The sequence below is a fragment of the Molothrus aeneus genome, unplaced genomic scaffold (genome assembly GCF_037042795.1).
Source record: "Molothrus aeneus isolate 106 unplaced genomic scaffold, BPBGC_Maene_1.0 scaffold_30, whole genome shotgun sequence".
NCBI classification, from domain to species: Eukaryota; Metazoa; Chordata; class Aves; order Passeriformes; family Icteridae; genus Molothrus; species Molothrus aeneus.
The window spans coordinates 943,491-1,081,579 of NW_027098964.1; the positions used below are offsets into that span (position 1 = coordinate 943,491).

Genomic DNA, 138,089 nt, shown 5'->3' on the forward strand with positions numbered 1-138,089 from the left:
GATCTGGGACAAAACTGGGGGGATTTGGGGGGTCCTGGGAGGGTTTGGGAGGATTTGGGGGGAATTTGGGGGGTCCTGGGAGGGTTTGGGGGGGGGGGTTGGGGATTCCCTGGGGTTTTTTGGGGGGCAAGGGTTTGGGGGTCCCTGGGGGGTTTTGGGGGGTCCCTGGGGGTTGTTTTGGGGTGGCTTTTGGGGGGATTTTTGGGGGTCCCTGGGGTTTTTTGGGGCGATTTTTGGGGGTTCCTGGGGGGTTTTTGGGGGGATTTTTGGGGCGTTCCTGGGGGGTTTTTGGGGGTTCCTGGGGTTTTTTTGGGGGGGATTTTTGGGGGTTCCTGGGGGGTTTTTGGGGGTTCCTGGGGGGTTTTTTGGGTGGTTTTTGGGGCGTTCCTGGGGTTTTTTTGGGGGGGGGTTTTGGGGGTTCCTGGGGGGTTTTTGAGGGGTTCCTGGGGTTTTTTGGGGGGGATTTTTGGGGGGTTCCTGGGGTTTTTTGGGGGGGATTTTTGGGGGTTCCTGGGGGGTTTTTTTGGGGTACCTCAGTGCTGGCCCGGGGGCTGGGGCGCTGCTGCAGGCGCTTGTGGAGCCCCTCGGAGCCAAAATCCAACTTGGGGCGTTTGGGGTGGTCTGGGGGGGGGAAAGGGGGGGGTCAGGGAGACCCCAGCCCCAAAACTGAACCCCCAAAGCCAAAACTGAACCCTCAAACCCGCCCAGAACCCCCCCAAACTTCTCCAGAACCCCCCCAAATTCCCCAAATCCACCCAAATTCCCCCAAAATTCCCCCAGAACCCCCCAAACCCCTTCAAATCTCCCCAAATCCCCACAAAATTCCCCCAAATCCCCCCAAACCTCCCCAAATCCCCCCAAAATCCCCCCTAAATCCCCTTCAAACCTCCCCAAATCCTCCCCAAATCCCCCCAAATTCCCCCCAAACCCCTTCAAATCTCCCCAAATCTTCCCCAAAACCTCCCCAAATCCCCCCAAATTCCCCCCAAATCCTCCCCAAATCCCCCCTAAATCCCCTTCAAACCTCCCCAAATCCTCCTCAAACCTTCCCAAATCCTCCCCAAATTCCCCCCAAATCCCCTTCAAACCTCCCCAAACCCCCCCAAAATTCCCCCAGAACTCCCCTAAATCCCCTTCAAACCTCCCCGAGTTCCCCCAAATCCTCCCCAAACCCCCTTCAAACCTCCTCAAATCCCCCCCAAACCTCCCCAAATCCCCCCAAAATTCCCCCAAACCCCCTTGAAATCCCCCCAAAATCCCCCAAAATCCCCCCAAATCCCCCCCAAATCCCCCCAAAATCCCCCAAATCCCCCCCAAATCCCCCCAAATCCCCCCAGATCCCCCCAGTCCCACCGTGGTGCTGCCCCATCCCGCAGAGCTCCTCGGACACCCTGAAGTGCAGCATCTCCGACATCCTGGGCTTCTCCAGCACCTGAGAGGGGCCAAGATCCCCCCAAAACCCTCAGGGGGGCTCCCCAAAATCCTGGGGGTTCCCCAAATCCATGGGGGGTCCTCAAATCCATGGGGGTCTCCCCAAAATCCCTGGGGGTCTCTCCCCAACATCCCTGGGTCTCCCCAAAATCCCTGGGGCTCTCCCCCAAAAATCACCCCAAAATCACCCCAAAATCACCTGGGGGTCTCCCCCCAAAATCCCTGGTGAGCTCCCCCCAAAATCCATGGGGGTCTCCCCCCAAAATCCTTGGGGCTCCCCCCCAAAAATCACCCCAAAATCACCCAAAATTGGCCCAAAATCACCCAAAATTGACCCAAAATCATCCCAAATCACCCTGAATCACCCCAAAATCACCCCAAATCACCTGGGGGTCTCCCCCCAAAATCCTGGGGTCTCCCCCCAAAATCCCTGGGGCTCTCCCCCAAAAATCACCCCAAAATCACCCAAAATTGGCCCAAAATCACCCCAAAATCACCCCAAAATCCCTGGGGGTCTCCCCCCAAAATCCCGGGTGAGCTCCCCCCAAAATCCCTGGGGGTCTCCCCCCAAAATCCTTGGGGCTCCCCCCCAAAAATCACCCCAAAATCACCCCAAAATCACCTGGGGGTCTCCCCCCCAAAATCCCTGGGGTCCCCCCAAAATCCTGGGGCTCCCCCCAAAATCCCTGGGGCTCCCCCCAAAATCCATGGGGCTCCTCCCAAATCCCTGGGGCTCCCCCCAAAATCCCTGGGGGTCTCCCCCCAAAATCCCTGGGCTCCCCAAAATCCCTGGGGGTCCCCAAAATCCATGGGGGTCCTCCCAAATCCTGGGGGCTCCCCCCAAAATCCCTGGGGGTCCCCAAAATCCCTGGGGCTCCTCCCAAATCCCTGGGGGTCTCCCCCCAAAATCCCTGGGGGGCTCCCCAAAACCCCTGGGGGTCTCCCCAAAATCCTTTGGTTCAGACCCCCCTCCCCACCCCCAGCCCTTACCTGCCCGTTGCTGGGCCTGGCCATGGTCTTGCGAGCCCGGTGGATTTTGGGGGGCTCGGGGGGGTTCTGGGGGGGCTCCGGGGGGTTTTGGGGGGGCTCAGGGGGTGGGGGCCGAGCCCCAGGGGCCCCCCCAGCTGCGGGGAGGCTGAGGAGCCTCAAGGCCAAGCTTTGGCCCGGGGGGGCTTTGGCAGCACCCCCAGCCCCCGTCAGGGACATTTTGGCGCGGCTGGGGGGGGGCAGGGCGGGAGGGGGAGATCCCCCCCCTCCCCCACCCCCAGAGGAGGAGGAGACCCCCCCCAAAATTGGATTGGACCCCCCAGCCCCTCCCCCACCTCGGCCTGGGGAGCCCGGGAGGGGCTTGGAGGCGTGGCCTGGAAAAAAGGGGGGGAAAAACAAAATAAAGGGGGAGCCCCACTTCAAAATGGGGCAGGGAAATGGTCGGGATTCCCAAATGGAGATAAAAGGGGAATTGGAGGTGAAATGGGAAAGTGGAGGTGAAATGGGAAATTGGAGGTAAAATGGGAAATTGGAAATAAAATGGGAAAGTGGAGGTAAAATGGAAAATTGGAAATAAAATGGAAAATTGGAAATAAAATGGGAAAGTGGAGATGAAATGGGAAATTGGAGGTAAAATGGGAAATTGGAGGTAAAAGGGGAAAGTGGAGATAAAATGGGAAAGTGGAGATAAAATGGGAAATTGGATGTAAAATGGGAAATTGGATGTAAAATGGGAAATTGGAGATGAAATGGGAAATTGGATGTAAAATGGGAAAGCGGAGATGAAATGGGAAAGTGGAGGTAAAAGGGGAAAGTGGAGGTAAAATGGAAAATTGGAGATAAAGTGGAAAATTGGAAATAAAATGGGAAATTGGAGATGAAATGGGAAAGTGGAAATAAAATGGGAAAGTGGAAATAAAATGGGAAAGTGGAGGTAAAAGGAAAAATTGGAGAGGAAATGGGAAATTTGGAGATAAAATGGGAAAGTGGAGATAAAACGGGAAATTGGAGATAAAGTGGGAAATTGGCCCCAAACCCCCAAAATTATTCCAGAACATCCCCCCAAGAAAACTCCCCCAGACCCTCCCAGGACCCCCCAAAACAGCCCCAGACCCACCCAGGACCCCTCAAACCCCCCAGACCTCCCCCAAATCCTCCCAGCCCCCCCCCAAAACACCCCCAGATCCCCCCCAAACACCCCCAGACCCCCCCCAAATCCTCCCAGACCCCCCAAAACCCCCTAAAATCCCCCCCAAACATCCCCAGACCCCCCCAAAACCCCCCCAAAATCAACGCCCTCCCCTCACCTGGCAGCCCCTTGGTGCCGCTGCCGCCGCCGGGGGGGGTCCCCTGAGCCCCCTCCCCATCGCTGGGGCTGCCCCCCCCCAGCCCCTCCTCATCTGGGGGGGCGCCCCCGGCCGTGGGGGTGGGGGTCCCGCCGGGTGGGGGGGGGTCGCAGGGGGAGGGGCTGCCCGGGGGGAGCCCTGGAGGGGGAGAAAATGGGGAGGGGGGAGGTCAGGAGGGAATTTTGGGGGGGATTTTGAGGGGGTTTGGGGGGGGTTGGGGGGGTTTTGAGGGGATCTGGGGGGGTTTGAGGAGGTCAGGAGGATCCTGAGGGGGTCTCGGGGGGATCAAAGGGGGTCCGGGGGCATTTTGGGGGGTTCAGAGGGGTCTTGAGGGAATCATGAGGGGAATCTTGAGGAGATCATGAGGAGGATCCTGAGGGGGATCTTGAGGGGGGATTCTGAGGGGGATTCTGAGGGGGATCCTGAGGAGATCATGAGGGGAATCATGAGGAGGATCCTGAGGAAAACATGAGGGGAATCATGAGGGGATTCTGAGGGGGATCATGAGGAGGATCCTGAGGGGATCCTGAGGGGGATCATGAGGAGGATCCTGAGGGGATCATGAGGAGATTCTGAGGAGAACATGAGGGGAATCATGAGGGGATTCTGAGGGGATCATGAGGGGAATCATGAGGGGAATCATGAGGGGATTCTGAGGGGATCCTGAGGGGGATTCTGAAGGGGTCTCAGGAGGATTCTGAGTGGGATGCTGAGGGGGATCATGAGGGAAACCTGCGGGGATTCTGAGGGGGATTCTGAGCGGTCTCAGGGGAATCATGAGGAGATCCTGAGGGGATCCTGAGGGGGATTCTGAGGGGTCTCAGAGAGATCCTGAGGGGGATCATGAGGGGGTCTCAGGGGGATTCTGAGGGGGATCATGAGGGGGATCATGAGGGGGATCATGAGGGGGATCATGAGGGGGATCATGAGGGGAACCTGCGGGGATTCTGAGGGAGATCTTGGGGCGATTCTGAGGAGATCATGAGGGGATCCTGAGGGGATTCTGAGGGGGATCATGAGGGGATCCTGAGGGGGGTCCTGAGAAGTCTCAGAGAGATCCTGAGGGGGATTCTGAGGGGGTCTCGGGGGGATTCTGAGTGGGATCCTAAGGGTTGTGAGGGAGATCCTGAGGGGGATCATGAGGGGAACCTGCGGGGATTCTGAGGGAGATCTTGAGGGGATCCTGAGGGGGATTCTGAGCGGTCTAAGGGCGATCATGAGGGGAATCAAGAGGAGGATCCTGAGGGGGATCCAAGGGGGTTCAGGGCGATCCTGAGGGGGATCTCGGGGGGATCAAAACGGGGATCAAAATAGAGGGGAGGGGGTCACTCACCGGCCTCTCCCGCCGCCTCCACCACGAGGGTCCCGACGGGAGGGTCCTGAGGGGGAGGGGGAGGGGCAGAGCGCTCCGTGAGGGGAGCGCCCCTCCCCCCAGCGGATCCCGCCCTTCCCGCCGCTCACAGACACCCCCCGGCTGCCCAAAACCCCTCAAAACCTCACAAAAAAAGCCCCAAATCGCCTCAAAATGCCCCAAAAAGCGGCCCCGGCGCCGCCTCCCCTCAGACCTCGGCGCCTCCCGCCGCCTCCATCGCCGCCGAGCGCGCCGCGCGCGGTGACGTCAGCACGCACGCGAAGGGGGCGTGGTTATGCTTTATATGGGTAAAGCCACGCCCACAGCGCAGCACTTTGTCCTGCCGGCTTGGCTCCGCCCACTAGGGAAGCCACGCCCCTTATGTTAAGTCCCGCTCGCTTAAGCCACGCCCATTTCCAATTTTGGGAATAAATTAATAAATTCCTCCAAATTAATAAATCGATGAAAATAAATAAATCCCCACAGTAAATGCGAAAAAATTAATAAGTCCCCATAATTAAATTAAATCCCCCAAAAATGAGTAAATCTTCAAAAATAAATCTTTAAAATTAATAAATTCCAAAAATTAAATTAGGAATTGTCCCAGAATAAATAAATCCCCAAAATAAATAAATCCCGCAAAATAAAAAAGTAAACTATGAAAAAAAATAATAAATCCGTGTTGTGAGCGAATCCCCAAAAAATTAATTAATCCACAAAATAACTTGAGTAAATCACCCAAAAATAAATTGGCCCCCCGAAAATAAATAAATCCCCAAATTTCCCAGCATTTTGGGGGCATTTCCCGGCATTTTGGGGTCAGTCCCCCAATGCCCAGCAGGGTCCAGGTGTCCAGTGGTCACTCCCCACCACTTTGGGGATTTTAGGGGGTTCAGACTTTGGGGGTTTTCTAAAAAAATAATTTAAATTATTTTGAGTTAATTTCGTGTTCATTTGGGGCAATTTTGGGGTGAATTTCGGTTAATTTTGGGGTGAATTTTAAGCGGATTTTTTAGAGTAAAAATTCACATTTTTCCTGCACTGTTTTTGTGGTGAATTTTGTGGATTTTGGGGTGAATTTTGGGGGATTTTGGGGTGAATTCTGGGGATTTTCGAGGTGAATTTTGGGGTCACTTACCCGTCAGTCCCTGCAGATTTTGGGGTGAATTTTGCGGTTTTTGGGGTGGATTTTGGGGTGAATTTTGTGGATTTTGGGGTGAATTCTGTGGATTTTGGGGTGAATTTTGGGGGATTTTGGGGTGAATTCTGGGGATTTTTGAGGTGAATTTTGGGGTCACTTACCCGTCAATCCCTGCAGATTTTGGGGTGAATTTTGCGGTTTTTGGGGTGAATTCTGGCGATTTTTGGGGTGAATTTTGTGGATTTTGGGTTGTATTCTGGGGTGAATTTTGGGGGTTTTCGGGTGAATTTTGTGGAGTTTGGGGTGAATTCTGGGGATTTTGGGGGTGAATTTTGGGGTCACCCATCAATTTCTGCAGATTTTGGGGGTGAATTTTGGGGTGAATTTTGTGGATTTTGGGGTGATTTTTGTGGTTTTTGGAGGGAATTTTGGCGTGAATTTTGTGGATTTTGGGGTGAATTTTGCAGATTTTGGGGTGAATTTTGCGTTTTTGGGGTGAATTTTGAGGTTTTTGGGGTGAATTTTGGGGTGAATCCTGGGCATTTTTGAGGTGAATTTTGGGGTCACTCACCCGTCAGTCCCTGCAGATTTTGGGGTGAATTTTGGGGTGAACTTTGTGGATTTTGTTCCAGGACCAGCTGCCTGAATGGCACAGGCACAGCTGCAGGATTTGGATTTTCTTTCTTTCCAAATCTGGCCTCTGACTCCACCCCAGTCCCTCAGTTGAAAACCATCGAAAGATTTTTGTGAGTTCTCCCAATTTTGGGATCAACGCCGGCGAATTTTCAGGGTTTTTCTGTCTCATTTTGGGTCGAGAAAAACGCATTTTATATCGGCTTTTTGCAAATATTAAAATGAATATTATATGTGTGGTGGTAAAAATTAACGCTGTATTAATTCTCTTAAGTGCTAAATATGGTTTTAGGTTATAAAAAATGTTAAAATAGAAACAATGCTATGGGGGATATTGTGAAAAATGCAGGTATTTTATGATTGGCTTTTAGCAAATATTAAAATAAATATTATTTGTGCTGCGTTAAAAATTAACGCTGTATTAATTCTCTTAAGCGCTAAATATGGTTTTAGGTTATAAAAATTGCTAAGATAGAAACCATGCTACGTAGAATATTGTAAAAAATGCATTTATTTTATGATTAATCTTTTGCAAATATTAAAATGAATATGATTTGTGTGGTGTTAAAAGTTAATGCTGTATTAATTCTCTTAAGTGTTAAATACGGTTTTAAGTTATAAAAATCGTTAAAATAGAAACGATGCTATGGAGGATATTGTGAAAAATGCAGGTATTTTATGATTGGCTTTTTGCAAATATTAAAATGAATATTATAAGGGTTGTGTTAGAAAGTTAAACACAACTTTAATTAATTATTAAAGTTAAAAAAGTCTCCTAAGTGTTACCTATGGTTTTAGGTTATAAAAATTGTTAAAATAGAAACCATGCTACGTAGAATATTGTAAAGAATGGGTTTATTTTATGATTGATTTTTTGGGAATATTAAAATGAATATTATACGTGTTGCGTTAAAAATTAATGCTGTTTTAATTCTTTTAAGTGTTAAACATGGTTTTGGGTTATAAAAGCTATTAAAATAGAAACAATGCTGTATAAATTTTTTTTTTTAAAAGAAAAGGTTTGCAGCAAGACAGCAGCCCCAGGACACCTGAATCTTTCAGAAAAAAAGAATTTATTCCTCTATTACCAGAAGAAATTAACTTCTTCCTCCCTCCAAGGCGCTGCCCGGACAGAATCCTGTGTTTTAATGGAATTTATGCATCATTTACGAAGTGTATAAATATGCAACAGGCTGCTGTTTTTAAAGGGTTGATCCTCTGTGAAAAAGGTACCCCGACCTCCACAACCCTTTGTATTTTTTGTCCTAATTCAAATTGCCCATACTATTATCACCCTAACTGCGGTGCTATTTTTATAACCATTTAATTACCGTTAAACTTCTGAAAATTTTAAAAACCAAGCGATCGGCGCTTTTAACGCACTTCATTGCTACTAAGCTTTGAAATAGTTTTAAAAAGAAGCGATCGCCGTTTTTCGCGGTGCGCGCGGCTGTGCGCACGGATCGTGACACAAAGTAGTCCCACCCTCAGTGCCGGGAGCGCGGAAGGCGAAATAGCGGAGGGATACCAGGGGTCGGTTGCGCAGCGTCCCGCGCTGCGGAGGGATCTCCCGGTGATGAGACCCTGCCCGGCTCCTCAAGCCCCGGCCGAGGCAGAGATGGCGGAAGGATACACGCGCGGCGCTGCAGTTTTCGCCGCTGTGGCGCCGTGTACGGACCCGGTGGCGGCGGAAGCGGCGTGCCCGGGCATCGGAATGGCGGCTGTGGCCGGACAGCGCCTCGGAACCGGGACCGGGCTGCACCAAAGCTGCGGCCAAAGCAGCGCGGGGAGGCGGTGGCGGCGGGGCCGTGCAAATTAAACCGCGCATGCGCGCGGCTGATCCCGGAAGCGGCGCCGCGGTTGAATGAGGCGCGGAGTGATATCGCTGGTGCGGCGGTTGTAGCAACTGCGCATGCGCGGTTGCGTGTTAGTCAGCGCGGGCACAGCCATGATGGCGGCGGAGGGGGCGCGGGAGGCGGCGGAGCTGCGGGAACCGGAGCCGGGGCCGCGGCTGCAGCCGTGGACGGGAACGCCGGGACGGACGCGGTTTCGGGAGGCGGCGGAGCCGCGCCATGCAGCAGCTCTGAAGCGGGAGGGCTGCGGTGGGGGGAACGCGCGGCTCCGCCGCCATGGAGCGGCGGCGGCGGCCGAAGCGAGAAAGCGGCGGGGCCGGGGCGGCCGCGTCAGCGGGAGATGATCCCGGAGGGGTGGCGGGGGGCGGCAGGGGCTACGGGGGGGGCTGTGGCGGGCTGGTCGGGCGGCTGGAGCGCGGCGTGCAGCCCCTGGGAACCCGGGTGGCGGCCGGCCCGGCGGGCAGGGGCGGCGCGGCAGGCGCGGCAGAGGCCGCGGCCACCGGTGCGGACGCCGCGGCGCCGGCACGGGGTGGCTGGGCGGGCCCCGGTGCTGTGCCGGGACCGGGGGATGGCGCGGAAACGCCGGCACGGACGGGTTTAACCGTGGGCGTTTGCCCGGCTCGGCGCCCGTGGGCAGCTCGGAACGCCGGGGTTGGGGGGGCGGCAACGCGCACGGGGGGCTCTGGGGGCGCAGCGCGGCCGCGCCAGAGCCGGGAGCCTCGGGGAACGGCAAAGACGCAGCAGCAGTGGCGGGACCGGGGCCAGCACCGGCCCCGCTGGGTCGGCAAAGGGGGCGAGGGGGACGTGGGGGGGGCGGCGGGAGCGGCCGCACTCGCGGGTAACGGGGGGGGGCGGGATTGAGGGGAGGGGCCGGGCGAGCGGGGGGCGGGACCGCGAGGGCGGGGGCGTGTCCTATTGGAGACTCGCGGCAGAAAGGGGCGGAGTCGCGGGGGGGGCGGAGCTCGGCGGGGCGGGTGCTGCGGGCCCCCCCCCCCCCCCCCCCGTGCGGCAAACGGGGCTCGGGAACGGCCCCGCGGCAGCCACGGCCCGGCGGGAGATGCAAATAAATAAAGTGCTTGATTCAAACTGTGTCCTCAAAGTCCTTGCAGCTTTCTGGTGTCTCCTTGCTCTTTAGTATGGTTCTAAAATCCCATTTTCTTTGAATAGAATAGAGATGGTAAAATAACCAATTAGTCTTTCTGAGAGGTGGAGTTGAGATTCTCACCCCTGCCCTCATCCTGGGGACCTTCAAACATCACCACAGTCACCGGCTTGACCCGGGCTGGGCAGCACAAAATTTCAGAAAAAAAAAAAAAAATTAAAAAAAAAAAATTAAATTAAAATAAAATTAAAAAAAATTCAAATTTGAAAAATAAAAGTAGCTAAAATTAAAAGAAAACAAAAAAAGAACTGTAAAGTGCTGCAAAATTAAATTTAAAAAAATTTGCAAAATTGAAAAATAAAATGAGCTAAAATTAAAAGAAAAAAACATAAAATGCTGCAAAATTAAACTAAAAAAATTTGCAAAATTGAAAAATAAAATGAGCTAAAATTAAAGGAAAAAAAAAAACGTAAAATGCTGCAAAATTAAACTAAAAAAAATTGCAAAATTGAAAAATAAAATGAGCTAAAATTAAAAGAAAAACAAAATAAAAACCGTAAAATGCTGCAAAATTAAACTAAAAAAATTGCAAAATTGAAAAATAAAATGAGCTAAAATTAAAAGAAAAAAATTAAAACCGTAAAATGCTGCAAAATTAAACTAAAAAAAATTGCAAAATTGAAAAATAAAATGAGCTAAAATAAAAAGAAAAAAAAATAAAAACCGTAAAATGCTGCAAAATTAAACTAAAAAAAATTGCAAAATTGAAAAATAAAATGAGCTAAAATTAAAAGAAAAAAAAAAAACCGTAAAATGCTGCAAAATTAAACTAAAAAAATTTCAAAATTGAAAAATAAAATGAGCTAAAATTAAAAGAAAAACAAAAACCGTAAAATGCTGCAAAATTAAACTAAAAAAAATTTCAAAATTGAAAAATAAAATGAGCTAAAATTAAAAGAAAAACAAAAAAAGTACCGTAAAATGCTGTAAAATGCCGTAAAAGTTCCATACAACGCGACTGTCGTAAAACTGCCGTAAAGCGCGACTGTCGTAAAGTGTCGTAAAAGGCGCCGTAAAGCGCGACTGCCGTAAAGCTGCGGGTTACGGCACTTTACGACAGCTTTGCTTTACGACACCTTTTACGACACTCGCGCTTTACGGCACCTTTTGCGACAGTCGCGCTTTACGGCACCTTTTACGACAGTCGCACTTTACGGCAATTTTACGACAGTCGCGCTTTACGGCCCATTTTGCGACAGTCGCGCCTTACGGCAATTTTACGACAGTTTTGCTTTACGGCACCTTTTTTGCGACAGTTTTGCTTTACGGCACTTTACGACAGTTTTGCTTTACGGCTCCTTTTGCGACAGTTTTGCTTTACGGCACCTTTTGCGACAGTTTTGCTTTACGGCACCTTTTACTACAGTCGCGCTTTACGGCACCTTTTGCGACAGTCGCGCTTTACGGCACCTTTTGCGACAGTTTTGCTTTACGGCAATTTTGCGACAGTCGCGCTTTACGGCACCTTTTGCGACAGTCTCGCTTTACGACATCTTTTACGACAGTTTTGCTTTACGGCAATTTTACGACAGTCGCGCTTTACGACATCTTTTGCGACAGTCGCGCTTTACGGCCCCTTTTACGACAGTTTTGCTTTACGGCACCTTTTACGACAGTCGCGCTTTACGGCCCCTTTTGCGACAGTCGCGCTTTACGGCCCCTTTTGCGACATTTTGCGACAGTCGCGCTTTACGGCGCTGTATTTTATGGAAATTTTACGGCATTTTGCAGCATTTTTCAGGTTTTTTTTATTTTAACTAATTTTATTTTTCAATTTTGAAATTTTTTTTCAATTTAATTTTGCAGCATTTTACGGTTCTTTTTTTGTTTTTTTTTTTTTTATTTTAGCTCATTTAATTTATCAAATTTGCAATTTTTAAAAAATTTAATATTGCAGCATTTTTCATTTTTTTTTGTTTTTCTTTTAATTTTAGCTCGTTTTATTTTTCAATTTTTAAAATTTTTTTTAATTTAATTTTGCAGCATTTTACGATTCTTTTTTTTTTTTTTTTTTTTTAGCTCTTTTTTTGAATTTTGCAATTTTTCTTAAATTTAATTTTGCAGCATTTTACGGTTCTTTTTTTGTTTTTTTTTTATTTTAGCTCATTTTATTTTTCAATTTTAAATTTTTTTAAATTTAATTTTGCAGCACTTTATGGTTCTTTTTGTGTTTTTCTTTTAATTTTAACTAATTTTATTTTTCAATTTTGAATTTTTTTTAATTTAATTTTGCAGCATTTTACGGGTTTTTTTTGGTTTTCTTTTAATTTTAATAAATTTTATTTTTTGATTTTGAAATTTTTTTAAATTTAATTTTGCAGCATTTTACGGTTATTTTTTTGTTTTTCATTTAATTTTAGCTCATTTTATTTTTCAATTTTGAAATTTTTTTAATTTAATTTTGCAGCATTTTACGATTTTTTTTTGGTTTTTTTTAATTTTAACTAATTTTATTTTTCGATTTTGAAATTTTTTAAAATTTAATTTTGCAGCATTTTACGGTTCTTTTTTTGTTTTTTTTTTTTTTATTTTAGCTCATTTTTTTGAATTTTGCAATTTTTCTTAAATTTAATTTTGCAGCATTTTACGGTTCTTTTTTTGTTTTTTTTTTAATTTTAGCTCATTTTATTTTTCAATTTTGAAATTTTTTTCAATTTAATTTTGCAGCATTTTACGATTCTTTTTTTGTTTTTTTTTAATTTTAGCTCATTTTTTTGAATTTTGCAATTTTTCTTAAATTTAAATTTGCAGCATTTTACGGTTCTTTTTTTGGTTTTTTTTTAATTTTAACTAATTTTATTTTTCAATTTTGAATTTTTTTTAAATTTATTTTGCAGCACTTTATGGTTCTTTTTTTGTTTTTCTTTTAATTTTAGCTACTTTTATTTTTCAATTTTGCAAATTTTTTTAATTTAATATTGCAGCATTTTTCAGTTCTTTTTTTGTTTTTTTTTTATTTTAGCTCATTTTTTTGAATTTTGCAATTTTTCTTAAATTTAAATTTGCAGCATTTTACGGTTCTTTTTTTGGTTTTTTTTAAATTTTAACTAATTTTAATTTTCAATTTTGCAATTTTTTAAATTTAATTTTGCAGCATTTTACGGTTCTTTTTTTGTTTTTCTTTTAGTTTTAGCTAATTTTATTTTTCAATTCTGCAATTTTTTTAATTTAATTTTGCAGCACTTTACGGTTATTTTTTGGGTTTTTTTTTTAATTTTAACTAATTTTATTTTTCAATTTTGAAATTTTTTTTCAATTTAATTTTGCAGCATTTTACGATTCTTTTTTTGGTTTTTTTTTATTTTAGCTCATTTTTTTGAATTTTGCAATTTTTCTTAAATTTAAATTTGCAGCATTTTACGGTTCAAAGAAAATGGGATTTTGGAACCATACTAAAGAGCAAGGAGACATCAGAAAACTGCAAAGGGATGAATAAATTAATAAATCCCCCAAAAACGAATAAATCCTCAATGATAAATCCAAAAAAAATTAATAAATCCCCCCAAAAAATTGAATAAATCCCCAAAATAAATAAATAATTCCCTAAAAAAAAGAAATCCCAAATAAATTAATAACCCCCCCAAATGAAATTAATAAATCGCCAAAACGCAAGAAACCCCAAAAATAAACGCGTCTCCGAAAATAAAATGATGAATCCCCAAAATAAACCAAAAAATCCCCCCGAAAAACAAAATTTTAAAAAAAATTAAAAATCCATTTTTTATTTTTCTTTAAAATCTGTTTATTACAAAAAAAAACCTAAAAAAAAAAAATTTCCGGGGAGGGGGAGGGGGGGGAGGAGGTTCCAACCTCCCCGACCCCAAAAAGGGTCTCAAACCCCCCCAAAAAAGGGAAAAGGGACCCCCAAATTCTTCCTCTCTACCCCCTAAACCCCCTTAAAAAAAACCAAAAAAACCCCAAAATTTTTGGGGTCCCCTCCCCCCCCTCGCTCCAAAATCCTTTCCCCCCCTCCCCCACCCCCAAATTTCCCCTCCCCCACCCCTCGCTACAACCTAAGGGGGTCCCCCCCCCCCCCAAATCCTAAAATCTACAAAAAAACCCCCCCAAAAAAATTGGGGGGACCCTCAAAAAAATCAGGAGAACCCCCAGAAAAAATCGGGGAACCCCCCCAAAAAATCAGTGGGACCCCCAAATTTTCCACCATGGCCTTGGGACCCCCAAATTTATCCTGTGGGGCAAAATTTGGGGGGAAACCCCCCCAAAAAAATTAAAATTTCCCCCTTTTTTTTTTTTTTTGCCCAAAATCCCCAAATTTGGTCGTTTTGGGTTTTTTTTTTTTCGAGCTGGATTTTAAATGGGGACCCCAAAATTTGTCACTCAGGGGTCGTTCCCCATCATTTTGGGGTCATTTCATGCAATTTTGGGATCATTTCACAAAATGTTGGGGTCATTTTCCATCATTTTGGGTCACTCCCCATCATTTTGGGGTCATTTCCCATCATTTTGGGGTCATTTCACGTAATTTTGGGGTTGTTCCTCATTTGGGGTCGCTCCCCAACATTTTGGGGTGGTTCCCCCACCATTTTGGGGTCACTCCCCACCATTTTGGGGTCATTTCTCATCATTTTGGGGTCATTTCTGACCACTTTGGCCTCCTTGCCACCACCCCAGTGGTCACTCCCCCAATGTCCAGCAGGGTCCAGTGTCCAGCGGTCACTCCCCACCATTTTGGGGTCACTTTGAGCCACTTTGGGGTCATTTCCCACCATTCTGGGGTCAGTTCGTGGTCACTTCATGGTCACTTTGGCCACCACCCCAGTGGTCACTCCCTCGATGTCCAGCAGGGTCCAGTGTCCAGCGGTCACTCCCCACCACTCTGGGGTCACTTTGAGCCACTTTGGGGTCACTTTGTGGCCACTCCTGTGGTCACTTCGTGGTCACTTTGGCCTCCTTGCCACCCCCTCAGTGTCCAGCAGGGTCCAGATGTCCAGTGGTCACTCCCCACCATTTTGGGGTCACTTTGTGCCACTTTGGGGGTCACTCCCCACCACTTTGGGGTCACTTCGTGGTCACTCTGGTGGTCACTTCGTGGTCACTTTGGCCTCCTTGCCACCACCCCAGTGGTCACCCCCTCAATGTCCAGTGGTCACTCCCCACTACTGGGGGGTCACTTTGTGCCACTTTGGGGTCACTTCATGGTCACTCTGGTGGTCACTTCGGTGGTCACTTCGTGGTCACTTCGGCCTCCTTGCCACCACCCCAGTGGTCACCCCCTCAGTCTCAGTGTCCGGTGGTCACTCCCCTCCTTTCTGAGGTCATTCCCGACCACTCTGGGGTCACTTTGAGCCACTCTGGGGTCACTTTGAGCCACTTCAGGGGTCATTCCGTGTCACTCTGGTGGTCACTTCACCACCACCCCAGCGGTCACTCCCTCAGTGTCCAGTGGTCACTTCCCACCACTTTGGGGTCACTTTGTGCCACTCTGGTGGTCACTTCGTGGTCACTTTGGCCTCCTTGCCACCACCCCAGTGGTCACCCCCTCAATGTCCAGTGGTCACTCCCCCCCCACCACTCTGGGGGTCACTTTGAGCCACTTTGGGGGTCACTCCCCACCATTTTGGGGGTCAATTTGTGCCACTTTAGGGGTCATTCCGTGCCACTCTGGGGGTCACTTCGTGGTCACTTTGGCCTCCTTGCCACCCCCTCAGTGTCCAGCAGGGATTCAGTGTCCAGTGGTCACTCCCCACCACTCTGGGACTCACTTTGAGCCACTTTGGGGGTCACTCCCCACCATTCTGGGGGTCACTTTGAGCCACTTTGGGGGTCACTCCCCACCACTCTGGGGCTCACTTTGAGGGTCTCCCTTTGAACCACTCCGGTGGTCACTCCGTGGTCACTTCACCCCCTCGCTGCCCACCTGACCCCTCACTCCCCTCCCTCCCACCCCCACCCCTGGGAGAGAACCCAGCACCGCCCCTCCCCCCATTCCCCACCCCCACCCCCCCCCCCAACCACGCCGGGCCCTCCCCCCACCCCAACATCAACGCATCACCACCCCGCCCTCGGCGCCTCCAGCCTCCAGAACGTTCTGCGCCGTGGTTTTGCCGTGCTGCTCCTTCAGGTGCCGCCGGATGGCCGGCTTGTGGGCGAAGCGGACGTCGCAGTAGGAGCACCGGTAGGGCCTGGCGCCGCTGTGCAGGTTCAGGTGGTCGTGCAGGGTGGATTTCTGGGTGAAGCTCTTGCCGCAGACGCCGCAGCCGTGGGATTTGACCCCTCGGTGCACGTTCATGTGCCGGTTGAGGTTGCTGCTGTGGTTGAACTGCTTGCCGCAGCGCGGGCACATGAACACGAAGTGCTGGGCCCTCATGTGGAACACCAGCTTCTCCACGCCCTGGAAGCTCTCCCCGCACTTCCCGCAGCGCGACGACGACGACGACGACGACGACGACGGTGTTGGTGTGGTGGTGGTTGAGGCGCCCACAGCTCCTTGGTTGCCCGGTGGTTCCTCGCTGGCGGCCACGGTGGTGTTGCCACCACCACCTCCACCACCGCCACCGCCACCGGGGAAGATGACCAAGCCTTCACCCTCAGCGTCCTCGGCCAGGCTGTAACACGCCTTGACCACCCCGAGCTGCGCGCTGGCGTTGTCCGGCGCGGCGGCCACCACCGTGGTCACTCCCGCCGGACCCTGGCTCACCACCTCGCTGGCGGCCACCACCGGCCACCTGCGCCCCCTGCGCCGCGTGGCCGGCTCCACCTTGACGATGCAAACGTCCGTCGTGTCCTCCTCGTCTTCGTCTTCCTCGTCCTCTTCGTTTTTTGGCGGCTGCACCGGGGCTGTCGGTGAGGGCTGGATGAACCTGGCCAAGGCTCCTCGGCACCTCTCCACCACGTGCTCCATCTGCAGGTAGCTGGCGGCCGTCAGGTAATTCACCTGTTGGGGTGCGATGTAGAAAAAACCGCCCGCCTCGGTTATCCAGGCAGATGACATTTTTGGGGGATTTTTTGGAGTTTTTTGGAGTTTTCAGGAAGTTGGAAGTGGAAATTTGGGGTTTTTAGGAGCTGGCTGGGCCACCCAGGTGTCATTTGTCCCCCCCCTTTACCTGGTTAGGGGGGGAATCCCATCCCTGCCCCCTTTCCCTGCCCCTCTCTCCCCAGGGTTAACAGGAACGGCGACCACGGGCTCAGGGAGGGCTGCTGGAGCTGCTGTTTAATTCCAATATTTTGGTGTTTCATTCCAATATTTCGGTATTTAATTCCAATATTTCGGTATTTGATTCCAATATCTTGGTGTTTCATTCCAATATTTTGGTATTTAATCCCAATATTTTGGTGTTTAAAACCAATATTTCATGGTTTTATTCCAATATTTCGGTATTTAATTCCAATATTCCGGTGTTTAATTCCAATATTTTGGTGTTTAATTCCAACATTTTAGTATTTCATTACCAATATTTCGGTATTTAATTCCAATATTTTGGTGTTTGATCCCAACATTTTGGTATTTTATTCCAATATTTTCATATTTAATTCCAATATTTTGGTATCTAATTCCAATATTTTGGTGTTTAATTCCAATATTTCAGTATTTAATTCCAACATCTTGGTATTTCATTACCAATATTTTGGTATTTAATCCCAATATTTTGGTATTTAATTACCAATATTTTGGTGTTTAATTCCAATATTTTGTTATTTAATTCCAATTTTTTGGTATTTAACTCAATATTTTGGTGTTTAACCCCAATATTTTGGTATTTAATTACCAATATCTTGGTATTTAATTCCAATATTTTGGTATTTAATCCCAACATTTTGGTATTGAATTGTAATATTTTGGTTTGGTATTTAATCCCAACATTTCAGTATTTAATTCCAATACTTTGGTGTTTAATCCCCATATCTTGGTATCTAATTCCAATATTTTGGTTTGGTATTTAATTCCAATATTTTGGCATTTAATTACCAATATTTCGGTATTTAATTCCAATATCTTGGTATCTAATTCCAATATTTTAGTTCAGTATTTAATCCCAATATTTTGGTATTTCATTCCAATATTTCAGTATTTCATTCCAACATTTTGGTATTTAATTCCAATATCTTGGTATTTAATTACCAATATTTCGGCGTTTAATTCCGATATTTTGGTGTTTAATCCCAATATTTTGGTATATCCCGGGGATGGATCGGTCAGGGAAGAGACCCCTGAGGTGGAACCCTCACTTTTGCTGCAATGTCCAGAGAGCCAAAGGTGTCCCTGAGGTGGAACCACCTCACACCCAGACAGCCAAAGGTGTCTTTGAGGTGGTAACACCAAAACCCAGCCAGCCAAAGGTGTCCCTGAGGTGGAACCACCTCACACCCAGGCGGCCAAAGGTGCCTTTGAGGTGAAGCCACCTCAGCTGCCACCTCTGCTCAAGCACCAAGCGCCCCGGCCGAGCCCTCGGGCACGTTCCATCCGGCAAATACTGGCATTTATAACTCCAACTGAACCCTCACCAGATCCCTGCCGGCGAACTCGAGCGCGCCGGTGTAGCAGGAGAGCAGCAGGTCGGCCAGCACGCGGGCGCTGTGCGCCAGCGACACGCGCAGCTCGGCCGCCGGGTTCAGCAGGAACTGGTCCCTCAGGAAGGGCGAGCAGGCGGCCAGGATGACGCGGTGGCCGCGGAAACGGAGGCTCCTGGCCACGATGGTGACGTCGCAGAAGCGCTCCTCGGCCCGCAGGCGCGTCATGGAGCGCAGCGCCGCCGCCTCGTGGCCCGGCAGTTGGAAACGCAGCAGGTCGGCGCAGGAGGACATGGCGGGGGGGGGTGCTGGGAGGGACTGGGAGGGACTGGGAGGGAATGGGAGTGGAGTTATGGGGACTAGGATGGAATGGGAGTGGAGTTATGGGGACTGGGAGGGACTGGGAGGGACTGGGATGGAATGGGAGTGGAGTTATGGGGACTGGGAGGGACTGGGAGCAGGTTGGGAGGGAGTTATGGGGACTGGGAGGGACTGGGAGAGACTGGGAGTGGAGTTATGGGGACTGGGAGGGACTGGGAGGGACTGGGAGTGGAGTTATGGAGACTGGGAGGGACTGGGAGAGACTGGGAGTGGAGTTATGGAGACTGGGAGGGACTGGGAGCAGGTTGGGAGGGAGTTATGGGGACTGGGAGGGACTGGGAGAGACTGGGAGCAAGGATCTGGGGACTGGGAGTGGAGTTAAGGGAATGGGATGGACTGGGAGTGGACTGGGAGGGACTGGGAGGGACTGGGAGTGGAATTATGGGGACTGGGAGGGACTGGGAGGGACTGGGAGGGACTGGGAGGGACTAAGAAGGGACTTATAGGGACTGGGATGTACTGGGAGTGGAGTTATGGGGACTGGGAGGGACTGGGAGAGACTGGGAGTGGAGTTATGGGGACTGGGAGGGACTGGGAGCAGGTTGGGAGGGAGTTATGGGGACTGGGAGGGACTGGGAGAGACTGGGAGCAAGGATCTGGGGACTGGGAGTGGAGTTAAGGGAATGGGATGGACTGGGAGTGGACTGGGAGGGACTGGGAGTGGAGTTATGGGGACTGGGAGGGACTGGGAGGGACTGGGAGGGACTAAGAAGGGACTTATAGGGACTGGGATAGACTGGGAGTGGAGTTATGGGGACTGGGAGGGACTGGGGGGGACTGGGAGTGGAGTTATGGAGACTGGGAGGCACTGGGAGGGGAGTTATGGGGACTGGGAGCGACTGGGAGAGACTGGGAGGGGACTGGGAGGGACTGGAAGTGGAGTTAGGGGGACTGGGAGGGACTGGGAACCACTGGAAGGGACTAAGAAGAGAGTTATAGGGACTGGGAGGGACTGGGAGTGGCGTTAGGGGGACTGGGAGGGACCGGGAGCAAAAAAAAACGGGGGCAAAAGCCCCCAAAAATGGGAAAAAATCAGATTTTTGGAGGGGAAATAGCCAGGAAATGGGGATTTGGGGATACTGGGATGGACTGGGAGGAACTGGGATGGACTGGGAGGGACTGGGAGGGGAGTGATGGGAAGCGGGACTGGAGGCACTGGGAGGGTCACTGGGAGTTACTGGGAGCACTGGAAAGGGGTGATGGGGGTTACTGGGAGCACTGGGAGTTACTGGGAGTTACTGGGAGCACTGGGAGGGTCACCGGGGGTTACTGGGACTTACTGGGTGTTACTGGGAGCACTGGGAGGGTCACCGGGAGTTACTGGGAGTTACTGGGGGGGTCACTGGGAGTTACTGGGAGTTACTGGGAGCACTGATGGGGGGGTGGGGCGGGCTCCGGGAGTCACGTGGCTGCACCTGCGGAGAGCGGGGGGGGGGGGGGGGGGGAGGGGCGCCAACACCGAGTGAGGAGAGGGGGGGACGGGAAAACCAAGGCCGCGCCGTGACGTCACCGCGCGCGCCCCCCCCCTCACCAAACCCCCCCCCCACACCAAAACCACCACTTCCCTCTCCCCTCCCCCACCTCCCTAAAGCCCCTCAGGGGGCCGTGCCCATCCCCCCCACACCGCCCCCATCCCTCCCCTCCGGTACCGGCTGAGCCTCGGCCTGGGGCAGCGAGCGAGCGGCGGCGGGAGGGAGGGAGGGGGCGCGCGCGGGGCATTGTGGGATACAGGAGGACCCCCCCCCTTCCCCTCACGGCCGCGGGGGATTCTGGGATACAGGCGGACCCCCCTTCCCCTCACGGCCGCGGGGGATTCTGGGATGCGGGAGGACTGCGTGACGTCATTAAAGAGCGACGGCGCGGCGTTGTTGCCATGGTGACGGGGCTGTGAGGGGAACGGGCGGGAAAATGGGGAAAAAATTGTTTAAAATTGTTAAAAATGGGGAAAAATGGTCCAAAAACCGGTCAGGAATTGGTCAGAAATTGGTCGGGAAATGGGTGAAAAAATCGGTCCAAAAATGGTTAAAAGATGGTTTAAAAATGGTCAGGAAATGGTTGGGAAATAGGTGAAAAAGTGGTGAAAAAATCGGTCTAAAAATAGTCAAGAAATGGTAAAAAAAAAAGGTCCAAAAATGGTGGGGGGGAAATGGTACAAAACTGATGAAAAAAATGGTCTGGAAATGGTCAGAAAATATTTTTTTAAATCCATCAAAAATTTGCACGAAATTCGTCCCAAAATCACACCAAATCTGTCCAAAAAAATTTAAAAGTCGCAAAATATTACCCAAAAATCACCCAAAATTATCCCAAAATCATCCCAAAAATCACCCAAAACTACCCAAAAATAACCGAAAATAACCAAAAAAATCACCCAACGGCGCCACTTTTTGGGGACGTTTATTGACACAGGACATCGGTGCCACCCCTTGGGGACACCCGGGGGTGTCACTGGGCGCCGCCCCTCCCTCCTGTCGCCGCTGTCGCGGGGGGCGTGGCCTTGTGCTTATCGCCTTTATCGCCGCCGCTATCGCCGCTATCGCCGCCTCTCTCGTGGCTATCGCCGCCTCTATCGCCGCTATCGCCGCCTCTATCGCCGCTATCGCCGCCTCTCTCGTGGCTATCGCCGCCTCTATCGCCGCTATCGCCGCCTCTATCGCCGCCTCTCTCGTGGCTATCGCGACTGTCGCCGCTGTCGCCTCGGGGCCACTCGGGCAGGGGCGGCCACGGCGCGAGGGGGAGCCCCGGGGGGGGGAGGGGCGGGGGGGAGGGGCTGGGGGAGCCCCGGGGGTCTCCGGGGGGGGAGGGGCGGCGGCGTTCGGCCATGGCTGGGGGGGGGAGGGGAGGCAGTGAGCACCAGTGACCCCCCCCCAGTGACCCCCAGTTCATCCCAGTGAGCCCCAGTTCATCCCAGTTTGTCCCAGTGACCCCCCCCCAGTGACCCCCAGTTCATCCCAGTGACCCCCAGTTCATCCCAGTTTGGTCCCAGTTCATTCCCAGCTCCTCCCAGTCCCTCCAAGTTCATTCCCAGTTCGTTCCCAGTTCATCCCAGTCCCTCCCAGTTCATTCCCAGAGACCCCCAGTTTGGTCCCAGTAACCCCCAGTTCAGCCCAGTGACCCTCCCAGTTCATCCCAGTTCATCCCAGTCCATTCCCAGTGTCCCCCAGCCCCTCCCAGTTCATTCCAGTGACCCCCCAGTCCTTCCCAGTCCATCCCAGTTCATTCCCAGTTTACTCCCAGTCCCCCCCAGTCCCTCCCAGTTCATTCCCAGTTCATCCCAGTCCCTCCCAGTTTGGTCCCAGTTCATCCTAGTTCATTCCCAGTGTCCCCCAGTTCATCCCAGTGACCCCCCAGTCCCTCCCAGTTCATCCCAGTTTGGCCCCAGTTCATCCCAGTTCATTCCCAGTGTCCCCCAGTCCCTCCCAGTTCACCCCAGTTCATCCCAGTGTCCCCCAGCCCCTCCCAGTTCATTCCCAGTTCATCCCAGTGACCCCCCCAGTTCATCCCAGTTCATTCCCAGTTTACCCCCAGTCCCTCCCAGTCCCCCCCCAGTACCTGGCAGTGCTGCCCGGTCCCTCCTTTGCCAAACTGGGAGGAACTGGGAGCACTGGGAGGGCTCTTAAAGGCTCCCGGGGGGTGGGGGTGGGGCCGTGACTCAGTTCAGGCATTTTCTGACCCGGGGGGGGGAGGTTTTGGGGACACCCCCCCCCAAAAAATTTGGGACAGTCCAGGTAAGTCCCCCCCCAAAAATATTTGGGAAATTCCAAGTGTGAACCCCCCAAAAATTTCGGGAATTTCCAGGTGTGAAGCCCCAAAATTTGGGACAATCCAGGTCAATCCGCCCTCCCCCAAATATTTGGGAATTTCCAGGTGAGTCCCCCCATAAAAATTGGGAATTTCCAGGTGAGTCCCCCCCCCATAAAAATTGGGAATTTCCAGGTGTGTGTCCATCCCCCCCCCCCCCCCCAAAAATATTTGGAACGTTCCAGGTGTGTCCCCCGAATTCCGGCGGTTCCAGGTGTGTCCCCCCCAAATTGGGGGTTGGAACCGGCCGGACTGGGAGCACTGGGAGCACAGGTTTGGGGGCGGGGCCAGACTGGGAGCACAGGTTTGGGGGCGGGGCATGGATGGGACTGGGAGCGTTCCCAGCATTCCCAGTATTCCCAGTATTCCCAGTATTCCCATCCCAGTGTTCCCAGTGTTCCCAGTGTTCCCAGTATCCCCAGTATTCCCCGTATCCCCATTCCCCGTGTCCCCAGTGATGTCCCCACCCCATCCCAGTATCCCCAGTATCCCCATCCCAGTGTCCCCAGTATCCCCGTGGCTGTCCCCATTCCAGTATTCCCAGTACCCCAAACCCAGTGCTCCCAGTTTCCCCACTATCCCTATCCCATTCCCAGTATCCCCAGTGTTCCCAGTGTCCCCATCCCAGTCTCCCCAGTATCCCCATCCCAGTATCCCCAGTCTCCCCAGTCTCCCCAGTATCCCCATCCCAGTATCCCCAGTATCCCCATTCCCCCCAGTATCCCCATCCCAGTATCCCCATCCCAGTATCCCCAGTATCCCCATTCCCCCCAGTATCCCCATCCCAGTATCCCCAGTATCCCCATCCCAGTATCCCCATCCCAGTCCCCCCAGTATCCCCATCCCAGTATTCCCAGTCCCCCCAGTATCCCCATCCCAGTACTCCCATCCCAGTCCCCCCAGTCTCCCCAGTATCCCCAGTATCCCCATCCCAGTATCCCCAGTATCCCCAGTATCCCCATCCCAGTCCCCCCAGTATCCCCATCCCAGTATTCCCAGTCCCCCCAGTATCCCCATCCCAGTACTCCCATCCCAGTCCCCCCAGTCTCCCCAGTATCCCCAGTATCCCCATCCCAGTATCCCCAGTATCCCCAGTATCCCCAGTATCCCCATCCCAGTATCCCCAGTATCCCCAGTATCCCCAGTATCCCCATCCCAGTATCCCCATCCCAGTATCCCCAGTATCCCCAGTATCCCCAGTATTCCCAGTCCCCCCAGTCTCCCCAGTATCCCCAGTCCCCCACCACAGCGACGAGGCCGGGGCCGGATCCGAGACTTTATTTGGGACCCTCTGGGATCTTTTGGGACCCTCTGGGACCCCTCCCCTATTTCCAACACCCCCCACACCCCTCCCCAGACCGGGATCCTGGCTCGGATCCTTCGGGACCCTCTGGGATCCTTCGGGATCCTTCGGGATCCACTGGGATCTTCTGCGACCCCTCCCCTTATTTCCGACACCCCCCGCACCCATTCCCGCCCCCAGAGCTGGATCCCGTCTCAGGCCCGGCCCTGGATCCCTGACCGGATCCCTGGGTGGATCCCTGGCCGGTTCCCTGACCGGATCCCTGGGCAGATTCCAGGGCTGATCCCTGTCTGGATCCCTGGGTGGATCCCCAGCTGTAGCCCTGACCGGATCCCTGACTGGATCCCTGGGTGGATCCCCAGCTGTAGCCCTGACCGGATCCCTGACCGGATCCCATTCCGGATCCCTGGCCGTAGCCCTGACCGGATCCCTGGGTGGATCCCTGGCTGTAGCCCAGAGCGGATCCCGGCCCGGATCCCGGCCCCCGGCGGATGGGGAAGTGCCCCCCGATGCGGGCCGGGTGCCGCAGCCCCGGCACGAAGGGGATCCCGGGGTTCTTGTAGCCGGGGCGCTGACGGGATCCCAGGGATCCCCCGAAGGATCCCGGACCGGCCCCGGAGGACCCCGAATCCCCTCCGTAGGATCCCGAATCCCCTCCGTAGGATCCTGAATCCCCTCCATAGGATCCTGAATCCCCTCCGTAGGATCCCGAATCCTCTCCGTAGGATCCCGATCCTCCGTAAGATCCCAGTCCCCCATAGGATCCTGGCCTGCCCCCATAGGATCCTGGCCTGCCCCCATAGGATCCCGAGGCTCCCCCGTAGGATCCTGAGGATCCCCCATAAGATCCCAGTCCCCCGTAGGATCCTGGCCTGCCCTGGGATCCCGATCCCCCATAAGACCCTGAGGATCCCCCATAGGATCCAGATCCCCCCCCATAGGATCCCGGCCTGCCCCCATAGGATCCTGGTCTACCCTGAGACCCTGAGGATCCCCCGTAGGATCCTGAGGATCCCCCATAGGATCCCGGGCCACCCCCATAGGATCCTGGTCTACCCTGAGATCCCGAGGATCCCCCATAGGATCCCGGTCTGCCCCCATAGGATCCCAATCCCCCATAGGATCCTGGCCTGCCCTGGGATCCCGATCCCCCATAGGATCCCGAGGATCCCCCATAAGATCCTGGTCTGCCCCCATAGGATCCCGATCCCCCCCCATAGGATCCCGAGGATCCCCCATAGGATCCCGATCCCCCCCCATAGGATCCCGGCCTGCCCCCATAAGATCCTGGTCTGCCCCCATAGGATCCTGGTCTGCCCTGGGATCCCGATCCCCCATAGGATCCCGAGGATCCCCCATAAGATCCCGAGGATCCCCCATAGGATCCTGGTCTGCCCTGGGATCCTGAGGATCCCCCATAGGATCCCGAGGATCCCCCGTAGGATCCCGACCCGCCCCCGTAGGATCCGGACCCTCCGTAGGATCCCGAGGATCCCCCGTAGGAGCCGGATCCGCCTCCCCCTTGGGATCCGGGCCTGCCCGATCCGGATCCGGGTTTTCCAGATCCCGATCCGGATCCAGGCTTTCCGGATCCCGATCCGCCTCCCCCTTGGGATCCAGGCCTGCCTGATCCAGATCCGGGTTTTCCTGAGCCGATTCCCCCCTGGGATCCGGGTCTGCCCGATCCAGATCCCGATCCAGATCCAGATCCGGGTCTTCCTGATCCAGATCCGGATCCAGGTCGGCCGGAACCGGATCCGTATCCGTAGGATCCCGAACTTCCAGAGGATCCCAGTCCTCCATAGGATCCCGAGTTTCCCCCATAGGATCCCGATCCACCCCCATAGGATCCTGAGCTCCCATAGGATCCCGAATCTCCTCCGTAGGATCCTGATCCCCCGTAAGATCCTGAATTTCCCCCATAGGATCCTGAGCTCCCAGAGGATCCCGAATCTCCCCCGTAAGATCCTGAATTTCCCCCATAGGATCCCGAACTTCCGGAGGATCCCGATCCGTAAGATCCCGAATTCCCCCCATGGGATCCCGAACTTCCAGAGGATCCCAGTCCTCCATAGGATCCTGAATTTCCCCCATAGGATCCTGAGTTCCCATAGGATCCCGAATCTCCTCCGTAGGATCCTGATCCTCCATAGGATCCCGAGTTTCCCCCGTAGGATCCCGAGCTCCCGGCCGATCCCGATCCCGATCCCGATCCGGCGGATCCCGATCCAGCTCCCGGGCACTCGGCGGATCCCGCTCGCGATCCCGACGGCGATGATCCCGACGATGATCCCGATCCCAGCTGGGGGCTGAGCAGCCCCAGCGGATCCTTGCAGGGATCCACCCCGGCCGTCAGCGGGGCCAGGGAACCGGAACCGGGATCAGAACCGGAAACGGAGCCGGAGCCGAAGCCGGGGCGGGCGCAGAGCCCGGCGGTGCCTGGGGGGAGGGGAAGGATCCAGTTTGGACCAGTTTGGACCAGTTTGGGTCGATTCCCATCCCAGTGCATCCCAGATTCTGTATTAGTCGTTCCCAGTTCATCCCAGTCCATCCCAGTTCATCCCAGTTCATCCCAGTCCCATCCCAGTTCATCCCAGTCCTATCCCAGTTCATCCCAGTCCCATCCCAGTTCATCCCAGTTCATTCCAGTTCGTCCCAGTCCCTCCCAGTTCAACCCAGTTTGTCCCAGTCTATCCTAGTTCATCCCAGTTCATCCCAGTCCATCCCAGTTCATCCCAGTCACCGCAGCCCCTCCCAGATTCCGTATCCGTCACTCCCAGTCCATCCCAGTGCTCCCAGTCCATCCCAGTCCCTCCCAAATTCCCTATCGCTCCATCTCCGTCATTCCCAGTCCCTCCCAGTCCCTCCCAGTCCCTCCCATTTCCTGTCCCAGTTTCCCTCCCTGACTTTATCCCAGTCCCCATTCCCAGTTCCCTCCCAGTCCATCCCAGTTCCCCCAGTCTCCATCCCAGTGCTCCCCAATTCCCTCCCAGTCCATCCCAGTCCATCCCAGTCCCCTGTATCTCCATTCCCAGTCATTCCCAGTTGCTCCCAGTCCCTCCCAGTCCCCCCCAATCTCCATCCCAGTCCATCCCAGTCCATCCCAGTCCCTCCCAGTTCCCTGTATCTCCATTCCCAGTCCCTCCAGTCCATCCCAATCCTATCTCAATCCCATCCCAGTCCATCCCAGTCCATCCCAGTTCATCCCAGTCCATCCCAGTCCATCCCAATCCCATCTCAACCCCATCCCAGTCCATCCCAGTCCATCCCAGTTTATCCCAGTCCATCCCAGTTCATCCCAGTTCCCTGTATCTCCACTCCCAGTCCCTCCAGTCCATCCCAGTCCATCCCAGTCCATCCCAATCCCATCCCAGTCCATCCCAGTTCATCCCAGTCCATCCCAATCCCATCCCAGTCCATCCCAGTTTATCCCAGTCCATCCCAGTCCATCCCAGTCCATCCCAGTCTCACCCAGCAGCAGCAGCAGCAGCACCGGGGGCCAGCGGGGCCCGGGCGGAGCCATCGGGGCCAGGTGAGCCCAGGTGGGACCAGGTGGGACCAGGTGAGCCCAGGTGAGCACAGGTGGGGACAGGAGGGGACAGGAGGGACCCGGGGCCACCTTAAATAGCCCAGGTGAGGGTGGGGGAGGGGCCCAGGTGAGGCTGGGGAGGCCCCGCCCACCCCCCAAATCCTCTGAGTCACCGGGATTGACCCGCTTGGGGTGGGGGGACACACCTGGGACACACCTGGGGACAGCGGGGACACACCTGGGGACACACCTGGGGTACACCTGAGACACCTGGGGGACACCTGGGGGACACCTGAGACACCTGGGACACACCTGGGGGACACCTGAGACACCTGGGACACACCTGGGGGGATGGGGACAGCAGGGACACACCTGGGGACACACCTGGGGGACACCTGAGACACCTGGGGGACACCTGGGGACAGCAGGGACACACCTGGGGAGATGGGGACACACCTGGGGACACACCTGGGGTACACCTGCGACACCTGGGGGACACCTGGGGGGATGGGGACTCACCTGGGGACACACCTGGGGACACCTGGGACACCTGGGGGACACCTGGGGACACACCTGGGGGGACATTGGGACACCTGGAGCACACCTGGAGCACATCTGGGTCACACCTGGGGGTGGGTTGGGATGCCTGGGTCACACCTGGGTCACATCTGGGTCACACCTGGGTCACACCTGGTTCTCCCCCACCTGAAGGGGGTCAGGGCTCACCTGCCCAGGTGTGGGGTCAGGATTTGGGGCTCACCTGCCCAGGATCAGGGTCAGGGTCAGATTTTGGGGCTCACCTGTCCAGGATCAGGGTCAGATTTGGGGCTCACCTGCCCAGGTGTGAGCTCAGGGATCACCTGTCCGGGATCAGGATCAGGGTCACATTTTGGGGCTCACCTGCCCAGGTGTGACCTCACCTGCCCAGGTGTGGGGTCAGGATTTGGGGCTCACCTGCCCAGGATCAGGGTCAGGGTCAGACTTTGGGGCTCACCTGCCCAGGTGTGACCTCACCTGTCCGGGATCAGGGTCAGGATTTGGGGCTCACCTGTCTGGGATCAGGGTCAGGGTCACATTTTGGGGCTCACCTGTCTGGGATCAGGGTCACATTTTGGGGCTCACCTGCCCAGGTGTGACCTCACCTGTCCGGGATCAGGGTCAGATTTGGGGCTCACCTGTCCGGGATCAGGGTCAGGGTCACATTTTGGGGCTCACCTGCCCAGGTGTGGGGTCAGGATTTGGGGCTCACCTGCCCAGGATCAGGGTCAGGGTCAGACTTTGGGGCTCACCTGCCCAGGTGTGACCTCACCTGTCCGGGATCAGGGTCAGGATTTGGGGCTCACCTGTCTGGGATCAGGGTCAGATTTGGGGCTCACCTGTCTGGGATCAGGGTCAGGGTCACATTTTGGGGCTCACCTGTCTGGGATCAGGGTCAGGGTCACATTTTGGGGCTCACCTGCCCAGGTGTGACCTCACCTGTCCGGGATCAGGGTCAGGATTTGGGCGCGGCCGACGCCGAAGTGACCCCGACCCCCACCCCGGGGCGTGGCCCCAGGTGAGCTCAGGTGGGGGAGGGGCCCCCAGGTGAGCTCAGGTGGGGGAGGGGCCCCCAGGTGGGGGAGGGGCCCCACCGGAAGCCGCCGATTGAAGGGGTGGGGGAGGGGAGACGCGGCCACCGCCCCTCCCCCACCCCCCCCGAGGGCATCCCGGGAATTTGGGGGGAAAATTTGGGGGGAATTTGGGTCAAATTTAGGGGAAAATTTGGGGTAAATTTGGGGTAAATTTAGGGGATTTTTGGGGAAATTTAGGGGAATTTAGGGAAAATTTGGGGTAAATTTAGGGGGATTTGGGAGGATTCGGAGTAAATTTAGGGGAATTTGGGGGGGATTTGGGGAAAATTTGGGATAAATTTAGGGGATTTTGGAGGAAATTTTGGGGTAAATTTGGGGGGGGATTTGGGGTAAATTTAGGGGATTTTTGAGGGAAATTTGGGTTAAATTTAGGGGATTTTGGGGGAAATTTTGGGGAATTTTGGGGGGATTTCGGGAAATATGGTGGATTTTGGGGGGAATTTGGGGAAAAATTGGGAAAAATTTGGGAGAATTTGGGGTCTGGGGGGTGCCAGGAAATGAAATTTGGGGAAATTCGGGAAAACTGGGGGGAAAATTGGGGAAATTTGGGGTCTGGGGATTCACCGGAAGGGGAGTTTGGCCAAATTCGGGGAAATTTGGGGAAAAATGGGGGAGATTTGGGATTTGGGGGGTCCCAGGAAATGAAATTGGGGGGAATTTGGGCAAATTTGGGGCAATTTGTGGTCTGGGGGGTGGCCGGAAGGGGAATTTGGGGAAATTTGGGGGAAAATGGGGGAAATTCGGGGGAATTTGGGGGAATTTGGGATTTGGGGGCGTCCCAGGAAATGAATTTTGAGGGAATTTGGGCAAAATTGGGGGGGTTTGGGAGGAATTTGGGGGATTTTGGGGTCTGGGGGTCCCATAACAGCGAATTTGGGGCCGATTCGGGCAGAAATTGGGGGGATTTGGGGGGAATTTGGGCAAATTTGGGGGGGTTTGGGGGAATTTGTGGTCTGGGGGGGTGGCCGGAAGGGGAATTTGGGGAAAATCGGGAAAATTTGGGGGAAAATGAGGGAAATTCGGGAGAATTTGGGGGAAAATGAGGGAAATTCGAGAGAATTTGGGGGGGTCCCAGGAAATGAATTTTGAGGGAATTTGGGCAAATTTGGGGGGATTTGGGAGGAATTTGGGGGATTTTGGGGTCTGGGGGTCCCATAACAGCGAATTTGGGGCCGATTCGGGCAGAATTTGGGGGAAAATTCGAGGAGATTTTGAGCGATTTTGGGGCTCGCCTCCAAAAAAGAACCAAAAATCCGCCCCGCCCAGGCCCCTCCCCCTTCTCCCTTAAGCCCCGCCCCTTTCCGGGAGCCCCGCCCCCATTTCCGCGCACAAAGGCGATCCCCTCCCCTCCCCCAACACCCCCTCCCAAAAAAATTAATTTTGAGGATTTCCCACCCCCAAAATCCCCCGAATCCCCCCCAAAAATCCCCTCCCTCCCCTCCCCCACCCCGATTTCTTTTTTTTTCGGGTTTTTTTGTTGTTTTTTTGGGGGTTTTTTGGTTTTTTTTTTTCCGCCCAAATTGAACCCAAACCTCCCCCTCCCCCCACCCCAAATTCTGACCTCTCCTCCCGCCCCTCCCCCACTTCCCCCCCATTCCGCCCCTCCCCCCCCCCTCAGGAAAAGCCGCTTTTCCTCCCCCCCCCTCCCCCTCCCCCCACCCTTCCCCGCCCCTCCCCCACCCTTCCCCTCCCCTCCCCCCCCCCCGTTCGCTTCCTCCGGGTCCCTCCCGCGCTCCAGCCCCGGGTGAGTATTTGGGGGGGGGGGAGGGGGGGGACCCCTCCCCAAAAATTTCGGGGGGAAAATCTCGGGAAGGGTGGGGGAGGGGCGGGACCCCGCGGTTTCCCCTCCCCCACCCCCTCCGTATTTTTTTTAATTTTTTTTTAAATTTTTTTCCCCTTTTTTTACGCCCTTTTCCCCTCCCCCCACCCGCCGCACACCCCGGGGGGGGCCGCGACCCCTCCCCAAATTTGGGGGGGGGAGGGGAGGGGGCGCCGGGACCCCTCCCCCACCCTCCAATCATTTCGGGGATTTCCCGCGGATTTTTTTCCTTTTTTTTTTTGATTTTTTTTTGGGGCGTTTCCCGCGGATTTTTTAATTATTTTTTTAATTATTTTTGGGGCGTTCCCCGCGGATTTTAAAATTTTTTTAATTGTTATTTTTGGGTCATTTCAGGCAGATTTTTAAAATTTTTTTTCCTGTTTTTTGGGGGCGTTTCCCGCGGATTTTTTAAATTAATTTTAATTATTTTTGGGGGCGTTTCCCGCGGGTTTTTTGGAGGGGATTTTCCCGCGCTCGGATTTTTTGGGATCCCCCCCCGCCCCACCCCAAAAAAAAAGAAAAAAAATCCCGGGAGGCCCCGCCCAGGATTTTTTGGGATGCGGGATTTGGATGGGATTGCCCCAAAATTTCCCGGAATTCACCCCAAAACTCCCCCGAAATTGCCCCCAAAATTCCTGGGATTCCCCTCCAAATTCCCATATTTGCCCTCCCCCAAAAATCCCCCAAAATTCCCGGAATTCCCCCAGAATTCTCCGGATCCCCCCCAAAATTCGCCCAAATACCCCAAAATCCCCGGATTTCCTCCCAAAATTCCCCCAAATTCCCCAAAATTCCCGGAATTGCCCCCAAACTTCCTGAAATTCCCCCCAAATTCCCCCCAAATTCCCGGATTTTCTCCCAAAATTCCCGGAATTGCCCCCAAAATTCCCGGGATTCCCCCCCCAAATTCCTGGAGATTTTGGGGCTTTCGGGGATTTTGGGGACCCCGCCCCAATGGAAGGATGACATCCCCAAAATGTCCCAAAAATGTCCCCAAAATGTTCCCAAATGTCCTCAGAATGTCCCCAAATGTCCCCAAAATGTCCCCAAAATGTCCCCAAAATGTCCCCAAATGTCCCCTTTGGCTCCTCCCTTGGTGGCCCTGGTGGCTCCTGTCCCCACCCCGTGTCCCTCCCCCGTCCCCAAACTGCGAATCCCCAATGGCCCCAAATGGCCCCAGAATGTCCCCAAATGTCCCCAAATGTCCCCAAATCCCCCCAATGTCCCGAATTGTCCTCATTGTCCCCAATGTCCCCAATTGACCCCAATTGTCCCCAATTGTCCCCAATGCCCCCAATGTCCCCAATGTCCTCATTGTCCCCAATGTCCCCAATCCCCTGAACTGTCCCCAGTTGTCCCCAATGCCCCCAAATCCCCTCGATGTCCCTCAGTGTCCCCAGCGTCCCCAATGCCCCCATTGTCCCCAAATCCCTTCAATGTCCCCAATGCCCCCAAATCCCCCCAATGTCCCCAACGTCCCCAACGTCCCCAATGCCCTGAACTGTCCCCAATGTCCCCGATTGTCCCCGGTGTCCCCAGGATGGCGGCGCAGGTGCCCCCCTGGAAGCTGGGACCCCCCAATGCCCCCAAATCCCCCCAATGTCCCCAATGTCCCCAGATTCTCCCATCCCCCCAATGTCCCCAATCCCCCCAATTGTTCCCCAAATCCCCCCAATGTCCCCAATCCCCTGAATTGTCCCCAGTGTCCCCAGATTCTCCCATCCCCCCAATGCCCCCAATGCCCTGAATTGTCCCAAATCCCCTCGATGTCCCCAACGTCCCCAATTGTCCCCGGTGTCCCCAGTCCCCTGAACTGTCCCCAATGTCCCCAACGTCCCCAATTCCCCCAAATCCCCCCAATGTCCCCTGAACTGTCCCCGGTGTCCCCAGGATGGCAGCGCAGGTGCCCCCCTGGAAGCTGGCGCTGCTGGGTCCCCAGTGTCCCCAATGTCCCCAATTCCCCCAAATCCCCCCAATGTCCCCAACGTCCCCAATGCCCTGAACTGTCCCCAATGTCCCCGATTGTCCCCGGTGTCCCCAGGATGGTGGTGCAGGTGCCCCCCTGGAAGCTGGGACTGCTGGGTCCCCAATGTCCCCAATGCCCCTGAATTGTCCCAAATCCCCTCGATGTCCCCAATGCTCCCAATGCCCCCAATGCCCCCAATGTCCCCAATGTCCCCAATTGTCCCCAGGATGGCGGCGCAGGTGCCCCCCTGGAAGCTGGGACTGCTGGGTCCCCAATGTCCCCAATGCCCCTGAATTGTCCCAAATCCCCTCGATGTCCCCAATGCTCCCAATGCCCCCAATGCCCCCAATGTCCCCAATGTCCCCAATTGTCCCCGGTGTCCCCAGGATGGTGGTGCAGGTGCCCCCCTGGAAGCTGGGACTGCTGGGTCCCCAATGTCCCCAACATCCCCAATGTCCCCAATGCCCCCAATGTCCCCAAATCCCCCCAATGTCCCCAATGCCCCCAATGTCCCCAACGTCCCCAATGTCCCCAATTGTCCCCAGGATGGCGGCGCAGGTGCCCCCCTGGAAGCTGGCGCTGCTGGAGCGGCGCCGCCGGGAGGACGAGGCCGCGCGGCGCCGGGAGCGGGAGCAGCGCGAGCGCCAGGCCCAGGTGCCCACCTGGAAACGGGAGCTGCTGCAGCGGCGCCGCGCCCGGGCGGGGCCGGCGGGCGCACCTGGGCAAGGGGGCACACCTGGCATGGGCACACCTGGCATGGGAACACCTGGGCAAGGGGGCACACCTGGGGGCACACCTGGCATGGGCACACCTGGGGGCACAGCTGGGCAAGGGGGCACACCTGGCATGGGGACACCTGGGCAAGGGGGCACACCTGGCATGGGCACACCTGAGGGCACACCTGGCATGGGAACACCTGGGGGCACACCTGGGCAAGGGGGCACACCTGGCATGGGCATACCTGGGGGCACACCTGGGCAAGGGGGCACACCTGGCATGGGCACACCTGGGCAAGGGGGCACACCTGGGGGCACACCTGGTGTGGGCACACCTGGCATGGGCACACCTGGGCAAGGGGGCACACCTGGCATGGGAACACCTGGGGGCACACCTGGCATGGGAACACCTGGGGGCACACCTGGGGGCACACCTGGCACGGGCACACCTGGGCAAGGGGATACACCTGGACAAGGGGGCACACGTGGCACGAGGGGCATAGCTGGAGGAACACCTGGCTCAGGGGTTATACCTGGCCTGGGGGGCACATCTGGATCAGGACCCACACCTGGGGGCACACCTGGCACGGGGGGCACACCTGGGCAGGGGGGATTGGGGGGCTCCCACCTGGTGCTGGCGCCAGGGATGGAGGAATGCGGCCGTGCCCAAAATCCCACCTGGGACCCCCAAAATCACCCCCAAAACCACCCCCAAAATTCCCCTCAGGATCCCCAAAATCACCCCCAAAATCCTTCCCAGGATTCCCAAAACTGTCCCCAAAATCAGCCCCAAAATCTCCTCCGGGATCCCCAAAATTCCCCCCAGGATCCCAAAAATCCTCCCCAAAATCCCGAAAATTCCTCCTGGGACCCCCAAAATTCCTCCTGGGACCCCCAAAATTCCCAAAATTCCCAAAATCCGCCCCGGGGTCGGGTCAGTCACCTGCGGAGCCGCTTTGTCCCCGAGCCGGGGGGGGACGAGGGGCGCGGGGGGGTCACCGTGGGGTCACCTGAGGGTCAAGGGTCAGCCAAGGACATGGGAACGGTCAAAGGTCACGGAGTGACCGCTGGCCTGGGGACAGCGGAGGGACAAGGGACGGTCAAGGGCATGGTCAAGAGCTGGACAGTGGCGGATGGCCGGAGAGGTCAGGGGTCAGTGGGGACACCGGGGACAGTGTCCGGCCATGAGCCCAAGCCCTCGATGACCCCTTTGGTGACCACGCTGACCACGACCCCTGTGACGTCACCGGGGCAGGGCTCTGTCCCTGTGTCCGGGGTCACCGTCCCCAGGTCTGGGGTCACTGTCCACGTGTCCGGCGGTGTCCCCACGTCCGGTGCCACTGTCCAGGTGTCCGGCGGCTCTGTACCCAGGTCTGGGGTCGCTGTCCCTTTGTCCAGCGGTGTCCCCATGTCCAGCGGTGTCCCCATGTCCAGCGGTGTCCCCATGTCCGGTGACACTGTCCAAGTGTCCGGTGCCACTGTCCAGGTGTCCGGTGCCACAACCCCCATGTCCGGTGCCACTGTCCAGGTGTCCAGTGCCACTGTCCCCACGTCCAGCGGTGTCCAGGTGTCCAGTGCCACTGTCCCCATGTCCAGTGCCACAACCCCTGTGTCCAGTGCCACTGTCCAGGTGTCCGGTGCCACTGTCCCCACGTCCAGCAGTGTCCCCATGTCCGGTGCCACTGTCCAGGTGTCCGGTGCCACTGTCCCCACGTCCAGCGCTGTCCCCACGTGCGGCGCCGCTGTCCAGGTGTCCGGTGCCACTGTCCCCACGTCCAGCGCTGTCCCCACGTGCGGCGCCGCCGTCCCCACGTGTGGCGCCGCTGTCCCCACGTGCGTCGCCGCTCTCCCGGTGTCCGGTGCCGCTCTCCCGGTGTCCGGTGCCGCTGTCCCCATGTCCGCCTCCGTCCCCTCGGCCGCCCGGCCGGTGTCACCGCGCCGTGACCCCCAGTGTCCCCCGCCCTGTCCCCACCCCGCCCTGCAGCGCCGCAGCGGCAACACCATCACGGTGCGGCCGCGCCGCGCCACGGGTGACCCCGCAGGTGTCCCCTCAGGTGTCCCCGCAGGTGTCCCCCCAGGTGTCCCCACAGGTGTCCCCACAGGTGTCCCTGGGGGCGTGGCCGAGCCCCCCAAGAAGCGCTACCCCACGGCCGAGCAGATCCAGGTGATCGGGGGGTACCTGGTGCTGCCCCGCTCCTGCCTGGCCAAGGGAGAGCCCCGGCGCAAAAAGGTAACCTGGGATGGGGGGGGACACACCTGTGTCACCTGTGCCACCTGTGCCACCTGTCTGTCACCTGTGCCACCTGTCTGTCACCCCTGTGTGTCACCCGTCACCTGGGCGACCCAGTAGCGTCACCCATGTAACTCCCATGTCACCCGTCTGTCACCTGTGTGATTCACCTGTGTCCCCAAGTGTCACCTGTGTCCCCAAATGTCCTCAATGTTACCGATGGCTTCAATGCCCCCAAATGTCCCCGATGTCCCCAAATGTCCCCAAATCCCCAAATGTCCTGAAATCCCCTCCAATGTTCCCAAATGTCCCCAAATTCCCCAATCCCAAAACGTCCCCAAATCCCCCCAATTTCCCCAAATAGCCCAAATGTCCTCAAATCTCCAAAATCCCCCAAATCCCCCCAACATGCCCAAAGTCCCCAAATCCCCCCAAAGTCCCCAAATGTCCCTAAATCCCCCCAAAACGTCCCCACAGCTGCAGATCTGGTTCAGCGATCCCCAAATCCCAAATCCCCCCAAATTCCCGAAATCCCCAAATGTCCCCAAATCCCCCCCAATGTCCCCAAATCTCCCAAAACCCCCGCTGTCCCTAAATGTCCCCAAAATCCCCAAATGTCTCCAAATCCTCCCAAATGTCCCCAAATCGCTCAAATCCCTCCAATGTCCCCAAATCCCTAAAAGTCCCCAAGGTCCCCAAATGTCCCTAAATCCCCCCAATACGTCCCCACAGCTGCAGATCTGGTTCAGCGATCCCCAAATCCCCCCAATGTCCCCAAATCCCCCCAATGTCCCCAAATCTCTCAAATCCCCCCCAATGTCCCCAAATCCCTAAAAGTCCCCAAAGTCCCCAAATGTCCCTAAATCTCCCAAATCCCCCCAAAGTCCCCGAATGTCCCCAAATGCCCCCAAAACGTCCCCCCAGCTGCAGATCTGGTTCAGCGAGCGCGACCTGGAGCGAACCTTCTGCTACCCCTCGGAGGGGGCGGCGCTGGCGGCCTGGGGGGGACCCCCCGAGGACCCCCCCGGGACCCCCAACCCCCCGGGACCCCCCGGGACCCCCCGGGACCCCTCGGGACCCCCCGGACCCCCGGAGGAGGAGGAGGAGGAGGAGGAGGAGCCCCCTCCCCCCATGCCGGGGGGGCTGCGGGGCCGCGCTCTGCTCGTGGGTGGGTGTGGGGAGGGGGATTTTGGGGGGAATTTCGGAGATTTTGGGGGAATTTCGGGGATTTTGGGGAGAATTTGGGGGGATTTCGGGGATTTTGGGGGAATTTTGTGGATTTTGGGGGGGGTTGGGGAGAATTTGGGGGGTTTGGGGGGGAATTTTGGGGATTTTGGGGGGTTTTGGGGAGAATTTGGGGGAATTTCGGGGATTTTGGGGGAATTTTGGGGATTTTGGGGGATTTTGGGGAGAATTTGAGGAATTTTGCGGGGGCGTTGGGGGACATTTGGGGAGGATTTGGGGGAGAAGTTTGTGGGGATTTAGGGGATTTTGGGGTCTTGAGAAGGAATTTGGGGGGGAGTTTGGGGGGATTTTGGGGAGATTTGGGGGTATTTTGGGGGGTTTTGGGGCATTTCAGGAGGTTTTTAGGGAATTTGGGGGCAATTTGGGCAGATTTCGAGGGGGATTTGGGGTTCTGGGGGTTTTTAGTGTAATTTTTTTGTGGGGTTCTGGTAAATTTTGGGGTCATTCGAGGCTATCCTGGGGGTCCCTAACCCATCTCCCCCTCCCTAGATGAATCCTGCCGTCGGTAACCCCGGCCCAGCCCCCCCGGGAGCCCCCGGAGGGGCCGGACACTCGGACAGGGCCGGACACAGGGACAGACACCCCCCCAAACCTTTGGGGGGAGGTTCCGGAACATTCCACACCCCCCCCGGCAGAGTCTGGGGGTTTTTTGGTTTTTTACCCAATTTTGTAGATTTTTAGTACCGGGGAGGTTTTTTTAATTATCCCTAACGAGGTTTTTTTTAGCCTAATGAAGGGGTTTTGTACTTTGGGGGTGGGCGGAATTTTGTCAGTATTTGCTCCCAGTTTGGACTGAGCCTGGACCAGTTTGGACTGGAAGGGGCGGGGCCAAAGCCGTGGCCGTATTTGGGGGGGGGGGAGGGGGCGAAGCTGCTTTGAAGGGGGTTTGGGGGGATGGGGAGGGGGCAGATTTGGGGGAGGAGGGGGCAAAAATGGCGCGGGATGGAGTAGGCCGAAGCCTTTGGCCTGGTCTTGTTGCCGCAGCAACGAAACCTGCGGCCTGTGTACTGCCAAGGCCTGCTCCTGTTGCTATGGTAATTAAGCCTGCAGCCTGTATACTGCCAAGGCCTGCTTTGGTCAGCATGGCAATGAAGCCTGCGGCCTGTGTACTGCTAAGGCCTGCTTTGGTCACCATGACAACGAAGCCTGTGGCCTGTGTACTGCTAAGGCCTGTGCCTGTCACCATGGCAACAGTCTAAAGGCTGTGGCCTGCTCCTGTTGCTATGGTAACGAAGCCTGCGGCCTGTGTACTCCCACAGCCTGCTCCTGTTACCATGGCAACGAAGCCTGTGGCCTGCCTACTCCCAAGGCCTGCTCCTGTTGCTGTGGAAACGAAGCCTGCGGCCTGCTTCTGTCGCCATGGCAACGAAGCCTGCAGCCTACCTACTCCCAAGGCCTGCTCCTGTTGCCATGGCAATGCTGCTTGTATCGCGACAGTGACAATAAACGCCAATGTCGGCTGTTGTGACCCTGGCTGGTGATGGGGGGGTGGCCAAGGGGGAAACGGGAAAAATACGGGAAATGCACCCAAAAATAATAAAAAAGGGCAAAAAAGGGTCCAAAAAGGCCTCAAAAAAAGGTTAAATAAGGGTCCAAAAAAAGCCGAAAAAAAGGTGAAAAAAGGCCTCAAAAATGCTAAAAAACGGTTAAAAAGAGACTCAAAAAAAGGATCAGAAAGGCCTCAAAAAAAGGTTTTAAAAAGGTCGAAAAAGGCCGCAAAAAAAAGGTTAAAAATGGGCTCCAAAGAGGTTAAAAATCCCTCCAAAAAGTGCCTCAAAAAAAGGTCTAAAAAGGGTCTAAAAATACTTTTTAAAAAGTTAAAAAAAGGCCTTCAAAAAAGGCTTAAAAAGGGTCAAGAAATACATCAACAAAAAAGGGTCAAAAAAGAGCCTCAAATATGGGATTTTTTTCATTATTAAAGGGAATTTTTAGGGGGAAAACGGGGTTTTGGGTGGAAAAAATGGATTTTCTGTGTGAAAAAAAATTGATTTTATTGGAAAAAAAGGAGAATTTTAAAGGGAAAATTGAATTTCCAAGAAAAATAAGTGGATTTATTTAAAATTTGGGTGTTCCGAAGAGAGAAGAATTGAGTTTATTGTGTAATTTAGGATATTTTTTTTTTCTGAGAAAAATAAAATTATCTGGGGAGAAAATGTAAGTTTTTGGTAAAATGGCGATTTTTGTGAAGGGTTTTTTTAGGGAGAAAAAAGGTTTTTAGGGAAAATTTGAAATTTTGATAAAGAAACGAGAAACTTTTGAGGTAAAAATCATTTTAAAACCAAAACAAAAGCCAAAATTCACAATTAAAAAAAAAAAATTAAATTACAAAAATCCGGAATTTCGACCCCAAAAATCAGCCCCGCCCCTCCCTCGCCGCGGGTAATTACATCCCCCCCATTAATGAGGGGAGGAAGATGATGATGATGAAGATGACCGTGGTCACTCGGTGGTCACTCAAATGTCCGGTGGTCACTCAGCAGTGGTGGTCAGTGATGATGATGATGATGATGATGAGGATGATGATGATGATGATGGTCACTCGGTGTCCGGACAAAGGGGTGGTCAGTGATGAAGATGATGAAGATGATGGTGAGGGTCACTCAGTGTCCAGTGGTCACTCAGGGTCCAGCTCAGTCGATCAAAGGGGTGGTCAGCGATGAAGATGATGATGACGGTGATGAAGATGACCATGGTCACTCGGTGGGTGGTCAGCGATGATGATGAAGATGATGAAGATGACCATGGTCACTCGGTGGGTGGTCAGTGATGATGATGATGAAGATGACCGCGGTCATTCGGTGGGTGGTCAGCGATGATGATGAAGATGATGAAGATGACCGCGGTCACGCCAGGGCCCCGTGGTCACTCCAGGGCCCCGTGGTCACTCAGTGTCCGGTGCAGGTGGCCGAAGGGGTGGTCAGTGATGAAGATGATGATGATGATGACCATGGTCACTCAGTGTCCAGTTCAGTTGACCAAAGGGGTGGCCAGTGATGAAGAAGATGATGAAGATGACCATGGTCACTCAGTGTCCAGTTCAGTTGACCAAAGGGGTGGTCAGTGATGAAGATGAAGATGATGAAGATGACCATGGTCACTCCAGGGCCCCGTGGTCACTCCAGGGCTCCATGGTCACTCAGGGTCCGGTGCAGGTGACCAAAGGGGTGGTCAGTGATGATGATGATGATGATGATGATGAAGATGACCATGGTCACTCGGTAGGTGGTCAGCGATGATGATGATGTTGATGATGATGAAGATGACCGCGGTCAGTCCAGGGCCCCATGGTCACTCAGGGTCCGGTGCAGGTGACCAAAGGGGTGGTCAGTGATGAAGATGATGATGAAGATGACCATGGTCACTCAGTGTCCAGTTCAGTTGACCAAAGGGGTGGTCAGTGATGAAGAAGATGATGAAGATGACCATGGTCACTCAGGGTCCGGTGCAGGTGACCAAAGGGGTGGTCAGTGATGAAGATGATGATGATGATGACCATGGTCACTCAGTGTCCAGTTCAGTTGATCAAAGGGGTGGTCAGTGATGATGATGACGGTGATGAAGATGACCATGGTCACTCGGTAGGTGGCCAGCGATGATGATGAAGATGATGAAGATGATGAAGATGACCATGGTCACTCCAGGGCCCCGTGGTCACTCCAGGGCCCCGTGGTCACTCAGTGTCCGGTGCAGGTGGCCGAAGTCCGGCCGCTCGGCCGCCTCGCGGGCCCAGCAGTTCAACATCAGCCGGTGCAGGGCCGGGGGGCAGCCGGGGGGACAGGGCAGGTACTGCTGGAACTGGGGTTACTGGGACGGACTGGGAGGGACTGGGAATGGACTGGGAGGGAACTGGGAGGGACTGGGAGGGAACTGGGATGGACTGGGAGGGACTGGGAGGGAACTGGGATGGACTGGGATGGGACTGGGAGGGAACTGGGACAGGGATAACTGGACCCCATAACCCCTGCCCAGTAGCTCCCAGTTCCCTCCCAGTTCCCCTCAAATCCCTCCCAGTCCCTCCCAATCCCCTCCCAGTCCCTCCCAGTCCCTCCCAGTCCCTCCCAGTGTTCCCAGTCCCACCTGCCGCCCACGGTTCTGGAAGTGGTACCCGGCATTGGGGATCACCCAGTGCCTCCCAGTCCATCCCAGCGCCACCCAGTTTGTCCCAGTCCATTCCCACTCTACCCCAGTCCATCCCAGTCCCTCCCAATCCCCTCACAATCCCCTCCCAGTCCCTCCCAGTCCACTCCAGTCCATTCCAGTCCCCCTCAATTCCCTCCAATCTCCTCCCAGTCCCTCCCAGTCAATCCCAGTCCACGCCCAGTGCCTCCCAGTGCCACCCAGTCTGTCCCAGTCCATTCCCACTCTATCCCAATCCCCTCCCAGTGCCTCCCAGTCCCTCCCAGTCCCTCCCAATCCCCTCCCAGTCCATCCCAGTCCATCCCAGTCTGTCCCAATCCCCTCCCAGTCCCTCCCAGTCCCTCCCAGTGCCTCCCAGTGCCTCCCAGTGCTCCCAGTCCCACCTGCTGCCCGCGGTTCTGGAAGTGGTGCCCGGCGTTGGCGATCACCTGCTCGTCGCTCAGGGCCCCGTACGGCTGCTCCCGGCAGCGCGTCAGAACCTCCCACAGCGTCACCCCGAAGGCCCAGGCGTCGCTGGCCGGGCTGAAAGTTCCCTAAAATCCCAAATTTGGGAATTTTGGGGATTTTTGGGGTTTTTTTCGGGAATTTTTTGGGATTTTTTTGGAGTTTTTAGGCGCTTTTGGGAAGCCGGGAAGTGGAAATTTGGGGTTTCGGGAGCTCCCAGAGCATCTCCGGCTGGGCTGAAAGTTCCCTAAAATCCCGAATTTTGGGAATTTTGGGAATTTTGGGAATGTTGGGGATTTTTTTTGGATTTTTTGGGAATTTTTTTGGAATTTTTGGGGAGTTTTCAGGCGTTTTCGGGAAGCAGGGAAGTGGAAATTTGGGGTTTCGGGAGCTCCCACAGCGTCACCCCGAAGGCCCAGGCGTCGCTGGCCGGGCTGAAAGTTCCCTAAAATCCCGAATTTTGGGGAGTTTGGGAATTTTTGGGAATGTTGAGGATTTTTTGGGGATTTTTTGGGAATTTTTTTGGAATTTTTGGGGAGTTTTTGGGAGTTTTTGGGAAGCCGGAAAGTGGAAATTTGGGGTTTCAGGAGCTGGCTGGGCTGAACGTGCCCTGGAATCCCAAAGTTGGAAATTTCCCCGTTTTTCCTTTTTTTTCCCCCAAACCCTCAATTTTTTCCCAAAAAATCCCAATTATTTTGCAATTTTTTGCCCCCCCCCAAATCCATTTTTTTCTCCAAAAAAAAAAATCCAATTTTTTTTCCAATTTTCACCACCAAAAAATCCCATTTTTTCACCAGAAATTCAAAATTTTCCCCGTTTTTTTCCCAAAATCCCAATTTCCCCCCAAACTTCCCCCCAAAACCCCAAATTTCCCCTTTTTTCCCCTAAAATCCAATTCACCCTCCAAACCCCCAATTCTTCCTCCCATTTCTTCTTCCAAAACCCCAATTTCTCTATGATTTTTTCCCCATTTTTCCCCTTTTTGCTTTCCAGTTTTTTCTCATTTTTTCACCACTTTTTCCCATTTTTCCCCAATTTTCCCCATTTTTTCACCATTTCCTCCCCCAAATCCCATTCTTCTTCCAATTTCCCCCCAAAATCCAATTCCCCTCCATTTTCTTCCCATCTTTCCCCAATTTTCCCCCAAAAATCCCAAATTTTTCCCGTTTTTTCCCAAAAATCCCAATTTTTTCCATTCCTCCCCTTTTTTCCCACTTTTTTCACCCAAAAAATCCCTTTTTTCCATTACCCCCAAAATCCCGATTATTTCCCAAATTCTTTCCCAATTTTTTATCCCAAAAAACCCCATTTGTTTTGCCAAAAACCCCATTTTTTTGCCAAAAATCCCAATTTTTCCCGTTTTTTCCCCAAAAACCCCATTTTCCCCCAATTTTTCCTCCTAAATCCATTCGTTCTCCAAAAACCTCAATTTCCCCCAATTCCTTTCCCATTCCCCCCCCACAAAAAATCCCATTTTCCCCCCAAAACCCCCCATTTTTAACCCAAAAAATCCCATTTTTTCACCAAAAATCCCATTTTTTCCCCAAAAATCCCAATTTTTCCCGTTTTTTCCCCAAAAATCCCATTTCCTCCAATTTTTCCTCCTAAATCCATTCGTTCTCCAAAAACCCCAATTTCCCACAATTCCTTTCCCATTCCCCCCCAAAAAAATCCCATTTCCCCCAAAACCCCCCATTTTTAACCCAAAAAATCCCATTTTTTCGCCAAAAATCCCAAATTTTTCCCGTTTTTTCCCCAAAACCCCACTTTTCCCCCAATTTTCCCTCCTAAATCCATTCGTTCTCCAAAAACCTCAATTCCCCCCAATTCTTTTCCCATTCCCCCCAAAAACCCCATTTTTTTTACCAAAAATCCCAATTTTTCACCATTTTCCCCATTTTTCCCATTTTTTCCCAAAAAATCCCACTTTTCCCCCAATTTTTCCTCCTAAATCCATTCATTCTCCAAAAACCTCAATTTCCCCCAATTCCTTTCCCATTGCCCCCCAAAAAAAATCCCATTTCCCCCACCAAAAAAATCCCATTTTTTCGCCAAAAAATTCCATTTTTTACCCAAAAATCCCATTTTTTTTGCCAAAAATCCCATTTCCCCCCCAATTTTCCCTCCTGAATCCATTCGTTCTCCAAAAACCCCAATTTCCCACAATTCCTTTCCCATTCCCCCCAAAAAAACCCCATTTTTTACCCAAAACATCCCATTTTTCCCCAAAAATCCCAATTTTTTCCCATTTTTCCCCAAAACCCCATTTTTTCTCCTAAATCCATTCGTTCTCCAAAAACCTCAATTTCCCCCAATTCCTTTCCCATTTCCCCCCAAAAAAATCCCATTTCCCCCACCAAAAAACCCCATTTTTTCCCCCCAAAAAATCCCATTTTTTCGCCCAAAAATCCCATTTTTTTTCCGTTTTTTTCCCAAAATCCCGGGTTTTCTCCCCAAGGCTCACCCAGAGGATGCTCTCCCAGGCCATCCAGCGGATGGGCAGCAGCGCCCGGCCCCGCACCCGGCAGTACTCGGTGCCGTAGAGGCTCCGGCTCATCCCGAAATCGGCCACTTTGACGCGCAGCCCCGGCCCCACCAGGCAGTTCCTGGTGGCCAGGTCCCGGTGCACGAAGTTCCTGGCGCTCAGGAAACGCATCCCGGACGCGATCTGGGCGCCCAGCTGCACCAGCGTGCGCAGGCTGGGCCGGGGGAGATTCCGGTTTCAGGGGTTTTCCCAAAAAATTTGGGTTTTTACCCCAAAAAATCGGATTTTTCTGGGATTTTTTGTGGTTTTTTTCCCCCAAAAAAATCCGATTTTTCTGGGATTTTTTTGCGGTTTTTTCCCCTCCAAAAAATGGCTTTTTTCCCCCCCAAAATCCGATTTTTCTGGGATTTTTTGCGTTTTTTTTCCCCAAAAAAAAGGCTTTTTTTCCCCCCAAAAAAATCCGATTTTTCTGGGATTTTTTGCGGGTTTTTTCCCCCCCAAAAAATCCGATTTTTCTGGGATTTTTTGCGGTTTTTTTTCCCCAAAAAATCCGATTTTTCTGGGATTTTTTTGCGGTTTTTTCCCCCCAAAAAATCCGATTTTTCTGGGATTTTTTTGCGGTTTTTTCCCCCCAAAAAATGGCTTTTTTCCCCCCCAAAATCCGATTTTTCTACGATAATTCGCGGTTTTTTCCCCCCAAAAAATCACCTTTATCCCCCCCAAAAAATCTGATTTTTCTAGGATTATTTGCGGTTTTTTTCCCCAAAAAATCCGATTTTTCTGGGATTTTTTGCGTTTTTTTTCCCAAAAAAATCCGATTTTTCTGGGATTTTTTTGCGTTTTTTTCCCCCCAAAAAATGGCTTTTTTCCCCCCCAAAATCCGATTTTTCTACGATTATTCGCGATTTTTTCCCCAAAAAAAATCACCTTTATCCCCCCCAAAAAATCTGATTTTTCTAGGATTATTTGCAGTTTTTTTCCCCCCAAAAAATCAGATTTTTCTGGGATTATTTGTGGTTTTTTTCCCCCTAAAAATCCGATTTTTCTGGGATTTTTTGCGGGTTTTTTCCAAAAAAAATCTGATTTTTCTACGATTATTTGCGGTTTTTTCCCCAAAAAAATCTGATTTTTCTAGGCTTATTCGCGGTTTTTTCCCCCCCAAAAAAGGCTTTTTTCCCCAAAAAATTAGCTTTTTTACCCCAAAAAAATCTGATTTTTCTAGGATTATTTGTGGGTTTTTTTCCCCCCAAAAATTGATATTTTTTCCCCAAAAAATCGCTTTTTTCTCCTAGAAAATCTAATTTTTCTACGATTATTCTCAGATTTTTCTCCCCCCCAAAAATAGGGTTTTTCCCCCAAAAAATCTGATTTTTCTATGATTATTCACATTTTCCCCCCCAAAAAAATCCGATTTTTCTACAATTATTTGTGTTTTTTCCCAAAAAAATTCGATTTTTCTGCATTTGGAGTGGGCGTGGCTGTAGTGGGCGTGGCCCAGCCAGGTGTGTGGGGATGTGGGCGTGGCCGTTCCTTGAGTGATGGGCGTGGCTTAATTATATCAGGGCTTCTCTTAAAGGGCCAGAACCCCAAAAATGACAACGCAAAATGATTTGAACCGGGCGCGGCCGCAGCGGGCGTGGCCCAGCCAGGTGTGTGGGGAAGTGGGCGTGGCCTTTTCTTCTTGGTGGGCGTGGCTTAATTACAGAGTGGCTTCTCTTAAAGGGCCAGAACCCCCGAAATTACAACCAAACCCCAACTCAGAATGGGCGCGGCCGCAGCGGGCGTGGCCTGGCCAGGTGTGCAGGAATGTGGGCGTGGCCTTTCCTTAGTGATGGGCGTGGCTAAATCATGGAGTGGCTTCTCTTAAAGGGCCAGAACCCCAAAAATGACAACGCAAAATGATTTGAACCGGGCGCGGCCGTAGCGGGCGTGGCCCGGCCAGGTGTGTGTGGGGGGGGAAGTGGGCGTGTCCCCACCTGAGGGCGTGGCCCCGGGCCCCGCCCAGGAACTGGTGGAGGTCTCCGTGCTCCATGTACTCGGTGACGATGCACAGGGGGCCGGGCCCCCCGCACACGCCCAGCAGCCGCACGATGTTGGGGTCCCGCAGCCGCCACAGTGCCCGCGCCTCCTGCAGGAAATCGCGCCTGGGCGCGCCCGGGCGCCAGGTCAGGGCACCTGGGCACACCTGGGCACACCTGGGTAATGTCCTGGGTACACCTGGGCACACCTGGGTATGCTCTGGGTACACCTGGGTGCACCTGGGCACACCTGGGTGCACCTGGGTACACCTGGGCATGGTCTGGGTATACCTGGATATGCCCTGAGTACACCTGGGCACACCTGGGGATGCTGTGGGCGCACCTGGGCGCACCTGGGGATGCTCTGGGTACACCTGGGCACACCTGGGCACACCTGGGTAATGCCCTGGGTACACCTGGGTATGGTCTGGGTATACCTGGGTACACCTGGGCACACCTGGGTGCACCTGGGGATGCTCTAGGTACACCTGGGTACACCTGGGGATGCCCTGGGCACACCTGGGCGCACCTGGGCACACCTGGGGATGCTCTGGGTACACCTGGGCACACCTGGGTAATGCCCTGGGTACACACCTGGGTATGGTCTGGGTATACCTGGATATGCCCTGGGCGCACCTGGGTACACCTGGGCACACCTGGGTGCAGCTGGGTACACCTGGGTAATGTCCTGGGTACACCTGGGCACACCTGGGTGCACCTGGGGATGTCCTGGGTACTCCTGGGCACACCTGGGGATGCCCTGGGTATGGTCGGGTATGCCCTGGGTACACCTGGGCACACCTGGATACACCTGGGGATGCCCTGGGCACACCTGGGGATGTTCTGGGTACACCTGGGTACACCTGGGTACGCCCTGGGCACACCTGGGGATGTTCTGGGCACACCTGGGCACACCTGGGTCCCTTTGGCCACCCTCCAGTACCCTCCTGACTCCTCCCAGTCCCTCCCAGTGCATCCCAGTATCCCCAAATCCCCATTTCCCATCAATTTTCCCCCCGAAATCCAAATTTTTCCCAATTTTCCCCCATTTCTTGCCCCAAACCCCACTCCCAATCTATCCCAGTTCATTCCCAATCTATCCCAGTCCCTCCCAGTCCATCCCAGTTCACTCCCAATCTATCCCAGTTCATTCCCAGTTCATTCTCAGGCCACTCCCAGTCCCCCCCAGTCCCCTCCCAGTCCATTCCCAGTTCATTCCCAGTCCCTCCCAGTCCATCCCAGTTTCCCTACCGGGCGTTTTTGGTGGCGTCCGGCCTCAGCACCTTCACCGCCACCAGCAGGGGGCGCTCCGTGCCCGAGGGGGCGGGGCTTGACCCGGGGGGCGGGGCCAGGCCCAGGGTGTGGGGGGCGATGACCTCACACAGCAGCACCTGGGGGCGGGGCCAAATGAAAGGGGGGTGTGTGGCCAATAGAAATGGGTGGGTGTTCGGAAATGGGGCAGGGCTAACACACAGGGGGCGTGGCCTCCATGTGGGTGGGGTTAAACCTCAGCTGGGTGGGGTCAAATACATGAATGTGGGCGGGGCTTCAATGGGGTGGGTGTGGCCAAACTAATGGGGGTGGAGAATAAAAAGGGGCGGAGCCAATTCAATAAGGGACGTGGTTAATCCATAGTGGGCATGGCCTTGCGAAGGGGCGGGGCTAAACCAGACAGGGATGTGGCAAATAATTTAGAGGCGGGGCTAAAGCCCTTTAGGGGCGTGGCTAAACCATTATAGGTGTGGCCTCATTGTGGGGGCGTGGCTTGATACCGGGGGCGTGGCTTACCTCTCCGAACTGCCCCTCCCCCAGCTTCTCCCGGAAGCGGAGGCGGTCCCGAGGGAAGGTGGGGAGGGCGGGGCCATGGGCGGGGCTGTGGGCGGGGCCAGCCAGGGCGTAGGCGGAGCCTCCGGTGACGTCAGCCTCGGCGTAAGCCCCCGCCCCCACCTCGGGCTCACCTGTGCAGGTGGGAGGGGCACAGGTGAGGTCATGGCGGGTGTGGTCAAAGTGGGCGTGGCCTTCCTTGAGCCCCACCCTTACCGTCGGTGTTGATTGGCTTGGCAGCATTGGGCGTGGCCAAGGCGAGGCCTCCTATTGGCTGGGCGTAGGTGGCCAGAAGTAGCCGATAGGCCGGGTTGGCTGGGGGGTGTGGCCAGAGAGGGGCGTGGTCAGAGAGGGGTGGGCATTCCCCCTCCTCTTCCATTCCCGAGGGATTTTTGGGCCAATTTTGAGCCTTTTCCTCATTCCCGGACTGATTTTTTTTGGAGATTTCAGGCAAAAATAAAACGGGGGAAAAAATCCTCCCTCCCTCCTTTTTCCCCTCCCTTTTCCTTCTTTTTTCCCCTTTTTCCTTTCACCTTTTTTCCCCTTTTTCCTTTCCCCAATTTTCCCCCCTTTTTCCCCTTTTTTCTTTTCCCCTTTTCCCCCTTTTTTCCTTTCCTCCTTTTTTCCCATTTTTTCCCTATTTTTTCACCTTTTTTCCTACCCTTTTTCCTCTTTTTTCCCTTTTTTCTTCCCCCTTTTTTTCCCTTTGTTTTTTTCCTCCGTTTTCCCATTTCCCCCCCTTTTTTCCCGTTTTTTTCCTTTTTTCTTTCCCCCCATTTTTTCCCTTTCCCCCTCCACTTTCCCCCTTTTTTTCCTTTTATCTTTTCCCCGTTTTCCCCCTTTTAGCCCTTTTTTGTTCTCCTCTTTTTTCCCCCCTCTTCCCCCATTTTTCCCTTTTTTATTTTCCCCATTTTTACCCTTTTTTTCCCCATTTTTCCCCCTTTTCTCCCTTTTTTCTTTTCCCCTTTTTTCCCTTTTTTGTTCTCCTCTTTTTTCACCCCTCTTTCCCCATTTTTCCCTTTTCTCTTTTCCCATGTTCCCCTTTTTCCCCATTTTTTCCCTTTTTCCCCATTTTCCCCATTTTTTCCCCATTTTCCCCTCTCTCACCAGCCCCGGGGGGCACCGGTGCCAGTCGGGGCCGTGCCCGGGTGGGTTCCTGGTACTCCCCAGTTCCGGTTCCATTTCCGGTTCCAATCCCGATCCCACTTCCGGTTCCGATCCCACTTCCGTTTCCGGTTCCACTTCCGGTTCCGATCCGCTCGTAGCGGGGCCCCCCCCGCGCCCCTCCCCCTGCCGTGGCGTTGTTGATGACCACGGTGTCCCCCGAGAGCTGCACCCGCAGCGCCGCCTCCGCCCCGCGGCCCTGGCAACCGGGAAACACCAGGAAAAAATAGTAAAAACCAGGAAAAACCAGTTACAACCAGTTAGAGCCCATTAGAACCAGTTCGGACCAGTTAGAACCAGTTCAACCCCCCAGTTCTGACCCCGGTGTCCCCCGAGAGCTGCACCCGCAGCGCCGCCTCCGCCCCGCGGCCCTGACAACCGGGAAACACCAGGAAAAACCAGTAAAGACCAGTTAGAGCCCATTAGAACCAGTTCGGACCAGTTAGAACCGGTCCAGAGCAGTTAGAACCGGTTCAGATCAGTAAAAACCAGTTAGAACCAGTTCAGACCACTTAGAACCGGTTCAGCTTCAGTTGGGACCAGCTCAGACCAGTAAAAACCATTAGAACCGGTTCAGCCGCGGATAGAACCGGTTCGAACCAGTTAGAACCAGTTCAGCCTCAGTTAGAACTGGTTCAGACCAGTAAAAACCAGTTAGAACCAGTTCTGAGCAATTAGAACCAGCTCAGACCAGTAAAAACCAGTCCAGCCCCTTCCAGCCCCTCGCAATCTCTCCCAGTCCCTCCCAGTCCCCTCCCACTTCCACCCAATCCCCTCCCAGTTCCCTCCCAGTTCCTCACAGTCCCTCCCAGTTTGATCCCAGTCCCTCCCAGTCCCTCCCAGTGACCTTGCCCATTGGCCCGGCCGCGCCGCGCCGCCGCCGCAGGACGAGGATGATGATGGCGAGCAGGAGGAGGACGATGATGGCGCCCAGGCACCCCAGCAGCGCCGGCGGCTGCCCCGCCTCGCCCTGGGCTGCGGGCGGGACCTCGGGGGCTGCTGGGAGGAGTGGGAGCCGTGGTGGCCACGCCCACCTCCGATAAGCCACGCCCATTTAATTCCCACCCCCTAGAACCTTACCCAATTAAGCCCCGCCCATTTACACGGCCGTTATTCTACACCCCGTTAAGCTCCGCCCAATTAAAACCCACCCATTTAACCCTCAGTTAAGCCACACCCCATTAAGCCACACCCAATTAAACCCCACCCATTTAACCCACAGTTAAGCAACACCCCCTTAGGCCATGCCCAATTAAACCCCACCCCTCAAAGCCCCTCCCAATTAAGCCCCACCCACTCAATCTCCCATATTAAGCCCCTCCCATTTAAACCACACCCATCTAAGCTCCGCCTACCCAAGCCGGTGACGTTGGTGGCCCCGCTCCTGTCCTGGGCGTTTTCCAAGATGGCGGAGGAGGGGTCAGGGGTCGGGGGCCACCCACTGGCACCCATGGGGTCATCCAGCACCTCTGGGGGTGGGGACGGTCATTGATGACGCCATCAACGGTCAATGATGTCATCAAGAGCCGATGACATCATCGGCAATAGCATCATGAACGATCAAAGGCGTTATCGTGAAGTCGATGACGTCATTGACCGATGATGACCTCAGCAGTCAACCAATGATGTCATCACCCAACCATTGACCCCAACACCCAATGGATGACCCCATGACCCAACCATTGACCCCAACACCCAATGGATGACCCCATGACCCAACCATTGACCCCACCACCCAATGGTTCACCCCATGATCCAACCAATGACCCCACCACCCAACCGTTGACCCCACCACCCAATGGGTGACCCCATGACCCAACTGTTGACCCCAACATCCAACCGTTGACCCCAACACCCAATGGATGACCCCATGACCCAACTGTTGACCCCAACACCCAATGGATGACCCCATGACCCAACCATTGACCCCACCACCCAACCGTTGACCCCAACACCCAATGGATGACCCCATGGCCCAACCGTTGACCTCATGACCCAACCGTTGACCCATGACCCAAACATTGACCCCAATACCCGACTCTTGACTCTATGACCCAATGAATGACCCCATGACCCAACCGTTGACCTCAACACCCAACCAATGACCCCATGACCCAACCGTTGACCTCAACACCCAACCAATGACCCCATGACCCAACCGTTGACCCCACCACCCCACCTGAGACGAAGGACACCTCACTGAAGAGCATCCACTCGGCGCCGAAGAAGAAGCGGCACTGGATGAAGCGGGCGCGGCGCCCGCCCAAGGGGACGGTGACCGAGCGGGCGCTGGGGTCCTTGGTGGCCCCGGCCAGGCTGTGGGTGACCACCAGGGGCTCCCAGGCCGTGGCCAGGATCTTCTTGAAGCGACACTCGACCGCCCGGAAGATTCCGACGCCGCGCGTGTGGAGGTTGTTGCAGTGGACCTGGGAGGGGGCGGTGACAGGACATCCCATGATGCTCTGGGGCAAGGTGACCAATCCAGAGGGACGTCCCTGACCCCAAGCTGGACAGTGGTCACGTGTCCGTCCATCCACAGCTGACCAATCCCACAATCCCCGGCATCCCAAATCTCCCAGGTCTTCCATTTCCCACCATCCCATGATGCCCTGGGGCAAGGTGACCAATCCTGAAGTTCTTCAGAGGAACATCCCTGACCCCAAGCTGGGCCTGACCTGGTGGCCACCCATTGGTCCATCCATGGCTGACCAATCCCACAATCCCCAGCGTCCCAAATCTTCCATTTCCCACCATCCCATGATGCTCTGGGGCAAGGTGACCAATCCTGAAGTTCTCCAGAGGAACATCCCTGACCCCAAGCTGGGCCTGACCTGGTGGCCACCCATCGGTCCATCCATGGCTGACCAGTCCCACAATCCCCGGCGCCCCCACGCCTCCCAGCATGCCCTGGGGCACCTGCATGGCGTGGAAGGTGCGGAGCTCCTGGAACTCGAACTCCAGCTCCACGTGGGGGTGGGGCCCGGGTGGGCGTGGCCACCCCACGTAGTCGTAGCCCGGCCACAGGCGGCGCTCGCGCGTCCTCAGGAAGTCATCGAGGCCCAGGACCCCGTCCGAGAGCTGGCCCAGCCCCCCGAAGTGCAACCTGGGCAGGTGGGACACACCTGGATATGGGGATTGTCCCGTCCCACCCACCTGGAGATGCCCCAGGGACACCTGGGCAGGTGGGACACACCTGGATATGGGGACTGTCCCGTCCCACCCACCTGGAGATGCCCCAGGGACACCTGGGACAGTTTGGGGACACCTGGGGAGGGGTTGGGTGCAGGAAATTTGGGAATTCTTGGGGCAGGTGACCCCTGGGGATGGTCTGGGGACACCTGGGGACACTCACGGGCCGGCGCTGAAGCCGTCGTAGGTGGAGTCGTTGAGGACGATGGGGACGGGGTCCAGGGCCATGACGTGTCCCCGCGGCGCCGTGTAGGACAGGAGCCCGGCTGGGGACAGGGACAGGGCCGTGTCACCGCGGGGTCACGGCGGGGTCACCAGGAGGTTAACGGGGGGGGACGTGGCCATGGAGGGGCCACCACAGCTTTGGGGACACCCAAGAGGTGGCAATGGGTGGGACAGGGGGGCGGGGTGGCCGTGATGATGTCATGAGTCAGTGGATGATGTCATCAAGCAACCGTTGACCGTATGACCCAACTGTTGACCCCAACACCCAATGGGTGACCCCAATACTCAACCAATGACCTCATGACCCAACGGATGACCCCAACACCCAATGGTTGACCCCATGACCCAACCCTTGACCCCAACACCCAATGGTTGACCCCATGACCCAACCCTTGACCCCAACACCCAATGGTTGACCCCATGACCCAACCCTTGACCCCAACACCCAATGGGTGACCCCATGACCCAACCGTTGACCCCAAAACCCAACCATTGACCCCATGACCCAACTGTTGACCCCAACAGCCAATGGGTGACCCCATGACCCAACCGTTGACCCCAACACCCAATGGATGACCCCATGACCCAATGGGTGACCCCAACACCCAATGGGTGACCCCAACACCCAATGGATGATCCCACCACCCAACCATTGACCCCCCCATGACCAAACCCCATCCCAGGTGCCCCCAGGGCCACCACCAAGAGCCGCCGCAGGGTGAAGAACACGACCATGGGCGACCGCCACCCCTTCAGGGCCACCAGTGGGGTGGACAGAGGTGACACGGAGGTGACAGGGAGGTGCCAGGGAGGTGCCAGGGAGGTGACAAGGAGGTGGCACGGAGGTGGCACGGAGGTGGCACGGGGGTGGCGCTCACCCTCCCAGGGGCAGCCGTAGAGCTCGAGGCGCAGGCAGACGCTCATGGCGCGCGGCGCCCGCGGGTACACCCGCAGCGCCCGGGCCACCGGCGCCGGCGACAGGTCCTTGAGCACCACGCCCTCGGGGTCCTCGTTGCCACCGATCACCTGCGGGGGACACCGAGAACCGCGGCCGGTGGCACCCGAGGGCGGCGTCGGCCGAGGGGACGGTGGGGGTCCCTCGGGATCTGTCACAGCCCCGAAAGTGCCCCGGGGTGTCTGCGATGTCCCCAAGGTGCCCGGGGTGTCCCCAAGGTCCCTGATGGACTCAGCTCCACAGTGTGCACAAGGTCCCCTTGATGTCCCCAATATCCTCCCGATGTCCCCAAATTCCCCCGATGTCCCCAACACCCTCAATGTCCCCAAATCCCCTCGATACCCCCCAATGTCCCCAATGTCCCCAACACCCCCAAATCCCTCCAATCCCCAAAATGTCCCCAATGTCCCCAACACCCCCAGTATCCCCAAATGTCCCCAGATTCCCCTGATGTCCCCAGATTCTCCCAATATCCCCAATACCCCCAACGTCCCCAATGTCCCCAATGTCCCCAATCCCCTCCATGCCCCTAATCCCCCAAATGTCCCCAATCCTCCCAATGTCCCCAAATCCCCCAGTGTCCCCAACGTCCCCAAATCCCCTCCACAGCCCTGATGTCCCCAATGTCCCCCACGCCCCTCATCCCCTCAATGTCCCCAACACCCCCAATGTCCCCAAATCCTGCCAGTGTCCCCAATCCTCCCAATGTCCCCAACACCCCCGATGTCCCAAAATCCCCTCAATGTCCCCAGTGTCCCAAATCCTCCCAATGTCCTCAACACCCGCAATGCCCCCAATGCCCCCAATCCCTTCCATGTCCCCAACACTCCCAAATCCCCCAATCCCCCCAGTGTCCCCAGTCCTCCCCATATCCCCAATATCCCCAACACCCCCAATATCCCCAATGTCCCCAATCCCCCAAATGTCCCCGATGTCCCCAATCCCCCCAATCCCCCCAATGTCCCAAATGTCCCCAATCCCTTCCATGCCCCTAATCCCCTCAAATGTCCCCAATCCCCCTGATGTCCCCAATGTCCCCAACGCCCCCAATCCCCTCAATGTCCCCAACACCCCCGATGTCCCCAATCCCCCAAATGTCTCCAACACCCCCAATGTCCCCAAATCCCCTCAACACCCCAAACACCCCCAATGTCCCCAAATCCCGCCAGTGTCCCCAAGACGTCCAACACCCCCAATGCCCTCAATGTTCCCAATCCCTCTGATGTCCCCAATATCCCCAATGTCCCAAAATTCCCCCAACATCCCCAATGTCCCCAATCCCCCAATGTCCCCAATGTCCCCAGATTCTCCCAATATCCCCAACACCCCCAATGTCCCCAATCCCCTCAAATGTCCCCCGCCGCCCCCGATGTCCCCAAGGCCACCTCGGCTCCCCAGCGGTCCCTCCAGCGCAGCCAGCGGCGCCGGTCGCGGCTGTAGCGCAGCCGGTACTGCCGGGCGAACTCGCGGCCGTGTCCCCCCGCGTGGCGTCCCTGCGTCCCCACCAGCGTCACCAGGTGCAGCCGGCCCAGGTCCACCTCCAGGAACTCCTGCTCGGCCGGGAACACCGGCCCCGCCGGGCACCAGGCGCCGTCGCCGTCGCTGCGGCCCAGCCTGGGGACGTTTGGGGACGTTTGGGGACACTTGGGGTGGTTGGGGATGTGGGGAGAGCCAAGGAGTTTGGGGACGTTTTGAGGTTTGGGGACACTCAGGGGACACTCAGGGGACACTTGAGACACTTGAGGATGCCCAGGGGACACTTGGGGACACTCAGGGGACACTCAGGGGACACTTGGGAATGAGGGGACATCCAGGGGATTTGAAGACGTTTGGGGGTTTGGGGACACCCAGGGGACATTTTTGGGGACACTCGGGGAACCTGCTGGGCACCAGGCGCCGTCGCCGTCGCTGCGGCCCAGCCTGGGGACATTTGGGGACGTTTGGGGACATCTGGGGACACTTTGGGACATGAGGACACTTGGGATTTGGGGATATTTTGAGGTTTGGGGACGCCCAGGGGACATTTTTGGGGACATTTGGGGACACTCGGGAATGGGGGAACACCCAGGGGATTTGGGGACATTCTGGGGTTTGAGGACATTCAGGGGACACTGGGGATCCAAACTGGTCTATACTGGTCCATACTGGTCCATACTGGTTTATAGTGATCCATACTGGTCCATACTGATCCATGGTTTATACTGGTCCATACAGGTTTATACCAGTCTATACTGGTTTATACTGATCTATACTGGTCCATACAGGTCCATATTGGTCCATACTGGTTTATACTGGTCTATACTGGTCCACACAGGTTTATACCAGTCTATACTGGTTTATACTGATCTATACTGGTCCATACTGGTTTATACTGGTCTATACTGGTCCATACAGGTCCATATTGGTCCATACTGGTCCATACTGGTTTATATCGGTCTATACCGGTCCATACCAGTCCATACTGGTCTATACTGGTCCGTACTGGTCCATACTGGTCTATACTGGTCCGTACTGGTGCGTACCGGCCGTGGCGGGCGGCGGTGGAGTCGGACCAGGCGCTGGAGGCCGAGAGGCGAAAGTCGGGGATGGTCCCGTCCTCCATGCCCAGAGCGAAGCGACAGCGGCCTGGGGACAGAGGGGACACGGAGGGGACACTGAGGGGACATTGGGGACACTGGGGGGACACTGAGGGGACACTGAGGGGACACTGGGGGACATTGGAGGACATTGGGGACACTGAGGGGACACTGGGGGGACACTGAGGGGACACGGAGGGGACACTGAGGACATTTGGGGACACTGAGGGGACACTGGGGGGACATTGGGGGGACATTGGGGACACTGAGGGGACACTGATGGGACACGGAGGGGACACGGAGGGGACACTGGGAGACATTGGAGGACATTGGGGACACTGAGGGGACATTGGGGGACTTTGGGGACACTGAGGGGACACTGAGAGGATGCTGAGGGCACTGGGGACACGGAGGGGACACTGAGGACATTGGGGACATCCAGGGGACACTGGGGGGATTGGGGACATTGATGACATTGGGGGACATTGGGGGACATTGGGGACATTGAGGACATTTAGAGGCATTTGGGGACATCGGAGACATTTGGGACCTTTCGGGACATGGGGGGACATTGAGGACACTGGGGGGACACTGAGGGGACACTGAGGGGACATTGGGGACATTGGGGACATTTGGGGACACCGGTGACATTGGTGACATTTGGGGACATTTGGGGACATTTGGGGACATTTGGGGACACCGGTGACATTGGTGACATTGGTGACATTGGTGACATTTGGGGACATTTGGGGACATTTGGGGACATTTGGGGACACCGGTGACATTGGTGACATTTGGGGACATTTGGGGACATTTGGGGACATTTGGGGACACCGGTGACATTGGTGACATTGGTGACATTTGGGGACATTTGGGGACACCGGTGACATTGGTGACATTTGGGGACATTGGGGACATTGGGGACATTTGGGGACATTTGGGGACATTTGGGGACACCGGTGACATTTGGGGACATTTGGGGACATTTGGGGACACCGGTGACGCTCACCCAGGTCCAGCGCTGTCCCCTCCGTCCCCCTCGGGGTCCCCTCGGCCACCCCGGCCAGCAGCAGGAGGGGGAGGGGCAGCGGCAGCGCCCCCATGGCCCCGCCCCCAAACCCGGGGATACTGGGAGGGAACTGGGAGGGACTGGGAACGAACCTGGAATGAAATGGGAGTAACTGGGATTGAACTGGGATTAACTGGGAGGGAACTGGGAGGGACTGGGAACGAACCTGGAATGAACTGGGAGTAACTGGGATTGAACTGGGATTAACTGGGAGGGGCTGGGAGGGACTGGGAACGAACCTGGAATGAAATGGGAGTAACTGGGAGGGACTGGGATAGACTGGGAATGAACTGGGAGGGACTGGGAGGGACTGGGAATGAACTGGGAGGGACTGGGAGGGACTGGGATTGAACTGGGATGGACTGGGAGGGACTGGGAATGAACTGGGAGGGACTGGGATGGACTGGGATGAACTGGAAGTGAACTGGGAGAGACTGGGATGGACTGGGAATGAACTGGGAATGAACTGGGATGAACTGGGAATGAACTGGGATAGACTGGGAGTGAACTGGGAGGGACTGGGATGGACTGGGAGGAACTGGGACGGATTGGGAATGAACTGGGATGAACTGGAATGAACTGGGAGTGAACTGGGATGGACTGGGAGGGACTGGGATGAACTGGGATAGACTGGGATTGAACTGGGAGTGAACTGGGAGGGACTGGGATGGACTGGGATGAACTGGGAATGAACTGGGAGTGAACTGGGAGGGACTGGGATGGACTGGGATGAACTGGGAGGGACTGGGAATGAACTGGGATTGAACTGGGAGGGACTGGGATGGACTGGGATGAACTGGGATGAACTGGGAATGAACTGGGAATGAACTGGGAGGGACTGGGAGCACTGGGAGCACTGGGAGCCCCCCCCCAGCAGCTGCTCCCAGAATCCTTTGCTGGAATTCCCCCCCTCCTCCCCCCACAACAGCTGCAGAGGGGGCGTGGCCTCAGACGGACCCCACTCCCTTCATTTGCATAAAGATAAATATTCATTAGCCTTCATTAGAACCCCCCGGGAGGGACAAAACCGGCCCCAAATGTCCCAAAACCAGCCCAAAATCGCTAAAATTTCCCCCAAATCCCCCCAAAATTCCCAAATTTTCCCCAAATCGCCCCCAACTCCCCTCAAATTTCCTCCAAACTCCCTCAAAAGCCCCAAATTTCTTCTAAATTTCCCCCAAAATCCCCTCAAAATTCCCCCCAAAAACTTCCAAATTTCTTCCACATTCCCCCAAAATTCCCCCCAAAATCCCCCCAAAACTCCAAATTTCCCCCCAAACTCCCCCTCAAATTCCCAATTTCCCCCAAAATTCCCCAAAATCCCTCAAAAATCCCCAAATCCCCCTCAAAACCCCCAAATTCCTTCCCAAATTCACCCCAAAAATCCCCCCAAACCCCTAAATTCCCCCCCAAATTCCCCCAGAATTCCCAATTTTTGCCCCCAAATCCCCCCAAAATCCCCAAATTTCCCCCAAACTCCCCCCAAAACTCCAAATTCCGCCCCAATTTCCCCCAAAATTCCCCCAACCACCCCCAAAATCCCCAAATCCCCCCAAACCCCCCAAATTTCCCCCAAAATCCCCCCCAAACTCCAAATTTCCTCCCAAACTCCCCCTCAAATTCCCAATTTCCCCCCAAACTCCCCTCAAAATTCCCCCAAAATTCCCCAAATTCCCCCCAAAATCCCCCCAAAACCCCAAATTCCGCCCCAAACTCCCCCCAAAATTCCCAATTTCCCCCAAAATCCCCCCAAATTGCCCCCAAATTTCCCCCAAATTTCCCCCGCCCGGTTCCCACCGCTCTCCTCGGCTCCTCCCGGTCGCTCCCGAATCCCCCCCGGACCCTCCCAAAATCCCGAAATTCCCGGGACCTCCCCCCCCGGGTGGGGGCTCCAGGGGGGCTCCCGGACCCCGAATTCTCGCGAGAATTCCCGAGGAAAATTCCCCCAAAAAATTCCCTAAGAAAACCCCCCAAAAAATGGGAAAAAAACCCCCAAAAAATGGGGAAAAAACCCCAAAAAATTCCCCAAATTTTGGGGTTTTTGAAAAGGGAAAAAGTTCAAAATTGGGATTTTTTTGGGGGGGGATTTTTAGACCCAAATCCCTCCAAAATTCCGATTTTTTTGGGGGGGGGGAGATTTTTTAGTCCCCCCCTCAAAAAAAAAAAAAGCAAACCAAAAATTCCCATTTTTGTTCCCCCATAATTCCGATTTTTGGGATAATTTTATGCCAAAAATTCCCGTTATTTTAGAGCTTTTTAGTCCCAAATTCCCGCAAAATTCTCATTTTGGGACCTTTTTATTCCCAAAATTCCCATTTCTGGAACCTTTATTTTCCCAAAACCCTCCCAAATTTCCCGTTTTTATTCCCAAATTCCCCCAAAATTCCAATTTTGGGAGCATTTTATAAAAACAAATTCCCATTGTTGGGACTTTTTATCCCCAAAATTCTCATTTCTTAACTCCAAAATCCCCATTTTCATCCCCAAAATCCCCATATTTTATTCCCCAAAATTCCCAAATTTACCCCCCAAAATTCCCATTTTTTATCCCCAAAACCCCCATTTTTTAATCCCCAAAATTTCCAGTTTTAACCCCCATAATTCCCATCTTTTTACCCGCAAATTCCCATTTTTTAGCCCCAAAATTTCCCAATTTTCCCCTATTTTTATTCCCCAAAATTCCCATTTTTTTTCTCAATTTTTCCTTCCCAAAATTCCCATTTTTTTACCACAAAATTTCCCATTTTTAACCCCCAAAATTCCCAATTTTTGCTCAATTTTTCCTTCCCAAAATTCCCATTTTTTTACCCATTTTTATTCCCCAAAATTCCCATTTTTTACTCAATTTTTCCGTCCCAAAATTCCCATTTTTTACCACCAAAATTCCCATTTTTTAGCCCCAAAATTCCCCATGTTTAACCCCCAAAATTCCCAATTTCGCCCCCATTTTTAACCCCCAAATTCCCATTTTTTCCCCATTTTTACCCCCAAAATTCCCAATTTTTCCCCATTTTTACCCCCAAAATTCCCAATTTCGCCCCCATTTTTAACCCACAAATTCCCATTTTTTCCCCATTTTTACCCCCAAAATTCCCAATTTTTCCCCATTTTTAACCCCAAAATTCCCAATTTTTAACCCCAAAATTCCCATTTTTTCCCCATTTTTAACCCCAAAATTCCCAAATTTCCCCTCCCCCCCTGGGGCTCCCTCCAGCCCCCAAAGGGGGGGGAGGGGGGGATGGGAGCGGTCACGTGACCCCGCAGCTGCCGCCCCTCCCCCACCCCGGCTGCTCCGGGAACAGCTGGAAAAGGGGAGGGGGGAGGGGGGAGGGGAGATTTGCTAATTAGCTCCTCATTAATAATCACCATTTCTTAATTATTCATCGTTATTAGCCCTTATTTCCCCATAATTTCTTAATTATTTCCCATTATTAATTAATTTTGAGAATTATTTCCCAATTATGATTCGTTATTTCTCGTGATTAATTTTTTTCCCCCCATCATTGAGAAATATTCCCAATATTAATCATTATTTCGCAATTAATAATCGTTATTTCCCAATTAATAATCATCATTTCTCGATACTTCTCCGTTATTTCCCAATTATTATTAATTATTTCCCGTTATTAATCATAATTTCCAATTTCTAATCACTATTTCCTCATTATTAGCCATTATGAGCCGTGATCATCCCCATTAATTAGCAATTATTCGCTATAATTACCCATTTATTAGCTATTATTTTGCCATTAATTAGCAAATATATATTAATAATAATACCATTAGCCATAATTATTATTACCCCCATTAATTAGCCATAATTAGCCATTATTACCCGGTTATTATCCGTAATTGCCCATTAATTAGCGCTAATTAGCCATTATCCCCCCCAAACATTATTAATTATTAGCGGCTTCTCCCCCTTTCCCCTCAACAAACCACGTCCACTCATTTGCATAACCCCGCCTCCACCTGAGACCCTTCGCGTCAATCATCCGCCATAACCCCGCCCCTTTCCCGCCAAAACCCCTCCCGCTCCCCTCACGACTAAACCCCGCCTTCCGCTCCTCTCAACCAATCAGCGCTGTCGCTATGGGAGAAGCAGCCAATCAGCGGTGCCGTCGTGCGAGGGGGCGTGGCTTCGCTGCCGTGAGGGGGAGGTGGCGGCCGCCATTTTAGAGGCGGCTGAGGGCGAGCAGGGAGGGGACGTATGGAGGCTATAGGGGCTCTATAGGGGCGGTTTGGAGTTTCAAATGGGGCTGGGGGCTTTTCAAACGGGTCCTGAGGGGGACTTAAAGGGGTTTGAGGGGGGTATAGAATGTTTGGGGGGGCGGCAGGGTGGGCGTGAGGGGGTGTGTGTGTGGGGGGCCTGTATGGGATCTATAGGGGATCTATATGGGATCTGTGGGGTGGGGGGGGATTTTTTGGGGATATCCGGAACGTATGGATGGAGGTTGGAGGGAGGGAAAGGGAGGAGGGAGGGGGGGGTTTGATGGTACCTATGGAGGGTTGGGGGGGGGGATCTATAGGGGATCTCTAGGGGGAGGGAATCTATAGGGGGGCATTTGGGAAAATCCGGAGTGGTTTCTGGGGATATCCGGAACCTATGGGGACTATAAGGGACTCTGGGGACGGGGCTTGGGCCCTATACGGGACCTATATGGAATTTTTGGGGGTGGTTTTGGGCCCTATATGGGACCTGTAGGGGATTTTGGGGGGGAGGGGGTGTTGGACCCTATATGGGACCTATGGGGTCTATAAGGGATTTTTGGGGGGAGGCCCTGTATGGGATCCATGGGGTCTATAGGGGATTTTGGGGGGGATTTTGGGGTCTATAGGGGATTTTGGGGGGCGGGTTTGGAACCTGTATGGGATCTATGGGGTCTATATGGGATTTTGGGAGGGAGGTTGGACCCTATTTGGGACCTATGGGGTCTATAGGGGACATGGGGAGGGGGGGGTTGGGCCTCATATGGGACCTATGGAACCTATAGGGGACTTTGGGGGTGGCACTGGGCCCTATATGGGACCTATAGGGGGGATTTTGGGGTCTATAGGGGACATTTGGGGGGGGGGTGGACCCTATATGGGACCTATGGGGCCTATAGGGGATGTTTGGGGTTGGGTCTATAGGGGATTTGTGGGAGGTTTGGGTTCTATAGGGGACATTGGGGGGGTTATGGGGTCTATAGGGGACGTTGGGGGGGGTTATGGGGTCTATAGGGGACGTTGGGGGGGTTATGGGGTCTATAGGGGATGTTGGGGGGGGTTATGGGGTCTATAGGGGGACATTGGGGCTCTATAAGGGGGGGGTTAAAGGGATTTGGGGGGTCCTATATGGGACCTTTTGGGGGGGTTATGGGGTCTATAGGGGATGTTGGGGCCCTATAGGGGACATAGGGTCTATAGGGGGGGTTTGGGGTGGGGTTATGGGGTCTATAGGGGACGTGGGGGGGTTCTGTAGGGGGGATTGGGGTGGTTTAGGGGCCCTATGGGGGGGTTTGGGGCCCTATAGGGGCTCTATGGGGGGGGTTTGGGGCCCTATAGGGGACATTGGGATTCTATAGGGGACCCTGGGGCCCTATAGGGGCTCTGTAGGTGCCGCCCAGCCCCTCCCTGGGATCTGGGGGATTCTGTAGGGGATTCCCAGGGATCTATAGGTGACCCATAGGGATCCATCGAGGGTTCCATAGGGGATCCATAGGTAACCCCATAGGGGTCCCACAGGTGGGGGAATTTATGGGGAATCCATAGGGGATTTATGGGGAATCCACAGGGGATTTATAGGGGATCTATAGGGGATCCCACAGGTCCCCATAGTGATTCCATAGGGATCCCATCAATGATCTATAGGGGATCTATAAGGGATCCATAGGGCTCCCATAGCTGATCCATAGGGGATCCAAAGGCGGATCTGTAGGGGATCCATAGGGGCTCCCATAGGGGATCTATAGGGGATCCATAACTGACCCATAGGGGCCCCCATATCTGACCCATAGGGGATCTATAGGGGCTCCCATAGGGGATCTATAGGTGACCCATATCTGACCCATAGGGGCCCCCATATCTGACCCATAGGGGATCTATAGGGGCTCCCATAGGGGATCTATAGGTGACCCATATCTGACCCATAGGGGCTCCATAGGTGACCCATAGAGGATCCATAGGGACCCCCATATCTGACCCATAGGGGATCCATAGGTCACCCATAGGGGCTCTATAGGGGCTCCATAGGCCCTGTCCCCCAGCGGGGGGCGCTGTCCCCGTGCGCTGCCCCCGGGGCCGAGGCCACAGCAAGGCCGGGGTCACCTACGGCCGGGGCCGTATGGATCCCATAGGGGACCCTGTTCCTATAGGGGACCCTGCAGGGGATCCGCCACGGCCCCGGCACACGCCGGCCCCTACACACCCCATAGATCCTATAGGGGATCCTATAGGGGATCTGCCATGGTCCCGGCACACGCCGGCCCCTACACACCCCATAGATCCTATAGGGGATCCTACACATTCTATAGGGGTTTCTACATATTTTATAGGGGGTCCTAGTGGCACCTAAATCCCCTATAGAGAGACCTGAATCCATATCGGGGATCCCAAATCCCTATAGGGGATCCCAAATTCCACTATGGAAACCCCAAATTCCCCTATGGAAAACCCCAAATCCCCTATGGAAAATCCCCTATAGAAAACCCCAAATTTCCCTATAGAAAATCCCCTATGGAAAACCCCAAATTTCCCTATAGAATACCCCTATGGAAAATCCCAAATTCCCCTATAAAAAACCCCAGTTCCCCTATGGAAATTGCCCTATAGAAAATCCCAAATTCCCCTATAGAAAACCCCAAATCCTCTTTGGAAATTCCCAGATTTCCCTATAGAAAACTCCAAATTCCCCTATGGAAAATCCCAAATCCCCTATGGAAAATTTCCCTATAGGGGATCCCAAATCCCCTATGGAAAAAAACCCCCAGATCCCCTATAGAAATTCCCCTATGGAAAATCCCAAGTTCCCCTATAAAAAAACCCCAGTTCCCCTATAGAAAATCCCCTATAGAAAACCCCAAATCTTCCCTATGGAAAATCCCAAATTCCCCTATAGAAAACCCCAAATTCCCCTATAGAAAACCCCAAATCCCCTATGGAAAATCCCCTATAGAAAACCCGAAATTTCCCTATGGAAAATCCCCTATAGAAAACCCCAAATTTCCCTATGGAAAATCCCCTATGGAAAATCCCAAATCCCCTATAGAAATCCCCTATAGAAAACCCCAAATTCCCCTATAGAAAACCCCAAATCCCCTATAGAAATCCCCTATAGAAAATCCCAAATTTCCCTTAAAAAAATCCCAGTTCCCCTATGAAATCCCCTATGGAAAACCCCAAATCCCCTATAGAAATTCCCCTATAGAAATTCCCCTATAGAAATTCCCCTATAGAAAACCCCAAACGCCTCCAGAGGAAGCTCCGGATCCGGGTCCAGGTAAGAGGGAAAATCCGGGGATTTTGGGGGAAATTTTTGGGATTTTTTGGGATTTTTTGGGGGGGAAAATTGTGGGGAATTTTTGGGAATTCCTTGGGGTTTTTTGGGAATTTTTGGGATTTTTTGGGGGAATTTTTGGGGTGTTTTGGGGAAATTTTGGGGAATTTCTTGGAGTTTTTAAGGGGAATTTTTGGGATTTTTTGGGGGGGAATTTTTGGGAATTTTTGGGGGAATTTTTGGGAATTTTTGGGGGAATTTCTTGGGGTTTTTGGGAATTTTTTGGTGTTTTTTTGGGGAATTTTTTGGGATTTTTTTGGGGAATTTTGGGGAATTTCTTGGGGGTTTTGGGGGGAATTTTTGGGGATTTTCTTGGGGGTTTTGGGGGAAATTTTTGGGAAATTTTTTGGGGGAATTTTTGGAGAATTTCTTGGGGTTTTTTGGGGGGAACATTTGGGAATTTTTTGGGGTTTTTTTGGAGAATTTTTGGGAATTTCTTGGGTTTTTTTTGGGAATTTTTGGGGAATTTTTGGGTTTTTTTGGGGGAATTTCTTGGGGTGTTTTGGGGGAATTTTTGGGAATTTCTTGGGGTTTTTTTGGGGAATTTCTTGGAGTTTTTGAGGGGATTTTTTGGGGGGGAATTTTTTGGAATTTTTTGGTGGGGTTTTTTTGGGAATTTTTGGGGTTTTTTGGGGAAATTTCTTGGGTTTTTTTCGGGAATTTCTTGGGGTTTTTTTGGAGAATTTTTGGGAATTTCTTGGGGTTTTTGGGAATTTTTTGGTGGTTTTTTTGAGGAATTTTTTGGGGTTTTTTTGGGGAATTTTTGGGAATTTCTTGGGGGTTTTTTGGGGAATTTTTGGGAAATTTTTGGGGGGAATTTTTGGGAATTTCTTGGGGGTTTTTTGGGGAATTTTTGGGAATTTCTTGGGGGTTTTTTGGGGAATTTTTGGGAATTTCTTGGGTTTTTTTAGGGGAACTTTTGGGGGTTTTTTGGGGGGATTTTTGGGAATTTTTTGGGGGGAATTTTTGGGAGTTTCTTGGGTTTTTTTTGGGGAACATTTGAGGAATTTTTGGGATTTATTTTGAGGGGATTTTTGGGGAATTTTGGGGGAAATTTTGGGCAATTTTCTTGTGATTTCTGGGGGATATTTTGGGAATTTTGGGGGGAAATTTTTGAGATTTCTTTGGAAGTTTTGGGGGGAATTTTTAGGGAATTTTTTTTTCATTTTTGGGAAAATTTTAGGGAATTTTTGGGGGGAATTTTAAGGAAATTCAAGGATATTTTTAGGCCATTTTTGGGCGAAATTTTTGGGATTTTTTTGTGGTTTTTTGGGGAAATTTTTGGGATTTGGGGGTGGGATTTTTTAGGGAATATTTGGGATTTTTGGGGTGAATTTGGGGGAATTTTGGGGATTTTTTGGGCATTTTAGGACCCCTCCCCCAAAGGCGTGGGGGTCTCCTGTGGCCCCTCCACGTAAGAGACGGAGGCAGAAAATTGGGGCAAAATTCCCCAAATTTGGGAAATTCCTGGAATTCCCACGGGAACAACCCTGGGAATGGAGCCCAACACAGAATTGGGGCAAAAATGAGAATTTTGGGGATAAAATTTGGGGGTTTTGGGATAAAATTTAAGATTTTGGGGGAATTTTTGGGGTGAAATTTAAGAATTTTTGGGATTAAATTTGGGGTGAAATGTTGGGATTTTGGGGATTAAATTTGGGATTAAATGTAGAGAATTTTGGGGTGAAACTTTGAGATTTTGGGATGAATTTTGGGGTTAAATTTGGGATTTTTTGGGGGTGAAATGTTGGGATTTTTGGATAATAAATTTGAGATTTTTTGGGATAAATTTCTGGAATTTTGGGACATTTTGGGATCTTTCCCTCCCCCTTGCAGGTCGAGGCCACCGAGGGACAAAACCTGGAGCAAAAATGGAATTTTGGGGCTTTTTTAGGGAATATTTGGGAATTTTTTGGGGATTTCTTGGTCTTTTTTTTTTTTGAGATGTTTTTGTGGATTTAAATTTTTTTTTCCAATTTTTTTGAACCTTTTTGGGGCTTTTTATTTTAGTTTGGAGTTTTATTTTTTAACCTTTTTGGGGCTTTTTTTCGCTTTTATTCCCCTTTTTGTTTTGCTTTCTCCAGATTTTTTTTCATCTTTTGGTAACAATTTCCCATCTTTAAATAAAAATCCTTCGTTTCCCTGCATTCCTTCCAATAAACCTTAATAAAAATTCAAAGTTTAATTTGTTTAAATGAATTCTTTCTTTCCCCCCAAAATTCCCCCTTTCCACCCCCAAAAAATCCCATTTTCACCCCCAAAATTCCCGGGTTTTTCCCAAAAAATTCTCAGTTTTTCCCCCCCAAAATTTGCTCTTTTTCCCCTTAAAAATTCCCTTTTCTCCCCACAAAAAATCCCGATTTTTACCCCCAAAAATCCCTTTTTTTTCCCCAAAAAATTTCTTATTTTTCCCCTAAAAATTCCCATTTTTTCTCTCCACAATTCCCGGTTTTTTTCCCCTAAAAATTCCCTTTTCTCCCCGCTAAAAAAATCCCATTTTTTATAAAAAAGTCCCATTTTTTCCCCCAAAACTTCCCAATTTCTCCTCCAAAATTCCCAAGGTTTCCCTCCATAATTCCCGTGATTTCCCCCATAAAAATCCCGGCTTTCCCCCCAAAAAATTCAATTTTTTACCCCCAAAAAATCCCTTTTTTCCCCCCCAAAAAATCCCTTTTTTTCCCCAAAACTCCCAAACTCCCCCCCAAAAATTCCCTTTTATTTCCCTCCATAATTCCCGTGATTTCCCCCATAAAATTCCCGGGTTTTCCCCAAAAAATTCCCAATTTTTTTCCCCTCCAATGACGCAAAATCCGTGACTCAAAATTCGGGAATTTCCCCGACCCCGCGCACAGTGGGCGTGGCCTCCCCACAAACCCCGCCCCCTCGCGCTCTCCACCAATCAAATCTCGCTGTGGGCGTGGCCTCCACCCCCTGTTATAACCCGGAGGCCGCGGGTTCGAATCCCGGCATTTCCTTTTTCACGATGTCGATGGTGGCGGCGGTCGCGGCCACTGCGCGGTGTCCGGGGCGGGTTTGGGGACATCTCGAGGGTGTCCCCAAAGGGGTGGCACCGTCCCCACCTCGTCACTTCACCTTCGAACCCCTCCCGCCGCCCCCCGGCCCTTCCAGGCCTCGGCGGCGCCATCGCCGCGTTCTTTATCCGCCCGCTGTGAGTATGGGAGGGATTTTTTGGGGTTTTTTTGGGGGGGGTTTTAGCCTAAATTTGGAGGTTTTGGGGTGGTTTGGGCTGTCCTAGATCCCTTATATCCCCTATAGATGTCAGAAGTCGCTTATAGCCTTCCCTAAACCCCCCTGGACTCACCTAAATTTGCCTCCAAACTCGTAAAAGTCACCCCAAACTTGTAAAATTTGCCCAAACTTTCCCCAAATTCGCCCTAAACTTCTAAAACTTGCCCCAAACTCGCCCCAGTCCCCCTCAAAATGGCCCAGAACCCCCTCAAATGTGGCTTAAACTCCTCCAAATTCCCCCTAAACCCCCCCAAACTCGTCCTTAACTCCTCCAAGTTCCCCCAGAACTGCTCCAAACTCGTCCTAAACTTCCCCAAATTTGCCCTAAATCCCTCAAACTCGTCCTAAATCTCCCCAAACTCGTCCTAAACTTCCCCAAATTCATCCTAAACTCCCCCAAATCAGCCTTAAACTCCTCCAATTCCTTTTGAATTGCCCCAAACTCGTCCTAAACCCCCCCAAACGCCCCCAAATCCCCCCGAACTCCCCATCCCTAAGCCCCCTATACCCCCTAGATCCCCCCAAACCCCCTAAATCCCTTACAGATCCCCCCCAAACCCCTCCCAAATCCCAAATTCCCGGAATTCCCCGGCCGGAACCCAAAATTGGCCTCATTTCTCGGAGCGGTGGGGGAGGCTGAGTCACTTCCACCCTGTCCGCTCTGACTCAGCCTTTCCTGGCACCCTCGGGGAGAGATTTGGGCCCCTCCCTGCTCCAGGCTGAGATTTATTTGCCCAAAAAGGAAGATTTTTTTTTATTCCAGAGTGGGATTTATTTGCCCCAAAATCTGAATTATTTGCCCCAGGGGGGGGTAATTCCTCCAAACCCTTTGTGAAGCTAAGCAGGGTCTGCCAGGGTCACCCCTTGGATGGGTTCCCCAACATGACTAAAGGATTATTTCCCCCAAAAAGGGACTTTTTCCCCCAAAAATGGATTTATTTCCTCCCAAAAAAGGGAATTTTATCCCAACATGGTATTTATTTGCCCCAAAATGGAATTTAATTGCCCCAAAATTAGAATTAATTGCCCCAGGGGGAGTTAATTCCTCCAAACCCTTTGTGAAGCTAAGCAGGGTCTGCCAGGGTCACCCCTTGGATGGGTTCCCCAACATGACTAAAGGATTATTTCCCCCAAAAAGGGACTTTTTCCCCCAAAAATGGATTTATTTCCTCCCAAAAAAGGGAATTTTATCCCAACATGGTATTTATTTGCCCCAAAATGGAATTTAATTGCCCCAAAATTAGAATTAATTGCCCCAGGGGGAGTTAATTCCTCCAAACCCTTTGTGAAGCTAAGCAGGGTCTGCCAGGGTCACCCCTTGGATGGGTTCCCCAATCTGACTAGGAGAATATTTACCCCTAATAGGGACTTTTTTCCCAAAAAATGGATTTATTTCCTCCCAAAAAAGGGAATTTTATCCCAATATGGTATTTATTTGCCCCCAAAATGGGATTTATTTGCCCCAAAATTAGAATTATTTACTCCAAGTGAGATTAATTCCCCCAAACCCTTTGTGAAGCTAAGCAGGGTCTGCCAGGGTCACCCCTTGGATGCATTCCCCAACACAACTACAGGATTATTTACTCTAAAAAGGGATTTTTTTTGCCAAAAATCCCCTGATTGGGATTTATTTACCCAAAAAGAGGGAATTTTTATCCCAGAATTGGAATTATTTACCCCAGAGTGGGAATTATTTGCCCCTAATTTTGAATTCTTTACTCCAGGGGGTGTTAATTCCCCCAACCTCTTTGGGAAGCTAAGCAGGGTCTGCCTGGGTCACCCCTTGGATGGGTTGCCCAACACGACTACAGGATTATTTCCCCCAAAAAGGGACTTTTTCCCCCCAAAATGGATTTATTTCCTCCCAAAAAAGGGAATTTTATCCCAACATGGTATTTATTTGCCCCAAAATGGGATTTAATTGCCACACAAGTAGAATTAATTGCCCCAGAGGGAGTTAATTCCCCACACCCCTTTGTGAAGCTAAGCAGGGTCTGCCAGGGTCACCCCTTGGATGGGTTCTCCAGTCTGACTAGGGGAATATTTACCCCTAATAGGGACTTTTTTCCCAAAAAATGGATTTATTTCCTCCCAAAAAAGGGAATTTTATCCCAATATGGTATTTATTTGCCCCCAAAATGGGATTTATTTGCCCCAAAATTAGAATTATTTACCCCAAGTGAGATTAATTCCCTCAAACCCTTTGTGAAGCTAAGCAGGGTCTGCCAGGGTCACCCCTTGGATGGGTTCCCCAACACGACTACAGGATTATTTACTCTAAAAAGGGATTTTTTTTGCCAAAAATCCCCTGATTGGGATTTATTTACCCAAAAAGAGGACATTTTTATCCCAGAATTTGAATTATTTACCCCAGAGTGGGAATTATTTGCCCCAAGGTTTGAATTCTTTATTCCAGGGCGTGTTAATTCCCCCAACCTCTTTGGGAAGCTAAGCAGGGTCTGCCTGGGTCACCCCTTGGATGGGTTGCCCAACACGACTACAGGATTATTTCCCCCAAAAAGGGACTTTTTTCCCCAAAAATGAACTTCTTTGCTCTCAAAACAAATGGAATTTTATCCAAAAATCTGAATTATTTACCCCAAAATGGAATTTATTTACCCCAAAACTGGAATTGTTTACCCCAAGGTGCATTAATTCCCCCAACCCCTTTGTAAAGCTAAGCAGGGTCCACCAGGGTCACCCCTTGGATGGGTTCCCCCACCTCACCCCTCCCCATCTCTAATCCCACCTCCCTCACTTTTCCCACCGCAAAATTTCCCCAAAATTCTGGGAATTTCCAGAAACTTCCCCCATCCCGAAGACCCCTGACCCTAAATCTGGAATTTTTTTCCCCCCTTCCAGGTGCGTCGCCCCCTCCCCTCGGAAGAACCCAGCGCCGCCAAGCGGCTCCTGCTGCTCCTCTTGGCCGTGGTGGGCACCCAAATCTACAACGCGCCCGGCGACCTCCCCGACGTCACCTCGGGGGGGACAAGGACGCCCTTGGGGACACCCCCAGTTCCAGAGGGACCCCAGATTCCAGCCGGGAGCGCCAACGGGACGGCGGTGGTGGCACCCACGGGTGGCTCCTGTCCCTCGTTGTCGGTGTCACCGCCTTTGTCGCCGCCTTTGTCGCCGCCTTTGTCGCCCCCTGGTGGCGCCAGGACGCACTGAGGGACCCCCCCCTGAAACTGGGGGCGGTGCCCAGGACTGCCACGCCCTCCTGGATCAATTAACGAGGTCGTTAATTAAGGCGGGAGAGCTCCAGGGGTTGGAAGAAACCGAAGGAACCCAATGGGTGTTGGACGATCCCAGTTTGGAACTGGGAGGACTGGAAAGGGGCGGAGTCATGGATTGAGGGGGGTTTTGCCATTCCCTAATTAATTCGCCGGTTGATTAACCCCTAATTAATGACCAGCTCATTAATTAGCTCCCAATGAAGGCGGGAACAAACCCCACGTTGGAATTTTGAGGTTGCCCAATCCCAGTTTGGAACTGGGAGGACTGGAAAGGGGCGTGGTCAGGATGGCCTCGTTAACGAGGTTTTAATTAACGAGGTCACCTCTACCTCAGCTTCAGCGCCTGTGGCTGCTGGATTTATTAATTATTATTAATTATTTATATGTTATTTATTTATTATTATTTATTTGTCCTTATTTATTTGCTACTATTTATTTGCTACTATTTATTAATTATTTATTGATTAATTACCTCTGGATTATTTATTGTGATTCCATTTGGGGGGTATTTAATATTCTAATTAATTAAAATATTTGAATTAATTAGCAGGGGTTGTGTCTTTATTGGAATTTCTCGTGGTCAGAATGGGGGAGAAATGATGAAAAAATCCAAATTTTTGACCATTTTGTCCTTAAATTTTTTATATAAAATAATGAGAAAAATCCAAATTTTTTGGCATTTTCAGCCCAAGTCGGATTTTTATTGACCCGACACAGAAAATACAAAGTCACAAAAGTAACAAAAAAACCAAAAAAATTCAAATTTTCATTACAAAATAAGAAAAAAAAAAGTTTAAAAAAAAGCTCGAGTCCGCTCCCATTTTTTGGGAAAAACCCAAAAAATCCAAAAGAAAATGCAATTTTTCCTTCCAAACCCACATTTGGTTGAATTCATGAACCAAATTTGGGATTTTTTTCCCAAATTCTGATTTTTTTCCCCAAATTTTGAGGTTTTTTCCCCAAATTTATAAGGTTTTTCCCAATTCTTAAAAATTTTTCTCACCCATTTTTGAGTTTCTTTCTTTGAATTTTGAAGTTTTTCCCAAATTTTGACATTTTGCCCAATTTTTTCCCCAATATTTTGATTTTTTTCCCCCCAGGTTTTTGGGATTTTTTTCCCCAATTTTTTAACCTTTTTCCCAATTTTTGGGGTTTTTTTCCCCCAAATTTAGGAACGGGAGGGTTGGGAAGATCCCCCAGTGTTGGGTTGGCCAACCCCAGTTGGGCACTGGGAGCACTGGGAATGCTGGGAATTCCCCCTCCAGTCATTAATTAGCCAATTAATCATCCCCTAATTAATTAGAGATCGTTAATTAGCCATGGGAATTCAATGGGACCAAGGCAAGGTTGGGTCTTGGGTTGGCCAATCCCAGTTGGGCACTGGGAGCACTGGGAACGACGGGAACCAACCGGAACCATGGAATGATGGGAACTCCCAATGTTCCCACCTAATTAACGGATGAATTCACCCCTAATTAATTACAAATCATTAATTAGCCATCGAATTTGAATGGGAATTCAATGGGACCAAGCCAATGCTGGGTCCTGGCTTGGCCAATCCCAGTTGGGCACTGGGAGCGCTGGGACCCCCCCAGCACCGTGAGCCTCCCCCATCTCCCCCCACCCCCATCCCTCTTTTAATGACCGACCCCTCATTAACCCCCTCCCTTTAATTACCCACCGGAAACCCCGGGAACGCCCGGCCCGGCAACGCCAGCGCCCAGGGCAGCTCCAGCGGCGCCGGCACGGCCGAGGAGCCCGGGAACGCCGGGAAGGAGGAGGAGGAAGAGGAAGAGGAGAAGGTGGAAGAAGACGAGAAGGACGAGGAGGACGAGAAGGACGAGGAGGACGAGGCGGCGGCGGCGGCGGCGGCTTTGCCGTGGGTGCGGCGGTGCCGGTTGAGGTGCGAGCTGCGGCTGAAGCGCTTCCCGCACTCGCCGCACCCGTAGGGCTTCTCGCCGGTGTGGACGCGCCGGTGGATGGTGAGCTCGGAGCGCTGGATGAAGCTCTTGCCGCACTCGGAGCACTGGAAGGGTTTCTCGCCCAGGTGCGTCCTCTGGTGGGTCAGGAGGTTGGAGGAGACGCTGAAGCATTTCCCGCACTCGCGGCACTCGTAGGGTTTCTCGCCCGTGTGCATGCGCCGGTGGATGGTGAGGTCGGATTTCTGGATGAAGCCCTTGGAGCAATCCTGGCACTTGTAGGGTTTCTCGCCGGTGTGGATGCGCCGGTGCTTCACCAACGCCGAGCGCTGCCCGAAGCTTTTCCCGCATTCCTGGCACTTGTACGGCTTTTCCGCCGCCGGTGCCGGTGCTGACGCCGATTCCGGCTGCCGGCCGCAATCCTGGCACAACCCCCGGCTTTTCCCGCAATCCAAACATTTCGGCGACGCCGAACCTCCAGCACCGCCGGCGCCGCCGCCGCCGGCACCGGCACCGTGAGACCGCTGGTGCTTCAACAACGCCGCGCCCTGGCCGAAACACCGCCCGCACTGCCCGCACTGGAAGAGCCTCCCGTGCCGGTGCGCCGCCAGGAACCCGGCCAGGTGCTCGGGGCAGCGGTACGAGGCGCGTTCCGCCGCGTGGATCTTGCGGTGCCGGTCCAGGTGCGAGCTGACGCTGAAGCTCTTGCCGCACTCGCCGCAGCCGTACGGCCGCTCGCCGGTGTGCACGCGCTGGTGCCGCTCCAGGTCCGAGCGCTGGATGAAGCCCTTGCCGCAGTCGCCGCAGGCGAAGGGGCGCTCGCCGGTGTGGATGCGCCGGTGCTGGGTCAGGTTGGAGCCGCGGCTGAAGCTCTTGCCGCAGTCGCCGCAGCGGTGCGGCCTCTCCCCGCTGTGCGTTTTGCGGTGCTTGGCCAGGGCCGAGCGTTGGGCGAAGCTCTTCCCGCAATCCTGGCACCGGAACGGCTCCGCCGGCACCGGCGCCGCCGCCGCCTCCTCGCTTTTGGCTTTGCCGCGCGGCTGCTCGGGCGGGCCGGGCCCCCCGGCGTGGACGCGGCGGTGCCGGTCCAGGTGCGAGCTGACGCTGAAGCGCTTCCCGCAGTCGCCGCAGCCGTACGGCCGCTCGCCGGTGTGCACGCGCCGGTGCCGCGCCAGGTCCGAGCGCTGGATGAAGCCCTTGCCGCAGTCGCCGCAGCGGTGCGGCCTCTCCCCGGTGTGGATGCGCCGGTGCTGCGCCAGGTTGGAGCCGCGGCTGAAGCCTTTGCCGCAGTCGGCGCAGCGGTGCGGCCTCTCCGCCCGCCCCCGGTGCCGGCAGCAGCGCCGCCCCGCCCGGGGCTCGCCCGCGGTTCCGCCGCATTCCGGGCAGGCCCCGGCGCCGCTCGGCGCCGCCGGGTGGGGCTCAGGAGGGTCTGGGGCGCTCGGAGCGGCCGCGGCGGCGTCGGCGGCGTCGTCTTCGGGGCCTGCGCGGGGACGGGAGGGGATTGAAGCCAAACTCTCCCATTGGGTTGGGTTGGGCGTTGTTGGCCATCGGAGCCGTTGAGCGTTAAAAAAAGGAGCCAAAAATTCCTCCATGGAATTCCGGGGATTTTTTTTTGGTGGGTGTCCCATTTATTTGGGAAGTTTTTGGGAAAACCCCATTTCCTTGGCTATATTTTTTGGGAAATACCTGGTGGTGTTTTTTTCTGGGGGAACTTTTGGGGATTTTTTTTTGGAGAAAAACCCATTTTTGGGGGAAAAAAACCGTGGGTTTTTTTTGGGAAAACCCAATTTTTTAAATTTTTTTTTTGGGGGGGAAACCTCCCCCAGTCCTCACCGTGGTCCTTGGCCGTCCTGCGGCGGCTGCGGCGTTTCCCGGCCAGGCCCTGCTCCCGCACCAGCTCCCGCAGCATTTTTGGGGAAATTTCTAAATTTCTTGGGAAAAACCCATTTTTTTTGGGAAAACCCCATTTCCTTGGCTATATTTTTTGGGAAATACCTGGTGGTGTTTTTTTCTGGGGGAACTTTTGGGGATTTTTTTTTGGAGAAAAACCCATTTTTGGGGGGAAAAAACGTCGTTTTTGTGGGAAAAAATTCCTTTTTTTTTTTTGGGAAAACCCAATTTTTTTTTAAATTTTTTTTTTGGGGGGGAAACCTCCCCCAGTCCTCACCGTGGTCCTTGGCCGCCCTGCGGCGGCTGCGGCGTTTCCCGGCCAGGCCCTGCTCCCGCACCAGCTCCCGCAGCATTTTCTCCACCCGGCTCCTCCCGGCCGTCTGCAGGATCAGCCCCAGCTGCCGCCGCAGCTCCGGCCCCGCCCCTTCCGGCCCCGCCCCTTCCGGCCCCGCCCCTTCCGGCCCCGCCCCTCCCCGCGCGGGAGGGGGCGGAGCCGGGGGCGGGGAGGGCCGGGGCTGCTCCCCCTCGGATTCGGCGGCTGCGGGGGGAGAGAAAATGGGGGAAAAAATGGGGGGAAAAAAAAGTTGAAAAAAGTTGAGATTTGTGGGTGATTGTGGGAAATTATGAAGATTTTGGGAAAATTCCCGAAAATCCCAAAGGTTTTGGGCAAATTAAAGGAAAATTCCTGAAAATCCCAAAGGTTTCGGGCAAATTAAAGGAAAATTCCTGAAAATCCCAAAGGTTTCGGGCAAATTAAAGGGAAAATTCCTGAAAATCCCAAAGGTTTTGGGGGAATTTTGGAGGGATTTCCCGAAATTTTTGGTCGGATTTTGGAAGAAATCCATGAAAATCCCAAAGGTTTTTTTGGGCGAATGAAAGGAAAATTTCTGGATGTTTCCTGAAAATTCTGAAGTTTTTGGGCAAATTTGAGGAAAATTCCTGAAAATCCCAAAGATTTGTGGGGGGGGGGATTTTGAGGGAATTCCCAAAATTCCCAAAAATTTTGGGTCTAATTTTAAGGTAATTCCTGAAAATCCCAAAGATTTTCGTCGCATTTAAGGGAAGTTCCTGGAAATTGCAAAGATTTGAAATTCGATGGGAATTCAAGAAAATCCCAAAGATTTTGGTCGAATTCAAAGAAAATTCCTGACAATTCCAAAGATTTTTGGGGGGAAATTCCTGAAAATCCCAAAGATTTTGGGGGGAAATTCCTGAAAATCCCAAAGATTTTGGGCAAATTAAAGGAAAATTCCTGAAAATCCGAAAAACTTCGGGTGAATAAAAAGAAAATTTCAGAAAATTCCCGGAAAATTCAAAGGATTTTGGTCAATTTTGGGAGGAATCCAAGAAAATCCCAGAAATAAAATTGGGGGGGGGGGGGGGGCAAATTCCAGAAAATCCCAAAGGTTTTGGTCAAATTTCGGACGGAATTCATGAAAGTTCCAAAGATTTTGATTCGGTTAAATTGGGTTAAACGCGCTCTCGGTTGGGTTGGCCAACTGGAAGAGCCCAACCCCGTTCGTGGTTGGATCGACCAATCAGAGCATCCAAACCCATTCATGGCTGGATCGACCAATCAGAGCATCCAAACCCATTCATGGCTGGATCGACCAATCAGAGCATCCAAACCCATTCATGGCTGGATCGACCAATCAGAGCATCCCAACCCTCCCTTGGTTGCGTTGGCCAACCGGAAGAGCCCAAGCCCTCGTTGGCCCCGCCCCGTTGACTCACCGGCGCCGAGGCCGCGTCTCCGGTGCGATTCGGCGAAGGCCGTGATCCGCGGCCAACTGATGGCGATCTCCTCGGCTTTTGGGGGGAAAAATGGGAATTTTGGGGAATTTTCAGAATTTTCAGAGTTTGTTTTCCCATCCCGGCTTCGTTTTGGGCTGAAATCCCCAAATTTTGGGCAAATTTTGGGGTTTTTTTTTTTAGGGGAAAAAGCATTGCGGGGAAACTGAGGCAGCCAAATTCCAGCTGGAATTTTGGGGGTTCCTAAAAATTTAAAGTTTTGGGATTTTGCCTCAAGAATTCCCTCAAAAAAATCCCAAAATTCTGTCAAATCTGTGCCTTTGGGAGCTCAGAAATATTCCCCAAAATTCCCAAAATTTTGCCCCGGGGGCTCCCAAAAAATTCCTAAAAATTCCCAATTTTGTTTCTTAGGGAATTCCCAAAATTCCCACCCCCAAAAATGTTGTAAAATATTTTTAAATAATTTAAAATATTAAAAAACATTTAAAAAATAAAATTAATATAATTATAATTAAAATATTAAGTAAATTTAAATTATTTAAAAGTTTCAAATATTAAAATTAAATTATTCAAATGAAATTTAAAATATTTATATTTTAAAATATTAAAATTAAAATTAAAAATAATTCCCGAAAAATATCCCAAAATTCCCCCCCAAAAAAATTCCCTTTTCCCCCCAAAATTCGCCACTGGGAACACCCCAAAAATTCCCCAAAAATTCCCAAAATTCCCAAATTTTGGGATGCTCTTACCCAAGGAAATGACGTTCTCGTAATTCTCCTGCATCTTCACCCCAAAATCCCAAATCCGAGCCTGAAATGTCCCAAAAATCACAAAAATCCCGGTCAGGATCCCAAAAATTTTGGGGTTTTTTGGGGGGGAATTTTTGGGTGGATTTGGGGGAAATTTTGGGACAATTTTCGGGGGTTTTGAGGGAATTTTGGTCAAAATGTTGGGATAATTTTGGGGGGATTTGGGGAAAAATTTGGGGGAATTTTGGGGGGATTTTGGGGCAAAATTTTGGGATAATTTTGGGATGATTTGGGTGAATTTTGGGGGAAAATTTTGGAATGGATTTAGGGGTGATTTTGGGGGAATTTTCAGGTGGATTTGGGGGCATTTTGGGCAAATTTCAGGAGGAATTTTGGGATAATTTTGGGATTATTTGGGGGTGGATCTGAGGGGGATTTTGGGATCGATTGGGGGTGATTTTGGGATTATTTTGGGGGAAATTTTGAGAGGATTTTGGGGTGGTTTTGGGGGATTTTGGGGTGGATTTGGATTTGGAATTTTAGGGGCAATTTTGTGATAATTCTGGGATCATTTGGGGGGAATTTGGGGGTGATTTAGGGGGAATTTTGGGATAATTTTAGGATAATTTTTGGGGGGATTTTTGGGGTGATTTCGGGATGATTTGGGCGGAATTTTGGGGTGGATTTAGGGGGAGTTTGGGGGTAATTTTGGGATGATTTCAGGAAAACGTGGGGGGAATTTGGTACCTGCTGGGGGAGGGGGGATCAGCGTGGGGTCCCTCCGGGTTTTGGGCTCTCCCTGCGCTGATCCCGATCCTAAAACCGATCCCAAAACTGATCCTGACCCGGTTCTAATCCCGATCCCAAAACTGATCCCAAAACTGATCCCGATCCTAAAACCGATCCCAAAACTGATCCTGACCCGGTTCTAATCCCGATCCCAAAACCGATCCCAAAACCGATCCCAAAACCGATCCTGACCCGGTTCTAATCCCCATCCCAAAACTGATCCCAAAACTGATCCCGATCCTAAAACCGATCCCAAAACTGATCCCGACCCGGTTCTAATCCCGATCCTAAAACCGATCCCAAAACTGATCCCGATCCTAAAACCGATCCCAAAACTGATCCCGACCCGGTTCAATCCCGATCCCAATCCCAAACCGGACCTGATCCCCACCTGACCCCGATCCTGACCCGATCCCGGACCCAATCCCAGTCCCGACCTGGTTCTGATCCCGTTCCTGATCGTGATCCCAAAACCGATCCCGATCCCGATCCTGGTCCTGCTCCCCCAGTCCCAATCCTGACCTGGTTCGAATCCCGATCCCGATCCCAAACTGGACCCGATCCCACTCCCAATCCCCGTCTGGACCTGATTGTGGACCCGATCCCAACCCGATCCCAACCCGATCCCAACCCGATCCCAACCCGATCCCAACCCGATCCTGCTCCCATTCCAGCTTCTGGTCCTGACCCGGTTCAAATCCTGATCCCGCTCCCGGTCCCGATCCCGCTCCCGATCTCAATCCCAATCCCGATCCCAGTTCTAATCCCAATTCCAACCCGATCCAGTCCCGGTCCTGTTCCTGCTCCCGATCCTGACCTGATCCCAGTCGAGCTCCCGACCCAGTTCTAGTCCTGATCCCGACCCAATCCCGACCCCGGCCGGGTTCTAATCCCGATCCCGTTCCCGATCCCGAGCCGGTTCCAGTCCCGATCCGATCCCGACCCGATCCCGGTCCCGCTCCGATCCCACTCCCAGTCTCGGTCCCGACCCGGTCCCGATCCCGTTCGAATCCCGCTCCGATTCCAGTCCCGATCCCAACCCGGTTCTAGTCCCGATCCGGACCCGGTTCTAGTCCCGATCCGGACCCGTTCCTGCTCCCAGCCCCGGTCCCATTCCCGATCCCAGCCCGGTTCTAAATCCCGGTCCCGACCCCCTCCCGATCCCGCTCCGGACCCGCTTCTAATCCCGCTCCGATTCCGGTCCCGCTCCGGACCCGGTCCCGCTCCCGCTCCCGACCCGTTCCCGTTCCCGCTCCCGCTCCCGACCCGGTCCCGTTCCCGCTCCCGATCCCGACCCGTTCCCGCTCCCGTTCCCGTTCCCGTTCCCGTTCCCGTTCCCGTTCCCGTTCCCGTTCCCGACCCGGTCCCGTTCCCGATCCCGCTCCGGACCCGTTCCCGCTCCTGTTCCCGACCCGTTCCCGTTCCCGCTCCGTTCCCGTTCCCGTTCCCGCTCCCGCTCCCGACCCGTTCCTGTTCCCGTTCCCGTTCCCGTTCCCGATCCCGCTCCGGACCCGTTCCCGCTCCGTTCCCGCTCCCAGTCCCGGTCCCGCTGGAGGCGGCTCCCGGCGTGACCCGGATACAGAGGAGCCGCCGCCTCCTCCCTCTCCCCCTTCCCTCCTCCTCCTCCTCCTCTTCCTCCTCCCCCTTCCCTCCTCCTCCTCCTCCTCTTCCTCCTCCCCCTTCCCTCCTCCTCCTCCTCCTCTTCCTCCTCCCCTTTCCCTCCTCCTCCTCCTCTTCCTCCTCCCCCTTCCCTCCTCCTCCTCCCCTTTCCCTCCTCCTCCTCTTCCTCCTCCCCTTTCCCTCCTCCTCCTCCTCTTCCTCCTCCCCTTTCCCTCCTCCTCCTCCTCCCTCCTCCCTCTCCCCCTCCCGCTCTTCCTCCTCCTCTCCCCCCTTTCCTCCTCTCCCTCTTCTTCCTCCCTTATTTCTCCTCCTCTTCTTCCTCCTCCTCTTCCTCTCCCCCCCCTCCTCTTCTTCCTCCCCTCCTCCTCCTCTTCCTCCTCCCCCACCCTTTCTTCTCCTCCTCCCTCTCCCCCCCCTTTTCCTCCTCTCCCTCCTCTTCCTCCCCCTCCTCCTCCTCCAAACACTTCCCCCAAAGAGTCGCCCAGAAAATTCCCAAACACCCAAAGAATTCCCAAGGATTTGCACCCCAAAAATTCCCAAATAATTCCCAAAGATGTGCCCCAAAATTCCCAAGGATTTGCCCCCGAAAATGCCCAAAAAATGCCAAAAAAAAGCCACAAAATTCCCCAAATATCCAAAGAATGCCCAAAGTTTTGCCCCCAAAAATTCCCAAGGGATTCCCAAAAAATGCCAAAAAAAAAGCCCAAATAATTCCCCAAGATTTGTCCCAAAAAAATCCCAAGGGATTCCCAAAAAATGCCCCAAAAATTCTCCAAAAAATCCCAAATAATTCCCAAAGATTTGCCCCCAAAATTCCCCCAAATACCCAAAGAATTCCCAAAGATCTGCACCCAAAAATTCCCAAGGGATTCCCAAAAAATGCCAAAAAAAAAGCCCAAAAAATCCCCAATAATTCCCAAAGATTTGCCCAAAAATTCCCAAAGATTTGCCCCAAAATCCCCCCAAAAATTCCCCAAAATTCCCAAGGATTATTCCCACTTTTCCCCCATTCCATCCCCAAGACAAAATTCCAGGAATTCCTCACTAAATCTATTTTTTATTCACATTACAAACAAAGAAGAAAATTCCAAAAAAATCCCAAAAAAACCCCGGGGAAAAAATTCCCTTTTTTTTTTTTTCCCCCACCCCAATCCAAGAAGATTTTTGGGATCAAATCCTCTTTTTTTAACCAATTTTGGGATTTCCTTCCCAAAACTTCCCGGGATTTTCCGGCTGAATAAATACAATAAATTACGGAACGGCCCAAAATTCCCAAAATTTTCTTCAAAACCTCCAAAAATTCCCAAAACCACCCAAAATTCCGGGATTTCCTCCAACCGATTTTTTTTTTTTTTATTTTTCCTGGGAAAACTTACGGAAAAACCAAAAAAATTCCAAAATTTTTCTTTTTTTTTTTATCATTTCTACCCCTACTTTTTCCTACTCTACCCTACCCGAAACTACGGCCGGGAAAACGCCGGAAAAAATTCCCAAAATTTTTTTTTTTTTTTCAAATTTTCACCCTTCCGGCTTTTCCTCCTCTCCGGGATTCCGGAGTCGGGATCCGATCCCGGAATTCCGGTCGGAATCGTGGAGCCGTCGATGTTTGGCCAACGTTGAGGGATCTCCAAAGGTTTTCCCGCATTTGGGGCAAATTTCTTGGGATTCATCCAAGGATTTCCCAATTTCTTGGGATTCCACCAAGCATTTCCCAACTTTCTGGGATTCCTCATGGATCCGTCGATGTTTGGCCAACGTTGAGGGATCTCCAAAGGTTTTCCCACATTCTGAGCAGGATTTTTGGGATTCCACCACGGATTTCCCAATTTCTTGGGATTCCACCAAGGATTTCCCAATTTCTTGGGATTCCACCAAGGATTTCCCAATTTCTTGGGATTCCACCAAGCATTTCCCAACTTTCTGGGATTCCTCACGAACCCCTCGATGTTTGGCCGCCGCCGCCGGACCGACCAAGGATCTCCCACTTTCCTGCGTCTCCCCGCGGACCCGCTGGTGCTCGGCCAACGCCGCCGGCGGCTCCGGGAAGGATTTCCCGCGCTCCGAGCAGGTTTTTTGGGAACTCTCACGGACCCGCTGGTGCTCGGCCAACGCCGCCGGCGGCTCCGGGAACGTCTTCCCGCTCTCCCCGCAGCTTTTCCCGGCCCCGTGCGCCCTCTGGTGCTTCTGGAAGTGGAGGGTGGAATTGAAGCTCTTGCCGCACTCGCCGCACACGTGGGGGCGGCCGCCGGCGTGCGTGCGCTGGTGCCGGTAGAGGTGCGAGGTCCTCCCGAAGCTCTTCCCGCACTCGGCGCACTCGTAGGGTTTCTCGCCGGTGTGGATCCGCTGGTGCCTCTCCCAGTGCGAGCTCCAGGAGAAGCTCTTCCCGCAATCCCCGCACCGGTACGGCTTCTCCGCGGTGCCGCCAGCACCGGCGCCAGCGCCGTGGAAACTCCGCCGGTGCCGCGCGTACTGCGGGCGGGCGCCGAAGCTCTTGCCGCAATCCTCGCAGCGGAAGGGGCCCTCGCCCAGGTGGAGCCGCTGGTGCTTCACCAGGGCGGGCGCGTCGCCGAAGCTCTTGCGGCACAGGGAGCACTTGTAGGGCCGGACGCCGGTGTGGGTGCCCTGGTGGCGCTCGAAGTGGAGGATGCTGCCGAAGCTGCGGCCGCAGTAGGTGCAGATGTAGGAGCGGCCGCCGGCGTGGCCGCGCTGGTGCCGGTAGAGGTGGGAGCTCCTGGAGAAGCTCTTGCCGCACTCCTGGCACTCGTAGGGCTTCTCGCCGGTGTGGATGCGCTGGTGCCGCAGCCAGTGGGAGCTCCACGAGAAGCTCTTGCCGCAGTCGCCGCACTGGAAGGGCAAATTCCCCGTGTGCAGCCGCCGGTGCGTGGCCAGCTCCTTGTTCCGCCGGAAACTCTTCCCGCACTCCTCGCACTTGTAAGGAAAACCCCGAGGCTTTGCCGGCGCCGCTTCGCCGCCGCCGCCGTGGCCGCGCTGGTGCCGGTAAAGGTTGGAGGAGACGTTGAAGCTCTTCCCGCAATGGAGACACCGGAAGGGTTTTTCCCCCGTGTGCGTCCGGCGATGTTTGGAGAAATGGGAGCTGCAGCTGAAGCTCTTCCCGCACTCCGAGCACTCGTAGCTCTTCTGGAGGACGATGATGCTCTTGAAGTTGGAGAAATTGGGGGATTTGGGGTTTCTCGGGCGGTTTTTCGACGACGACGCCGCCGCCGCGGAGGCGCCGGGGTCGATTTGTTGCACCACGGTCCAGCGGAAAGTTTCGCGCTCCGAGAGGTCGGGGCTGGGGAAGCCGGGCTCCAACTCCACGACGGCCGCAGCGCTCGGCTCGGAGCCGGGGGTTCCTGGGGTGGGGGAAAAAAAAAAAACAAATGGGAATTTTGGGGTGATTTCCTGGGTTTTGTGGGAATTTTCTTCCCAATTTTTTGTGGAATTTTTCCCGTTTTTGCTGTGAATTTTCCCAAGTTTTGGTGTGAATTTTCCCCGTTTTAATGGGATTTTTCCCCATTTTTTTTAGAATTTTTGCCCATTTTTTGTGGAATTTCCCCCTGTTTTAATGGGATTTTCCCCATTTTTTTTAGAATTTTTCCCCTTTTTTTTAGATTTTTCCCCCATTTTTTGTGGAATTTCGCCCTGTTTTAATGGGATTTTCCCCCATTTTTTTTTAGAATTTTTCCCCATTTTTTTTTAGAATTTTTCCCCATTTTTTTTTAGATTTTTTCCCCATTTTTTGTGGAATTTCCCCCTGTTTTAATGGGATTTTCCCCATTTTTTTTAGAATTTTTCCCCATTCTTTTTTAGAATTTTTCCCCATTTTAATGGGAATTTTCCCCTTTTATTGTGGAATTTCCCCCCATTTTAATGGGATTTCTCCCCATTTTTTTTAGAATTTTTCCCCATTTTTTGTGGAATTTCCCCCTGTTTTAATGGGATTTTCCCCATTTTTTTTAGAATTTTTCCCCATTTTTTTTAGAATTTCCCCCTGTTTTAATGGGATTTTCCTCATTTTTTTTAGAATTTTTCCCTTTTTTTTTTTTAGAATTTTTCCCCATTTTAATGGGAATTTTCCCCTTTTATTGTGGAATTTCCCCCCATTTTAATGGGATTTCTCCCCATTTTTTGTGGAATTTTTCCCATTTTTACTGTGAATTTTCCCAATTTTTTGATGTGAATTTTCTCAGTGTTTTGTGGAATTTCCCCCATTTTAATGGGATTTGTTCCCATTTTTATGTGAATTTTCGCAATTTTTGGTGTGAATTTTCCCCATTTTAATGGGATTTTTCCCCATTTTTTTTAGAATTTTCCCCCATTTTTTTTTAATTTTTCCCCATTTTTTATGTGAATTTTCCCCCTTTTTTGTGGAATTTCCCCATTTTAATGGGATTTGTCGCCATTTTTTTTAGAATTTTTCCCCATTTTAATGGGAATTTTCCCCCTTTTATTGTGGAGTTTTCCCCTGTTTTAATGGGAATTTTCCCCAATTTTTTGTGGAATTTTCCCCATTTTAATGGGATTTTTCCCCATTTTTTACGCGATTTTTTCCCGTTTTTTTTAGAATTTTCCCCCATTTTTTAGGCGAATTTTTCCCCTTTTTTGTGGCATTTTCCCCTGTTTTAATGGATATTTCCCCCATTTTTTGCAGAATTTCCCCCATTTTTTAATGGGATTTGTCCCAATTTTTTGTGGAGTTTTCCCCATTTTAATGGGATTTGTCCCCATTTTTTACACAAATTTTCCTCCTTTTTTTGTGGAATTTCCCCCATTTTAATGGGAATTTTCCACCTTTTATTTTATGGGATTTATGGGATTTTTAAATGGGATTTTTGGGGTTTATTTTATGGGATTTTTTTGGATTTTTTAAATGGGATTTGTGGGATTTATTTATGGGACTTTGGGAATTTTTATTGGGATTTTTAATGGGATTTTTCAATGGGATTTATGGGATTTTTAAATGGGATTTTTGGGGTTTATTTTATGGGATTTTTTGGGATTTTTTAAATGGGATTTGTGGGATTTATTTATGGGAATTTGGAAATTTTTGTTGGGATTTTTAACTGGATTTTTCAATGGGATTTTTGGGATTTTAAATGGGATTTATGGGATTTTTAAATGGGATTTTTGGGGTTTATTTTATGGGATTTTTTGGGATTTTTTAAATGGGATTTATGGGATTTATTTATGGGAATTTGGAAATTTTTGTTCGGATTTTTAATGGGATTTTTTAATGGGATTTTTCAATGGGATTTATGGGATTTTTCAATGGGATTTATGGGGTTTTTAAATGGGATTTATGGGATTTTTTAATGGGATTTATGGGATTTATTTATGGGACTTTGGGAATTTTTAATGGGATTTTTCAATGGGATTTATGGGATTTTTTAAATGGGATTTATGGGGTTTTTAAATGGGATTTTTGGGGTTTATTTTATGGGATTTTGGGGATTTTTTAAATGGGATTTGTGGGTTTATTTTATAGGACTTTGGGAATTTTTATTGGGATTTTTAACGGGATTTTTCAATGGGATTTTTGGGATTTTTCAATGGGATTTTTGGGATTTTTAATAGGATTTATGGGATTTTTAATTGGGATTTTTGGGGTTTATTTATGGGATTTGTGGGGTTTATTTTATGGGACTTTGGGAATTTTTATTGGGATTTTTAATGGGATTTTAGGGATTTTTTGGTAGAATTTAAGGGATTTTTTGGATAGAATTTATGGGATTTTTTAAACGGGATTTATGGGATTTTTTAATGGGATTTTTGGGATTTTTATGGGATTTTTGGGATTTTTTATGGGATTTTCCCCCTTCCCAAACTTACCCCGGATCCCATTGGGCTCGAAGGGATCTTCCTCCCCTTCATCCCCAAAAATCACCTCCGGCTCCTCCTCCTCCTCCTCTTCCTCTTCCTCCCCCCATGGATCCATGGCCCGGTCGGGGATCCTGGAAAATCCCAAAAAAATAAAATAAAATAAAATAAAATAAAATAAAATAAAATAAAATAAAATAAAATAATAAAATAAAATAAAATAAAATAAAATAAAATAAAATAAAATAAAATAAAATAAAATAAAATAAAATAAAATTCAGTTACTAAAAAATCCCAGCCCCCAAAAAATCCCAGGAATTAAAACCCCAAATCCCCAAATTTTCCATTAATTAACGACCCAAAAGCCCAAATTTTTCATTAATTAAAGGCCACAAAAATCCCCATTTTTCCATTAATTAAAGATCAAAAAATTCACTTTTTTTCCAGTAATTAAAGACAAAAAAATCCCAATTTTTCCATTAATTAGAGGCCCCAAAATCCCCATTTTTTTCATTAATAAAGAACCAAAAAAATCCCAATTTTTCCCCTTATTAAAAACTCCAAAATCTCGATTTTCTCCTTAATTAAAGACCCAAAAATCCTCATTTTCCCCTTAATTAAACCCCCCAAAAATCCTCATTTCCCCCACGCATTAACGACTCCAAAATCCCCAATTTTCCCCCAAATCCAGGCCCCAAAAATCCCCAATTTTTCCATTAATTAAAGCCCAAAAAATCCCAATTTCCCCCTTAATAAATCAACCAAAAATCCCCATTTTTCGCCTTAATTAAAGCCCCAAAAATCCCCATTTTCCCCTTAATAAAACTATTAAAAACCCCTAATTTTCACTTAATTTAAGACCCCAAAAATCCCAATTTTTCCCCTTAATAAATCAACCAAAAATCCTCATTATTCCCTTAATTAAAGACCAAAATAATCCCAAATTTCCATTAATTAAAAACCCCCCAAAATCCCAATTTTCCCCTTAATTAAAGACCTCAAAATCCCCAATTTTTCCCTTAATTAGACTCCAAAAATCCCAATTTTTCCCTTAATAAAAACCCCCCAAATCCCCCAAATCCACGCCCCAAAAATCCCGATTTTTTCCATTAATTAAAGACCAAAAAATCCCCATTTTTCCCCTTAATTAAACCCCCAAAAATCCTCATTTCCCCCACACATTAACGACCCCAAAACCCCGAATTTTCCCCCAAATCCAGGCCCCAAAAATCCCCAATTTTTCCATTAATTAAAGCCCAAAAAATCCCAATTTCCCCCTTAATAAATCAACCAAAAATCCCCATTTTTCGCCTTAATTAAAGCCCCAAAAATCCCCATTTTCCCCTTAATAAATCGACCAAAAAATCCCCAATTTCCCCTTAATTAAAGACCCCAAAATCCCCATTTTCCCCCACGCATTAACGACCCCAAAATCCCCAATTTTCCCCCAAATCCCCGCCCCAAAATCCCCAATTTTTCCATTAATTAAAGACCAAAAAATCCCAATTTCCCCTTTAATAAATCAACCAAAAATCCCCATTTTTCGCCTTAATTAAAGCCCCAAAAATCCCAATATCTCCATTAATTAAAAACCCCCCAAAATCCCAATCTTTCCCTTAATTAAAGATCCAAAAATCCTCAGTTTCCCTTAATTAAAGACCCCCCAAAATCCCCATTTTCCCCTTAATTAAAGATCCAAAAAATCCTCATTTTGCCCTTAATAAAAGACCCCCAAAATCCCAATTTTCCATTAATTAAAGGCCAAAATATCCCAGTTTTTCCCTTAACAAAGACCCCAAAAATCCCATTTTCCCCCCAAATCCACGCCCCAAAATCCCCAATTTTTCCATTAATTAAAGACCCCAAAATCCCCATTTTTCCCCTCAATTAAACCCCCAAAATCCTCATTTTTTAATTAATTAAAGCCCCCAAAAATCCGAATTTTCCCTTAATTGAAGACCCCAAAAATCCTCATTTCCCCCCCGCATCAACGACCCCAAACCCCCCAATTTTCCCCCAAATCCACGCCCCAAAATCCCCAATTTTTCCATTAATTAAAGCCCAAAAAATCCCCAATTTTCCCCTTAATTAAAGCCCCAAAAATCCCCATTTTTCCCCCAAATCCACGCCCCAAAATCCCCAATTTTCCCATTAATTAAAGACCCCAAAATCCCCATTTTTCCCCTCAATTAAACCCCCAAAATCCTCATTTTTTAATTAATTAAAGCCCCCAAAAATCCGAATTTTCCCTTAATTGAAGACCCCAAAAATCCTCATTTCCCCCCCGCATCAACGACCCCAAACCCCCCAATTTTCCCCCCAAATCCACGCCCCAAAATCCCCAATTTTTCCATTAATTAAAGCCCAAAAAATCCCCAATTTTCCCCTTAATTAAAGCCCCCAAAATCCCCATTTTTCCCCTCAATTAAACCCCCAAAATCCTCATTTTTTAATTAATTAAAGCCCCCAAAAATCCGAATTTTCCCTTAATTAAAGACCCCCAAAATCCTCATTTCCCCCACGCATTAACGACCCCAAAATCCCCAATTTTCCCATTAATGAAAGCCCCCAAAATCCCCATTTTTCCCCTCAATTAAACCCCCAAAATCCTCATTTTTTCATTAATTAAAGACCCCAAAAATCCTCATTTCCCCCCCGCATCAACGACCCCAAACCCCCCAATTTTCCCCCCAAATCCGCGCCCCCAAATCCCCAATTTCCCCCCCAAAAAATCCCCTCCCCTCCCCCACCCCACCGGGACAAAGCCGCCGCTTTTCCCCTCCCCCACCCCCTTCCCAAAAACCCCCAAAATCCGGGAATTCCTCCCCTCCCCCACCCCCCAAAAATCTCATTTTTTCGCCCATTTTTCCCCTTTTTTCCCCCGATTTTTCCCCTCCCACCTTCGCTTTTTCCTGTTTTTTCCCCCCCTTTTTTTTTGGGGTTTTTTTTACCGATATCCCGGATTTTTCTCTTTTTTTTTGGGCTGTTTTTTATTTCATTTTTTTCACCTTTTTTTTTTTTTTTTTGCCAGCCCAACCCCTTCCTGTGTGTTCAGCGCTCTCGGAGCCGACGTGCAACACCAACCCCTCCCCCTTTTTTTTTTTTTTTTTCCCCCCAATTTTTTATTTATTTTTTAATTTCATTTTTTATTTTTTTATATTTTTTTTTAATTTTTTCCCAACCCTTAAAAATCCCAATTTTTTTATTTTATTTTTTTCCCTACCCTCTCGACCTCTTCCAGCTTTTCCAGCGGCATCCAGGTAAATAAACCCCCCCTCAAAAATCCGCTTTATTTTAACCCAAAAAAAAATTCAATTTATCCCCGACCGCGCCCAGAGACCGGGAATAATCAGAAAAAAAACCCCCAAAAATAATTAAAAATTAAATTTAAAAAATCGAGATTTCATTCCCTCGCGTTTTAACCCTTCCATCCCCGATATTTTCCACTCCAAATCCGGTTTTTTAACCCCAAAATTCCGCTTTTTTTGGCTCTTTTTATTCTCATTTTTCTCCCTCCTCGCATCCCGGCCGAGCCCCTCCTCCATTTTTCTTCTTTTTTTTCCCGTTTTTCCCCCGTTTTTCCCCATTTTTTGCCGCGGTTTTCAGGGTTTTCCTCCCGTTATTTTCCTTTGTTTTTATCCCCCCGTTTTCCCGAGGTTTTTTTTCCCGTTTTTTTCCCGTTTTTTAATCCCGATTTTTTCCCCATTTTCCCCCCTTTTTATCCCATTTCCTCCCCCCCATTTCCCCCCCGTTTTTCTCCTTTTTTTCCCCATTTTTATTTTAAATTTCCCGAAATTCCAGCGCCCCCCCCCTTTTAAATTCCCATTTTTAACCCCTTCATTCCCTGCATGTTTTTTTTCCCCATGAAAACCCCAAATCTTTCTTAAAAACCTTTCCCAAAACTTAAAAAAAATCTGGATTTGGCTGGGAATTAAGGTGGGAATTTAAGGGGGGGGTCCATTCCCTAAAATTCCTTTTTTTCCCCAGCCCCAAACCCCAAAAATTCCCTAAAAATTCCCCCCAAAATTCTCAAAAAATCCCCAAAAATTCACCCCAAAATTAAGAAAAAAATCCCCCCCAATTTCCCAAAAAATCCCCAATAATCCCCTATTAATTTCCCCCCAAAATTAAGAAAAAAATCCCAAAAAATTCCCTTTAAAACCCCTAAAAAATCCCCAAAAAATGCCTAAAAAAATCCCAAAAAATTCCCACAAATTCCCCCAAAAAATCCCCTAAAAACTCCCCCAAAATTCCCCAAAATTCTCCAAAAATCCCCCAAAATTCCCCCCAAAAATTAAGAAAAAAATCCCCAAAAAATTCCCCCAAAATTCCCCATACATGCCCTAAAAAGATCCCTAAAAATTCCCACAAATTCCCCCCAAAAATCCCCTAAAAACTCCCCCAAAATCCCCTAAAAACTCCCCCCAAATTCCCCCCAAAATTAAGAAAAAATCCCCCCAAAATTCCCTTAAAATTCCCCAAAAATTCCTTTAAAATTCCCCAAACGTGCCCTAAAAAATCCCAAAAAATCCCCCCAAAAATCTCCAAATATTCCCCTAAAAACTAAAAAAAAAATCCCCAAAAAATCCTAAAAAAAAATCCCTAAAGGAGCCCTAAAAATCCCCCCAAAATTCCCTAAAAATCCCCAAAAATTCCCCTAAAAATTCCCTTAAAAATTCCTTTAAATCCCCCCCAAAATTCCCTAAAAAACATTAAAAACCCCAAAATTATTTTTTTTTCTCCCCAGGATCCCAAAATCTGACCCGGAGCTGTTGGAATTTCGGGAATTTGGGATTTTTCCCCCAAAAATAATTCCCAAAAAATCCGGGATGCAGGAGAGCTACGAGAGCGTCATTTCCTTGGGTAAGACCCCAAATTTCCTTAATTAAGCATAAAATTCTTTAATTAATGACCCCCAAAATTGAAATTAATTGGGTTTAATTTAAAAAATCAGAATTAAAACTCAAATTCCTGTGGGATTTTCCTTGGGTAAGACCCCAAATTTATTTAATTTAATTATTTTATTTATTATTTTAATTATTCATTTATATTTATTTATAATTTATTTATTTATATTTATTTTTTATTTTAATTCTTTTATTTCATTAAATAAATTTGGGGTTATTCTTTAATTAATAACCCCAAAATTAAAATTAATTTGTTTTAATCAAAAAATCAGAATTAAAACCCCAATTCTGGCCCGGATCTTCCTCCATTTTCCGGAATTTTACCAAAAAACCACCAAACATTTTTGGGGGTGGGAATTTTGGGAATTCCCTAAGAAACAAAATTGGGAATTTTTGGGAATTTTTTTGGGAGCCCCCGGGGCAAAATTTTGGGAATTTTGGGGAATATTTCTGAGCTCCCAAAGGCACAGATTTGACAGAATTTTGGGATTTTTTGAGGGAATTCTTGAGGCAAAATCCCAAAACTTTAAATTTTTAGGAACCCCCAAAATTCCAGCTGGAATTTGGCTGCCTCAGTTTCCCCTGCAACGCTTTTTCCCCTTAAAAAAACCCCAAAATTTGCCCAAAATTTGGGGATTTCAGCCCAAAACGAAGCCGGGAGGGGAAAACAAACTCTGAAAATTCTGAAAATTCCCCAAAATTCCCATTTTTCCCCCCAAAAGCCGAGGAGATCGCCATCAGTTGGCCGCGGATCACGGCCTTCGCCGAATCGCACCGGAGACGCGGCCTCGGCGCCGGTGAGTCAACGGGGCGGGGCCAACGAGGGCTTGGGCTCTTCCGGTTGGCCAACGCAACCAAGAGAGGGTTGGGATGCTCTGATTGGTCGATCCAGCCATGAATGGGTTTGGATGCTCTGATTGGTCGATCCAGCCATGAATGGGTTTGGATGCTCTGATTGGTCGATCCAGCCATGAATGGGTTTGGATGCTCTGATTGGTCGATCCAGCCATGAATGGGTTTGGATGCTCTGATTGGTCGATCCAGCCATGAATGGGTTTGGATGCTCTGATTGGTCGATCCAGCCATGAATGGGTTTGGGCTCTTCCAGTTGGCCAACCCAACCAAGACTTTGGTTGGCCAAGCCAATCAAGAGCGTGGTTGGGCTCTTCCAATTGGCCAACGCGACCCAAAGAGGGGTTGGGCTCTTCCAATTGGCCAACCCAACCAAAACACCCCCAAGAGCCCCAAAAGCCCCAAAACCCCCAAAGACACCAAAATCCCCCCAAAATCCCAAAGACCCCCAAGAGCCCCAAAAACTCCTCCAAGACCCCAAAATCCCCAAATCCCCCAAAACCCCCAAATCCCCCCCAAAACCCCCAAAAACCCCAAAGTTCCTCCAAGACCCCAAAATCCCAAAGACCCCCAAGAGTCCCAAAAACTCTTCCAAGACCCCAAAACCCCCAAGAGTCCCAAAAACTCCTCCAAGACCCCAAACCCTCCAAATCCCCCCAAAAACCCAAAGACCCCCAAAAAGCCCCAAACCCCCCAAAATCCCAAAGACCCCCAAGAGTCCCAAAAACTCCTCCAAGACCCCAGAAGCCCCAAATCCCCCAAAACCCCCAAATCCCCCAAAAACCCCCAAAACGCCCCCAAGACACCAAAACCCACTCAAAAACCCCCAAAACCCCAAAGACCCCCAAGGCCTCTCCAAGACCCCAAACTCCCAAAAACCCCAAAAACTCCCCAAAAACCCGAAACCTTTTCTGCCCGCCTCTCTCCAGACGCCGCCCCGGCCTCGCCGAGCGACAACGACGACGACGACGACGAAGATCCTCCACCCAACGCTCCGGAAAGACCCGAAACGCCCGGAACGCCGCCGGCACCGGCGCCGGCGCCGCCGAACCCCAAATCGCCCCCGATCCCTCCGGAAACCCCAAAACCCCAACCCCAAAAATCGCCGGGAAAGCGGCGCGGGAAGCTGAGGCCGAAGCTCCAGGCGCGGCAGCTGCGGTGCCACGACTGCGGCAAAGCTTTGGGGGTTTTGCCGAAACGCCGGCGCGGGGCCGAGCGATCCCACAAATGCCCGGAGTGCGGGAAGAGCTTCAGGCTGAGCTCGAGCTTGGTGACGCACCGGCGGCGCCACGGCGGCCAAGACCCCTACAGGTGCCCCGACTGCGGGAAATCCTTCAGCGTGGGCTCGGCGTTCATCCAGCACCGGCGCGTCCACGCCGGCGCGGCGCCGTGCCGCTGCGGGGTGTGCGGCAAGAGCTTCCCGGCGAGCTCGGGCTTGGTGAAGCACCAGAAGGTTCACGCGGAGGAGAAACCCTACAAATGCGGCGACTGCGGCAAGGGGTTCAACTGGAATTCCCACCTGGAGCGGCACCGGCGCATCCACACCGGAGAGAAACCCTACGAGTGCCCCGAGTGCGGGAAGAGCTTTTCTTGGAGCTCCCACTTGGATCGGCATCGCCGGACCCACGCGGCGGCCGCGGCGGGATCGGGATCGGGCGGGCGGTGCGAGGAGTGCGGGGCGGAACCGGCGGAGCCGGGGATGCCTAAAAACGCCAAAAACGCCCCAAAAAGCCACCGGGAAGCGGCGGAGAAACCTCACAAGTGCGGGGAATGCGGGAAGGGGTTCGGCGCGGCGGCGGCGCTGGCGCAGCATCGGCGCGGTCACGGCGGCGGCGGCGCCGGCAAAGCCTACGAGTGCCGGGAATGCGGGAAAAGCTTTTCCTGGAGCTCCCACTTGGATCGGCACCGGCGGATCCACATGGGGGAGAAACCGTTCCGGTGCGCCAGCTGCGGCAAGAGCTTCTCCCAAAGCTCCCACTTGGAGCGGCACCGGAAAGTTCACCGGGAGCCGTGCCGGGAATGCGGCGGGAACGAGGGGAAAAGAGCGGGGAAAAGGCCGGAAAAGCCGCGGAGTCGGATTTCGGGGGAGGAGAAATGCGAGGAGTGCGGGGGGAAAAGTTCGGATTTCGGACCGGGGGCGAATTCGGCGTCGAGTTTGAAGGATCAGGGCACCCAAACGGGCGAGAGGGGCTTGGAGTGCCCCGAGTGCGGCAAAAGCTTCGGGCAGAACTCAGCGCTGGCCAAGCACCGGCGGACGCACACGGGCGAGAAACCCTACGAGTGCCCCGAGTGCGGCAAAAGCTTCGGCGTCCGCTCCAACCTGATCAAGCACCGGCGCACGCACCTGGGCGAGAAACCCTACAAGTGCCAGGACTGCGCCAAGGGCTTCATCCAGAAATCCGACCTGACCAAGCACCGGCGCATGCACACGGGCGAGAAACCCTACGAGTGCCGCGAGTGCGGGAAGCGCTTCAGCGTCTCCTCCAACCTCATCAAGCACCAGCGGATCCACCTGGGCGAGAAACCCTTCCAGTGCTCCGAGTGCGGCAAGAGCTTCATCCAGCGCTCCGAGCTCACCATCCACCGGCGCGTCCACACCGGCGAGAAGCCCTACGGGTGCGGCGAGTGCGGGAAGCGCTTCAGCCGCAGCTCGCACCTCAACCGGCACCGCCGCACCCACGGCAAAGCCGCCGCCGCCGCCGCCGCCTCGTCCTCCTCGTCCTTCTCGTCTTCCTCGTCCTTCTCGTCTTCTTCCAACTTCTCCTCTTCCTCTTCCTCCTCCTCCTTCCCGGCGTTCCCGGGCTCCTCGGCCGTGCCGGCGCCGCTGGAGCTGCCCTGGGCGCTGGCGTTGCCGGGCCGGGCGTTCCCGGGGTTCCCGGTGGGTAATTAAAGGGAGGGGGTTAATGAGGGGTCGGTCATTAAAAGAGGGATGGGGGTGGGGGGAGATGGGGGAGGCTCACGGTGCTGGGGGGGTCCCAGCGCTCCCAGTGCCCAACTGGGATTGGCCAAGCCAGGACCCAGCATTGGCTTGGTCCCATTGAATTCCCATTCAAATTCGATGGCTAATTAATGATTTGTAATTAATTAGGGGTGAATTCATCCGTTAATTAGGTGGGAACATTGGGAGTTCCCATCATTCCATGGTTCCGGTTGGTTCCCGTCATTCCCAGTGCTCCCAGTGCCCAACTGGGATTGGCCAAGCCAAGACTCCACCTTGACTTGATCCCATTGAATTCCCATTCAAATTCGATGGCTAATTAATGATCTCTAATTAATTAGGGGTGATTTAACTCATTAATTAAGTGGGAACATTGGGAATTCCCATCATTCCATGGTTCCGGTTGGTTCCCCTCATTCCCAGTGCTCCCAGTGCCCAACTGGGACTGGCCAACCCAAGACTCCACCTTGGCTGGGTCCCATTGAATTCCCATTCAAATTCGATGGCTAATTAATGATCTCTAATTAATTAGAGATTATTTCATTCATTAATTAAGTGGGGACATGAGGAGTTCCCATCATTCCATGGTTCCCATCATTCCCAGTGCCCAACTGGGATTGGCCAACCCAACACCCAACCTTGGCTTGGTCCCAACTCATTCCCATGGCTAATTAACGATCTCTAATTAATTAGGGATGATTTCATTCATTAATTAAGTGCGAATATTGGGAATTCCCATCATTCCATGGTTCTGGTGGGTTCCCATCATTCCCAGTGCTCCCAGTGCCCAACTGGGATTGGCCAACCCAAGACTACACCTTGGCTGGGTCCCATTGAATTCCCATGGCTAATTAACGATCTCTAATTAATTAGGGATGATTTAATTCATTAATTAAGTGCGAATATTGGGAATTCCCATCATTCCATGGTTCCCATCATTCCCAGTGCTCCCAGTGCCCAACTGGGCTTGGCCAACCCAAGACTCAACCTTGCCTTGGTCCCATTGAATTCCCATGGCTAATTAACGATCTCTAATTAATTAGGGGCGATTTCATTCATTAATTAAGTGGGGACATGAGGAATTCCCATCATTCCATGGTTCCCATCATTCCCAGTGCTCCCAGTGCCCAACTGGGATTGGCCAAGCCAAGACTCCACCTTGACTTGATCCCATTGAATTCCCATGGCTAATTAACGATCTCTAATTAATTAGGGGATGATTAATTGGCTAATTAATGACTGGAGGGGGAATTCCCAGCATTCCCAGTGCTCCCAGTGCCCAACTGGGGTTGGTCAAGCCAAGAGTCAACGTTGGGGAAATTGGGGAAATTTATGGAATTTATGGAAATTTATGGAAATTTATGCAAATTTATGGAAATTTATGAAAAATGTAAATTTATGGGAAATGATGGGAATTTATGGAAAATGTTGGAAAAATGTTGGAAAAAGATGGGGAAATAAAGGAAAATATTTGGGAAAATGGGGGAAAATTTGGGAAATGTGGGAAAATGTTGGGGAAAATGTTGGAAAAATGTTGGAAAACGATGGAAAAAAATAAAGGAAAATGATGGAAAAATGTGGGAAAATGTGGGAAAATTTTGGAAAATTTGGGAAATGTGGAAAATGTTGGGAAAATGTGGAAAATGTTGGGAAAACGTGGGAAAATATTGGGGAAAATGTTGGAAAAGAATGGAAAAAATAAAGGAAAATAAAGGAAAAAAAAGGAAAATGTGAAATAAATATGGAAAAATAAAGGGAAGTTTGGGAAATGTGGAAAAAGAATGGAATTTTTGGGTGGATATTCCAAATTTTTGTGGGGTTTTCCCCAATTTCTTTGGGGATTTTTTTCCATTTTTTGGGGAATTTTTTTCCATTTTTTTGGGGGGAATTTTCCATTTTTGGGGTTTTTTTCCATCTTTTTTTGGGGAATTTTTCCCATTTTGGGAGGATTTTTACCAATTTTTTATGGGAATTTTCCAGGGTTTTTTTCACCTTTTTTGAGGGATTTTCCCCCATTTTTTGCATTTTTTCCCTATTTTTGGGGTGGAAATTGCTCCTATTTTTGGGGGATTTTTTCACCTTTTTTGGGGAATTTTTCCCCATTTTTGGGGGGGAATTTTCCCTTTTTTGGGATTTTTTTCCACCTTTTTTTTGGGTTTTTTTTTTTCCAATTTTGGGAGGATTTTTTTTCAATTTTTTATGGGAATTTTCCAGGGTTTTTTTTCACCTTTTTTAGGAGATTTTCCCCTTTTTTTTTTCATTTTTTCCCTATTTTTGTGGGGGAAAATGTTCCCATATTTGGGGGATTTTTCCACCTTTTTTTGGAGATTTTTCCCCTCATTTTTGGGGGGAATTTTCCAATTTTTGGGTGGATTTTTTCCGTATTTTTTGAGGGATTTTCCTGAATTTTCTGGGCTTTTTCCACCTTTTTGGGGGGGATTTTTTCCCCATTTTTTTGTGGAGAATTTTCCCTTTTTTGGGGTGGATTCCCAGATTTTTTGGGGTTTTTTCAACCTTTTTTGGGGGATTTTTTCCCAATGTTTTGGGGAATTTTCCTGGGTTTTTTTTCTGGTTTTTCCCACCTTTTGGGGGGATTTTTCCCCATTTTTTGGGGAGAATTTTCTTCTTTTTTCGGGGATTTTTCCACCTTTTTTGGGGGAACTTCCCCCCATTTTTTAGGAAGAATTTTCCCTATTTTTTCGTCATTTTTCCTGATTTTTTAGGGATTTTCCCCATTTTTATCAGAGACATTTCCTGGGGGTTTTTTGGGGGATTTTTCCCATTTTTTTGGATAATTTCCCGGGGAAAAAATATTTAGGATTGAGCAGAAAAAATTGAGATAAAACTCATCCAAAAAAAAAGGGAAAATTCCCAAAAATAAGCGTGGAAAAAACCCTAAAAATTCCCAAAAAAGGGGGCAAAAAATCCCAAAAAAAGGGGAAAAAATCCCCCAAAAAAAGGGAAATAATCCCAAAAAAGGGGGGAAATAATCCCCCCAAAAATGGGGAAATAATCCCAAAAAAAGGGAGAAAAATCCCCCCCAAAAAAGGGAAATAATATCAAAAAAGGGGAAAAAATCCCCAAAAAAAGGGGGGGGAATAATAAAAAAAATGGGGGGAAAAATCCCAAAAAAAGGGGAAAAATCCCCAAAAAAAGGGGGAAATAATCCCAAAAAAGGGGGGAAATAATCCCCCAAAAAAGGGGGGAAATAATCCCAAAAAAAGGGGGGAAATAATCCCAAAAAAAGGGAGAAAAATCCCAAAAAAAGGGAAATAATCCCAAAAAAAAGAGAGAAAAATCCCCAAAAAATTCATGGATGAGGATACAAAAAAAACTTGGAAAAGCAGAAATTACAACAAGGAATTTTATTGATATCAACATTTTTTATCCAGGATTTTTTCCCCCCTCCCTGAAATTCCCAAATTCCTGAATTTTCCTGGAATTCCTGGAGGAATTTTGGGGAATTTTTGGGAATTTTTTGGGATTTTTGGGATGGGAAATTCCCAGGGCTGCCTCGAACTGGGGGGTTCTCATCACAGCCCCCCCCTAAAAATTCCGAAATTCCCAAAAATTCCCAAAATTCCCAAAAATTCCCAAAAATTCCCGACCCCCCCTTTAGTGCAATTGGGCTCCTGGCGCCGTTTTGGGTGGGAAAAGGGGAATTTTCCCCCAAAAAAGTTGGGAATTCTGGGGGGAAAATTGGGATTTTGGGGCTGGGATTCTTCAAATCCTCAAATTTTGGGGTTTAGTCCCAAAAAAATCCCAAATTTCAGGGGTGAAGTCCCAAAAAAAATCCCAAATTTTGAGGGTTTAGTCCCAAAATTCCACAAATTCCAGGGGTGAATTCCCAAAAAATCCCAAATTTTGGGGGTTTAGTCCCAAAAAAATCCCAAATTTCTGGGGTGAAGTCCCAAAAAATCCCAATTTTCAGGGATTTAAACCCAAAATTCCTGGGATTTAACCCCTAAAAATCTCAAATTTTGGGGATTTCGTCCCAAAAAAATCCCAAATTTTGGGGGTTTAGTCCCAAAATTCCAGAAATTCCAGGGGTTAATTCCCAAAAAATCCCAAATTTCGGGGATTTAACCCCAAATCCCCCAAATTTCAAGGATTTATTCCTTAAATTCCAGGGATTGTCCCAAATTTTGGGGATTTAGTCCCAAAAAATCCAAAATTTTGGGGATTTAGACCCAAAAAAATCCCAAATTTCAGAGGTTTAATCCCCAAAAATCTCAAATTTTGGGGATTTATTCCCAAAAAATCCCCAAAATTTCAAGGATTTAAACCCTAAACTCCTGGGATTTATTCCCAAAATCCCCCAAAATTCCAGGGGTTTATTCCCAAAATCCCCCAAAATTCCAGGGATTTATTCCCAAAATTCTTCCCATGAATTTTCTGGGATTTTGGGGGAATTTTTGGGGATTTTTTTGGTAATTTCTGGAATTTCCTGAGGATTTTTTGGAATTTTTGGGGACTTTCTCAGGAATTTTTGGGATTCCATGGGAATTTTTCAGGAATTTTGGGAATTTTTCAGGAATATTTTGGGATTTCATGAGGATTTTGGGGGATTTTTTGGGGATTTTCGGGATTTTCTTGGGGATTTTTTGAAATGTTTTGGGATTTCCTTGGAATTTTGTGGGATTTCCTCAAATTTTGGGAATTCCTTGGGATTTTTTGGGACAATTTGGGATTTTTCAGGATTTTATGGGATTCCCTTGGAATTTTTGGGGATTTCTTGGAGTATTTTGGGATTTCCTTGGGATTTCTTTGGATTTTTGGGATTTTTCCAGATTTCCTTGGGATTTCTTTGGATTTTTGGGATTTTTCCAGATTTCCTTGGGATTTCCTGGAATATTTTGGGATTTTCTGGATTTCCTGATTTATTATTTTTGGGGTCTCCTTGGATTTTTTGGGGACTTTCTGGAATTTTTCTGGGTTTCCTTGGAATATTTTGAGGATTTCTTGGGAATTTCCCAGATTTCCTTGGAATTTCAAGGGATTTCTGTGGAATTTTGGGGATTTCCTTGGAAATTTTTGGGATTTCTCAGGATTTTGGGGCTTTCTTGGGATTTTATGGGATTTCCCTGGAATTCTGAAGGATTCCCTTGGAATTTTTTGGAATATTTCAGGATTTCCTTGGAATTTTGGAGAATTTCTTGGGATCTTTGGGGTTTTTGGGATTTCTTGGAATTTTAAGGGATTTCCTTGGAATTTTGTGGGATTTCCTTGGGATTTTTCAGGATTTCCTTGGGACTTTTTAGGATTTCTTGGGATTTTCTCAGAATTTTATGGAATTTCCTTGGAATTTTGTGGGATTTCTTGGACTTTTTGGGATTCCCTTGGAATTTCCTGAGATTTGCCTGGAATTTTTTAGGATTTCCACAGGATTTTTTGGAATTTATGCAATTTCCTTGGAATTTCCTGGAATTTCCATGGAATTTCTTGGACTTTCCTTGGGATTTCTTGGAATTTCCTTGGGATTATTTCCTGCAATTTCCTTGGAATTTCTTGGAATTTCTATTGGGATTTCATGGCAATTTCCACAGGATTTCTTGGAAATTCCACAGGACTTTTTTTGGGAATTTTATGCCATTTCCTTGGAATTTCCAGGGGATTTCTTGGAATTTCCACAGGCTTTTTTTTGGGAATTTCACGGAATTTCCTTGGGATTTCCTGGAATTTCCACAGGATTTTTTTGGGGAATTTTACACAATTTCCATGTGAATTTCATGGAATTTCCTTGGAATTTCCACGGGATTTGTTTGGGATTTCCTTGGTATTTCTTGGACTTTCCAGGGAATTTCCTTGGAATTTCCACGGGAAATTCCTTGGAATTTCCACAGGATTTGTTGGAATTTCATGGAATTTCCTTGGGATTTCTTGGAATCTTATGCAATTTCCTGGAATTTCCTTGGAATTTCGCGGGATTTTTTTTTTTTTGGAATTTCCTTGGGATTTCACGGACTTTCCATGGGATTTCTCGGAATTCCCTCGGAATTTCTGGGATCTCTCCATCGCTTCCCCCCCCCATCCCAAATCCTCCAGAATCCCCCGCGCTCTCTCTCCCCTCAGGAATTCCTGACTTTTTTTTTCCCGGATTTTTTTTTCCCCGGATTTTTTTTCTCCCGGATTTTTTTTTCCCGGATTTTTTTCCCCCCCGTCAGAGGCTGAGGCTCCGATGGTGCCGGGAGCTGCTCCCGGGCTCCGCCCCCAGCTCCTCGCTGTGCAGGCTCAGCGCGTCCGGCGTTCCCGAAATGCCCGGAATTCCCGACAAATGTTCCACGGAATCGAATTTCTGCAGGTCCGAGGCGATCGTCTGCAGGCTCAGCAGCGACAGCGAATCCCCGGACGCCGACAATTCCCGAGGGATCCCGGGAATTTCCTGCGGGATCCCGGGAATCCGGAACGGTCCCGACGGGATTGAGCCGAAATTTCCGGGATTTTCCGGATTTTCTCTTGGAATTTCGGACGAAATTCCAGGAATCCGGAACGTTCCCGATGTGGTTGAGCTGAAATTTCCGGGATTTTCCGTGGGATTTTCGGGATTTTCTCTTGGAATTCCGGGAATTTCCTGCGGGATCCCGGGAATTCTGAACGTTCCTGACGGGATTGAGCTGAAATTTCCGGGATTTTCCATGGAATTTTCCAAGGGATTTTCGGGATTTTCTCTTGGAATTCTGGACGAAATTCCAGGAATTCCGAACGTTCCCGATGGGACTGAGCTGAAATTTCCAGGGTTTTCTCTTGGAATTCCGAGGTTTTCCCTTGGAATTCCAGGAATTTCTCTTGGAATTCCGCCCATTCCAGCTGGGATTTCGTTGGGAATTCTGAGATTTTCTCTTGGAATTCCGGGAATTTCTCCAGGAATTCTGGGAATTCCAGGGTTTTCCCCAGGAATTCCAGAAATTCCTCCAGGAATTCTGTGGTTTTCTCTCGGAATTCCGGGAATTTCTCCGGGAATTCCTCCAGGAATTTCTCCGGGAATTCCTCCAGGAATTCTGTGGTTTTCTCTCGGAATTCCACGGATTTCTCCAGGAATTCCGGGAATTTCAGGAGTTTCTCTCGCAATTTCGCCGTTTCCTCCGGGAACTCGGGGATCTTCTCTCGGAATCCCGGAACTTTCAGGAGTTTCTCTTGGAATTCCGGGAATTTTTCGGGGCGTTTCTCCGGGAATTCCGTGGATTTCCCCGGGAATTCCGGGCATTTCGGGGTTCCCGGCGCCGCCCTCGGCGCCCAGGGGGTTTTCCCGGACGTTTTTTTTCCGGAGGATCCTCTGGAACCGCCGGGCGTGGATCTCCTCGCTGATCTGCTCCAGGTTCCTCAGGGCCACCGAGTAGCGGAGCTTGGCCTGGGCCACGGCCGACTCCAGCGAGGTCACCCGGGATTTGTGCTCCTGGAAAAGAGGGGGATCCGTGAAAATTCCCAAAAAAAATCCCAAAAAATGCAAAAAATTCCGGGAAAATCGGTGAAAATTTGACAAAAATACGTCAAAAAATGGGGAAAATACGTCAAAAATTGGGATTTTTCCCCCCCCAAAAAACTGGTAAGGATCCATAAAAGTTCCTTGGAATTCTGAGAAGTTTCTAAAAATTCCTGAAAATCAGTGAAAATTTGGTGGAAATTGGTGAAAATTTGACGAAAATACGTCAAAAAATGGGGAAAATACGTCAAAAATTTGGGATTTTTTTCCCCCCAAAAAAATTGGTAAGGATCCATAAAAGTTCCTTGGAATTCTGAGAAGTTTCTAAAAATTCCTGAAAATCAGTGAAAATTTGGTGGAAATTGGTGAAAATTTGACGAAAATACGTCAAAAAATGGGGAAAATACGTCAAAAATTGGGATTTTTTTCCCCCCCAAAAAATTGCTAAGGATCCATAAAAGTTCCTTGGAATTCTGAGAAGTTTCTAAAAATTCCTGAAAATCAGTGAAAATTTGGTGGAAATTGGTGAAAATTTGACGAAAATACGTCAAAAAATGGTGTAAATACGTCAAAAATTGGGATTTTTTTTTCCCCCCAAAAAATTGGTAAGGATCCATAAAAGTTCCTTGGAATTCTGAGAAGTTCCTAAAAATTCCTGAAAATCCCAAAAATCTGGGTGGAAATCGGTGAAAATTTGGTGGAAATCAGTGGAAATTTGGTTAAAATCCGTTTTTAAATGGCCCCAGTGCCTCTCAGTTCATCCCAGTCCATCCCAGTCCCTCCCAGTGCCTCCCAGTTTATCCCAGTCCCTCCCAGTCCCTCCCAGTCCATCCCAGTCCCTCCCAGTGCTCCCAGTACCTCCAGCCTGAGGTTGAACTGGGCCTTGATCTTGAAGTAGGGCCGGCTCCCAGTGCTCCCAGTCCCTCCCAGTCCCTCCCAGTTCATCCCAGTCCCTCCCAGTATCCCCAGTATCCACTCCAATCCTTCTCCCAGTCCCTCCCAGTTTATCCCAGTGCTCCCAGTCCCTCCCAGTGCCCTCCAATCCTTCTCCCAGTGCTCCCAGTTAAACCCAGCTCCGCTCCCAATCCCTCCCAGTCCCTCCCAGTCCCTCCCAGTATATCCCAGTGCTCCCAGTACCTCCAGCCGGAGGTTGAACTGGGCCTTGAGCTCGAAGTAGGGCCGGCTCCCAGTGCTCCCAGTCCCTCCCAGTGCTCCCAGTATCCCCAGTATCCACTCCAATCCTTCTCCCAGTCCCTCCCAGTCCCTCCCAGTGCTCCCAGTACCTCCAGCCGGAGGTTGAACTGGGCCTTGAGCTCGAAGTACGGCCGGCTGCCAGTGCTCCCAGTGCTCCCAGTCCCTCCCAGTGCCCTCCAATCCTTCTCCCAGTGCTCCCAGTTAAACCCAGCTCCGCTCCCAATCCCTCCCAGTCCCTCCCAGTCCCTCCCAGTCCCTCCCAGTATATCCCAGTGCTCCCAGTACCTCCAGCCGGAGGTTGAACTGGGCCTTGAGCTCGAAGTAGGGCTGGCTCCCAGTGCTCCCAGTGCTCCCAGTATCCCCTCCAATCCTTCTCCCAGTAACACAATGACCCTCCCAGTCCCTCCCAGTCCCTCCCAGTATATCCCAGTGCTCCCAGTACCTCCAGCCGGAGGTTGAACTGGGCCTTGAGCTCGAAGTAGGGCCGGCTGCGGGCGATGTCGCGCCTCAGGGATTTCTGCAGCCGCTGCACCTCGGCCTCGGCCTCCTGGCAGAGCCGCGTCACGCGCTGGTGCTCCCGCTCGCTCCAGAGCCGCTCCTGCTCCGCCTCGTTCACCTGCAGGGAGCCCAAAACGGGGAATTCCCGTCGGGAAGGGCAAATCCCGAAAAAACCCCGCGGAAATCGGGCGGGAAACGGCGGAAAAACGGAGAAAAACGGGGAAGAAACGGGGAGAAAATGGAGAAAAACGGCGAAGAAACGGGGAAAAAATGGCGGAAAATGACCCAAGATTTGTTGGGATTTGGGGGTTGGGAATGGAGGAAATCTTGGGAAAATTTGTTGGGAATTGAGGAAATCCCCAAAAAACTGGGTGAAAAATGTTCAAAAATGGCCAAAAATGGAGAAAAACGGCGAAGAAATGGGGAAAAATTGGAGAAAAACGGCGAAGAAACGGGGAGAAAATGGCGGAAAATGACCCAAGATTTGTTGGGATTTGGGGGTTGGGAATGGAGGAAATCTTGGGAAAATTTGTTGGGAATTGAGGAAATCCCCAAAAAACTGGGTGAAAAATGTTCAAAAATGGCCAAAAATGGAGAAAAACGGCGAAGAAATGGGGAAAAAATGGAGAAAAACGGCAAAGAAACAGCGAGAAAATGGTGAAAAATGACCCAAGATTTGTTGGGATTTGGGGGTTGGGAATGGAGGAAATCTTGGGAAAATTTGTTGGGAATTGAGGAAATCCCCAAAAAACTGGGTGAAAAATGTTCAAAAATGGCCAAAAATGGAGAAAAACGGCGAAGAAATGGGGAAAAAATGGAGAAAAACGGCGAAGAAACGGGGAGAAAATGGCGGAAAATGACCCAAGATTTGTTGGGATTTGGGGGTTGGGAATGGAGGAAATCTTGGGAAAATTTGTTGGGAATTGAGGAAATCCCCAAAAAACTGGGTGAAAAATGTTCAAAAATGGCCAAAAATGGAGAAAAACGGCGAAGAAATGGGGAAAAAATGGAGAAAAACGGCAAAGAAACAGCGAGAAAATGGTGAAAAATGACCCAAGATTTGTTGGGATTTGGGGGTTGGGAATGGAGGAAATCTTGGGAAAATTTGTTGGGAATTGAGGAAATCCCCAAAAAACTGGGTGAAAAATGTTCAAAAATGGCCAAAAATGGAGAAAAACGGCGAAGAAATGGGGAAAAAATGGAGAAAAACGGCGAAGAAACGGGGAGAAAATGGCGGAAAATGACCCAAGATTTGTTGGGATTTGGGGGTTGGGAATGGAGGAAATCTTGGGAAAATTTGTTGGGAATTGAGGAAATCCCCAAAAAACTGGGTGAAAAATGTTCAAAAATGGCCAAAAATGGAGAAAAACGGCGAAGAAACGGGGAAAAAATGGCGGAAAATGACCCAAGATTTGTTGGGATTTGGGGGTGGGAATGGAGGAAATCCTGGGAATTGAGGAAATCCCCCCCAAAAATTGGTGGAAAATGGAGAAAATGAGCCAAAAAAGGTGAAATTTGGGGCATTTTGGGAGACTCTGGCAGCCCTGCTCCACGTCGTTCAGCGGCAACGGCCAAAATTTGGGGCTTCTGGGTCTTCTCCAAACCCCATCCCAAACCATCCCAAACCCCATCCCAAACCTTCTCCAAACCCCATCCCAAACCTTCTCCAAACCCCATCCCAAACCTTCTCCAAAATTTCTCCAAACCTTCTCCAAACCTTCTCCAAGCCATCCCAGATCTCCTCCAACCACCCCAAACCCATCCCAAACCTTCTCCAACCATTCCAAAGCCCATTCAACCTTCTCAAAGCCCCATCCCACCTTCTCCAAACCTTCTCCAAACTCCGACCTTCTCCAAACCTCGTCAGATCTTCTCCAAACCTTGTTCCACCTTCTCCAAACCTTCCCCAACCCATCCTAAACCCCATCCCAGCTTCTCCAAACCTCGCTGCACCTTCTCCAACCCATCCCAAACCTTCTCCGTCCATTCCAGGCCCCATCCCACCCTCTCCAAACCATCCCAAACCTTCTCCAAACCCCATCCCAAACCTTCTCAAAACCTCATTCCACCTCTTCCAGACCCCATCCCACCCTCTCCAAACCATCCCAAACCTTCTGAAAACCCCATCCCAAACCTTCTCCAACCCATCCCAAACCTTCTCAAAACCTCATTCCACCTCTTCCAAACCCCATCCCACCTTCTCCAAACCTTCTCTGAACCCCATCCCACTTTCTCATAACCCATTCCCACCTTCTCCAAACCTTCTCCAACCCATCCCAAACCCCATCCCACTTCTTCCAACCCATCCCAAACCTTCTCCAAACCCCATCCCACCTTCTCCAAACCTCATCCCACCATCCCAGACCCCATCCCAAACCTTCTCCAACCCATCCCAAACCTTCTCCAAACCCCGTCCCACCTTCTCCAAACTCCATTTCACCTTCTCCAAACCTTCTCCAACCCATTGCAAACCCCATCCCACCTTCTCCAAACCCCATCCCACCTCTTCCAACCCATCCCAAACCCTCTCCAAACCCCATCCCACCATCTCCAACCCATCCCAAACCTTCTCCAAACCCCATCCCACCTTCTGCAAACCCCATCCCACCTTCTCCAAACCTCATCCCACCATCCCAGACCCCATCCCAAACCTTCTCCAAACCCCATCCCACCTCTTCCAACCCATCCCAAACCCTCTCCAAACCCCATCCCACCATCTCCAACCCATCCCAAACCTTCTCCAAACCCCATCCCACCTTCTCCAAACCCCATCCCACCTTCTCCAAACCTCATCCCACCATCCCAGACCCCATCCCAAACCTTCTCCAAACCCCATCCCACCTTCTCCAAACCCCATCCCACCATCTCCAACCCACCCCAAACCTTCTCCAAACCCCATCCCACCTCCTCCAAACCCCACCCCAGACCTTCTCCAACCCCCACCGCCAGGCTCCCCACCTTCCTGGTGGCGTGGTTGAGCATCTCCTGCCAGGTGGGGTCCAGGCGGTTCTTGCCGGTGCCCATGCCCTGCTCGGCCACGAAGACCATCTCGCGCGCCGCGTTGTGCATGCCCACCGCGCGCTCGTAGCGCAGCGCCGCCCGCTGCGTCTCCTGCTGCGCCTGGGACAACCCGAACGGGGCAGGTTGGGATCTCCTCGGAGTGGCTTTGGTGGTGGGATGGGGTTTGGAGATGGTGGGATGGAGTTTGGAGAAGGTGGGATGGGGTTTGGAGAAGGTGGGATGGGGTTTGGAGATGGTGGGATGGGGTTTGGAGATGGTGGGATGGGGTTTGGAGAAGGTGGGATGGGGTTTGGAGATGGTGGGATGGGGTTTGAGAAGGTGGGATGGAGTTTGGAAAAGGTTTGGGATGGGTTGGAGAAGGTGGGATGGAGTTTGGAGAAGGTTTGGGATGGGGTTTAAAGAAGGTGGAGAAGGTTTGGAGAAGGTGAGATGGAGTTTGGAGAAGGTGGAGAAGGTTTGGAGAAGGTTTGGGATGGGTTATGAGAAGGTGGGATGGGGTTTGGAGATGGTGGGATGGGGTTTGGAGATGGTGGGATGGGGTTTGGAGAAGGTTTGGGATGGGTTATGAGAAGGTGGGATGGGGTTTGGAGACGGTTTGGGATGCTGGGATGGGGTTTGGAGAAAGTTTGGAGAAGGTTTGGGAAGGTGGGATGGGGTTTGGGATGGATGGAGAAGGTCTGGAGAAGGTGGTGAAGGTTTGGAGAAGGTGGGACTGGGACTGGAGAAGGTGGGATGGGGTTTGGAGATGGTTGGAGAAGGTTTGGGGTGGTGGGATGGGGTTTGGAGAAGGTGGGACGGGGTTTGGAGAAGGTTTGGGATGGTTTGGAGAAGGTTTGGAGAAGGTTTGGAGAAGGTAGGATGGAGTTTGGAGAAGCTTTGGAGAAGGTTTGGGATGGGGTTTGGGATGGATGGAGAAGGTTTGGGATGGGTTGGAGAAGGTTTGGAGAAGGTTTGGGGTGGTGGGATGGGGTTTGGAGAAGGTTTAGGATGGGTTGGAGAAGGTTTGGAGAAGGTTTGGGGTGGTGGGATGGGGTTTGGGGTGGTGGGATGGGGTTTGGAGAAGGTCTGGAATGGCTGGAGAAGCTGCGATGGCTCTGAGACCCAAATTCCCGTTTTTCCTCCAATTTTTTTTCCTTCATTTTTTCCCCATCTTTCCCCCGATTTTCCCCATTTTTTCACCGATTTTCTCCGTGGTTTTTTTTTTCATTTCCCCATTTTTGCCCGTTTTCCCCCTTTTTCGCCCCATTTTCACCTCCTTGGCTCTCCTCCGTGCCTCGTAGTAGGGCCGGGCGCGCTCGATGCAGGCGCCCAGCTGGGAGCCCTGGGAGTTCAGCTTGCGGGCCGAGTCCGAGAGGATGCGGCGATAGCGGGAACGGGCGGCCTGGGAAAACCAGTTTGGGACTGGGATGGACTGGGAGGGACTGGGACGGGACTGGGAACCAGTATGGGACTGGGATGGGACTGGGAGGGACTGGGATGGGACTGGGAACCAGTTTGGGACTGGTTTGGGATTGGGAAAACCAGTTTGAGACTGGGATGGACTGGGAGGGACTGGGATGGGACTGGGACGGGACTGGGAACCAGTTTGGGACTGGGATGGACTGGTTTGAACTGGGACGGGACTGGGAACCAGTATGGGACTGGTTTGAACTGGTTTGAACTGGTTTGGACTGGTTTGGGACTGGGAACCAGTTTGGGACTGGTTTGGACTGGGAGGGACTGGGATGGGACTGGGAACCAGTTTGGGACTGGTTTGAACTGGTTTGGACTGGGATGGGGCTGGTTTGGACTGGGATGGACTGGTTTGGGATTGGGAACCAGTTTGGGACTGGTTTGAACTGGTTTGGACTGGGACGGGACTGGGATGGACTGGGATTGAACTGGGATTGAACTGGGATGAACTGGGATGAACTGGGACAAACTGGGCCAAACTGGGATTGACTGGGATGAACTGGGCCAAACTGGGACAAACTGGGATGAACTGGGACAAACTGGGACGGACTGGGATTGAACTGGGATTGAACTGGGACAAACTGGGATGGACTGGGACAGACTGGGATGGACTGGGACAAACTGGGCCAAAGTGGGATGAACTGGGACGAACTGGGACAAACTGGGATGAACTGGGACAAACTGGGATGAACTGGGATGGACTGGGACGAACTGGGCCAAACTGGGATTGACTGGGATTGAACTGGGACAAACTGGGATGGACTGGGATTGAACTGGGATTGACTGGGCCAAACTGGGATTGACTGGGCCAAACTGGGATTGACTGGGACTCACGTCCAGCTCCAGCTCCCCCCGGTTGATTTCAGCGTTGGCCTCGTTCAGGTGCTCCAGCTCCTCCTGCAACCGAAAAATTTGGGGTAAAAACCTCAAAAATTGGGCAAAAAAAAATCCCCCAGAATTCTTAAAATTTGGGGGATCCTAAAAAGTGGGGAAAAAAACCAAAATTTTGGGGAAAAATCCAAAAAAAATCCCAAAAATTTGGGGAAAATCCGCAAAAATCCGCCCCAAAATTCCAAATTTTTGGGGATTTTTTCCCCAAAATTCCCCCCCAAAATTCCCCAAAAATTCCAGAATCTTGGGATTTTCCCTCAAAATCATCCCCAAAATTGCAAAAAAATCCCCAAATTTGGCCCAAAAATCCCAAAATTTCTGGGATTTCAACCAAAATTATAAAATTTGGACCCAAAATTCCCCAAATTTTTGGGATTTACCCCGAAAAATTCCAAACTTCCGATCCCAAATCCCTGAAAATTCCAAAATTTAAAGGCAAGACCCCAAAATTTGGGATAAAACCCCCAAAATTGGGAAAATGGATAAAAAAATCACCAAAACTCACCAAAAAATCTCCCCCAAAATCCAAATTTTTGGGCATTTTACCCAAAATTCTCCTCAAAAGCCCCAAAAAATTCCCCCCAAATTCCAGAATTTGGGGATTTTCCTGCAAAATTCCCCCCAAATCCCAAAATATCCCTCAAGAACCTCCAAAATTACCCTAAAATTACCTAAAAATCCCCAAATTTCTGGGATTTTTTTTCTCCAAAACCCCAAAATTTTCACCCCAAACCCCCAAAACAATAAAAAAAATCCCCCAAAATCCCAAAATTTCATGGATTTTCCCTCAAAAAAATTAAAATTTCCACCCCCAATCCCCTCCAAAATCCCAATTTTTTAAAATTTTCCCTTCAAAAAATCAAAATTTTCACCTGAAAATCCCCCAAAAATCCCCAAATTTGGGGGTTTTCCCCCAAATTCCCACCTGGATCCGGGGGTCCAGCTCTTCCTCCTCCTCTTCTTCCTCCTCCTCCTCCTCCTTGGGGGGATTCCCGGGATTTTCCGAATCCCCCATTTTGGGATCCCCCCAAATTCCAAGGGGCCATCCAAGGGGGGGGGGGAGGGGCCTCAATCCATTTTTTTGGGAATTTTTTTGGGAATTTTTTTAGGAATTTTTCGGAGTTTGGGATGTGGGGGCGGGGGGAGCTGAAAAAAAAAAAAAGGAAAAAAAAAATCAAAATTTTCCAGGATTTTTTTTTTTTTTGGTGGAAAAGTCTGAATTTCCCCAAAATTTGGGTAAATTTGGCCAAAATCTTCAAAAAATTGAAGTAAATTCCTGAGGATTTCACCAAAATTGTTGAAATTCCACCCAAATTCCCAAAAATTCCACAAAATTTTCCAGAAAAAAATCCCAAATTAGCACAAAATTCCCTCAAAATTTATGTCCAAATGCTCACAAAATATTCCCTAAATTCCTCAAATTCCCTCAGTGACCCAAAAAATCAAAAAATTCCCTCAAATTCCCACACAATTCCCTCATAAATCCCCAATTTTCCCACAAAATTCCCTCAAATTCCCCTCATAAATCCGCAGAATTCCCCCCAAAAAATCCTCAAATTTCCTCAAAATCCCCTTTAAAAATCCCCAAAATGACCCCAAAATACCCAAAATTCCCGAAATAATTCTGAAATTCCACAAAATTCTCACAAAATTCCCTCACAAATCCCCAATTTTCCCACAAAAATCCCTCCAAAATTCTCAAAATTCCCACAAAATCCCCTTTAAAAATCCCCTCAAAGACCCCAAAACTCCACAAAAATCCCCAAATCCCCCCAATAATCCCAAAATTCCACAAAATTCCACCAAAATTCCCTCAGAAATCCCAAAATTTCCCACAAATTCCCTCGGAAATCCCCATTTTCCCCACAAAAATCTCCTCAAAGACCCCAAAATCCCCTCAAAGACCCCAGACCCCCCCAAAATCCCCACATCTCCCCAATAATCCAAAAATTCCTCAAAATTCCCCCCAAATTCCCTCAAATTCCCTCAAAACTCCCTCATAAATCCCTGAAATTCCCACAAATTCCCCTCAAAATTCCCACAAAAATCCCCCAAAACTCCCCCTCGGACCCCCCAAACCCCCCCACGGCCACGACCCCACAAACCCCTTTAATCCCCCCGACCCTCGAACCCCAAAAATTCCAAATTTTCCTCAGAATTTCCCAAAAATTCCCAATTTTCCCCCAAATCCCGCCCCCCCCCGGGCCTGTGTTTACCCCCCGCTCCGCCACCGCTGAGGGGCCGCTCCCCCACGGAACCGGAAGTTGCCCTCAGCCTCCTCCTTCCGTACAAAATGGCGGCGCCCATAATGTATAATAAAACCCCACCTTTCCTCCGTTCTCCCGGTTCCCGGTGGGTTTAAATCGGTGGTGAGAGTTAAACAGAGATATCGGATCCCTTTCGCCCGGTTTGGCTGCGATTTGCGGTAAAAACTCCTTCAAAATAGCACCGGGGATGATGCCGAGGTGCCGCCATCTTGTTGAACGGCTGCGCCACGCCTCAAGATGGCGGTGAAGCCACGGGTAGGCGGAGGGGGGTATTGGACGGAACCATTAAAAATTAGAGGGGGAGAAGCACCCTCGAGCTCCCCCAAACCTCACTAAACCCCCTCAAACATCTCCAAACCCCCCCGCACTCATTTCAAACTTGGGTTCGCCCTCAGTTCCCACACCGGAACAGGAAGAGCCGCCATTTTCTCTTGCCGTACAACATGGCGGCTCCCTCCTCCCTCCGTATTTCCGTCTTTCTTTCATTTCCCGGGAGCTCAAATCAGTTCCGAGGGTGGAATCGGTGCCGGTGGAGCCTCCGCGCTCGGTTAAATCCCGATTTGGTTTTAAATTTGGCGAGAAACAACAGCCGGAACGGATTCATGGGTGCCGCCATTTTGTTTTACGTCACCGCCGCGCCTCAAGATGGCGGTGAAGCCACGGGGAGGTTGGACGGAACCACTCAAAATTAGAGGGGAAAAAGCACCCTCGAGCTCCCCCAAACCCCACTAAACCCCCTCACACATCTCCAAACCCCCCCGCACTCATTTCACACTTGGGTTCACCCGCAGTACCCACACCGGAAGAGGAAGAGCCGCCATTTTCTCTTGCCGTACAACATGGCGGCTCCCCTTCCCTCCGTATTTCCGCCTCCCTGTCGTTTCCCGGGAGCTCAAATCGGTCCTGGCGATGAAATCGGTACCGGCGGAGTCGCCACGCTCGGTTTGGTCCCGGTTTGGTTCTAAATTCGGCGCGAAACAACAGCAGAAAGAGACCCGTGGGTGCCGCCATTTTGTTTTATGGCACCGCCGCCCCTCAAGATGGCGGCCGGGGGCGTCGCCGCCATTTTGAATTCCTTTGATTTATTTTTAATTTATATAATTCCAATTATTTCAACTTTTTATTTACTCCGATTTATTTTTATTTTATTACTTTTGATTATTTATTGCCGGAATCCCGGAATTTGGGATCTCTCTCCCTTTTTTCCCAAATCCCGCCCTTTTTTCCCAAATCCCGCCCTTTTTTTTTCTCCAAATCCCTCCTTTTTTTCTCCAAATCCCTCCTTTTTCTCCAAAATCCCTCCTTTTTGTCCTAAATCCCGCCTTTTCCCGCTCCTCCTTTTCCAAAATCCCGCCCAAAAAAAAAAAAAAATCTGAATTTATCCCAAAATTCCCTCCTGGGATTCCCGGGAATTCCATGGGGGCATTTTAGGGTGGGAATGACAAAAAAAAAAAGGTGGAATTTTGGGGTTGGAATGAGAGAAAAAATTGGGATTTGGGGCGGGATTTTGGGATCTCTCTCAAATGGACCAAATCTTCCCAAGATAAATCAAAAATCCCCCTTAAAATTCCTTAAATCCCCCTCAAATCACCTCGAATTGCAAAGATTTCCCCCAAATTCTCAAAATTTCCCCCCAAAATCCCCCCCAAAATCCTTCCCAAATCCCAATATTCCCCCCAAAATAAAAAACTCCTCTCCAAAATCCTCAAATCCCAAAATATGCCCCGGAATCCCCTCAAAATCCCGAATTTCCACCCAAAATTTCCCCAAATCACCCTGAAAATCCCAAATTTCCTTCGAAATTCCCCCAAATTCCCCCAAACCCCAAAATTCCCCCAAAATCCCCAAAATACCCCCCAAAGTCCAAAATCCCCCATCAAATCCCCCCAAAATAAAAAATCTCTCCCTCAAATCCCTCAGAATCCCAAAATTCAGCCCCAATCCCCCAAAATTCTCCCCCAAACACCAAATCGCCCAAAATAAAAAATATTCTCCCGCAAAACCCCTGAAAATTCCAAAATTGCAACCAAAAATCCCAAAATTCCCCTCCCAAACGCCCCCAAAACCCCAAAATTTCCCCCCAAAAAACCCCCAAAATCCCCTCAAAATCCCCCCAAAACCCCAAATCCCCTAAAAAAACCCCAAAAATCCAAAATTTTCCCTAAAACTCCCCAAAACCCAAAAAAATTCCCTCCAAAAACCCCAAAACTCACAATTCCCCCCCAAAATCCCCCCAAAAACCCAAATTTTCCCCTTAAAAAACCCCAAAATTCCCCCCAAATCCCCAAATTTCCCCCAAAACCACAAAATTCCCCCTAAAATCCCCCCCAAAACTTCAAAACCCCCAAATTTCCCCCCAAAACCACCCCAAAACCTCCAAAATCTCCCCTTGAAAACCCAAATTTCGCCCCCTAACCCCAAAATCCCCGAATTCCCCCCCAAAACCCCAAAATCCCCACATTTCCCCCCAAAAATCCCAAATTTCCCTCAAAATCCCCCCAAAAAATCACAAAAATCCCCCCACAAAACCCCCATAATTCAAAATTTTCCCCAAAATTCACCCCCAAAAACCCCAAAATTCCCCCAAATTTCGCCCCCCCCGGAGTCTCCGCCCCCTTCCCCTCCCACTCCCCCCTCCCCCCACCTTGGCCCCGCCCCCTTTTCCCCGCCCCTCCCCCACCCACCCCGGGCCCCTCCCGCCGGTGATTCCCGAGCCCGAGGCCCCTCCCGAAAGCCTCCGAAACCCCCCCAAAAAAACCCCAAAATCCCCCAAATTTTCGGCCGGAAAACCCCAAAAAATTTCCTCCCGGCCCCTCCCCCACCCCCCCAAAAACCCCCAAATCCCCTCCCCCAAATTTTTAATTTATTTTTGTATTTAATTTTTTCCCGTGTATTTATTTCTCTCTTTTTTTTTTTTCCCGGCATTTTTTCGCATCTCGCCCCTCCCCCACCCGTGGGAATATCCACGGGACCCCCCCCCCCCCAAAAAAAACCCCCAAAAACCCCAAAATTTGAGAATTTTGAGGGGGATCCCCTCCCCTCCCCCCCCCCCTCGTTTTGGGATTTTTTTTTTTTGGGGATTTTTTGCCGGAATTTTGGGAAGATCGGGCAAGGTAAGGAAGGGCCCCTCCCCCACCCCCAACGCCCCCTCCCCAAATTTTGGGGTTGATTTTGGTGGGGGGGGGGGGAGGGGTCGCGAATATTTGGGGGGGGGGAGGGGGGGGTTTGGAGTGGGGGAGGGGTGGGAAAAATTGAAAGGGGGGGGTTGGGGTTGGGGGGAGGGGCAGAAATTGGGGAGGGGTCTCAGAATGGGGGGAGGGGTCTCAGAAATTGGGGGTGGGGTCTCATAAAATTTGGGGGAGGGGCTAAAATGGTGGGAGGGGTCACAGAAATTGGGGGAGGGGTCCCAGAGTGGGGGGAGGGGCAGAAATTGGGGGAGGGGTCTCAGAAATAATTGGGGGAGGGGCTAAAATGGGGGGAGGGGTCCCAAAAAATGGGGGAGGGGTCTCAGAATTTGGGGAGGGGCCTCAGAATTTGGGGAGGGGCAAATATTGGGGGAGGGTCTCAGAAATTGGGGGAGGGGCTAAAATGGTGGGAGGGGTCTGAAAAATTGGGGGAAGGGTCCCAGAAATTGGGGGAGGGATCTCAGAAATTGGGGGCGGGGTCTCAATAATTGGGGTCCCAAATTTGGAGGGGGAGGGGCCAAGTTTGGAGGACCCCTCCCCCAATTCTTAGAGACCCCCTCCCCCAATTTTGAGACCCCACCCTCAATTTTTGAGGCCCCTCCCACATTTCAGGCCCCGCCCCCAATTCCTACCCTCAAATATTGGCCCCGCCCCCTCCATTTTGGGCCCCGCCCCCAAATTTATCACTGTTTTTCCTCTTTTGGGGGCGTGGCCCAAAAGGGGGTGTGGCCACGTTGTTACCCCTCCCCCCAGCAGGGTTTAATCAGGATTATGCAAATGAGGATTAATTAGGGAAGGTTTGCAGAGGTGGGGGAGGGGAAATTCAAATTGGAAAAATTGAATTTTATTTAATAATTATTAATTAATTAAACTACAATTACTAATTAATTGCCTAATAATTATTAATTAATCATTGCTAATGATTAATTGGTTTAGGGGTTAATTAGGTATGGGTTAATTAAAGTTGTAGAAATTTTCATTTAATGATTTACATTAAATAATTATTAATTAATTCCTAATTACTTCTTAATTGTTTCAGGGGTTAATTAGGGGTTGCTTAATTAAAGACATGAAAATTAAAAATTGGGGAAAATCAATTTAATATTTGCTTATTAACTAATAATTAATTGTTTTATAATAATTAATTTTAGAATAAATAATTATTAATTCCTTATTTAATAATTAATAATTGATTTGGGGGTTAATTAGGGGTTGGTTAATTAAAGGAGGGGAAATAAAAATTTGGGAAAATTTAATTCATTTAATAATTATTAATTAATTACATTAATTTTTTTTTTTCAATTCAAAAGAAATAAAATCAGAATTAAATAAAAAATTGGGCAAAATCCCAAAATTTAAAACCAGGAAAATTCCAATTAAAAAAAAAAAAAAAACTAAATTTAATTTTTAAAACTAAATTAATCTCAATTTAATTTAATTAATTTTTATCAATAAATTTGAATTTTAAAATTGAAATTTCAAATTAAAACGGGGGGAGGAAAATGGGATTTTTAAATAACAATTTTTAATAATAATAAATTTTAATAACAATAATTTAATAATAATTTAATAATAATATAAATTTAATAATTTAATAAGTTCACTAATTTAATAATAATTTAATAATTTAATTTAATAATGATATAAATTTAATGAATTTAATAATAAATTTAATAATAATTTAATAATTTCATTTAATAATGATTTTAAATAATAATTTAATTTAATAATAATATAAATATATTTTAATTAATTCATTAATAAATTTAATAATTTAATTGATAATAATAATAATAATAATAATAATAATAATAATAATAATAATAATAATAATAATAATAATAATAATGGAGTCCCTTATAGGATTTTTATGGGATTTGTGTCACTTTTGGGGTGTCCCCTATAGGATTTGTCCCCATTTTTGGGGTGTCCCCTATAGGATTTTTCCCTTATAGGATCAGTGTCACTTTTGGGGTTTGTCCATTTTTGGGGTGTCCCCAATAGGATTTGTCCCCATTTTTGGGGTGTCCCCTGTGGGATTTTTTCCCCCATAGGATCTGTGTTATTTTTGGGGTGTCCCCTATAGGATCTGTGTCACTTTTGGAGTTTGCCCCATTTTTGGGGTGTCCCCAATAGGATTTTTGTAAGATTTGTCTCCATTTTTGGGGTGTCCCTTATAGGATCAGTGTCACATTTGGGGTGTCCCCTATAGGATTTCACCCATATTTGGGGTGTCCCTTATAGGATTTGTCCCCATATTTGGGGTGTCCCCTATAGGATTTTTCCCTTATAGGATCTGTGTCACTTTTGGGGTTTGTCCATTTTTGGGGTGTCCCCAATGGGATTTTTATAGGATTTCACCCATTTTTGGGGTGTCCCCAATAGGATTTGTCCCCATTTTTGGGGTGTCCCCTGTGGGATTTTTCCCCCATAGGATCTGTGTTATTTTTGGGGTGTCCCCTATAGGATCAGTGTCACTTTTGGGGTGTCCCCTATAGGATCAGTGTCACTTTTGGGGTTTGTCCATTTTTGGGGTGTCCCCAATGGGATTTTTATAGGATTTGTCCCCATTTTTGGGGTGTCCCCTGTGGGATTTCTGTCACATTTGTCCCTTTCCTGTCCCCAGATGCCACCGCCGCCTCTGTCCCCTCTGTCCCCTCTGTCCCCTCTGCTGCTGCTGCTGCTGCTGCTCCTCCCCAGCTCCGCCCGCGGCGCCGTCCACATCAACCTCACCGAAGGTACCGAAAATCCCAAAGTTTTGGGGCCAATCCCAAAGTTTTGGGGCCAATCCCACATTTTTTGGTGTCCCCAGTCCCAAATCTTTCCGTGTCCCCAATCCCAACGTTTTGGGGCCAATCCCAACGTTTTGGGGCCAATCCCACATTTTTTGGTGTCCCCAGTCCCAAATCTTTCCGTGTCCCCAATCCCAAAGTTTTGGGGCCAATCCCAAAGTTTTGGGCCAATCTCAACATTTTGGGGCCAATCCCACTTCTTTTGGTGTCCCCAAGTCCCAAATCTTTCAGTGTCCCCAATCCCAAAGTTTTGGGGCCAATCCCAACATTTTGGGGCCAATCCCAAAGTTTTGGGGCCAATCCCAAAGTTTTGGGGCCAATCCCAACGTTTTGGGGCCAATCCCACATTTTTTGGTGTCCCCAAGTCCCAAATCTTTCCGTGTCCCCAATCCCAAAGTTTTGGGGCCAATCCCAAAGTTTTGGGCCAATCTCAACATTTTGGGGCCAATCTCAACATTTTGGGCCAATCCCACTTCTTTTGGTGTCCCCAAGTCCCAAATCTTTCAGTGTCCCCAATCCCAACGTTTTGGGGCCAATCCCAACGTTTTGGGGCCAATCCCACATTTTTTGGTGTCCCCAAGTCCCAAATCTTTCCGTGTCCCCAATCCCAAAGTTTTGGGGCCAATCCCAACGTTTTGGGGCCAATCCCACATTTTTTGGTGTCCCCAGTCCCAAATCTTTCCGTGTCCCCAATCCCAAAGTTTTGGGGCCAATCCCAAAGTTTTGGGCCAATCTCAACATTTTGGGGCCAATCCCACTTCTTTTGGTGTCCCCAAGTCCCAAATCTTTCAGTGTCCCCAATCCCAAAGTTTTGGGCCAATCTCAACATTTTGGGGCCAATCCCAACATTTTGGGGCCAATCCCAAAGTTTTGGGCCAATCCCAACATTTTGGGGCCAATCCCACATTTTTTGGTGTCCCCAATCCCAAATCTTTCCGTGTCCCCGATCCCAAAGTTTTGGGGCCAATCCCAACATTTTGGGGCCAATCCCAAAGTTTTGGGCCAATCCCAACATTTTGGGGCCAATCCCACATTTTTTGGTGTCCCCAGTCCCAAATCTTTCAGTGTCCCCAATCCCAACGTTTTGGGGCCAATCCCAAAGTTTTGGGGCCAATCTCAACATTTTGGGGCCAATCCCACATTTTTTGGTGTCCCCAAGTCCCAAATCTTTCCGTGTCCCCAATCCCAAAGTTTTGGGGCCAATCTCAACATTTTTGGTGTCCCCAGTCCCAAAGTTTTGGGGCCGATCCCAAATTTTTTGGTGTCCCCAACCCCACATTTTTTGGTGTCCCCCAACCCCAAATCCCACATTTTCGTCCCCAACCCCACGTTTTTTGGAGTCTCCAACCCCATAACTCCATCCCCAACCCCAAAATTTCCATCCCCAACCCCACATTTTTGGTGTCCTCCATCCCAATCCTTTCGATGTCCAGAACCCTAATTTTAGCATTTTCTGGGCCAACCCCACGTTTTATGGAGCCTCCAACCCCGTAACTCCATCCCCAACCCCGAAATTTTCGGGTCAATCCCGTGATTTTTGGTGTCCCCAACCCCACATTTTTTGGTGTCCTCCATCCCAATCCTTTCGATGTCCAGAACCCTAATTTTAGCATTTTTGGGGCCAACCCCACGTTTTATGGAGCCTCCAACCCCGTAACTCCGTCCCCAACCCCGAAACTTTTGTGTCCCCCAACCCCACGATTTTTTTTTGTCCCCCAAACTCCAGTCTTTTGGTGTCCCCAGGCTGCCAGATCATCCACCCTCCGCGGGACGGGGGGATCCGCTACCGGGGGCTGACGCCGGACGAGGTCCAGAGCGTCCGGTTCCTGCCCTTCGACTACGAGATCGAGTACGTGTGCCGGCCCGAGCGCGAGATCGTGGGGCCCAAGGTGCGCAAGTGCCAGCGCGACGGCACCTGGACGGCCATGGGCCACCCCAGCCGCTGCCGTGAGTGCCACCGAGGTGTCACCTTCGCCCTCATGTCCCGTCTCACCCCATAGCAGTTCCCACCCCGTCAACGTCTCCATCCATGTCGTCGTCCCACCAACGTCTCCATCCCATGGAAGGTTCTTGTCTCATCGATGTCTTCATCGTTGTCACCATCCCGTCAATGTCCCCATCAATGTCACCATCCCATCACTGTCCCCATCCCATCAAGGTCCTCATCTCCTCGATGTCCCCATCAACATCTCCATCCCATCAACATCTCCATCTTGACATCATCTCATCAATGTCTTCATCTTGTCACCATCCCATCAATGTCCCCATCTTGTCACCATCCCATCGACGTCTCCATCATTGTCACCGTCCCCATCCCATCAAGGTCCTCATCTCCTCGATGTCCCCATCTTGTCTCCATCTCATCAACATCTCCATCATTGTCACCATCCCGTCATTGTCTCCATCCCATGAAGGTTCTCGTTCCATGAATGTCTCCATCTCATGAAGGTCCTCGTTGCATCGATGTCTTCATCGTTGTCACCATCCCATCAATGTCCCCATCAATGTCACCATCCCATCAACGTCTCCATCTTGTCACCATCCCATCACTGTCCCCATCCCATCAAGGTCCTCATCTCCTCGATGTCCCCATCTTGTCGCCGTCCCATCAACGTCTCCATCCCATGGAAGGTTCTCCTTCCATGAACGTCTTCATCTCATGAAGGTTCTCGTCTCATCAATGTCTCCATCAATGTCACCGTCCCATCAACGTCCCCATCTTGTCAACATCTCATCAATGTCACCATCTCATCAACATCTCCATCTTCTTTCCATCCCATCAATGTCTCCATCCCATGAAGGTTCTCACTCATGAACGTCTCCATCCCATGAAGGTCCTCGTTGCATCAATGTCTCCGTCTTGTCTCCATCCCATCAACGTCTCCATCTTGTCACCATCCCACCATCTCCATCCCATCAAGGTTCTTATCCCATCATTGTCACCATCCCACCACCATCTCCATCTTGTCTCCGTCCCATCAATGTCTCCATCCCATTGAAGTTCCCATCCAATCAATGTCTCCATCATGTCTCCATCCCATCAATGTCCTCATCTTGTCCCCATCCCACCAATGTCTCCATCCCATCATCACCCTGAGCTTGACCATCATCATCACTTTGGCCACCATCACCTTGGCCATCACCATCACCTTGACCATGACCACCATGACCATCGCCATCACCTCGGCCATGACCACCATGACCATCGCCATCACCTCGGCCATGACCATGGCCGTGACCATCACTTGACCATCACCGTGTCCATCACGGTGCCCATCACTGTGACCATGGCTAACACCATGATGACCATGCCTGGAGAACGGCCAGATGACCACTCTGGGGTCCACCAATGCCCATTTTGGGGCCACCACCCCATGTTGATTTTGGGGGCCACCACTCAATGTCCATTTTGGGGGCCACCATATCTCAATGTCCACTTTGGGGCCACCACCCCACGTCCACTTTGGGGTTCACCAATGCCCGTTTTGAAGTTCACCAACGTTGATTTTGGGGCCACCATGCCACATCCATTTTGGGTTCTCCAATGCCCATTTTGAAGCCACCACCCAACGTCCATTTTGGGGGCCACCATATCTCAATGTCCATTTTGGGGCCACCACCCAACGTCCACTTTGAGCTTCACCAATGCCCGTTTTGAAGTTCACCAATGTGGATTTTGGGGCCACCACTCAACGTCCATTTTGGGGCCACCACCCAACATCCATTTTGGGTTCTCCAATGTTGATTTTGGGGGCCACCACCCAACGTCCATTTTGGGGCCACCACCCAACGTCCATTTTGGGTTCTCCAATGCCCATTTTGAAGCCACCACCCAAGGTCCATTTTGGGGTCACCACCACCCTGACGCCCGCCCCCCCGATGTCCCCGCAGTGCGGACGTGTCCCAAGTCCCACCTGAGCCTGGAGAACGGCCAGGTGACCACTTTGGGGCCACCACCCCACATCCACTTTGGGGCCACCATATCTCAACGTCCATTTTGAAGCCACCACCCAACGTCCACGTTGGGGTTCACCAACGTCCACTTTGGGGCCACCACCCACATCCAATTTGGGTTCACCAATGCCCATTTTTGAAGCCACCACCCAACATCCATTTTGGGGCCACCACCCAACGTCCACGTTGGGGTTCACCAATGGCCATTTTGGGGGCCACCACCCAACGTCCGTTTTGGGGGCCACCATATCTCAACATCCACTTTGGGGGCCACCACCCAATGTCCATTTTGGGGGCCACCATATCTCAACGTCCATTTTGGGGCCACCACCTCACATCCACTTTGGGGTTCACCAATGCCCATTTCTGACGCCACCACCCAACGTCCATTTTGGGGCCACCACCCAACGTCCACTTTGGGTTCACCAATGTCCATTTTGGGGGCCACCATATCTCAACATCCACTCTGGGGCCACCACCCCACGTCCATTTTGGGGCCACCACCCAACGTCCATTTTGGGGCCACTACCCAACGCCCATTTTGGGTTCACCAACGTCCATTTTGGGGTCACCACCCAACGTCCATTTTGAGGTTCACCAATGTCCATTTTGGGGGCCACCACCCAACGTCCACTTTGAGCTTCACCAATGCCCGTTTTGAAGTTCACCAACGTTGATTTTGGGGCCACCACCCAACGTCCACTTTGGGGGCCACCATATCTCAATGTCCACTTTGGGGCCACCACCCCACGTCCATTTTGGGGTCACCACCCCACGTCCACTTTGGGTTCACCAATGCCCGTTTTGAAGTTCACCAACGTTGATTTTGGGGCCACCACCCAACGTCCACTTTGGGTTCACCAATGTCCATTTTGGGGGCCACCATATCTCAACATCCACTCTGGGGCCACCACCCCACGTCCATTTTGGGGCCACCACCCAACGTCCATTTTGGGGCCACTACCCAACGCCCATTTTGGGTTCACCAACGTCCATTTTGGGGTCACCACCCAACGTCCATTTTGAGGTTCACCAATGTCCATTTTGGGGGCCACCACCCAACATCCACTTTGAGCTTCACCAATGCCCGTTTTGAAGTTCACCAACGTTGATTTTGGGGCCACCACCCAACGTCCACTTTGGGGGCCACCATATCTCAATGTCCACTTTGGGGCCACCACCCCACGTCCATTTTGGGGACACCACCCCACGTCCATTTTGGGTTCTCCAATGCCCGTTTTGAAGTTCACCAACGTCGATTTTGGGGCCACCACCCAACGTCCACTTTGGGTTCACCAATGTCCATTTTGGGGGCCACCATATCTCAACATCCACTCTGGGGCCACCACCCCACGTCCATTTTGGGGCCACCACCCAACGTCCATTTTGGGGCCACTACCCAACGCCCATTTTGGGTTCACCAACGTCCATTTTGGGGTCACCACCCAACATCCATTTTGAGGTTCACCAATGTCCATTTTGGGGGCCACCACCCAACGTCCACTTTGAGCTTCACCAATGCCCGTTTTGAAGTTCACCAACGTTGATTTTGGGGCCACCACCCAACGTCCACTTTGGGGGCCACCATATCTCAATGTCCACTTTGGGGCCACCACCCCACGTCCATTTTGGGGACACCACCCAACGTCCATTTTGGGTTCTCCAATGCCCGTTTTGAAGTTCACCAACGTTGATTTTGGGGCCACCACCCAACGTCCACGTTGGGGCCACCACCCCACGTCCATTTTGGGTTGTCCAATGCCCATTTTGAAGTTCAACGTGGATTTGGGGGCCACCACCCAACGTCCATTTTGGGGGCCACCACCCAAGGTCCATTTTGGGGGCCACCACCACCCTGACGCCCGCCCCCGCGATGTCCCCGCAGTGCGGACGTGTCCCAAGTCCCACCTGAGCCTGGAGAACGGGCAGGTGGCCGCGGGGGACATGGAGAGGGTCCCCGTGGAGGGCACCTGGGCCAGGTTCTCCTGCCAGCCCGGCTTCCGCCTGGTGGGCGCCGCCCGCAGCAACTGCACCAAGAGCGGCCGCTGGAGCCACCCCAAGCCCCAGTGCCTGCGTCAGTTTTGGGGCTGTTTATGGGGTTTTGGGGGTTTTGGGGCTTTTTATGGGGTTTTGGGGTTTTTTTGGGTTTTTTGGGGTTTTTTTTTGGTTTTTTTTTTGTGGGGTATTTGGGGTTTTGAGATCTTCTGAGAAGGTTCTTGTGATGTTCTGCAGTTGGGATTTGGGGGTTTTGGGGTCTGTGGAATTTGGGGTTTTTGGGGTTTTGGGTTTTTTGGGGTTTTTGGGGTTTTTGGGGTTTTTGGGGTTTTTGGGGTTTTTGGGGTTTTTGGAGTTTGGGGTTTTTGGGGTTTTTGGGGGTCTGTGGAATTTGGGGGTTTGGGGGTTTTGGGTTTTTTGGGGTTTTTGGGGTTTTGGGTTTTTTGGGGTTTTTGGGGTTTTTGGGGTTTTTGGAGTTTGGGGTTTTTGGGGTTTTTGGGGGTCTGTGGAATTTGGGGTTTTGGGGGTTTTGGGGTTTTTGGGGTTTTTGGGGTTTTTGGGGTCTGTGGAATTTGGGGGTTTGGGGGTTTTGGGTTTTTTGGGGTTTTTGGGGTTTTGGGGTTTGGGGTTTTTGGGGTTTTGGGGTTTTTGGGGTTTGGGGCTCAGCCCGCAGCAACTGCACCAAGAGCGGCCGCTGGAGCCACCCCAAGCCCCAGTGCCTGCGTCAGTTTTGGGGCTGTTTATGGGGTTTTGGGGATTTTGGGGCTTTTTATGGGGTTTTGGGGTTTTTTGGGGTTTTTTGGGGGTTTTTTTGGGGGGTATTTGGGGTTTTGAGATCTTCTGAGAAGGTTCTTGTGATGTTCCTGCAGTTGGGATTTGGAGTTTTTGGGGTTTTTGGGGTCTGTGGAATTTGGGGTTTTGGGGTTTTTGGGGTTTTTGGGGTTTTTGGGGTTTTTGGAGTTTGGGGTTTTTGGGGTTTTGGGGTTTTTGGGTTTTTTGGGGTTTTTGGGGTTTTGGGGTTTTTGGGGTTTGGGGCTCAGCCCGCAGCAACTGCACCAAGAGCGGCCGCTGGAGCCACCCCAAGCCCCAGTGCCTGCGTCAGTTTTGGGGCTGTTTATGGGGTTTTGGGGGTTTTGGGGCTTTTTATGGGGTTTTGGGGGTTTTGGGGTTTTTTGGGGTTTTTTTGGGGATTTTTGGGGGGGGTTTTGAGGTTTTTTTGGGGGTTTTTTGGAGTGGAAGTTTTGGGGTTTTGGAGTTTGGGGTTTTTGAGGTTTCAGGGATTTTGGTGTTTTTATGGGGTTTTGGGGTTTTGGGGGTTTTTTGGGGGTTTTTTGAGGGTTTTTTTTGGGTTTTTTGGTTTTTTTGGGGGGTTTTGGAGTGGAAGTTTTGGGGTTTTGGAGTTTGGGGTTTTGGGGGTTTTTGGGGTTTTGAGGTTTTGGGGTTTTGGGATTTGGGGTTTTGGGGTTTGGGGTTTTGGGGGTTTTTGGGGTTTTGAGGTTTTGGGGTTTTGGGATTTGGGGTTTTGGGGTTTTGGGGTTTGGGGTTTTGGGGGTTTTTGGGGTTTTGAGGTTTTGGGGTTTTGGGATTTGGGGTTTTGGGGTTTTGGGGGTTTGGGGTTTGTGGGTTTGGGGTTTAGGGTTGGGATTGAGGTTTTGTGGGGTTTATGACGATTTTGGGGTTTTTGGGGTGATGGGTTTTGGGGTTTTTGGGGATTTTGGGGATTTTGGGGTTTGGGGATTTGGGAGATTTGAGGTTCAGGATTGGGGAATTTGGATTTGGGAATTTTGGGTTTTTTGGGGTTTTTGGGGTTTTGGGGTTTTTGGGGTTTGGGGCTCAGCCCGCAGCAACTGCACCAAGAGCGGCCGCTGGAGCCACCCCAAGCCCCAGTGCCTGCGTCAGTTTTGGGGCTGTTTATGGGGTTTTGGGGGTTTTGGGGCTTTTTATGGGGTTTTGGGGGTTTTTTTGGGGGTTTTTTTGGGGTTTTTTGGGGATTTTTGGGGGGGGTTTTGAGGTTTTTTGAGGGTTTTTTGGGGGTTTTGGGTTGGAAGTTTTGGGAGTTTTGGGGTTTTGGAGTTTGGGGTTTTGGGGTTTTTGGGGTTTGGGGGATTTTGGGGTTTTGGGGCTTTTTATGGGGTTTTGGGGATTTTGGGGCTTTTTATGGGGTTTTGGGGTTTTTTGGGGGGTTTTTGGGGGGGATTTTTGGGGGGTTTCGAGGTTTTTTTGGGGGTTTTTTTGGAGTGGAAGTTTTGGGGTTTTGGAGTTTGGGATTTTGGGGTTTTTGGGCTTTGGGGTTTGGGGCTTTTTATGGGGTTTTGGGGTTTTTGGGGGGGTTTTTTGAGGGTTTTTTGGGAATTTCTGGGATTTTGGGGTCTCTCTGTGTGACTCGGTTTCCCCTGAGGGAATTTTTGGGGAGGATTTCTGGGATTTTTGGGGGGAAAATTCTGGGATATTTTGGGGGCGATTTGGGGTTTTGGGGGGGAATTTCTGGGATTTTTTTTGGGATTTCTGTGGGGAATTTTTGGGATTTTTGGAGAGGATTTTTTTGGATTTCTGGGATTTGTTTTGGGGGGGATTTTGGGGATATTTTTGGGGGGGGGATTTCTGGGATTTTTGGGGGAATTTCTGGGATTTTGGGCTCTCTCCGTGTGACTCAGTTTCCCCTGGGGGAATTTTTTTGGGGGGAATTCTGGGAAGATTTTGGGGGGAATTTCTGAGTTTTGGTTTTTTGGGATTTCTGGCATTTTTAGGGGGAATTTTTGGGAAGTTTTTTTGGGATTTCTGGGAATTTTTTGGGGGGGAATTTCTGGGATTTTTTTGGGGGGAATTTCTGGGAATTTTGGGGGGGAATTTCTGGGATTTTTGGGAGGAATTTTTGCGGGGAATTTCTGGGATTTTTTGGGGGGAATTTCTGGGACTTTTTGGGGGGAATCTCTGGGATATTTTGGGGTGAATTTCTGGGATTTTTTGGGGGTGAATTTCTGGGATTTTTGGGGGGAATTTCTGGGATTTTTGGGGGTGAACTTCTGGGATTTTTTGGGGGTGAATTTCTGGGATTTTTGGGGGGAATTTCTGGACTTTTTTGGGGGGAATTTCTGGGATTTTATTGGGGTGAATTTCTGGGATTTTTTGGGGGGAATTTCTGGGATTTTTTTTGGGGTGAATTTCTGGGATTTTTTTGGGGGGAATTTCTGGGATTTTTGGGGGGGGATTTTTGGGGGATTTCTGGGATTTTATTGGGGTGAATTTCTGGGATTTTTTGGGGGGAATTTCTGGGACTTTTTGGGGGGATTTTTTGGGTGAATTTCTGGGATTTTTTTTGGGTGAATTTCTGGGATTTTTTTCGGGGGGATTTTTGGGGTGAATTTCTGGGATTTTTTTGGGCTGAATTTCCGGCATTTTGGGGTCTCTCTGTGTGTGACTCAGTTTCCCCTCCCCCCCACAGCTCATCGCCCCCCCTCAGGTGAGTCCCCGCCCCTCCCCCAACCCCCCCCCAGGGCCCCTCCCCCTCCTCTTCCTCCTCCTCCTCCTCCTCCATTTCCCAGCCTTCATCTCCCTCCTCTTCCTTCATTCCTCATCTTCCTCCTCCTCATCTCCCTCCTCTTCCTCCCCTCTCCCTCCTCCTTTTTTTAAGCCTTCATCGCCCTCCTCCTCCTCCTCCTCTTCCTCCCAGCCTTCCTCGCTCCTCCTCTTCCTCCTCCTCTTCCTCCATTTCCCAGCCTTCTTCTCCCTCCTCCTCCTCCTCCTCCTCCTCTTCCTCCCCCCATCTCCGTCCTCCTCCTCCTCCCTTTCCCAGCCTTCATCTCCCTCCTCCTCCTCCTCCTCTTCCCTCCCGGCCTTCCTCGCTCCTCCTCCTCCTCCATTTCCCAGCTTTCTTCTCCCTCCTCTTCCTCCCTCTTCCTCCTCCTCCTCCCTTTCCCAGCCTTCCTCGCTCCTCCTCCTCCTCCTCCTCCTCCTCCCCCTTCCCCTCCCCGTCCCTCTCCTCCTCCTCCTCCTCCATTTCCCAGCCTTCCTCCTCCTCCTCCTCCTCCTCCTCACCCCCGGCTCCTTCCCCGCGGATTCTCCGCCCCGAATTCCCGAATTTCTCCCCCTCCCCTCCCCCCCCTTTCCCCTTTTCTCCATTTTTTTGGGGTTTTTTTTTTGGGATTTTCCCTCCCCCTCCCCCCTCCCCTCCCTCCCATCCTTTTTACGATCCCGCTTTTTATTTTTTTTCCCCCATTTCTCCATTTTTTTCCCCTCTTTTTTCCCATTTTTCCCTCCCGATTTTTCCTCCTCCTCATCCCGATTTTTCCCCATTTTATCCCGATTTTTGCCCATTTTATCCCGATTTTTTCCCATTTTTCCACCCTTTTACCGCCGAGTTTTTTCCATTCCCCCCCCCCAAAAAAATCCCGATTTTTTCCCGATTTTTCCCTTTTTTTCCCACCCTCATCCCGATTTTCCCATTTTTCCCCTCCCTCATCCCGATTTTTTACCATTTTTTCCCCTATTTTTTCCCGATTTTCCCGGTTTTTTCCACGATTTTTCCAATTTTTCCCGATTTTTTCCCGGTTTATTCCCATTTGATCCCGATTTTCCCCCATTTTCGCCCCTCCTAATCCCGATTTTTTTCTTTTTTTTCCCCGATTTTTTTCCATTTAATCCCGATTTTTTTCTCCTCCTCATCCCGATTTTTTCCCATTTTATTCCGACTTTTCCCCATTTTTTCCCGGTTTTTTTCCCCCCTTCTCATCCCGATTTTTCCTCACTTTTATCCGGATTTTTTTTTCCTTTTTTCCCGATTTTTCTCCATTTTTTCCTCTCCTCATCCCGATTTTTTTCCCGATTTTTCCCGGTTTTTCCCCCTTTTTTTCTTTCCCTCATCCCATCCATTCACTCCCTGCATTTCTCCATTTTTTCCCCGTTTTTTTCCCCTCCTCATCCCATTAATTCCCCCCATTAATTCCCTTTCCCCATCCCAATAATTCCCCATCCCCCCCTCATTTTATTCCTCATTTTTCTCTCTTATTTTCCCTATTTCTCCCCATTTTTCCTCATTTTTCCCCCGATTTTCTCCTTAATTTTCCCCCATTATCTCCTTCCATTTTTCCTCATTTTTCCCTCTAATTTTCCCCTAATTTTCCTCATTTTCTCCTTCATTTTCCCCCCTTTTTTCCTCATATTTTCCCCCCATTTTCTCCTTCGTTTTCCCCTCATTTTTACCCCATTTTTCCTTCATTTCCCCCCAATTTCTCCTTCATTTTTCCCTCTTTTATTTCCCCATTTCCCCCCCCTCATTTTCCCTCATTCCCCCCTAAATTTTTTCCCCCTTTTCCCCATTTTTTTTCCCCCCATTTCTCCCCAAAATCCCCGAAAAATCCCAAACCCCCCTCAAACCCCCCTCTCCCCTCCCCTTCCCCTCCCCCTTCTGACATCACCGCTCCCCTCCCCCAACCCTTCCAAAAACCCCACCAAAAAAAAAACCCCAAAAATCCCCCCTAAAAACCCCCCAAAAAAACCCTAAAAAACCCCAAATTTCCCCCGAAAACCCCAAACCCCCCTCTCCCTCTCCCTTCCCCCAACCCTCCCAAAAACCCCACAAAAAAACCCCAAATTTCCCTCGAAAACCCCAAATTTCCCCCCGAAAACCCCAAACCCCCTCAAACCCCCCTCTCCCCTCCCCCAACCCCTTCCAAAACCCCCCCCCAAAAAAACCCCCAAACCCCCCTAAAAAACCCCCTAAAAACCCCCAAAACCCCCTAAAAACCCCAAAAAAACCCCAAAAACCCCAAATTTCCCCCGAAAACCCCAAACCCCCCTCACCCTCTCGCCTCCCCCAACCCTTCCAAAACCCCCCAAAAACCCCAAATTTCCCTCGAAAACCCCAAACCCCCCTCAAACCCCCTCTCCCCTCCCCCAACCCTTCCAAAAACCCCCCCAAAAAACCCCAAAACCCCCTAAAAAAACCCCCTAAAAACCCCCAAAAAAACCCCAAAAACCCCAAAATTTCCCCCGAAAACCCCAAACCCCTCTCACCCTCTCCCCTCCCCCAACCCTCCCAAAAACCCCACAAAATAACCCCAAAAAACCCCAAATTTCCCTCGAAAACCCCAAATTTCCCTCAAAAACCCCAAACCCCCCTCAAACCCCCCTCTCCCTCTCGCCTCCCCCAACCCTTCCAAAACCCCCCCAAAAAAAACCCCAAATTTCCCCCGAAAACCCCAAACCCCCCTCAAACCCCCCTTTCCCTTCCCCCAACCCTCCCAAAAAAACCCACAAAAAAACCCCAAATTTCCCTCGAAAACCCCAAATTTCCCTCAGGAAACCCAAACCCCCCTCAAACCCCCTCTCCCCTCCCCCAACCCTTCCAAAACCCCCCCAAAAAAACCCCAAATTTCCTCGAAAACCCCAAACCCCCTCAAACCCCCCTCTCCCCTCCCCCAACCCCCCCTAAAAACCCACAAAAACCCCCAAACCCCCCCCAAAAAAAACCCAAAAAACCCCCAAAAACCCCAAATTTCCCCCAAAAAACCCCCAAATTTCCGCCATGCCCCTCCCGCTGTGAGCCCCGAGCATGGCCCCGAAGGCGGCGGCCGCCCCGTGGCTCCGCGTGGCCCTTTTGGGGTCACTCTTGGGGTCGCTGGGGGCGCAGGGAGGAAATCCGTCCACGTGGGGGCGCTGTTCCCGATGTCCGGCGGGTGGCCGGGCGGGCAGGCGTGCCTGCCGGCCGTCAGGATGGCCCTGGAGGACATCAACGAGCGCCGCGACATCCTGCCCGACTACGAGCTGCGCCTCATCCACTACGACAGCAAGGTCAGAGGAGTTGGGGCGAAATTTGGGGGTTTTGGGAAAAAAAAAACGGGGTTTTAGGGTCAAAATTTGCGTTTTTCGGGGTCAAAAGTTGGGGATTTGGGGTCAGAAGTTTGGGTTGGAGAACATCAATGAGGGATGGGACGTCCTGCCCGACTACGAGCTGCGCCTCATCCACTACGACAGCAAGGTCAGAAAATTTGGGGCGAAAAAGTGGGATTTTGGGAAAAAAACCCGGGATTTTAGGGTCAAAAGTTGGGGTTTTATGGTGAAAAGTTGGGGTTGTTGGGTCAAGATTTGGGGTTGTGGGGTCAAGATTTGGGGTCAGAAGTTTGGGGTTGGACAACATCAACGAGCACCACTCGTCCACTACGGCAGCAAGGTCAGAAAATTTGGGGCGAAAAAGTGGAGTTTTGGGAAAAAAAAACCGGGGTTTTAGGGTCAAAAATTGCGTTTTTCGGGGTCAAAAATCGGAGATTTTGGGTGAGGAGCAAGGGTTGGAGAACATCAACGAGCGCCGCTCATCCACTACGGCAGCAAGGTCAGAAAATTTGGGGCGAAATTTGGGGGTTTTGGGAAAAAAAAACCGGGGTTTTAGGGTCAAAAGTTGGAGTTTTAGGGTCAGAAGTTGGGGATTTATAGTGAAAATTTGAGGTTGTGGCGGTCAAGATTTGGGGTCAAAAGTTGGGGTTGGAGAACATCAACGAGCGCCGTTCGTCCACTACGGCAGCAAGGTCAGGAAATTCGGGGCGAAATTTGGGGGTTTTGGGAAAAAATTTGGGGGTTTAGGGTCAAAATTTGGGGTTTTATAGTGAAAAGTTGGGGTTGTAGGGTCAAGATTTGGGGTTGGAGGGTCAAGATTTGGGGTCAAAAGTTGGGGTTGGAGAACATCAACAAGCGCCGTTCGTCCACTACGACAGCAAGGTCAGGAAATTCGGGGCGAAATTTGGGGGTTTTGGGAAAAAAACCCGGGGTTTTAGGGTCAAAAATTGCGTTTTTCGGGGTCAAAAATCGGAGATTTTGGGTGAGGAGCAAGGGTTGGAGAACATCAACGAGCGCCGCTCATCCACTACGGCAGCAAGGTCAGAAAATTTGGGGCGAAAAAGTGGAGTTTTGGGAAAAAAAAAACGGGGTTTTAGGGTCAAAGTTTGGGGTTTTGGGGTCAAAAGTTGGGGTTTTATAGTGAAAATTTGGGGTTGTGGGGGTCAAGATTTGGGGTCAGAAGTTTGGGGTTGGAGAACATCAACGAGCGCCGCTCATCTGCCACAGCAAGGTGAGGGATTTGGGGTCCAAATTTGGGATTTTGGGTTAAAATTTGGGATTTTGGGATCTGGGTCAAAAATCGTAGTTCTGGGTGAAAACGCGGAAGTTTTGGGTCAAGATTTGGGATTTTGGGGTCAGAAGTTTGGGGTTGGAGGACATCAACGAGCGCCGCGACATCCTGCCCGACTACGAGCTGCGCCTCATCCACTACGACAGCAAGGTCAGGAAATTCGGGGCGAAATTTGGGAGTTTTGGGAAAAAAAACGGGGTTTTAGGGTCAAAATTTGGGGTTTTGTGGTCAAATTTTGAGGTTGTGGGGGTCAAGATTTGGGGTCAGAAGTTTGGGGTTGGAGAACATCAACGAGCGCCGCTCATCCACTACGGCAGCAAGGTCAGAAAATTTGGGGTGAAAAAGCAGAGTTTTGGGAAAAAAAACCCGGGGTTTTAGGGTCAAAATTTGGGGTTTTATGGTCAAAATTTGGGGTTTGAGGTCAAAAGTTGGGGTTGGAGAACATCAACGAGCGCCACTCATCCACTACAACAGCTAAGGCGAAAGGTGAGGGATTTTGGGTCAGAAAATTGGGGTTTTGGGTTAAAATTTGGGATTTTGGGATTTGGGTCAAAAATTGTAGTTTTGGGTGAAAACGCGGAGGTTTTGGGTCAAGATTTGGGATTTTGGGGTCAGAAGTTGGGGTTGGAGGACATCAATGAAGGATGGGACGTCCTGCCCGACTACGAGCTGCGCCTCATCCACTACGACAGCAAGGTCAGGAAATTCGGGGCGAAATTTGGGGGTTTTGGGAAAAAAACCCGGGGTTTTAGGGTCAAAATTTGGGGTTTTAGGGTGAAAATTTGGGGTTTTATGGTCAAGATTTGAGATTGTGGGGTCAAGATTTGGGGTCAAAAGTTGGGGTTGGAGAACATCAACGAGCGCCGCTCATCCGCCACGGCAGCAAGGGGAAAGGTGAGGGATTTTGGGTCAAAAAATTGGGGTTTTGGGTCAAAATTTGGGGTTTTGGGGTTTTGGGCCAAAAATCGGCGATTTCGGGTCAAGATTTGGGGATTTGGGGTCAGAAGTTTGGGGTTGGAGAACATCAACGAGCGCCGCTCATCCGCCACAGCAAGCTGAGGGATTTGGGGTCCAAATTTGGGGTTTTGGGTCAAAATTTGGGATTTTGGGGTTTCGGGCCAAAAATCCCCAAATCCCAAAGTAGTTTTGGGTCAAAAATCGGCGATTTCGGGTCAAGATTTGGGGATTTGGGGTCAAGATTTGGGGTTTGGGTTGGAGAACATCAACGAAGGATGGGGCGTCCTCATCCACTACGACAGCAAGGTGAGGAGATTTTGGGGCGAAAAAATGAAGTTTTGGGTCAAAAATTGGGATTTTTGGAGTTAGAATTTGGGGTTTTGGGGTTTTGGGGTCAAGATTTGGGGTTTTGGGGTCGAAAGTTGGGGTTGGAGAACATCAACGAGCGAGGCGAGGAGATTTGGGGTGAAAAACGGAAATTTGGGGTGAAAAAACGGAAATTTGGGGTGAAAAAACAGAAATTTGGGGTGAAAAAACAGAAATTTGGGGTGAAAAAATGGAAATTTGGGGTGAAAAATGGGGGTTTTGGGGTCAAGATTTGGGGTTTTGGGGTTTTGGGGTCAGGAAGTTGGGATTTGGGGTCGGAAATTGGGGTCTGGGGACGTCCTGGCCGAATGTGGGGTCACCGGGATGGGGTTGGGGTGGGTGAAATTTGGGATTTGGGTGAATTTTGGGATTTGGGATTTGGGGTGAGTTTTGGGGTCACCGGGATGAGATTGGGGTCAGGTTTGGGATTTGGGGTTTGGGGATTTGGGTCAGTTTTGGGACACCAGGATGGGATTGGGGTGAGTTTGGGATTTGGGGTTTGGGTGAGTTTTGGGATTTGGGATTTGGGGTTATTGGGATGGGTTTGGGGTCAGGTTTGGGATTTGGGATTTGGTTGAATTTTGGGATTTGGGGTTTGGGGTGAATTTTGGGGTCAGTTTTGGGGTTATCAGGATGGGATTGGGGTCAGGTTTGGGATTTGGGGTTTGGGATTTGGGTCAGGTTTGGGGTCACCAGGATTGGTTTGGGGTCAGGTTTGGGATTTGGGTTTGGGGTGAATTTTGGGGTCAGTTTTGGGGACACCAGGATGGGATTGGGGGTCAGGTTTGGGATTTGGGATTGGGGTGAGTTTTGGGGTCAGATTTGGGGTTATTGGGATGGGATTGGGGTCAGGTTTGGGATTTGGGATTGGGGTGAGTTTGGGGTTGGGGTGAATTTTGGGGTCGGTTTTGGGGTTATTGGGATGGGTTTGGGGTCAGGTTTGGGATTTGGGATTGGGGTGAGTTTTGGGTTTGGGGTGAATTTTGGGGTCGGTTTTGGGGTCACCGGGATGGGTTTGGGTCAGGTTTGGATTTGGGATTTGGGATTCGGGATTTGGGATTGGGGTCAGGTTTGGGATCAGTTTGGGGTCACCGGGACCGGATTGTAGGGCAGCAGGTCAGGAATGGGATCGGGATTTAGGGCAGGGATTTGGGACTGGGGCCGGCATTTGTGGCCCCAAAATCTCAATTTTCCCCCAAAAATCCCAATATTTTTCTCCCCAAAAATCCCAACTTTTTCCCCCCAAAACCCCAAATTTCCCCCCAAAAATCCCAAATTTTTTCCCCCAAAAATCCCAAATTTCCCCCCCCCAAAATTCCCAATTTCCCCCCAAAAATCCCAAATTTTTCCCCCGAAAAATCCCAAATTTCCCCCCAAAAATTCCCAAATTTTCCCCCCAAAAATCCCAAATTTTTCCCCCCAAAAACCCCAACTTTTTCTCCCCAAAAATCCCAAATTTTCCCCCAAATTTTCCCCTCCAAAATTCCCAATTTCCCCCGATTTTATCCCAAATTTTCGTCCGTCCCAAACCCCCCTAAAATCCCCCCCCTTTCCCAACCCAGCGCCGTTGCCATGGCAACCCCGGGGATGCTGCTGAGCGTCTCCATGGCAACCCCGGGGATGCTGCTGGGCGTTGCCATGGCAACGGCTCCCGGCTCCTTTTCCGGACTTTTCCGTGCCCTGAATAATTCATGGAATTTTTCCTTTGGAATGGGGGAAAAATGGGAAAAGCGGGGGAGGGGGTCCCGAATTTTTTGGGGGGGAAAAAGGGGAAAATTGGGATTTTTTAGGGGGGTGAAAATTGGGAATTTTTGGGGTGAAAATTGGGAGTTTTGGGATAAAAAATGGGATTTTTTTTGGATAAAAAATGGGATTTTTGGGAGTTATAAATGGGATTTTTTTGGATAAAAATTATGAATTTTTTGGGGTTGAAAATGGGATTTTTTGGGGTTGAAAATGGGATTTTGGGGGGATTTTTTGGATAAAAAATGGGATTTTTTTGGATAAAAAATATGAAGTTTTTGGGTTGAAAATGGGATTTTTGGGGGATTTTTTGGATAAAAAATGGGATTTTTTTGGATGAAAAATGGGATTTTTGGGGTTTTTTTTTTAATAAAAATGGGATTTTTAGGGGTTTTTTGGGGGTGAAATTGAGATTTTTGGGGGATTTTTTGGATAAAAAATTGGATCTTTAGGGGTTTTTTTGGGGGGTGTAATTGGGATTTTTGGGGTGAAAATGGGAATTTTTTTGATAAATATTGGATTTTTTGGGGTAGGAATTGGATTTTTTTGGGGTGAATTGGGGTGAAATGGGAAATTTTTGGGTGAAAATTGGGATTTTTGAGGATTTTTGGATAAAAAATGGGATTTTTTGGGGCCATTTTTGGTAAATTTGGGGAATTTTAAAGCCATTTTTTTAAAAGCCATTTTTGGCAATTTTTTGGAGCCATTTTTGGGGTAAATTTAGGGAATTTTGGGGCTATTTTGGGGCCATTTTTGGAGCCATTTTTGGGGTAAATTTTGGGAATTTTGGGGCCAGTTTGGGCTATTTTGGAGCATTTTTGGGGTAAATTTCGGGAATTTTGGGGCCATTTTTGGGCCATTTTGGGGCCATTTTTGAAGCCATTTTTGGGGTAAATTTAGGGAATTTTGGGGCCATTTTGGGGTAAATTTAGGGAATTTTGGGGATGTTTTTGGGGAGGAATTTTGGGGGTTTTGGGGCCATTTTGGGGTAAATTTTGGGGTTTTATTCCTGGAACTGGTGGTTACTGGTTGAACTGGGATTGTCCCCAATTGTCCCCGATTGTCCCCAATTGTCCCCTCAGTGTGACCCTGGTCCCTCCTGGAGCCATCTTGGATTTTTGGCGTTCTTGGGGCGTTTTTGGGGTTTTGGGGCCATTTTGGATGGTTTTTTTGGGGAATTTTGGGGTTTTTCTCCCTGGAACTGGTGGTTACTGGTTGAACTTGGGATTGTCCCCAATTGCTCCCTCAGTGTGACCCCGGCCAGGCCACCAAACTCTCATGGTCCCTCCTGGAGCCATCTTGGATTTTTGGTCCAAACTTGAATTTTTGGGTTTTTGGGGCCATTTTGGGGCAATTTTGGGGATTTTGGGGCTGGAACTGGTCTGGAACTGGTCTGGAACTGGTGGTTACTGTTGAACTGGGATTGTCACCAATTGTCCCCTCAGTGTGACCCTGGTCCCTCCTGGAGCCATCTTGGATTTTTGGGTCCAACCTTGAAGTTTTGGGTTTTTTGGGGCCATTTTGGGGCCGTTTGGGTGCAGATTTTGGGGGTTTTTTTCCCTGGAACTGGTGGTTACTGGTTGAACTGGGATTGTCCCCGATTGTCCCCGATTGTCTCCTCAATGTCCTTGAATTGGTGGCTCCATCCTTGGATTTTTTGGGGTTTTGGTGCCATTTTTGGGCATTTTTTTGGGGCCGTTTGGGTGCAGATTTTGGGGTTTTTTTTCCCTGGAACTGGTGGTTACTGGTTGAACTGGGATTGTCCCCGATTGTCCCCTCAGTGTGACCCCGGCCTGGCCACCAAACTCTCATGGTCCCACCTGGAGCCATCTTGGGATTTTGGCATTCTTGGGGCGTTTTCTGGGTTTTTTGGGGCCATTTTGGGGCCGTTTGGGTGCAAATTTTGGGTTTTTTTCCCTGGAACTGGTGGTTACTGGTTGAACTGGGATTGTCCCCAATTGTCCCCAATTGTCCCCTCAGTGTGACCCTGGTCCCTCCTGGAGCCATCTTGGATTTTGGCCTTCTTGGGGCGTTTTCTGGGGTTTTTGGGGCCATTTTGGGGCCGTTTGGGTGCAAATTTTGGGGGTTTTTCCCTGGAACTGGTGGTTACTGGTTGAACTGGGATTGTCCCCGATTGTCCCCAATTGTCCCCAACTGTCCCCTCAGTGTGACCCTGGTCCCTCCTGGAGCCATCTTGGATTTTTGGGTCCAACCTTGAATTTTTGGGTTTTTTGGGCCATTTTGGGGCCGTTTGGGTGCAGATTTTGGGGTTTTTTTCCCTGGAACTGGTGGTTACTGGTTGAACTGGGATTGTCCCCGATTGTCCCCGATTGTCCCCTCAGTGTGACCCCGGCCAGGCCACCAAGCTCCTCTACGAGCTGCTCTACAACCTCCCGTTCAAGATCATCCTCATGCCCGGCTGCTCCAGCGTCTCCACCCTGGTGGCCGAGGCCGCCCGCATCTGGAACGTCACCGTGGTGAGGAATTTGGGGAAAAATCGGGAATTTTTGGGAAAAAATGGGGAATTTTGGGGAAAAATCGGCAGTTTTTGGGGATTGTTGCGGTGTGGGAATTTTTGGGGATTTTTTGGGATTTTTTTTTCTGTGCGTTTTTGGGGATTTTTTGTGAATTTTTGGGGTTTTTTTTTTATTTTTAAATTTTTTTAATCCAATTTTTTTTCCTTTTTTTCCAATTTTTAGGGGGGGGAATATTTTTGGGGAATTTTTGATTTTTATTTTATTTTTAATTTTTTTTTCCAAAATTTTTTCTTTTTTTTTCCAAATTTGTTAAAATATTTTGGGATTTGAGTTAAATTTTTTTTGAGAATATTTTTGGTGAATTTTGGGGTTTTATTTTATTTTTAAAATTTTTATTTCAAATTTTTTCCTTTTTTTTTTTTTCAATTTTTTTTTAATATTTTGGGATTCGTGTTAAATTTTTGGGGGGGGAATATTTTTGGGGATTTTTTGTGTTTTATTTTATTTTTAAAATTTTTTTCAAAATTTTTTCTTTTTTTTCAAATTTTAAAAAATATTTTAGTATTTGTGTTAAAATTTTGGGGGGAATATTTTTGGGGAATTTTTGGTTTTATTTTATTTTTAAAAATTTTTTTCAAAACTTTTTCCTTTTTTTTCCGAATTTTTTAAATATTTTCAGATTTGTGTTAAATTTTTGGGGGGGAATTTTTGGTTTTTATTTAATTTTTAAATTTTTTTTTCAAAATTTTTTCCTTTTTTTTCAAATTTTTAAAAATATTTTGGGATTTGTGTTAAATTTTTTTGGAGAATATTTTTGGGGATTTTTTTGGAATTTTTGGGGGAAATTTTGGTGATTTTTTAGGTGAATTTTTGGGATTTTTGGGGGTTTTTTTTTTCAAAATTTTTTTTCAATTTTTAAAAAATATTTTGAGATTTTTTCTTTTAACTTTTGGGGGATTTTTTGGGGAAGTTTTGAGATTTTTAAGGGTTTTTTTTTAAATTTTTCCAATTTTTAAAAATATTTTGGGATTTTTTTTTGGTGTTGGAATTTTTGGGAATTTTCTGGATTTTGGGGCGATTTTTTGGTGAATATTCTGGAAATTTTTTTTTTAGTTTTTCAGGATTTTTGAGGGATTTTTAAAAGAATTTTTGGAGATTTTTGGGGGCATTTATTTGGTGGGGATTTTTTTGGGGCATTTTCTGGATTATTTTGGATTTTAAATTTCTCTTGTGAATATTCTGGATTTTTGGGGATTTTCAGGACTTTTTGGGGGATTTTTGGGGGGTTTTTCTTTGGATTTTTTACCCAATTTTTGGGGTTTTTTAAAAGATTTTTTTGGGGCCTTTTTTTCCAATTTTGGGGGGGGATTTTCTGGATTTTGGGGCTTTTATTTTGGATTTTTAAAAGAAATTTTTGGAGGGG

The 138,089-nt window shown here is 50.3% G+C and overlaps 8 protein-coding genes, 1 long non-coding RNA gene and 1 pseudogene across 11 annotated transcripts in view; 5 read left to right on the forward strand and 5 right to left on the reverse strand.

The window, feature by feature from the left end:
* Positions 1 to 2,486, reverse strand: part of EHMT2 (euchromatic histone lysine methyltransferase 2) — a gene marked incomplete at its 3' end in the record, with an annotated part of 35,818 nt that extends 33,332 nt beyond the window's left edge. Inside the window, exons 1-3 of the mRNA XM_066570598.1 lie at positions 2,422 to 2,486; positions 1,354 to 1,432; positions 533 to 621 (exon numbers count right to left, since the gene is read on the reverse strand). Of these exons, the coding sequence (XP_066426695.1) occupies positions 533 to 621; positions 1,354 to 1,432; positions 2,422 to 2,445 (192 nt within the window). The remainder of the gene's footprint in view (positions 1 to 532; positions 622 to 1,353; positions 1,433 to 2,421) is intronic.
* A 13,419-nt stretch (positions 2,487 to 15,905) lies between these two features.
* On the reverse strand, positions 15,906 to 20,447 carry ZBTB12 (zinc finger and BTB domain containing 12). Its single transcript, XM_066570701.1, has 3 exons — positions 20,404 to 20,447; positions 18,368 to 19,727; positions 15,906 to 16,799 (listed from the first exon to the last, which is right to left on the reverse strand). Exons 2-3 carry the CDS (start codon positions 18,665 to 18,667, stop codon positions 15,906 to 15,908), a joined length of 1,194 nt encoding a protein of 397 aa, XP_066426798.1. The 5' UTR covers positions 18,668 to 19,727; positions 20,404 to 20,447.
* A 10,287-nt stretch (positions 20,448 to 30,734) lies between these two features.
* On the forward strand, positions 30,735 to 37,725 carry LOC136570148 (collagen alpha-1(X) chain-like). 2 transcript variants are annotated; one of them, XM_066570607.1, is made up of 4 exons: positions 30,735 to 30,762; positions 33,349 to 35,749; positions 36,674 to 36,917; positions 37,484 to 37,725. In XM_066570607.1, the coding sequence occupies exons 2-4, from the start codon at positions 33,350 to 33,352 to the stop codon at positions 37,501 to 37,503; spliced, it is 2,664 nt and encodes an 887-aa protein (XP_066426704.1). In that variant the 5' UTR covers positions 30,735 to 30,762; position 33,349; the 3' UTR covers positions 37,504 to 37,725. The 2 variants fall into 2 exon arrangements, with proteins under 2 accessions (XP_066426704.1, XP_066426703.1); XM_066570606.1 differs by lacking the exon at positions 37,484 to 37,725 and having other exon boundaries at positions 36,227 to 36,782.
* Positions 37,726 to 39,247: 1,522 nt separating this feature from the next.
* On the reverse strand, positions 39,248 to 57,114 carry LOC136570325 (epithelial discoidin domain-containing receptor 1-like). Its single transcript, XM_066570828.1, has 18 exons — positions 57,021 to 57,114; positions 55,958 to 56,060; positions 54,821 to 55,049; positions 53,359 to 53,506; positions 52,419 to 52,521; positions 51,983 to 52,169; positions 51,246 to 51,492; positions 50,422 to 50,535; positions 49,914 to 50,062; positions 49,387 to 49,437; positions 49,018 to 49,265; positions 48,113 to 48,234; positions 47,867 to 48,036; positions 47,330 to 47,469; positions 46,037 to 46,204; positions 44,040 to 44,274; positions 41,515 to 41,664; positions 39,248 to 40,783 (listed from the first exon to the last, which is right to left on the reverse strand). The coding sequence occupies exons 1-18, from the start codon at positions 57,112 to 57,114 to the stop codon at positions 40,646 to 40,648; spliced, it is 2,796 nt and encodes a 931-aa protein (XP_066426925.1). The 3' UTR covers positions 39,248 to 40,645.
* Positions 57,115 to 62,565: 5,451 nt separating this feature from the next.
* Positions 62,566 to 66,802, forward strand: LOC136570275 (uncharacterized). The gene is made up of 2 exons (XR_010785515.1): positions 62,566 to 64,560; positions 66,454 to 66,802. It is a non-coding gene; the product is annotated as an uncharacterized lncRNA (long non-coding RNA).
* Positions 66,803 to 72,620: 5,818 nt separating this feature from the next.
* LOC136570326 (zinc finger protein 721-like) lies at positions 72,621 to 87,916 on the reverse strand (annotated as a pseudogene).
* Positions 87,917 to 88,790: 874 nt separating this feature from the next.
* Positions 88,791 to 94,300, forward strand: LOC136570161 (zinc finger protein 345-like). Of its 2 annotated transcripts, none has more exons than XM_066570629.1 (4): positions 88,791 to 88,898; positions 90,386 to 90,501; positions 91,268 to 91,342; positions 92,327 to 94,300. In XM_066570629.1, the coding sequence occupies exons 2-4, from the start codon at positions 90,468 to 90,470 to the stop codon at positions 94,285 to 94,287; spliced, it is 2,070 nt and encodes a 689-aa protein (XP_066426726.1). In that variant the 5' UTR covers positions 88,791 to 88,898; positions 90,386 to 90,467; the 3' UTR covers positions 94,288 to 94,300. The 2 variants fall into 2 exon arrangements, with proteins under 2 accessions (XP_066426726.1, XP_066426727.1); XM_066570630.1 differs by lacking the exon at positions 88,791 to 88,898 and adding an exon at positions 88,976 to 89,574.
* A 3,385-nt stretch (positions 94,301 to 97,685) lies between these two features.
* Positions 97,686 to 111,058, reverse strand: SH3BP5L (SH3 binding domain protein 5 like). The gene is made up of 7 exons (XM_066570638.1): positions 111,028 to 111,058; positions 109,737 to 109,957; positions 108,755 to 108,817; positions 107,721 to 107,849; positions 106,406 to 106,567; positions 103,392 to 103,565; positions 97,686 to 101,728 (listed from the first exon to the last, which is right to left on the reverse strand). The coding sequence occupies exons 2-7, from the start codon at positions 109,824 to 109,826 to the stop codon at positions 100,496 to 100,498; spliced, it is 1,851 nt and encodes a 616-aa protein (XP_066426735.1). The 5' UTR covers positions 109,827 to 109,957; positions 111,028 to 111,058; the 3' UTR covers positions 97,686 to 100,495.
* A 3,048-nt stretch (positions 111,059 to 114,106) lies between these two features.
* LOC136570248 (gamma-aminobutyric acid type B receptor subunit 1-like) lies at positions 114,107 to 121,313 on the forward strand. The gene is made up of 4 exons (XM_066570759.1): positions 114,107 to 114,191; positions 116,890 to 117,001; positions 118,799 to 119,002; positions 120,947 to 121,313. The coding sequence occupies exons 2-4, from the start codon at positions 116,890 to 116,892 to the stop codon at positions 121,054 to 121,056; spliced, it is 426 nt and encodes a 141-aa protein (XP_066426856.1). The 5' UTR covers positions 114,107 to 114,191; the 3' UTR covers positions 121,057 to 121,313.
* Positions 121,314 to 129,636: 8,323 nt separating this feature from the next.
* GABBR1 (gamma-aminobutyric acid type B receptor subunit 1) overlaps positions 129,637 to 138,089 on the forward strand; it is a 33,406-nt gene continuing 24,953 nt past the window's right edge. The window contains exons 1-2 of the mRNA XM_066570779.1: positions 129,637 to 129,793; positions 136,532 to 136,666. Of these exons, the coding sequence (XP_066426876.1) occupies positions 129,668 to 129,793; positions 136,532 to 136,666 (261 nt within the window). The 5' untranslated portion in view covers positions 129,637 to 129,667. The remainder of the gene's footprint in view (positions 129,794 to 136,531; positions 136,667 to 138,089) is intronic.

Excerpts from the sequence above, each read along its gene's own strand:
- ZBTB12 (XM_066570701.1), bottom strand. The coding sequence starts at position 18,667 with ATGTCCTCCTGCGCCGACCTGCTGCGTTTCCAACTGCCGGGCCACGAG. Across the intron at positions 16,800-18,367 it reads AGTTCGCCGGCAGGGATCTG|GTGAATTACCTGACGGCCGC; the intron begins GTGAGGGTTCAG and ends GCACCCCAACAG.
- LOC136570148 (XM_066570606.1), top strand. The coding sequence starts at position 33,350 with ATGGCGGCGCAGGTGCCCCCCTGGAAGCTGGCGCTGCTGGAGCGGCGC. Across the intron at positions 35,750-36,226 it reads GAGAGCCCCGGCGCAAAAAG|CTGCAGATCTGGTTCAGCGA; the intron begins GTAACCTGGGAT and ends ACGTCCCCACAG.
- LOC136570325 (XM_066570828.1), bottom strand. The coding sequence starts at position 57,114 with ATGGGGGCGCTGCCGCTGCCCCTCCCCCTCCTGCTGCTGGCCGGGGTG. Across the intron at positions 56,061-57,020 it reads GGGGACAGCGCTGGACCTGG|GCCGCTGTCGCTTCGCTCTG; the intron begins GTGAGCGTCACC and ends CTCTGTCCCCAG. Across the intron at positions 48,037-48,112 it reads AATCAACACCGACGGTAAGG|GTGAGCCCGAGGTGGGGGCG; the intron begins GTGGGGCTCAAG and ends CCACCTGCACAG.
- LOC136570161 (XM_066570629.1), top strand. The coding sequence starts at position 90,468 with ATGCAGGAGAGCTACGAGAGCGTCATTTCCTTGG. Across the intron at positions 90,502-91,267 it reads CGAGAGCGTCATTTCCTTGG|CCGAGGAGATCGCCATCAGT; the intron begins GTAAGACCCCAA and ends TCCCCCCAAAAG. Across the intron at positions 91,343-92,326 it reads GAGACGCGGCCTCGGCGCCG|ACGCCGCCCCGGCCTCGCCG; the intron begins GTGAGTCAACGG and ends GCCTCTCTCCAG.
- SH3BP5L (XM_066570638.1), bottom strand. The coding sequence starts at position 109,826 with ATGGGGGATTCGGAAAATCCCGGGAATCCCCCCAAGGAGGAGGAGGAG. Across the intron at positions 107,850-108,754 it reads GGGGGGAGCTGGAGCTGGAC|GCCGCCCGTTCCCGCTATCG; the intron begins GTGAGTCCCAGT and ends TGGTTTTCCCAG. Across the intron at positions 101,729-103,391 it reads AGTTCAACCTCCGGCTGGAG|GAGCACAAATCCCGGGTGAC; the intron begins GTACTGGGAGCA and ends CCTCTTTTCCAG.
- LOC136570248 (XM_066570759.1), top strand. The coding sequence starts at position 116,890 with ATGCCACCGCCGCCTCTGTCCCCTCTGTCCCCTCTGTCCCCTCTGCTG. Across the intron at positions 117,002-118,798 it reads CCACATCAACCTCACCGAAG|GCTGCCAGATCATCCACCCT; the intron begins GTACCGAAAATC and ends TGGTGTCCCCAG. Across the intron at positions 119,003-120,946 it reads GGGCCACCCCAGCCGCTGCC|TGCGGACGTGTCCCAAGTCC; the intron begins GTGAGTGCCACC and ends ATGTCCCCGCAG.